Below are 144179 nucleotides of genomic sequence, written 5' to 3' on the forward strand. Positions count from 1 at the left end.
AAGGCCCAAATGCAATTTGAATAGCACACTTGACCAGTCAGTTCAACCAGTTGCCTTGGCCTTTGTACGATTCTGTGATTTGTTTTGCTTAAGACATGGTATGAACTGCATTTCACACAGTTAATTTGGAGTCCTAGCAAACTGTTCAATTTAGGTTCAATTCAATTTAAACTTCTAGAGGTATGTAAAGTATAAGGAGTCAATCCTCATCCTTGTGGGAAAAAAAATCTGATGCAATACTGGGTGGACCACACATTCTCTTGCTCTTGCCTGACAAGGTTTGCTTTTAGTTTTTGTTATATGCCCACTTCTTTGTGGAAGGAGAATTGAAATGGCACCCACCTAAATGAAAGTGCGATTGCCACTCTTGACTTTTCTAGGTCTTCTCTTGTCTATGTCAAATCGGGAAAATAATAATTTATTTTATAACATTTATTGTGGATGTTAGTGCTGTTACAATATCGATAAAACTGGTTGAACCATGAACTGTCTTCATGACTGGTTCTTCTGTCAGTTTGATATGGGACACCAAAAAGATGTCATTCAACGAGAAGAAAACGAAACTTGAAGGAGTTAATTTTCGTCATGCAATAGGTGTGATAATTGGAGTGCAAGTTACGAATGTCCAAATTGTAGCACAAGGCATAAGGAAAAACCTATGAGACAAAACGTGTTTCAAGTACACCAGTTAAGTTTCTTGAGAATTAGAAAAAGAAAAAAATTGGTATATAGTTCGTATACAGTTACAGCTTCCCTTGTGATGGTCCTAGACAATGCGATATTTATAATATTTCCGCTTGGGATGCGCTGGCATCATTTGAGATAGGCCATGTTAGGCAGACTCAAATTTGACCGTCTAGCCCAGGTATTTACTTGGAGTCTTCACTCATTTATATGACACAGTGTGACGTGTCAACACAGTATATGCATGTTGATAGATTAAATGCTTGAATTTGCAAATGTAAACTACCATATGAATCATTTCTTTTCACTTAAGGTGCCTCATACGTGAGAATATTCATGCTTCCTGAGGACATTCAAAATTCTACACTTCAAATACATTGACAATTTGACCTGTGGATATATTTTCCTCATATTTACGCCAACGCTCCTGCCTATCAACATGATCTGGAAAATGAACTGGAGTAGCATAAGGTGGAAACACAAACTAACTCTTCATAAATCCAAGCTGCAGACTCTTTTCCTCACTCAAATCTGTAGATGTAGCATTCATTGTGACCATGTAATCAGAAGTAATGCAAATTCTTTGGTGAGTAACAGCCAGAGAGGAAGGTTTCTTGTTTATTTACCAAACATCCCTTCCCATATTAGCAGTTTTTAATCCAATTTCTGGTTTTTAGTTGTCTTATATAGATGCAGTGTCAACTGTATAATTAGAGTCCATTTGGTGTGTCCGTTTCTGGTGTTGGAGCTTTCATGTTGTAACAATGCTGTGAATGTGATGACCATAGTTGTGGATAAAGTTAGTTTTGGCTTCAATGCAATGTAGTGTGTTGTTAAACACAATGCTATCTTTAGGTGTTTTGAGTAAATCTCATATATTTGACATAATTAAAGGTTGTTATAATTGAAAGAAGCCTTCAGATATGAAATTAAGGGTTAAAAGTACTTGTGAACTGCTCTTTCAATCACAGTTTCTCTGCATCAGCTTTCATCTGCTTCTTTTGAAAGTTCGTCAATACTACTCAAGGTAGTCAGAGATGTGTCTCCTGGAGTTCAATGTCCTCTTTTATTTATTGATCTATAGTGATGGGTTATTTTACATGATATTGTCATTTTTTTACAATGCCAAGCAGTGGCATCTCTTAAGGTAGCTTGATTGATTATATTAGGAAAAGTTTCAGCTTGACTCGGGAAGATAATTGTTGGTGCATTTGAATTATAGGAGGACTTTTATGCTGTGGTGGATTGGGCATACAAAATAGATCCTTTGCGTTGCATATCCATGCATGGGATAACGGAACGATATATTTCTGGCCAGAAAGCTGATGCTGCAGGTTTTGTGCGTCTCTTGCTCGACGATCTGGAGTCAAGGATATCTATGCAATTCGGCCGTGTGAGTTATCTCTAATGCAGAAACATACATCGTCTGATCCATTGCTAATATTATCTTGTAATCATAAAACATATGTATGCAGTTTGTTGATGAAGCTTGTCACCAGATTGAAAGAAACGAGCGAAATGTTAAGCAGACGGGAGTCTTATCATACATTCCAAGGTCTGTATCTTCATAGGCTTTTTTATTTGTACATAGAATCTCGTAGTCATGCTCTCACAACTTAAGTGATGCATTCCAATGAGTATGTATGTTTGGTCATTCTGAGGAGTGATTGTTACAACTCACTTAAGTTAATGAAAAACTGAAGGCAAGAAGAACTCAGGCTGTGAGGCAGATTTGGCCTTAGACAAGGCATATATTTCTGTCTTCCTCATTCTGCAGTGTCGGCACTTTAAGTATGCAGTTGTTGCATAGGGCCCTGTTTATTGCTGAGTAACTCTGCCTCTTTTTGTGGAGAAGCATGTGAATGAGTAGTAGTTTCAGGCCCAAAAGGCAAAGCAGTAGTAGGCAAATGTTGGTTGGACTCGGCACAAAGTGCTTACTATCTGATTTTAACTAGTAAATGATACTCTGAACGTGGAAAATGTGCCTCTGGGTTTGAAAAGCGATTGCTTATTTGGAGCATCTTACAATATTTTAAGTTGCCGAATGTGACAAAAAATATGGAGAAATTCTACATTACTTCAACTATCAATAACTATGGATTTAGGGAGATTTGAAGGGTTCAAAATTGAAAATAGTATAGGCAAAATTCAGTTGCTAGAAGTACAAGGTGAAGCATCTTAAAAATAGTATAGGCATCTCCAAAGCCCTCACCAGAGTACATTTCCATTTGCACCTACTGTAGGTAAATATATTGAAGAAACATATTAGGTAATACTGATGGAAAATGAAAGTAAAATATGTGATGATGCACTGCATGGTGACTGTAGGGAATGACAATGAAGCAGCACACCCCCGATGTATCGAAATGTCATGTCTGCTGTCTGACCAACACGCTGGTGTTGCTCCTTTAGTCTCCTTTAAACACACTAGCTCATTGTTGATAACTGTGTATTGTAAATCTTTGTGCTGCTCATTTCTCATTTTAGTAGCAATAGTTCTGTGTCCTGTTCATATTTTACTAGCTTTTCTTGTCTGTCTATAATTATAATGCCATTGATATGGAAGGTCCACAAATAGCTGTTGGTTTTACTAATGTCTTAATCCCTTCTTTTGGCTACGTGCTTCCCAGATTTGCAACTCTTGCTACACGTATGGAACAGTACATTCAGGGACAATCCAGGGATCTTGTTGACCAAGCATACACTAAATTTGTGAGTTACTTTCTCTAATAACACGTAATCCTTCCTTTGACCAACCTGGTTATTGTATGTTAGTGTGAGGTGGAAAGAAGCTTGTTCTGTTTTGTGCTTCGGACCAGTGACTTTCTAATGTTTAATTACGGATGGACAGGTTAGTATTATGTTTGTCACATTGGAGAAAATAGCTCAAACCGATCCAAAGTATGCTGATATCTTTCTTTTGGAGAATTATGCTGCATTCCAGAACAGGTATGACTCTCTTAGGATAGGTCTTCACAGCTAATATGGTATTAATTGTTTAGCATAAGTAATTCGCTTCTTAACTGCTATGACATATGATATTCTGAGCAAGAACATTTACCTGCAGCTTATATGATTTAGCCAATGTCGTACCCACATTAGCAAAGTTTTATCATCAAGCAAGTGAAGCTTATGAGCAAGCTTGTACGCGTTTTATCAGCATGATTATATACTACGTGAGAATCTGCCTATCTAGCTCTTTTAATCTAGCAATTTGTCTTACCCTTTTCAGATTTTCTCTGAGGCTTATCCTCATTATTTTGTTTATGGCAGCAATTTGAACGGCTTTTCCAATTTGCTCGAAAAATCGAGGATTTGATGTACACCATTTCTCCTGAAGAGGTTGGTGGTTGAGTGGTTGCAGCTTCTTTTCATTGCTGCATGAACATGTTACTGATCTCTTGGTATCTGTGCATTTTTCACTGTCGACTGCCTAATATAGCCACATTTTGCATTCCTTTTATTTCTTTTGGGTACTATCTGAGCCGTTTATGTTTAAGTTGAGGTTGGTGTCTTTGTGGATTGGATAGCGTTCCATTGATGGAGGATAAGAGCTGGAAATTTGATGGAATTGCCCGTCTCTCAATGTCATAATAGGAGTGCTACATTTGTTTAAAAAGATTAGAATTTCCAGGAAGTTTGAAATGTTTGTTTAGCACAGTACTTATATACTAGAAAATGGAATTTGATGTTGTTACTGTGGGCTCTACTTCTCATTTCACGGGATTATTTTTTATCCATATATTTAATCCTGGAAGAGAATTGGTGCGGTACTTTTGGTGCCAGCTGAGACACTTAAGCATGCACCATTAACTTGGAAACATGTTAAAGATTTAGTTTTCTGGCTGAACTTCCTTTTTGTGTTCATTTGCTAAAGGAGACAGCATCTGTCTAGACCCATGTAATCCTTCAACCTTTTCATTACCCATTCAACATGCCATGGTTCGGAATTCTAGAGGGGATATGCCTGGAAAAGTTTCTGGAAGATTAATTTTACTCCTTAAAGAACTTCAAAAGTAATATTGACGTCTTTGAAAGGATTAAGGCACATTGCTTGTGTGATCTTCATATAGTTGTCCTATACCTTCCACCTTTGTGGAGAACACGAATCAGAGCTTACAAAGATTTCTAGGAAATTGTTATAATTGTCAATATTAAGAAATCCCTTCCAATTAGATTCTGGAAAATGTGAGACTAGTGGTCATTTCTTGCATAGCTCATTAATTGTCTATTTCTCACTTGACATGCATTTGAGGTAATTTGTTTGATAAATGAAAGGACAAAATCTAAGGTTTTTAGTGCCTCCACTTTACAGTTTTGAAAAAAATTTCAAATGAAGAAATGGATGCATGGCATAAATGGCGGAAGACAGCTTTACACGATGGAAATGACAAACGAAGTGTGATTTTTAACCCAACTGTTAGGCTCTGAAAAGCAGATTAATCATCTATCTTTAGAGGACCATGAAACAGCTGAGGGAGACATATGATGATATTGCCTGTAGACGTCACAAAGTAGTTCTATTTTAATTGTCAATTCTAAATTTATTAGCTGAAATTATTCTCTCCTGCAAATTTCAGATTCCTTTCCAACTTGGGTTGTCCAAAATGGATCTTCGGAAGATGCTAAAATCCAGTTTATCTGGTGTAAGTTGTTGGATATTCTCATCATGCTTTGCGTGAAGTTCACTTTGGTAATGGTTTTGTTTTCCTTATATAGGTTGACAAGTCCATTGGTGCAATGTACAAGAAATTGCAGAAGAACTTAACTTCAGATGAATTATTGCCCTCCCTTTGGGACAAGTGCAAGGTAGAAATATCTCTCCCTGAAAATGATAGACTTTGTTCCCATGATGTTTCCTTTCTCTTGTTCTATCTTACCGAAATATCAAGCACTACTACAATGTGCATTTTTCTCAAAGGTCAGAGAGTCATCTGATTGGTTGGGTGCTTAATGCTGTGATTGCTAATCTTGACAGAAGGAGTTTCTTGACAAGTATGAAAGTTTTGCCCAACTTGTTGCCAAGATCTATCCGAACGAGACCATCCCATCTGTAGCGGAAATGAGAGATCTTCTCGCCTCCATGTAGTTAGAGAAAGAGTTTTGTACTGTATAATCTGTCAATAGTGTCCTATATTCCCTTTCTTTGTTTGTAATATAGATTTTTTAGGCCGAATGATTTCCCATTTGTTATAATCGGTCCTTAACTAATTTATTACTGTAGTTCTCCTAGTTTCTACTACTGGACGAGAGAAACCCGTGTTTGTATCATTCTTCAGCTTATTGAGCTACTATTCCTTCTAAGTTCATGGTACTTATTTTGGTCTTGTTCACCGTTCACGTTTATGGAGTGTGCAATAGTCATTATTCGACTCGGTAATTAACCTTTCGATTATTAGAAGCCGTGATATCCAGGGTGCTTCTCATTGTGTCCACCAAGGATCTTCCGCGGAGTGCCGAGTGCGGAGTATTAGGATTTGTATATTGACTAGATAGACTGCAGCATTTAGAGTAAATTTGTATGTCGATCTGATAGCTCCCGCATTTCTCCAACAACCTGGGACTCTGTCTGGATATTCCTCCTCTGGTTCTTAATAAAGTAGGATGCAATGGTCCAAATCAATAGCGAATGATTAATCAGAGGGCACGCATGATCAGGTGACGTGACGGACACGTTCTCTCTCAGAGGCTTTTAGGTTCTTTCCTTCCTTCAAATGTCCAGGTTGAGGGCTGCTTGTCTTCTCTCTTCAACTTCAAACGGTTGGAAGCATCTCTCCAATCTCGTCATTCCTCCAATTTCACCATGGTCGCATATTTGTCCTTTGCACTTTGGCGACGCTTAGTTGACTGCTAAACGAATGGCTGGGAGGGGACTTTATTTGAGAACCGTATGGCGTTCCGTAATACCTCAAATATGTGAATCGAGTCTCTCATGTTTGCCTAATTTTCAAAGCCGTATTAAAAAACCTAAATATTTCCATAAATTTATTATATGATGGCCAATTCAATCCTATAAACTTTTTTATTGGGTCAATTTTATTTTAAACCTTTGCGCGCCCAATTTTGGTTGGAAATTGCCAGCATGACAGTTCAATTAGTGTGGACCATCACACATGGCACAACCTATGCCGACATGGACCATCGGTGATCGAAACAACGTCGTTTTGAGAATTCTTGTATTTTTTTTCCCCTCTTCCCACGGTTCATCTTCCCAGAAAGGCTAGCGGGCTCTGCAGGGGCCATAGGTGAGGGCCTTTGTGACTTCGCCGACCATTGAGCGAGGGCCATTGTGTTGCCTTGCCGGCCACAAGCAAGGATCACGACGCATTCGCCTTGCCTAGATTTGGTGAGGGCATCATGACCCTCGCCTAATGTGTGAGGATGAGGGTGTAGAGGCCCATGCCGAGAGCCCAAGCCTTGATTTTGCGACGATAGCACATGTTCGGCCACGGGGCATTCGTGGTGGCCGCGAGATTTGGCGACAAGAAAAGACTCGATCAATTGCACTACAAATGGCGACGCAATGTTGCTCTTTGAGATTGACAGCAAATGGGTGTTGCGGGTGAAGCATTCGAAGTGGAAATTTAGAGGGACCCGGAGGGTCGAGGTTGACGGTGTCCCGATTCGAGTCTCGCGGGACGAGTAACACGGGTTGTTCAAATATTCTATTGAACAAATCTATATGTGCAAGGGCCGATGCCTTTAGCGAGCCCTTCAGTTGGAGATGACAGTGGAAAGGGGGAAGAAAGAAAAAGAAAAAAAAAAAATCAAAACAACGTCATTTTAAGCTTTGTCGAGATCGTCGGTCGTGCCACGTAGGACGGTTGGCGTTAACCGGATCATCACATAATCTATCTTTGGCAAAAATTGGCTAGATAGACTACATTGAAAAATCATCAAAAAATTTAGGACTCAACTAGCTAGATTGAAAAGTTCATGGATGAATTAATTGCCATACAATAACACTTGACACTGATTTCAAGTTTCACTCATGCGTACCTGTTAGGTCATTCAAACATATCTGAAGACATGCATTAGTATTTAAAAATCCACAAGCACACAACGCATAGAGGTCATGTCATTGCTCATGATGAGAAGGTGTGATGCCAAAAGGGCGCTGTGGTGCTAACTTTTCCTACATGGAATTGAGCCACTAGATATAAAATCATAGGTTTTTATAGGCCCATCACTTTGCATATGTAACCTCTTGGGTTTATTATTAATTATTTTATAAGAATAGCAAGTTCGAATTATTTATGTAATTGTATAAGGCTTAACCCTAAACCTATAAATACTTCTTTTGATCTCAATAATAAGTATTCTTTCTTTTACCAACAATATGGTATCATAACACAACCTTTCCATATGAGAGAAGGCGTACAACCGCATTGCCGCACCTAGTGTTTCTTCCCTTGTTGCGACAACTACACATCCGCAGCTAGGGTTTCTTCCCTTGCTGCAATTGTTGAAAACCGCGCCCACGGTCTCCAAACGATGCTAGGGTTTCTTCTCCGGTCTCCGCCATCTTTCCCTCGAGTTTATTTCTTCAAAGTGTGTTTCGATTGTTGGAGTTGTATGTGATCACAAAGTTGTGGTGGCTTAGGTGAGATTTGTTTATGTTCTTGGTGTATTTTTTGTCTTGTGATTCCAGGTAGTCGACTACACACTTGTTGATTAACAGTAAGTCCGCAAAACAAAAGTTTCTTTGAATCCCACCCTCTATTACTTTCGGTGGAGCTGTGGTAGCTTGTGGTGTTTTATTCTCGGTTTGTGGATATATCTACTTATTTGGCAAGCTCTCCGTCTGTTGTTTCGGAAGTGATTCCCCCTAATGCTACTCCTAGTTTAGGATCTTTTGGTACCTATCATAGTGGCATTTATGGCATGACAAGCTTACATACTACTTTGGTCAAGTTGGATGGTACCAATTACTCTACTTGGTCAATGGCTCTTCCTACTTGCTAATCACCGATCTGGATTGCTTTAAGAAGAACCACCTTTAGATCCAACTAATATAGAAAAATGGAAGATCACCGTGTCTGCGTTGCGTACTCTTTTTATGGGGAAGTATGACTGAATCTGTCCACCATTTTTTTATGGTTTGTGTGATAGCCTGTGAGGTGTGGACAAAATGTGTTTTACTCTATCATGGACAGAATAATATGTGTCAAGTTTACGATATGTGGGAGGCTTTATTTGAAGCAAACATTGGCGATGGTGGGTTGGCAGAGTATTATGCTCGTTTTTCGTCTTTGTATCAACGTCTGAAATCTTATTTTTCACAGGCTACCGGAGTTACTCGGATGCAACAACGAGAAACAGATATGGTGGTAGTCCTCTTCCTCCGAGGTCTTGGTCCAGATCACGGTGCTCTTCGGCAACATATTACTTCTCTAGGCTATCTACCTTCCATAGAAGAAGTGTATTCTCGGGTTGCTTGTTACAATCCTAGTGCCAAAACCTCTGTTATATCAAACAAGAGTGCTATGGTGGCTCATGGTGGTCAAGGAGCTCGTGGTGGTGGTAATGGTCGTGGAAATTGAAACTCGATAGTTCTAACTCGTGGTCATGGTTGTAGTGTTTAGGGCCGAGGTACCCCTCATGGTGGTGGCAATAGTGGTTCTAGAGGAGCTCGTGAGGGTCGCTTTATACTCATTGCAAGCTTATTGGATGTACTCTTGATTATTGCTATGACCTCCATCTTGATTTGTGCTTGTCGGATGGTACCGAGTTGGTCAGAAACCAACTAGGTCAATTTTCGATCAAATCAAGTTGACCCGCACCACTAATTGCCTAATTTTTGTCCCAAATTTTCTAATTTGTTTAGTTAGGCTAAATTAAAGAATGTCCTAATGAATTGATTCAAACCGAATTCAATTGAACTCGCCCTGATTGGTTTGATTAGATTAAATTATCAATGAACCATTGAATTTGCCCCATGTGCCTAATTTTAATCCATGTTTAATAACCGAAGTGGACCACAATTATTCCAATGGGACCCTAATATAGTAAGTGTCAAGTAAAATTGGGTCAATTGGATCGAACTCTCCTCAAATGATTAACTATCGTCTTCTTGTTTAGTTCAATCGAGCCAAAATGTTCGTCAATTTTCTGAAATTGGCATTGGAATCATGCTTCATGCACTTAATTGAATTCAATTAAAGCAAATTGGTGTTCGTCACAACAGCTCGATTGGATGTCTAATCAGCGCTCAAAATAGGGGAATTTTGATATCAATTTGGAATCTCAAAATTGGCAAGAGAAATTCGACACACTACAACCTTTAGATCAAATGTTGCTAAACATGGCCGGTTCCGGTTCCACGAAAAGGTGGAACCGGCGGTTCCGGGCTGGTTCCGGTTCCGGGCTAGTTCTAGGGCCGATTCCGATTCCGTTTTTTAATTTTAATTTTCAAAATAATAAATAATAAAATAAACATAATAAATTATAAATTATAATCAAATTGTACATTGTAATAAAATGTGGAGAAAAAAAAGAGAGATGAGGAATGTGCTTGAACTTAATGAATTATCATTAAGCACTACATATCTTCTTAAGGATAGAAGAATCAAAACCCATGTAATTCTTTTACCTTTAATAACCCCAACTTACCTCATTGTCAATCGTCACTACCTGTTGTGGTACCCGTGGCGGTGGTATCTCTACAATCCTCACTAAAAAAATCATGTTCTCGATCTAGCTCTTGGTGTCAAAATCTAGTCTTCGTCCAATCGTTGACAAAAGCTTGAGCTTCCACGGACTCCGAACTTAATATTGAATGGCGAGAGTCCAAAACTAATCCTACAACGTTAAATGCTTGTTCAACTGCAACTATTGAAGAAAATGTTGCTAATATTTGGCGAGCGATGATGGCGAGAACTTGGTAATTGATTGAGTGACTCTTCCACCACTCTAGGATTTGGAAATCAGTACTATATTCTGCATCATGAAACTCAAATTGAGTGGTTAAATATTTTTCTAATTTAGAAATACTACATGTTGCTCCTTTTTATTTTTGTTTGTCTACTCTTGAGCATATTGTACCCTTTACTAAATGAACTACTAGCTTCGATTCGTGACATAGTAGATTGTAAACATCCACAATCACTTAAACCATATCTAGTGCAAAATTCTCTATATAATACTACTATAGATTCTTTAACATCTTATTGTATATTTGAAATATCTATTGAATCTTCCAAATGTAAACAATCATGATAATACACATTTATATAATCTAGTAAACCATCAAATTTAATACGTGGATAAAAAACAATACCAACTAAATAGACAAGAGGAATTTTGAAATAATAATGCAACCATTTTTCTCGCATTACAAAAATAGTCTGATCTAATGCAGTATCTTTTTCATATTCACTCAAAACACTACCAATATTAACACACTCTATTAAAAATAAATGCGTAGTAAGATAATAAATACCAGATAAAGTATTAGTAGCATCATTAAAAATTTTCAAAAAATCTAATTTTTTTTACAAACGTCCCAATGTTGCGGAAGTAAAGTAATTTCGGGAATATTTTGCGAAATAAACATACATAATAAATCTTTGTAATCAAAAGTTTGAAGAAACAACTCGTAGGTAGAATTTCAATGAGTCGAAATATCTTTTGGAAACCTTTTTGCTCTTCTCCTATCTTGTTTACAAAATTTTTCTCATGCTTTCATAAAATGGGCATGACTCCATAAAAATTTAATTGCACTCTTTATTGGGGCGAGAGAAGTGTCGAGAGTTCATAAACCATCTTATACACATAAATTTAAAACACGACAAGCACATCTAATGTGAAAAAATTATCCGTCAAAAGAGGGTTTGCAAATATTTTCTAATTCGGGAATAGAAGCGGTATTTGCAGCGGCATTATCAAAACCAATTGAAAATACTTTATTTATCAAATTATATTCTTCTAAAACTTGCCTAATTATTCTATAAATATTATGAGCCAAATTTTTTTCATCAAAAATTCGAAATGCAATAAGTCTTTTTTGAATGGTCCAGTCGTTACCTATCCAATGACACATGACACTCATATAAGAATGAATTTGCCAAGGATCACTCCAAATATCGTTACCTAAATGCACACGTCCATTGAATTCCGCAAAAAATTTTGCTAAAGATTTTTTTTTTTTTATAAAGATACAAAAGTTTGAGTTTAAGAGTACTTTTTGGAATAGTTGGTGCTTACGGAACCAACACAGTATTTATCAAATATTTCAAATTAAAATTTTCACCAGTAGTAAACGGAGTATGATCAAGGACAACATATTCAGCTAATGTTTATTTATAAAGTGCATCGGTGTAACGGAATAAAGGATGAGGATTAGAATTGGCGTACTCAGAAATTTGTTGTTGCGTATTGTCGATCCCCGCTTGCGTTAAATGTTTTCTCGTTAGATACCGACGAAATGTTCCGTAGCCGTCTTCTTTCGTAAATTTGTATGTTTGCGAACAATATTTACAATTTATATTATACTTACCTTCGCTTTCATCACGTACCTTGTCGAAGTGCAACCACAAATAGGATGTACTTTATCGACCCTTCCGTTCCGTCTCATTTTCCGTCGACGTTTCTTGGACACCAATAGGAGAATGAAGACTTTTTTGTATTGGGACGTGCTCGACATTCGGAATGGGAACAACGTTGATATTATCGTCATCATCTTCTCAACATCCATACTCACGAGGATCATATTCAGGAATAGGATACTCAGAATCTCCCATCGCCATCTTGGCCTTTCCAAGATTTCTGTTTCCACTTGCTATTTTTGAGAGAATTAATCGGAAATTCGATTGAGAGAATTGAGATGAGATTGAGAGAACTGAGCGGATTGAGAGAATTTGAGAGAATTGTTGAGAGGATTTGTGAGAAAAATGAAAGGGGGATGATAGGTATTTGTAGAGAAGGGGAGAGTTATTTAACTAAAAAAAATCAAATTTTTTTTAAAAGTGTGCAACGGCCAATTTGGCCGTTGCATGTGTTGCAACCGCTTTTTGGGTCGTTGCTCTTTGGGGGAGGGGGCAAAGAGCCATTGGGCTCTTTCCCCACCGGGCCCACCCCCCACTTTAAAAAATAAATAAATAAATAAACAGGTCGGAACCGTGGGCCCGGTCAATGGGCCCCGGTTCCATTTTGGCCATGTCTAAATATTGCGTTTGAAACTTTTCTAAAAAACAATCATAAATGAATGAATTTTGATTTTGTTGATCGTAAATTGAAATTCCAAACTTGGGAAAAAGTCAATTTTTGAATCCAATTTTGTAAAATTGGTTATGCCAAAGTGAAATTAAAGTGCCAATTGGTTGATTTCGAGTTTTTTTTTCATTTTCTTGAATTTTTTCAAAAGTTGATCAAGAGTTGACCTTAGTAGTTTGACCAAAAAGTCAACTCTAAAGGCTTTCTTAGATTATTGATTAAATCAATGTTTTAGTTTACCTAGGAGACTATGAAACTTTAAAATATTTGTTAAAAAAACTAAGAAAATGACATTATTTTGCCAAGAAATGGGTAATGTTGTGATTAGAAACCTTAATATTGAGTTTTCTTTTTACTTAAGGATGTGATGGCTAAAATCAAGTGTCAACACCTACCCAAGTGATGCGGGAGCATATGACTCATCAGAACATTCCTTAAGTTCCAAATATGGGTCCATCGACACATACCAACTTGGCCCCATCAATAGTCCAGCAATGTCTATATTCATTCGAGCCAAGACAAATTATGGATACAACTTGCTATGTTGGATGGATAATAAAATGCCAATGTCGGATGGCTAGAGAGATCAATCATTCCATTAATGATTATATTAAAAGATAGTTCTTGATTTCAGTGTGGAACTACAACATATCGATGGAGGACTAATCTGAAGCATTTCCTTGACTATTTGGAGATATGCCAAGGTGGTTATTTGCTAGTCCAACTTGGTGGATGAAATTGCTAAAGAATCCAAGTGTAAGTCTCCATGTCTTTAACAAATTTTGGTTTCTAGTTAGCACTAGTGCTTGTTCTAGTTACTAGGACTTTATTATGCTTTGGGGTCTCTATGTCGCTTGTTAAGGTAGTTGTTCCTATATCTACAATGTTCATCTAGTCCCCATGTCTTAGTCCCTCTATAAATAGAGGAAGGATTCTCCATTGAAAGGCAGATTGTTGAATAAATGAGAATTTCTTTACGTGAGTTGAATTATAAATCTTTGGTATCTTTATCATTGGAGAGTAGATTACTTCTTGGTGGTAAGCCAAAAGTCCTTTATTCTCAATTGGCGTTGTAGTCTTAAGTAGTGGTGATGAGGTTCTATCCAATCCCGATTTTTATCCTTGGCTGGTGGTGCATCCTTTATACCTTGGTGGTGATCATTTTCTATTGATCCCTTTCTGTTCTCATACACTCGTCCAAACACTTCATCTCAAAATTTCCCATGCACCATTCATCTACTTCATTCCATCATTACTAATTGTGTGACACAACTATGAGAGAACCCCTCCGGCGGAATCACTCATCCATGAACCCATCACCAAATAATACCTTTAATCGGGCACTATAATTAACTAAAATTGTTTTCGAAGCATACTTTGCACAAGCAACTAGTCAAGCATAGTTCGCAGAACATCGTGAGCTTAACAAAATTGCAGATTTTGTTGTGTAATACGTATACACAACTCTTTGAATCGGGGATACGTCGTTGGTGGTGGTAGAGGGTAGTGGGTGGCGATCATTGGAAGCGGGCGGTCCGTGATGAAAGTGGAGGCGTGATTGGGCTAGAGAGGCATAATGAAAAGAGGATCGGGGCTTAATGAAAAGTTTTATGAGTGGAGAAGCAATTTTTTTTAACTTCTCAAATTGACAAAGAACTTCATAAATGAAAATTCACTTCAAAAATAGAAATTTTTTTTCGAAGTAAATTTTTTTATCAAACGGATTAATGCTTTAAAAGTTACATTACCAAACAAATTTTTGTTTCTGAAACACTTCTGAAGTAGAAATTCACTTCTAGAAGTGTTACCATGGGCACTCTAAGCTTATGCCCATGAAAAATGCTCGACAATGCATCCTTGCACATAAGTAAGAGAGTGAGAAGAATCGGTTTCTTCTTATTCGTTGTGATACAAGACTATTATGTATATGCACACTGGGAGCTACATAATATGAAGCATCAACACGCCAAACCCCTCAGCGTACGGTTTCGGACACGGACACTCATCCGATATGCTCCGACACGCATCCAACTCGCGATCAACGCTCGTTAGACCTCCAACACATGGTAAATGCCAGCGACACGTCGGGACAAGCGAGTCGGTGAGGAAGGAGGGCAAGGAAGGACAAATCTGAAGGGCGTAGATCGGTGGGGGAGAGGGGGAAGAGCGTCTCGGGCCATAAGAAAGATGATGGAGGGAGCCGGTGACGCGCGGTGAGTGCCCGAGCAAAGAACGACCTTTGTGTGTGCCGGAGCAGAGAGGGAATGAGCTAAAGGACAAAGCGAGAGAGTGCCGAGGGACAGACGAGTAGCAAAAATCGTTGTGGTCGATGTCGTGGTTGGCTTCGTGACACAAATAATTATTCACAGAAAATGAGTGGCATGTGCAATATGTACATGCAATTTTGGAGTCGCCACCGATCAATTTATTGGAGGGTATGATCGGAAAACCCTACCGAGCGGTCGGGAGAAACCGTTCGGTTCCGCGAAAACCAGAGATTTTTGGGTCCGGGGACTTGGTTACGCTAAGATTCACATTGACGCCCTTTCGGTTACCGATGTTGAGTGATTTTCTAACCTAAGAATTCATGCAGATATAATATCGGGTGAGGTAGGCTCTAACAGTTCTAGGGTGTTCATGCAGACGGGAATTTTACTATTCCTATCAACCACAATAAAAAAAAATTAAAAACGCAATCATGTCGCGACCCTCTCCGTCGGTTCGGTTAGGGTCCCAGTGGGGCGAGTAGGGTTAACGAGCCGATCCCCCTTTTTATATATATATTTTTTATGTATGTGTATGGGATCGCGAGTCTCTCCCAAGACCCATTACTCGAATCGCAATGTCGGGTAAAATTTATCAAATATCGAAATTGACCTTATGTGGTCGGGTGGCATGTGCGAAGTGTACATGCAATTTGGAGTCGCCACCGATCGATTTATTAGAAGGTACAATCGGAAAATCTTACCAGGCGGTCGGGAGAAACCGTTCGGTTCCGCGAAAACCAGAGATTTTTGGGTCCGGGGACTTGGTTACGCCAAGATTCGAATTGACGTCCTTTCGGTTACCGATGTCGAGTGTTTTTCTAATCTAGGAATTCATGCAGATGCGATATCGGGTGAGGTAAGCTCTAACGGTTCTAGGGTATTCATGTAGATGAGAATTTTCCATTCCTAACAATCACAATCAAGAAATTAAAAGCGCAATCAATATAATTACAAGCAATCAAATCAATCTATCAAGGCTCGGTATGTCTAAAATGGCTCTATCGGCCCACACAAAAATCAAATTCGGGTTTCGGGGTGATTTGGTGAAAATTTGGGGCGGAAGGCCCGGAAGGGTAGAATGGTCATTTTTTAGGGAGTCGGGACTCGAAAATCATAAAATTTCGATTTGGCCAGTTGAATGTGGCCATTTCCCATTTTTTGTGATTTTCTTGAATTTTTCTAATTTTTCCATTTTTTTGGAATTTTTATTTATTTTTCAAAAATATTGGAAATTTTCCGGATCAACATAGATCGACCCTCGAAGTCTCAAAATTTTCGATCCAGACTTTATGAGTCCCGAATCGATCTACAAATTTTTAGAAATTTTTTGTGAAAATCTGGGAATTTTTATGAATTTTCTAAGTATTTTTGCAATTTTTTGATTTTTGGAAATTTCTTTTTATTTTTTTATTATTTTTTATTAATAGGCCGGACCGGGTCAACCCGGTCCGACCGGACATCAGACCCACTCTAGCCTTATACGACGCCGTATACGTATTTATCTATTTATTTCTATATATTTTTTTGATTTTCTAAACCTAATTTATAATATTCAGATATAAAAGAAAATAATGGACGGCCGAGATCAATCTGCAGATCAATCTCAGCCTTCGACTCCATCTTAACTAAAACGACGCCGCGTCGAACTTTAAATGGACGGCTAAGATCATCTTGTAAATCCATCTCGACCGTTGACTCTATCCCTCTAAAACGATGTCGCATATTAACACCTAACGGACGGCCACGATTCAAGTTAAAATTAATCCGGGCCATTGAAAGTCCTAAACTTCAAAACGACGTCGCTTCCGGCCCATTACACTAAACGGCGCCGTATCACTAGGAAACACGGACAGTCACGATTTAAGCAAAAATCGATCCGGCCCGTCCGTTTGCACTTACCCAAAACGACGACGCTTCGACCAAGGCTTTGGACGGTCATGATTAACTTCTAGTCTGATCTCGGCCGTTCACTCCCTATGAAGATCTAAACGACGACGCTTCTACCTCGCCTTCCAAAACGACGTCGGTCACTGGATGATCTAAACGGCACCGTTTCAACTATTTTTTATTTTCTACCAATTATACTGAATAATAAAAAAATAGAAAATCAGATCCGACGGCCCTAAATCAAACCTACCTAATTATCGTGGCCGTTGGATCTGAGCCGACTCGGCTCGTTCGCGCCAACGGCGGAGCCGAGTCGCCGACGAGCTGGACCAACCAGCGCTTGACACGTCGGACCGCCGACCACTTTGATCGCCACGTAGACTTCGTCGTCTACCTCTCGACGACGCCAAATGAACGGTCAGCACTTCTCCGGCGAGATCCAACGGTGCGATCTCGCCGGAATGACTTCTAACCAGTGCGAATCTACTCGCCTTCACGTCTAGATCAATATATCCAAGATTTAAAAGATTTCAACGAGCGGATCGTGAACTACGAACTACACACAGAGCATCAATCCAGAGTTCGAGCAGGCAAATTTAGAGCAAATCAAAGCGATTAAACCATAGACAAGCATCCCGAGAGGGTTAGAGAACTTACCTTGAGCTCTGATTGAGCTCGGAGTGGATTGAATGGCCCGGCCGGTGTCCGGCCAGACCGCGATATGTGGAAAGCTCGACTCAGGGTTTTTACGCGAAATCGATGCGAAAAAGAGGTGCGATCATGGTCGGTAATGTGAGAGGACAAAAACGCACACACTAATTGATAGGATTACACTCACGAAGGCGAGTTGCCATTGACACACAGTAGGATGATCGAGAAGTCTACTCACCGTTTTTGGAGATCTCAGGTTGAATGAGCTGGCTCGATCGACTCCCGGAAGTCCGAGGGAGCTTCCGGCGGTGGTCCGGTGACTCGATTCGGCTTGAATCACCCGGGCCGAAGTAGCACGGCTTTGAACTAAGTCTCCGGCGAAGGCGTCACTCGAGAGTTTCTCTCTCTAATCCTCTCACTCTCTCCCTATTCTGTTGCCTAGGCGAGCAAATGAACGTCCCTTCGCGAATCTTCCCCCGCCCCTTTTATACTTGCGTTTTTCAAATAATGGCGCGTCGGGCAAAGCTTCACCGACTCACTTCGCACGTGTCCATGCGTGCGAAGTGAGTTGGACGGAGACCGGAACGGAATAGGATTCCGTCCAGCTCCGTTTGGCACTCCGGCAATGCCAATTGCGCACGAAATGGGCTTATTTTGCTGGACGTTGACTTTTTGCGTCGCCGTGGGTTTGACCGCTCCGCCGGCACTTCTCCGGCAACCATCGTCCTCGGAGTTGGGCTCAATTGAAGCATATTCGCACGAGGAACAAAACACCCGGATCAATTGACCCGATTATAGCCAATTTCCTCATCAATTTGTTCGTTGAAATTCGTCCAATCCATGTTCAAACGTGCGATCGTTCTCGGGAAGACGAAGCAATGTTTCGAACCGGTTCGAACAGTGAATCTTGCACAATTTTCAAAATTAATCAAAATTGACTGGGAATTTTTGTAATTAAACTTCAAAATTGAACTCGGGGGCCTGGATATTGTCTAGAAATGTGTTTTTGCCCAAAATTTTCCATCAATTTATATGAAATCCCCAAATTTTCTAAATCGGCAAATTGGGGAAAAGTTCAATTGAGTATCAATTCGATCAAATTAGACCCTGAGATCTATGCCAATTGATTCAGAATGTGTGAAAACATAGGGAGACATTCCAATTTTACCATGATAGTCCCTTAATTAAAAGTAATTTCAAAAATTGGCAAATTGAGGGACTAAATTGCAAATAATTTGGGGATTTGGCCTAATCCATGCAATTCGTGCAATTGAGAGTGCAATTGATCAAATTGAAGTTCAAAGGGGCTGCAACTGAATGCCTAGACCTAAAATGTGCAAAAATTGCAAATAAAAAGACTCAATTGGTATTTTTTATGAAAATTCAACCTTAGGCGTTGTGAAGGAACACCTAAAATTGAACTTAATTTTTGATTTTTCTTGAGGTCAATATTAAAAGGGAATTAAAATAAAAATATTGAACATTTTTGTGTATTTTTGTGACCTCGAAAAGTATTTTTTATGAATTTTAAAGTATTTTCCTATTTTCCGAAAATATTAAAAAAATGTGAAAAATATGAAAAGTTATTTTTTGTTCCAAATTGGTTCCTTATGCATGGCCAAGGCTTCCAATGTTGATTTTTTTTAATTTTTTTTAATTTTTTGATTTTTTGTGAATTTTTGGTAAATTTTGGAAAATAAAACTAAAGGAAAACCGATTAAAAATCAGGTGTCAACAAATCAATATAATCGCAAGCGGTTGAATCCATCAATCAAGACTCGGTATATCTAAAATGGCCCTATCGGCCCACGTAAATGTCGGGTTTGGGTTGCGGGGTGGTTCGGAAAAAATTTGGGGCGGAAGGCCTAGAAGGGTAGAATGGTCATTTTTTGGGGTTCGAGACCCGAAAATCACAAAATCGGGATCAGGCCAGTTGAATGTGGCCATTTCCCATTTTTTGTGATTTTATGGAATTTTTCTAATTTTTCTAATTTTTTTGAATTTTTTATTTATTTTCTAAAACATGTGGGAATTTTCCGGATCGACACAAATCGACCCTCGAAGTCTCAAAATTTTCAATCCAGATTTTATGAGTCCCGAATCGATCTAGAAATTTTTAGAAATTTTTTGGGCAAATCTGGGAATTTTTGTTAATTTTCTAAGTATTTTTGGCATTTTTTTGGATTTTTGGAAATTTCTTTTATTATTTTTTTATTTTTTATTAATATTCTGGACCGGGTCAAACCGGTCAACGACCGGTCAACCCGATCCGACCGTTCGTAGACCAGCTCAAACCCTATACGATACCGTATACGTATTTATCCTATTTTTTTAAAAAATCTAAACCTAATTTCTAATATCTAAAAATATAAAATGAATTGGACGGTCGAGATCAACTCTCGGGATTGATCTCGACCGTCGACTATCCCTTAAGTGAAACGACGCCGCATCCGGCATTGAAACGGACGGTCACGATCCGCACTTGAATCTAATCCGGACCGTTCACCACACATTTGCATGAAACGACGCCGGATCCGCTCTTTTATCCGAACGACACCGTATGAAATAAAGAACGAACGGCTGCGATTCAACCTTAGATCTAATCTAAGTCGTTCATGCACTTAAACCCCAAACGACGCCGGATCATTTATTACGTTGAACGGCCACGATCAATCCTAGACTTAATCCAGACCGTCCATTCCAAATCCGCCCTAAACGACGTCGCACATGTTAACTAAAACGACACCGTTTTCATATTTTTTTGATTTTCTGCCTAATATACTAATATTTCAAAATACAAAAATACGATCCAACGGTCCTAAATCAAATCTATCAAATTACCACAGCCGTTGGATCGAGTCCGAGTTAGCTCGCTCGCGCCAACGGCCGAGCCGACTCGGACGCGAGCTGGACCAACCAATGAGCGACACCTAGGATAGTTGACCCGCTGACCTGCCACGTCTGCGTCGTCTTCTTCCTCGCGACGACGCAATGGACGGCCAGAATGATTCCGGCGAGATCTAACGGTGAGATCTCGCCGGAACGACACAAAACCAACGCCATTCTACTCGCCTCACCTCACGGATTGACATATCTAAGAATCAAACATTTTCATCCACTAGATCGGGAGATATGAGCTATGCAGATCCACGACATCTCAAAGTTCAATCTTAGATCACAGAGCATTGATCTAAGAATCAAACTATGCGATTCAAGCTTCGGGAACATCAAATACAAGTTAAGGAACCTTACCTCGAGCTCTGATTGAGCCCGCAGCCGCTGGATTTGCCCGGCCGAACTTCGACTAGACCGAAACAGGTTGAAGGTTCGACTCGAGGTAATCACACAAAATCGAAGCACAAGCAAGATGCGACGATGATCAGCAAGGTTTAAGGATGAAAAGGCACACAATAATCGAAAGGATTATGGTCATGAGCTTGAGATGCCATGATTGCACAGTGAAGAAGTTGAGAAGCCGACTTACCAATCTAGAGTGTTTTAGATCAATCTAGGCGGTGCGATCGTTTCCTGGAAGTGAGATGAAGCTTCTGGACTTGGTCTACAAGCTTGATTTGCCCCGAATCGATCGAACAAGGAGCTCACAGTCTTCGCTTGAGCTCTCGTCGATGGCGGACGACGAGAGCTTCTCTCTCTATCTAACTCACTCTTTCTCTATTACGTTGATGTTGCAAGCACGAATGAGCCCCCCCCTCTACTCTAGAATCTTCTCAACTATTTATACCCAGTTTTCAAAAATGCGCGCACGGGTGAGGCTTGGCCGAGATGCTATCACGTGCAATCACGTGATTTTTGGCTCGCCGGACGGTGACGGAATCACTAGGATTCCGTCCAAGTCTGTTAGAGCTTCCGTCGAGCCAAAATGAGCATGAATTGCACCTAAACTTGAAAGTGTTGACTTTCGGACGCCAGCGCCTTTGACCATCGATTCCGGCCACCTCCGGCGGCCATTGGCCATGCCGCCGGTGGCAACCGACGCGGCCTGTTCCAATGAACAAAACGCCTCTAACAATTGATTCGATTAAGCTTGAATTGGTCTTCAATTTGAGTGATGAATCTCGGCCTTCAACCTGCAATTCGCGCTAGTAAGTTGGGGAAGATGATGAATCTGTTCGGACCGGTTCGACCGGTCCGAACGGCGATTAGACCGGTCCGAACCGGTCAGACAAGAATCGCATAGAATTTTCAAAATTAATTGAAATTGAGTGGGAATTTTTGCAATTAAACTTCAAAATTGGACTTAGGAGCCTGAATTCTATATAAAAATGTGATTTTTCCCAAAAGTTCTTATCAATTTGCACAAAAGCCCCAAATTTTTCAATTTGCCCAAATTAGGGAAATGTTCAATTGGATGTCAATTTGACCAAATTGGACCATGAGACCTATGCCAATCGATTTGAAATGCATGAAAACATAGGGGGATAGTACAATTTTACTATGATAGTCCCTCAATTAAAAGTAATTTCAAAAATTGGCAAGTTGAGGGACTTAATTGCAAATATTTTGGGGATTTTATGCAATTCGTGCAATTCGCGCAATTGAGGGTGCAATTGGTCAAATTGAAGTTTAAAGGGACTGCAATTGAATGTCTAGACTCTAAATGTGCAAAAATTGCAAATAAAAAGACTCAATTGGTATTTTTTATGCAAATTCAACCTTAGGCGTTGTGAAGGAACACCTAAAATTGAACTCAATTTTTGATTTTTATTGAGGTCAATATTAAAAGGGAATTAAAATAAAAATATTGAACATTTTTGTGTATTTTTGTGACCTCGTGAGGTATTTTTTATGAATTTTCTAATATTTTTCTATTCTTCGAAAATATTAAAAAAATGTGAAAAAATATGAAAAAATATTTTTTGTTCCAAATTGGTTCCTTAGGCTTGGCCAAGGCTTCCAATGTTGATTTTTTAATTTTTTGATATTTTGTGAATTTTTAGGAATTTTTAGAAAATAAAACTAAAAGAAAATTGATTAAAAATCGGGTGTCAACAATTGCCCCTCTTTGAAAGTAATCTCGGTTAGAGGTTGCTTTCAAAGACAAGGTGACACCTGGATCCTTAATCGACTCTACTTGGGAAAAATCTAAAGAAAATAAGTCTTGACATTCGATTGCCTTACCTTTGCCATTAAAGCTCCAACTCCGTGGGGAATTATTTTAGTTCATGCTCATCTTATGTGAAAGAGAAATGAGGAGAGAGTCACTTACCCGTAGCTCACCTATCTGTAGTCCGAGATTTGTTGATCTGAGGTGGAGAGAATGAATGCATGGAATTACCTTTGAATGTTTGGCGCGATTTTGCAATGGTCAGCATCCGTCCGGTGTCGGGCAGTGGTTTGATGATTTAGAAGGAAGGTTCACCCTTGTAACAAAAGGGTTTCACCTATTTAAAACGAAATTGGCTATCCTCCTGGGATTCACCATTTAAAAAGTAGATCGGTTTTCATCTAGGAAGCTACTCACCGTCTGGAAGGGAGGTTCACCTTTGTAACAAAAGGGTTTCACCTGTTTAAAGAGAGATTGGCTATCCTCTAGAAAGGGACTCACCATCTAAAACGCAGATCGGTTTTCATCTAGGAAGCTACTCACCGTCTGGAAGGGAGGTTCACCCTTGTAACAAAGGGGTTTCACCTATTTAAAATGAGATTGGTTATCCTCTATGAAGGGACTCACCATCTAAAACACAGATCGGTTTTCATCTAGGAAGCTACTCACCGTCCGGAAGGGAGGTTTACCCTTGTAACAAAAGGGTTTCACCTATTTAAAAAGATTGGCTATCCTCTATGTAGGAACTCACCATCTAAAACGCAGATCGGTTTTCATCTAGGAAGCTACTCACCGTTCGGAAGGGAGGTTCACCCTTGTAACAAAGGGGTTTCACCTATTTAAAAGAGATTGGCTATCATTTATGAAAGGACTCACCATCTAAAACGCAGATCGGTTTTCATCTAGGAAGCTACTCACCGTCTGGAAGGGAGGTTCACCCTTGTAACAAAAGGGTTTCACCTATGAGAGGGTGCCATCCGAGGACCTACGTTAACTAGTGTACCTACAAAAGCTCAAACCCGATTTTCAAATTTTCAAAGGAGAGGGTGCCATCTGAGGACCTAGGTTTACTAGTGTACCTACAGAAGCTCAAACCCTATTTTCAAATTTTCAAAGGAGAGGGTGCCATCCGAGGACCTAGGATTACTACTATACCTACAGAAGCTCAAACCCTATTTTCAAATTTTCAAAGGAGAGGGTGCCATCTGAGGACCTAGGTTTACTAGTGTACCTACGTAAGCTCAAACCCTATTTTCAAATTTTCAAAGGAGAGGGTGCCATCCGAGGACCTAGGTTTACTAGTGTACCTACAGAAGCTCAAACCCTATTTTCAAATTTTCAAAGGAGAGGGTGCCATCTGAGGACCTATGTTTACTAGTGTACCTACAGAAGCTCAAACCCTATTTTCAAATTTTCAAAGGAGAGGGTGCCATCCGAGGACCTAGGTTTACTAGTGTATCTACTGAAGCTCAAACCCTATTTTCAAATTTTCAAAGGAGAGGGTGCCATCTGAGGACCTAGGTTTACTAGTGTACCTACTGAAGCTCAAACCCTATTTTCAAATTTTCAAATTGGGGATCCGAGGACCTGGGGACGCCGTAAGACCCGCAGAAAATCCAAGTCAATCAAATCTTTAAAAACGTAACTTTTCCGAGGATTTGGGATCACCCGGGGAACCGCAGAAAGCTCAATCAAACATCATTGGAATGACAGTTTCAAGTTTTGGGGAGAAACTTAAGAATTCCAGACAAATTTTCAAAGTGTATTTACGAAGGAAATATGTCCAATCACAAGTTCAAATTTCCATCGAGGATGGATTTTGAATAACACATCCCGAGTGTTCTACAAAAAGGTTGTTTTAAAAGTTTTTCAAAAGGGTTTTCCTTCATCCAAGAGGGCTTCTCACCATTTTGAGAAGGCTTTTCTTAAAATTCAAATCCGCTCACAGAAAACCTAACCTCGAGATTTCGGGATCATTCGAGATGCATACAATCCGACTAATCGGAGAAGGCATTTTTAAAAGGGACCGTAATTCGGGCCGGGTCAAAGGCTTATCAAAGGACGTTCATTTTGAGGTTTAGACATGAATTTTTGATCAAAAATAGCTTCTTCAGGTCTACAAGTCAAGAACCTTGAAGTCATGATAAGACAAGATTGTACTTACCTCTTTAAGCGGTAGCTTCCTGTGTGATTTCTTGCATCAACCCGAGACACCTCTTAGATCAGAAAAGTTTTGGTAATAGGTTGTATCTTGGCTTAAGGTGGGCTCTTTAAGAATGACCATATTTTCAAAAGAGGGGTGAACTTTGGTGATCACCTTGACATTTTTACCGGCATTCATTTGCTTTTGCAGTAGATTCATCATCATTTTTTTTAATCGACTTTGAGGATTTTCCTCTTTTCATCTTGATTTCTCAAACTTTGCCCCTTTTCGGGATGCTCTTCATGGGCTTTGGCCTTGCTTTTACCAGGCACTTTGCTTTTTCTAGCCCTTTCAATCTTTATCATTTTTTGCATTGACTGGCTCTTTTGGAGACCAGTATCAAAAATTCTTCCGATCATGCTTTTTGACTCATTGCTGGTTATTCCTTTATTTTGCCCCGGTGTAGGGAGGTGATCACCAACAAAGGGTTTAGAAATGAATATTCAAAGGCTCAAATTGGCTTTACAAAGTTCAAGTGTTTGGGGATATAGAAATGAAATGCTTTTCTTCACTTTGAGGTGTTCCAAGTCTCTGGCGTAAATCACCTGAAGCTATCACAAAAAGATTGATGCAAGTTAGCACAATAAAGTCTTACCCGATCTTTTCTCCAATGGATCATCCAACGAACCTCCAAATATGCCCCAGTGTGGGGTGGTTCTTGACAGGGTTATATTCAGAAAATTCTCCCTCTTTGGGCTCGGATTGGTTATCAAGGGATATAAATGTGTATAGATAGTTTTGAAATGGAAATGCCTTTCGTCATTTCAATCCATGTAATCACCGCGAATGACCCCTACGTCCCAAAATTAAGCTTTTTCGTTCTATCATTCTCACTCATCACTCGGGTGTATCGGGGACGTGTTTAAGGACAAAGTTTGTCTCTTTTCATCTGAAGGATTATCCTCTTGAAAAGCTTTCAAAACATGCCCTTTTATAGAAACCTAGGGCATTTCACCAAAATTCATCATTCGCAAAAAGTTCTCATCAAAAGATGTATTCAAAAGATGTTTTTGTAACTTGAAAGGAATGTTTCTTTTAAAGAGCCTTATGGCTTTACAAATCCAAATTTTTTCAATTTTTAGTACGACGGTGTGTGAAGATATTTCATAAAAGAGGAGGACCTCAAACCTGTCATCTTCAAATGCTGATTTCTGTCCCCTGTAAAAATAAAAGGAAACAATCGGTTCAAAGACATTCAAAATTTCAAATCCCAAAGCGACTTTCTCCTGTCTCCTTCGGATGTTGACTCCCGTTTCCTGTAAAAAACAAAATGAATCAATCAGTTAAACTGTTCAAAATTTCAAATCCCGAAGCGACTTCCTCCTATCTTCTTCGGATGTTGACTCCCGTTTCCTGTAAAAACAAAAGGAAACAATCAGTCAAAGATGTTCAAAATTTCCGATCCCGAAGCGACTTCCTCCTGTCTTCTTCGGATGTTGACTTCCGTTTCCTGTAAAAACAAAAGGAATCAATCGGTTAAAATGTTCAAAATTTCAAATCCTGAAGCGACTTCCTCCTGTCTTCTTCGGATGTCAATTCTTGTTTCCTGTTTTGATCAATTGCTCTGTAAGGTTCTTCATGATTCCCAGTTCACCTGCAAAATACAAACGTATGCAAATGCATGTATGCAAGTGTCATGCGAATGCAAAACTTTATGTGACTCGGATCCGCTCATCAATCGCTCCGAAGCTCAATTTTATTTCAAGGGTAATATCTCTTCACGGCGTCTGCATTTCTTGGACTCGCCAATTCTTCTCCATCCATGTTTACAAGTATAAGAGCTCCCCCGGATAAGACCTTCTGAACCACGTAGGGGCCTTCATAATTTGGCATAAATTTGCCTCCTGGGTGTTGAGCATTTGGAAGCATTTTCTTCACAATCAGCATCCCTGTTTCAAAATTTCTAGGCTTAACCTTCTTGTTAAAAGCTCTGGCCACTTTCTTACGGTAGTTTTGACCATGGCAGATAGCCTTCAATTGTTTTTCATCAATCAAATTCAATTGTTCATGTCTCTGCCGGTTCCACTCATCCTCCGTGAGTTCCGCTTGAGACAGGACCCTTAAAGAGGGGATTTCCACCTCTACCGGTAGGACTGCTTCCATACCGTATACCAAAGAGTAGGGAGTTGCCCCGGTCGAGGTACGAATTGAAGTTCGATAGGCCATGAGAGCGTATGGCAATCTTTCATGCCGGTCTCGATATTTCTCAGCAGTTTTAGCCAATATCTTCTTGATGTTCTTGTTCGCCACTTCCACGACTCCATTCATTTGCGGGCGGTAAGGCGAAGAATTAAGGTGTCGTACCTTAAATTGTTCCAATAGGTGATCGACTACCTTGTTGTTCAAATTGGAGCCGTTATCGGTAATGATAGCTCTTGGCACTCCGTATCTTGAGATGATGTCCCTCTTGATAAATTTAGCCACGTTGTTCGCAGTGACATTGGCATATGAGCTGGCTTCAATCCATTTGGTGAAGTAATCAATCGCCACCAGAATAAAACGATGTCCGTTGGAGGCCTTTGGGTTAATAGGGCCAATCATATCAATTCCCCACATAGAGAATGGCCAGGGGTTCGACATTTGATGTAGCTCGGTTGGCGGTGCATTTATCTTGTCGCCGTACACTTGGCATTGATGACAGGATCTAACATGTTGGTTGCAATCTGACTCGATAGTCATCCAGTAATATCCGAGTCTCATAATCTTCTTGGCGAGGAGGTGACCATTCATATGCGGTCCGCATTCCCCTTCATGAATCTCTTTCATAATGAGATTTGCTTCTTTCGAGTTTACGCACCTCAATAGGCCTGAGTCAAAGGATCTCTTGTATAGGATCTGTCCGCCGAGGAAAAATTTAGATGCCATCTTGCTGATATACTTTTTATCTTCTGGTTGACTGTCTTGTGGGAATTCGCCCTTCAGCAGATGATTCTTGATGTCATGATACCACGGTTCTTCATCGAGCTCTTCTTCAATGACCATGCAATATGCAGGTTGATCAAGGATATCAATTCTTAACGGCTCTATTTCGAGGCCATCTTGCACTTGTAACATGGCTGATAGTGTGGCCAGAGCATCCGCGAAGTGATTCTGAGTTCTTGGTAGATACTCGAAAGTGATCTCCTCAAAATGTTGGATCAGCTCTTCGAGGTACTTATGATAAGGGATGAGCTTGGGATCCTTTGTCTTCCACTCTCCTTGAGTTTGCAAAATAATCAACATGGAATCTCCATATACTAGTAGCTTCTTCACTTTCAATGAAGTAGCCAATTGTAATCCTAGTATGCAGGCTTCATATTCAGAAATGTTGTTGGTGCAGGGGAATACCAACTTGGCTAAGACTGGATAATGCCGATCTTCGGGGGATATTAAAAGCGCCCGGTACACGATCCAAGTGAGATTCACTGCGCTGTCAAAATACATCATCCATCTATCTTCAAATATATTCAAGATTTGATCTCCCTTGTTTTGCTCTGAAACATCTTTAGGAGGATTTTCAGCTAGCATGTCTGCAATTGCTCTTCCTTTTACTGATTTTTGAGGAGAAGTTCTGATGTCAAATTCTCAAAGCAAGACTTGCCATCTGGCCATCTTTCCCAGCAATGCTGGTTTCTCCAAAAGATATTTGATAGGGTCATTCTCGGTGACCAGTTGGATATGATAGTGCAGAGTATACTGTCTCAATCTATGGAGGACCCAAACCGGTGCTACGCAAGTCCTTTCCAACGAGGAATATTTAGCTTCTGATGTTGTGAAATTTTTGCTCAGATAATAGATGGCCCGTTCCTTTCGATCTTTGGGGTTGGTCCGAGCTAATAAAGTTCCCAAGGATTCATCATGAACCGTCAAATATAAAGTTAGAGGAACGTTAGGGATAGGAGGTACCAGATCTTGGGGTTGTACAAAAAATTCCTTGATCTTCTCAAATGCTTGTTGACATTCTGCATCCCATTTTACTTTTGTGCCTTTCTTCGGGAGCTTGAAAAAGGGTTTCGCCGTTTCTGACAGTTGTGATATGAATCTGGATATATAATTCAATCTTCCAAGTAGACCCCTCACTTCCTTAACAGTGGAAGGAGTCCCTATTTCCCATATGGCTTTGATCTTGGAGGGGTCGATTTCGATTCCACGACCGCTTACAACAAATCCAAGCGGTTTTCCGGATCTTGCGCCAAATACGCATTTTGCGGGATTTAGCTTGAGCTTGTATTTCCTCAATCGATCAAATAATTTTCTCAGCACTTGAACATGATCTTCTCCAGGTCCGGACTTAGCGATCATATCATCCACGTAAACCTCCACCTCCTTATGTATCATGTCATGAAAAAGGGTCACCATAGCTCTATGATAAGTTGCCCCTGCATTTTTTAGTCCGAAGGGCATGACCTTATAACAAAAGATCCCCCATTGTGTAGTGAATGAGGTTTTGATCTTATCTTCTTCTTTCAACATGATTTGGTTATACCCCGAGAATCCATCCATGAAGGAGAATAATTCAAAGCCCGCAGTGCTATCGACAAGCACATCAATGTGCGGTAGGGGAAAATCGTCTTTTGGACTGGCTTTGTTCAAGTCCCGATAATCCACACATATTCTAATTCTTCCGTCTTTCTTCTTAATCGGCACAATGTTGGCGACCCAATCAGCATATGGGACGGTCTCGATAAATCCAACTTTGAGGAGTTTCATCACCTCCTCCTTGATCTTATCCGCCAATTCGGGATTCATCCTTCTGGATGGTTGATTAACCGGTGTGCAAGCAGGATCCGTAGGCAGAGCATGCTCCACTATTTCACGGTCTAAACCTGGCATGTCGGCGTATGACCAAGCGAAAATATCTTGATATTCCTTGAGTAATGCCGTCATTCTTAAGACATCCACCTGCAGGCGGTGTCCTCCCACCTTCACTTCTTTGACGCAAGTAGAATCTCCCGGATTAATAGTGATGGGTTCTTCGGAGATAGGAGGCTTGGACTTTTCAAAACAATCCCATTCCCTCTTGATATCGCTCACATCAGCCTCTTCTCTATCAATTTCATATGCATAACCATCGAGCTGATCTGAGTCACATATTAACCTGTTATGCATGGGTGGGATGATATGCCCGAAATGCATCATGAAAGGTTAATATTCAAAGATGACAAAATTAAAGAATGTATGATTTTTTTACCGTGAAAACATTTTTCGAATTCAATTTTGAAGAAAAAGGAATGAGAACTAGTCCATAACTTTTCGAACGTCCTTGTTCTCAAAAAGCTATTTAAAATTCAAGATCACATGGCGGATCGGGCCTCAAGTCCCATAGTATAAGTAATTGTCATCATCGGACCAATCCGTTGTTCCACATGTCCGTAATAAAACTTGAGATGTTTTTCATTAATAGATGCAACTAAGAGCAATACAATATCGCACTTCTTGGATCGCAACATGCGACCCAAAGGGTGCTAAAACAACAAAAAGTTTTGAAAATAAATGCAGTAATCAAAATGCATTAAAAGATAAAGTTCAGAAAGAGCCTTTTACTCGGGGGTGGGGAAATCATCTTCCAGCCACTCAATGACCACGTGCACCCGATTATCCAGGAACGGGTTGAACAAATCAAGCTCTGCATCTTCAGAGATGTCTTCATCTTCCAGCCATTTGCCCCCTTTGGAAAACACCTCAAATAAGGGGTTCTCAAACATCTTTCCTTTAGCTTTCCATGCGTTAGTGCCTATAAAACGGCCGCCTTGGCATCCACGGCCTCCTTGGTCTCCATAACACTTGTTTCGACCTCAGCCTCGACCTGTATTGCGTTTTATCGTCTCTTTATAACCCAGACCCACCTTATGGTCATTCGAGCTCAAATTCAAAGGGTTAAGGATTCCCTGACCGTACTTCCCTAATCCGGCACCCGGTATAAAACCGTTCGAAAGTAGCACATTTCCCGCCATAGTCGCAGGTTTTGAAAGCTCCGGTATAGCTATCTTTGTATCTGGCGATACATGCATGACAGATACGATGTCAAAGGTATGATAACTCAACTCTTCCTCCTTTGAGGGTTCAATGTATGGGACCATCCCTTTTAAAGAAGCGCGATGCCCTGTCTCGCCATGGATGGTGATCAGCTGGCCCTTGACTACAAATTTTACCTTTTGATGCGGGGATGAAGGAACCGCCCTAGACACATGAATCCACGGTCTTCCCAGAAGCAAGGTGAAGGCACTAGGAATGTCCAACACTTGAAACGGCACAGAGAAGGTCACCGGTCCAATAGAGATGTCCAGCTCAATCTCCCCTACCACATTCTTAGAGACTCCGTCAAATGACCGAATAGTGGCCTTGGATGTCTTCACAAAATCCTCATTTATCCCCAAGCTTCTCAAAGTGCTCAAGGGACAGAGATTAAAGGCCGAACCATTGTCGATCAGAACGTGAGGAACCTCCTTTCCATGGCACCTCACAGCGATATAAAGAGCTTTGTTGTGGACACGTCCTTCCCTTGGGAAATCTTCATCCGAGAAGGATATCTGGTCTTTCAAGAGGATAGCACCTACGAAGTCCCCCAATTGAACCTCATTAATGGTCTATGGGACATGGACCTCATCCAGCACTTTCAAGAGGGCATTCTTGTGCTTTTCAGAATTTTTAAAGAGATCCAAGAAGGAAATGCATGCCGGCATTTTCCGCAGTTGGTCGACGACCTCATATTCACTAGTTCTCACAACCGATTGCAACTTCTCAACCTCTTCTGCAGTCGGGACTCTCTTTTCGGAATCCGCTTCTCTAGGTGGATAACATCTTCCCGACCTCATTATGGTGTCGATCTCGCCCGTTCCATCCGCCTTCGAGTTATACTCTTCCACAAGCGGCAACTTAATCTTTACCGGTATGATCTCTTCTTGTGATGATGGTTTTTCCGAACTAGAAGCTTCCAACTCCCAGCTATCAATTTTGTTCAAATCAATCACGAAACGAATCGGGGTATCTACCATCCCGATCATTTCATCCTCATGAACATCATTGGGGTTATGTTCTGGACACGGTCTCATTGGCGCAACATTTTCTTCATTCGGGACACTTCGCCTTTCCCTTCTAACTCTCGGGATAATTCCCTCAATCCTCATGCCGATGTCCACCAGATGTTGGAATGAAGAATACGTGTATGCATACATGCGGTCAAAGTATTTCGCCGGAAGTGACTTCAGCACGAACTCCAGCATCTCCCTTTTCGACGGTGGCGGTTGCACCATCACGGCGTGCTTCTTCCATCTCCTAGCGAAGAGTTCAAAGCTCTTGTCTTCACCTTTTCTAATGTTCAACAAATTAGTTTTAGTAAAGTACCCTCTAATTCCAGCTTCAAAGTGCCGTATGAAGTGTTCTGATAATTCCTCCCAACTCGGGACCCGGCCCAGATCGATAGATTACGTCCGGTGCGGGGCCCGCCGGACTACGTCCAAAATTCCGGATCAGTGTTTCATCATCCTCATGATGGCCAACCATTTGGCGAAGATAATATGAGATATGCGCCGAAGGACACCCAGCGCCGTTATACTTCGTGCGGAAGGTTACTCTCGGGTTCACGCCTTGGGGTGAAACATTTCTTGCTTGAGTAAGTGGCGTAATCAGCTCTTTCAATTCATCCATTTTCCTTGACACTTCGTCTCCTTGCTCTTGCAGTAAAGAGATCTTTCGATTTTGCGTCTCTATAGCCCGCCGTATTTCCAGAATTTGCATGTTCTCTTCTACCGCCATGGTGTTCCTTTTGGTCATCGATTATGACAAATCCGCCACCATGTTTGTCAAATGACGTATGTGAGTTTCTAAATTAGAAACCCGCATATCTACCTCCCGATTCTCCTGTTCATTCCGAGGGGCCTCTTGATTCTTAGCTTCATCGATTGTTCTCACAAATTCTTCACTTTCGGGGTCATCCATTCCACCCCACCCATCGGGGACTATGTCTCCAGAGTCAACGAAAAAGCTTGGGGGCGCCAAATACAACACTTTAAAGTTGTAACCGCCACTATCTTCTCCCAGGTTGTCAACTATTTCTCCCCTCTCAAGAGCTTTCTGCATAAATCTTCTATCACCTCTGCGTGTTTTATCCAGACGGACTTCATATTCGTCTATCTCTTCAATTTCTTGGCCATTTTTTATGCTCATCAAATATCCCGAGGGTATTTTCAAAATAGCTCCCATCGTAGGTTTCATCGCAACTTCCTCGGACAACATGTCCACGACCACATAGGTACCCTTAAAAGTAGCATCTTCCATTCTCCCTATAACGCCCAAGTTGATCAACTTTTCCAAGCAAGCCTCCTTTTGCTCCCGGGAAATACTCTCCCCTTCCGGGTATTGTGAGGCCAATGTCAAGACATCCCGCATTTTGCTTATATCCACTATAAACTCCAGAACCTCTTCCTCTTCACCTCCGAAAATCGCGTTCACCTCGCGATGCTCGTGTAACGGGTTCCGTTGCACATTCGGTTCGGTTTTATCGAACTCCAAAACCTTACCGTCAATCAACGCTTGTACTTTGAACTTAAGAGCGAGACAGTTGTCCACGTTATGTCCCCTTTCTCCCATATGGTATATGCACGTCCGGGTCTCATCAAACCCGGGAAATCTTGGGGGATGAGCTCTAGGTGGCTCTTTTGCAACTAGGCGGTTCTCCAGGAGCATGGGTAATAATTTGGATAAGGGTCGGAGTAGTGGGGTGAAAACAATTAGGTTCTTTCTTCTAAATTCTGGTGGTTTGGAAGCGGTCCAGGAGGACGTTCCTTGGGTAGGGGTAGAAGGTGAGAAATTTTTAGGCTTTGGCGGGTTATGAACAAAGGCTACTTCTCCCGTTTGCTCCATATTATCCCTTCTCAAATGGTATTGACGTCTGAAAGGTGCTTCGGGTATCTTCTTCTCCCTCGGTGCCCACTCATGGCGTTACGCTACCTTGATTAGGTGCGCAAACGTCCGACACCCCGAGGTGTTCAGCTTGTCGAAATACTCGAAGGGGAGTGCCTTGAGGAAAAGATCTATTAGTTCCTCTTCGGGGACGGGAGATTTTACCTGTACGCCCAATGCTCTCCATCTTTGGGTGTAGGCGCGAACGGCCTCATTCTTTCCCTTTACGGTTCTCGGAAGGTCCTCTCTAGTGAGGGCGGTCAAAGTGTTAAACTTGTATTGCCGAAGGAACTCGTCTGCCGGTTTGTCCCAATCGGCAAGCCTCTCTGGCTCCAATTCAATAAACCACGCCAGGGCTGCCCTAGATAGGCTTTCCTGGAATGTATTGACCAGCAATGGGATGTTGTCGGAGAATTGCGACATTCGGTGCAAATAATACTTCAAGTGCGCCTTGAGACACCCGGTCCCATTATATTTCCTCACAAAATCTGGTTCCTTATAATCAGCGGGAACCTCTATCTTCTCAAATGGTGCTACTTTATCGAACCTCGAAAGTTCATGCCCCCGACTCGCCAAGCATTCTTCGATCTTAGCAAGCCTTTTAATCTCCTCTTCCATTTTGAGGACTTGTTTCTCCTCCTTTTCCAGATCAATCACAACAGGAGGATCCTTAGGTGGTCGCTCCAGATTCGGAGTGGGATTAGCGGCAGGTGCCGGATTAGCGTTTGCTCCATCGGAGGAGCCCGTAGGGGCTTGGGAATTAGGATCGACAGGGTATCTACCCCGGCTTGCAATCATCATCGCCTTCATCTCTGCCACCATTGTGGCGATCATATTCATTTGGTTCTCCGGATTGCCCACACGAAGGGCGAGTTCTTCCTGCTCCATTCTTAATTTGCGCGTCTTGCTACGAGTCCTCGTGTTTATCACTCACCCGTTTTCGGAATATCAAATCGGTATGGAAAATATTAAAGGATTTGGAGACGTTGATCCGTGGTAACTGACTTTTCTATATGTATGCATGAAATGCTCATAAAAGGAATAATACATATTTATTATAGACCAAATTGTTTAAAAGTGTCCAAAAGATAACAAATATGCAAAATTTAAATGGGGGAATGAATCTATCCAAGTCGAGGACACTTCCACTCTTCTTGCTCTTCTGATCCATCGGAATCCCACGGGTATGGGTCTTCTCCTTCTTCTGACATCCACTGCTCCGGATCTTCGGGAATGTACAGCTCTACTCCCGGTACGTACGGTACTATGTACTCCGGCTCGTAGGACTCCACCTCTTCAATCCGAGGAGATACGCATTCGGGCACATATGGCTCGACCATTGATTGGCGATATTCCTTAAACTTGTGGATGTACTCATTGGAGGCTCTATGAATATTCATCTCGTCATCCAAATAATCGGGCCACTCTACTTGTTGTAACGGGGAGTTCTTCAAAGCGTGAAGTATAAGTTTGATTCGGGCCCGATACAACTTCTTTGCTTCTCTTGTAAGCTTTCCTCGTGTCATGTCAAACGAGAAAATCCCGGGACAAACATCCGGTGGTATTTCTTGTAGAGCTCCAAATTGCCTCACCACTCGGATGGGGTAATACGCCACAGCGCCAGTACATCCCAATAAGGGAATATAGCTATCTTCAACGCCAATGATGCGAGCCTCCACGATCTTAGGCCAAGTCAAATGCCATCTAACATGTTCGGGCTTCAAATTTTCCAATAGCTCAACCCACTTTTTGAATGAGTGTTTGGGTACAAGGGATTAACACTTGAGGAAGGATCTAAGAGGGTGAACGTGCTCGTTGATCTCATAACATCCTACTCGGAGTTGGAAGGTCTTTATATGAGAAGTGAACCACATATGGAGTAGTCCATTAGATGCTTGGAAAGCGGTTTTTTTCGAAATTTTGGAACGATTTAGGGAAAGAAAGGTCTCGGCTAGAATCATGTACGAATAATCCCAACGACAACGGGCTTGTCTGGCTATATGGACAATAGAGGGATCAAAAGTGGTTCTAGAGGTTGGGAATATAACGAATACAAAGAAGGCCAAAATGAACACCTTTCCCGATTTATGACGGGTTTCGGTAGGTAAAGAGGAATAATTGTCAAAAAGGAATGAGAATGTAAATTTACCAGAATTGGACTTATAAACTTTTTCTATCTCGGAAGTTTTAAGACGGAGAAAACTCGATAGAGAATGAGTGGAGTCCATGTCCAAAGGGGGTTGAGCTACATGGTCATCAAATTTAGCCCCAATGATAGCGGTATACTCTTCAAGCGTAGGAGTCAATTCCAAGCCTTGGAAGTTAAAGGTCATTGTGCGCGCGTCCCATGCTTTGGCTAGCACTTGAATGAGGGCCGGTTGATACTCCACTTTGATCGGGTCCACTAATCGTCCTAAACGTCCTTCGACGTATGCCTTATTGACGATGTCGAGGCGATCCCACCATATAGAGAGTTCTTTGCGTGGTACCGGAATCATCTTGATGTCTCCATTCCCCATGATCTAAAAAATGCAAAAATGATGATCTTAAAGTCAATTACCACGGGTTTAATATGAATATGCATGAAATGTGATGCAAATGTGCTAACCAAATTCCTTGTCATCTTTTGGTAACATGAGGGTCAACTACTCCCACTTGACCCAAAATAAGCCAAATAGGGTAATTATGGACCTAATCTCACCCAAAGATGGCATGTAATTTGATTAGGATCGTTTAAATGTAATCGGGGTAGAAAGTCGCTTTTACAACTCCAAATTTGTCCACTCACAAAATTCACAAATCTAATACAATAAAGTCGAAAGAGATATGACATGATAGTACCTAAAGATGTTCGGACAACAAATGTGAAAGTACATAAACAACTCAAAGTGTAATGAACCCTAGAAAATGCCCCAAAGTCGCACTAAACTAGATGATCGAAATAGTATCCTCATCGGATGAAATCTCCACTATCTCGGGAAGCTTGACATCTTCTTCATCATCGGAGGATATGGTAATGACTTCATTCTTCTTAATTGGAGAGTGCTTTGGGGCCGTTTTGGTTGCACGAGGCTTCTTTGCCAATTTCATGTACAAATCCCAAATTCTCTCCTTTTCGCGCTTGATTTCCAAATGACGTCCACAACGAGCATAATCGCAACTCTCGCCACGAATACGGTTCCGTCCGTTAAGCTCCCGCCTATGGACAAATCCAAAGACTTGAAAAGTAGCGGGTACTCGGTCCTTGCGTCGGATGGTCCTCCGCTCCCATGTGAATACGTCGGGTACATCAATATGACCTCGGGGCGCCATCTATCCTAAAAAGGAAAATTTGACCTTCAACCCCGATCACTTAAACGATCTTACAAATTGTGATGATATGTCGTGGAAATGCATGATATGCAAAATTTAAATTTACAAGTTCAAAGTAAAGAGAGTAAAAAGCCTTACCAACCGATGTTACTCTTTTTTTGGGTTTTTGGTTTTAGGTATACCAACCGTCCATTTCACATGCGCATGAGACAAGTGAGGTTCAACTCTAAAGAAATCAAAAAGGCTCGGGTAAGGACCTAAAGAGGCTCCCGCTATACGAATCGATGAGCCGCCCACAAGCGCAATCAAACAACAAGTGGGTAGGATCATCAATCTCGCATAGCGAGCGGGATCAAATATGGTCAACCCAAGTGCAATCAAACACAGGAGCTTCGCATACCAATCCATGTCTATGGCGACCTATAAGGGTGATTCGCGGCTCGGGTTTAGGCGCTTGTGTGTGCAGTGTCGTGATCCTCAAAATATGCAAGTCATGCACAACAATTTATATTCAAAACACCATATCTGCATCAAAAAGGTTAGCATAGACGCCACCCCTTATAACTCCCATCTGTATCAACATTTAACACTTTTGTTAGTGGACGTATCTCACCTTTAAGAGCATCTGCAGGAAACGGGATTAGAAAACACTCAACATTTTTATCGGCTTAAGTCCTCTTATCGATTTAGCAACCATTCGATTTCCCCAGCGGAGTCGCCGGTCTGTCGCGACCCTTTTCCTTCCGTCGTCGGGATTGCGCGCGCGCAAGGAGGTGGTATGAGGGTTAACGAGCCGATCCCTAATTTTTTTATACATGTATATATGACCCCGGTTGTCGGCGGGATTTTTTTAGGATCGCAGGTCTCTCCCAAGACCCATTACTCGAATCGCGATGTCGAAGAAAATTTCATATCGAATATCGACCTTAGTGTGGTCGAGTGGCATGTGCAATATGTACATGCAATTTTGGAGTCGCCACCGATCAATTTATTGGAGGGTATGATCGGAAAAGCCTACCAAGCGGTTGGGAGAAACCGTTCGGTTCCGCAAAAACCGGAGATTTTTGGGTCCGGGGACTTGGTTACGCCAAGATTCACATTGACGCCCTTTCGGTTACCGATGTTGAGTGATTTTCTAACCTAAGAATTCATGCAGATATGATATCGGGTGAGGTAGGCTCTAACGGTTCTAGGGTGTTCATGCAGACGGGAATTTTACTATTCCTATCAACCACAATAAAAAAAAAATTAAAAACGCAATCAATATAATCGTAAGCGGTTGAATCAATCAATCAAGACTCGGTATATCTAAAATGGCCCTATCGGCCCACAGAAATGTCGGGTTTGGGTTGCGGGGTGGTTCGAAAAAAATTTGGGGCGGAAGGCCCGGAAGGGTAGAATGGTCATTTTTTGGGGTTCGAGACCCGAAAATCACAAAATCGGGATCGGGCCAGTTGAATGTGGCCATTTCCCATTTTTTGTGATTTTATGGAATTTTTCTAATTTTTCTAATTTTTTTGAATTTTTTATTTATTTTCTAAAACATGTGGGAATTTTCTGGATCGACACAAATTGACCCTCGAAGTCTCAAAATTTTCAATCCAGACTTTATGAGTCCCGAATCGATCTAGAAATTTTTAGAAATTTTTTGGGCAAATCTGGGAATTTTTGTTAATTTTCTAAGTATTTTTGGCATTTTTTTTGGATTTTTGGAAATTTCTTTTATTATTTTTTTATTTTTTATTAATATTCTGGACCGGGTCAAACCGGTCAACGACCGGTCAACCCGATCCGACCGTTCGCAGACCAGCTCAAACCCTATACGATACCGTATACGTATTTATCCTATTTTTTAAAAAAATCTAAACCTAATTTCTAATATCTAAAAATATAAAATGAATTGGACGGTCGAGATCAACTCTCGGGATTGATCTCGACCGTCGACTATCCCTTAAGTGAAACGACGCCGCATCTAGCATTGAAACGGACGGTCACGATCTGCACTTGAATCTAATCCAGACCGTTCACCACACATCCGCATGAAACGACGCCGGATCTGCTCTTTTATCCGAACGACACCGTATGAAATAAAGAACGAACGGCTGCGATTCAACCTTAGATCTAATCTAAGCCGTTCATGCACTTAAACCCCAAACGACGCCGGATCATTTATTACGTTGAACGGCCACGATCAATCCTAGACTTAATCCAGACCGTTCGTTCCAAATCGCCCCTAAACGACGTCGCGCATGTTAACTAAAACGACACCGTTTTCATATTTTTTGATTTTCTGCCTAATATACTAATATTTCAAAATACAAAAATACGATCCAACGGTCCTAAATCAAATCTATCAAATTACCACGGCCGTTGGATCGGGTCCGAGTCGGCTCGCTCGCGCCAACGGCCGAGCTGACTCGGACGCGAGCTGGACCAACCAATGAGCGACACCTAGGATAGTTGACCCGCTGACCTGCCACGGCTGCGTCGTCTTCTTCCTCGCGACGACGCAACGGACGACCAGAATGATTCCGGCGAGATCTAACGGTGAGATCTCGCCGGAACGACACAAAACCAACGCCATTCTACTCGCCTCACCTCACAGATTGACATATCTAAGAATCAAACATTTTCATCCACTAGATCGCGAGATATGAGCTATGCACATCCACGACATCTCGTAGTTCAATCTTAGATCACAGAGCATAACTATGCGATTCAAGCTTCAGGAACATCAAATACAAGTTAAGGAATCTTACCTCGAGCTCTGATTGAGCCCGTCGTCATTGGATTTGCCTGGCCGAACTTCGACCGGACCGAAACAGGTTGAAGGTTCAACTCGAGGTAATCACACAAAATCGAAGCACAAGCAAGATGCAACGATGATCGATAAGGTTTAAGGATGAAAAGGCACACAATAATCGAAAGGATTATGGTCATGAGCTTGAGATGCCATGATTGCACAGTGAAGAAGTTGAGAAGTCGACTTACCAATCTAGAGTGTTTGAGATCAATCCAGGTGATGCGATCGTTTCTCGGAAGTGAGATGAAGCTTTTGGACTTGGTCTACAAGCTCGATTTGCCCTAAATCAGTCGAACAAGGAGCTCACAGTCTTCGCTTGAGCTCTCGTCGATGGCGGACGACGAGAGCTTCTCTCTCTATCTAACTCACTCTCTCTCTCTCTATTCCGTTGATGTTACGAGCACGAATGAGCCCCCCCTCTGCTCTAGAATCTTCTCAACTATTTATACCCGGTTTTCAAAAACGCGCGCGCACGGGTGAGGCTTGGCCGAGATGCTATCACGTGCAATCACGTGATTTTTGGCTCGCCGGACGGTGACGGAATCACTAGAATTCCGTCCAAGTCTGTTAGAGCTTCCGTCGAGCCAAAATGAGCATGAATTGCACCTAAACTTGGAGGTGTTGACTTTCGGACGCTGGAGCCTTTGACCATCGATTCCGGCCACCTCCGGCAGCCATTGGCCATGCCGCCGGTGGCAACCGACGCGGCCTGTTCCAATGAACAAAACGCCTCCAACAATTGATTCGATTAAGCTTGAATTGGTCTTCAATTTGAGTGATGAATCTCGGCCTTCAACCTGCAATTCGCGCGAGTAAGTTGGGGAAGATGATGAAGCGTTCTGGACCGGTTTGACCGGTCCGACAAGAAATCGCATAGAATTTTCAAAATTAATTGAAATTGAGTGGGAATTTTTGCAATTAAACTTCAAAATTGGACTTAGGAGCCTGAATTCTATATAAAAATGTGATTTTGCCCAAAAGTTCTTATCAATTTGCACAAAAGCCCCAAATTTTTCAATTTGCCCAAATTAGGGAAATGTTCAATTGGATGTCAATTTGACCAAATTGGACCATGAGACCTATGCCAATCGATTTGAAATGCATGAAAACATAGGGGGACAGTACAATTTTACTATGATAGTCCCTCAATTAAAAGTAATTTCAAAAATTGGCAAGTTGAGGGACTTAATTGCAAATATTTTGGGGATTTTATGCAATTCGTGCAATTCGCGCAATTGATGGTGCAATTGGTCAAATTGAAGTTTAAATGGACTGCAATTGAATGTCTAGACTCTAAATGTGCAAAAATTGCAAATAAAAAGACTCAATTGGTATTTTTTATGCAAATTCAACCTTAGGCGTTGTGAAGGAACACCTAAAATTGAACTCAATTTTTGATTTTTATTGAGGTCAATATTAAAAGGGAATTAAAATAAAAATATTGAACATTTTTGTGTATTTTTGTGACCTCGTGAGGTATTTTTTTTTATGAATTTTCTAATATTTTTCTATTTTTCGAAAATATTAAAAAAATGTGAAAAATATGAAAAATTATTTTTTGTTCCAAATTGGTTCCTTAGGCTTGGCCAAGGCTTCCAATGTTGATTTTTTAATTTTTTGATTTTTTGTGAATTTTTAGGAATTTTTAGAAAATAAAACTAAAAGAAAATTGATTAAAAATCGGGTGTCAACACGGCTCACCTGCCAATGTTGCAATGTCGAACTCGTGCAGAAGGGCGGCAAGGGACAGCGACATTAGTTGCATGGCTAAATTGACTCCGGGACACATTCTCCGTCCACTTCCAAATGGTATCGGCTCGAAATTCTGACCTCGCATGTCGAAATCTTTGTGGGTGGTCAAGAATCTCTCCAACCGGAATTCCGGAGGGTCACGATGGATCTTCCAAAAGTTAAAGAGTAGACGAGTGTCCTTTGGGACGTGATAGCCATCCACGGTGCAGTCTTCCATGGACTCGTGCGGGACGCCAAGTGGGCCTGCCGGGTATAAACGCGGGGTTTCCTTGATGATGGCTTGGATGTAGACCAAATTCTTGAGGTCCGATTCATTTACTAGCTTTCCTCTGCCGATTTGTGTGTCTAGTTCATGTTGGGCCTTCTTCAGGACTTCACGATGGTTGAGTAACAAAGATAAGGCCCATGTTAGAGAGACCGAGGTAGTGTCAGAGCCGGCTAAGACGAGTGCCTACAGAGTGAAGGATTATCGGCGGCTACGACACCAATCTTGATTTGGGGCCAGCAACACAAACCGACCGAACCGAAAACTACCTACACTGGAGTGAACCGATTGATTCGATCTGATTCTCAATTTCATAAAATTAGAATCAATGATTTTTTTATCTAATTCCTTATTCTAGGGGAAAACCGAATCGCCTGGATTGGATTGTTTATTTTTTAATTATATATTTTTTTAATTTCTTTAATAAAAACCTAATAATCCATCAATTTTTTTATTTCTTAAATACAAACCTAATTTTAATTGATATATTAAACTTAAAATCCATATTGCTCACCCTTACTAATAATTCATCGGACCGATTGGTCCGGTCCAATCCGGCCAGCTCCCAAAAACTAGAAACCAATCCTTCTAGCCCGATTCTTGGCTCCTGGGTAAGATTGGACCTAACCGAAAACCGATCACCCCTAATCTTGATGCCTTGGTTGTATTAGAAAATCCAAGCAAAAACTCAAATAAATTGGTGGAGGAAAATCATGTATATAAAAAGCATATAAAATCCATGTCAAGTAATGTGGAATATTTCGATTAAGAGTTATGAGACAAAATTCAATTTAGAAGGATATCGGGAGGTGCTTATTATTATTATTATTATTATTATTATTATTATTATTATTATTATTATTATTTGTCAAAGCGAGGTGCTTATTTGGAAGCAACTTTTTTTATATATTTCCTGTCAAAATGCAAAATATTATTCAAATTCCAAAATATCATATGTGGATTTACATGTCGACTTATATTTTGCGAAAGTATTTGGTGTTTCGGTTTGTGAGGTGATGTAGTCTCTGTAAATTTTCTACTATTGTATCCAAACATCCCTTTAATTGCTTATAGAGTCCGTGTAAAAAATTCTTATGTATGTCATGCGATCATCTAAAGGAGAAAAGGTTGGTTTTTCACAACTAGGAAAGAGCTTCAGAAAACACATGTCATGCCATATTCGGGGACTATCTATACAAACCAAATCTAAGATAGATGTTTAGACATGTTATGTACACAAAAATCTAGATGTTGAAATTCGAAAAATAGAATCTACCATATCAAATGCTTTTATAATTAAACTGGATTAATGAATATGCTAAAACAATCTTACCATGCATGTTGCTTTAACGAAAGTATCGGCGTCGTAAGCAGGAAGCTCTGCGGCAGCATCTGCACTGGACAGCAGCACGTCCATGAAATCCTGGTCACTGTCCTTGTCATTACCACGTCTCTTGTTAGTGTTCCTTCTGCTTTTGTGCTCGTTTAGCCATCCTTGAACCACACGGTCCAGCTCTTGGCCCGTCTTCCTTATCTTCTTCTCGTAACCGTCCAAATCCAACCACCTCAAAATCGGGAACGCATTGGACACTACCAACCTCCCCGCCAAATCGAAGAAGTCCCTCAAAGCCTCTCGACCCTTCTCGTCTCGTTCGTCCTCATATCGTTTCCCAACTATCATCCTAAAAATCACATTTAGAGTTATGTCGCCAAACCATTGCTTCATGTCGACCAACACCTTCTTTGGTGCGCCATCGTAGTTTTCCACATATCGCTTATACAAGTGGTTTACCGATGCCTGGACCTCCGACTCCCGGACATGCTTGAGCAATTCCAGACGGTGGTTGGAGAGGAGCTCCAGCATGACGATCTTCCGCACATGGTGCCAATAAGGGCCACAGGGAGCAAGGCCAAACATGGCATCATCGTAGGCCATGACCTCGGAGCTAATAGACTTGGGTCGACTCGTGAAGGCTCTATCGTTTACGGTAAGACACTGCTTGGCTATCTGCCAATTACTAACTATCAATGCTCGATGAACACCTATTTTGACTGTAAAGATCGGCCCATACTTGTCAGCCATGTTTGCTAGGACTATATGAGGCGGCGTGGGGCCTCCTAAGAGATGGAGATGGCCCATCAAAGGCCACGCGCTGCCGGCTTCTGGCAAGGAGGCTTCTCCATGGCTGTTGATACTTGCTCTGTTGTTTTTGGCTGTTATCAGTAGCAAAGCAAGGCGATAGAGAAAGATTGCGAGGGCAAAGATCATGCCAGCGAGGGCCGTGGTCGGAAATGAGAAAGAGGACTCCATAGTTGTGATTCTTGTGAATGAGGAGAAGGTTTTCATAGAGACATGTGCGCCGATAGGATTAGAGCTTGGGATTTTGACAGATAAAGTTTTTATTAAATTTTTGTCTCGAATTTAAATTATTTATGGATACATATTAATTTGTTAAATTGATTTGTGAAAAAAAAATTCTTTTAACGGATCAAGAGCGCGTGCACGGACAACTACTTCTGCAGATTATCATAGTGTCACTACACGACGAAAAAAGGGGTACATAATATTTTATGTATACTAGCGGGGGCAGAAAAGTCTTTGCACGTGAAAGAGACAAAAATAAGGGTTTTTGTCTTGTTTCCTTTTCCGTCCAGAAGCCACGTGAACACACAGGAAAGGAACGAAATTGAGGATTCCACTTTCGTTTAGGCCTGCAGCTGAAGAGAAGACCTTTCTTTTCTGCGTAGACAGCCGTGCCGCAGAAGGGAAAAAAAAAAAACAACAGTCGCACGGGAAGCTCTCGGGGGTTCATCCGTGTCTTTGATCGGCCGTACGTACAGCTTCGGACAGAGTAAGACTTTGTGATGAGTGAGTTTATTACATCCAATCGAGTTGTTCATTTATAAATACTTTGAGTTTGGATTTAATCTAGGTATGAAAAATACGAATGTATTGAGCGATTATAACTCAAATTCTCTGATTATAATAGATTATCATTGCTGACTCTCCTCGTAAATATAAGTATCGATATTCAAATCAAATCACATAATTTCTAGTGTCCTTTATCGTTTGTCATTATTTTTCTGAACTTTTTGCATTGATTTAATTTATAAGATCCTGTTATTCCGCGTTAATATGCGTTAATATTACAACAGATTCGTCTGCATTGATTTGAAGACATATGCAGATAGGTCATATGGAAGAAAAATTGAGACATTTGTATGTTTCCATGAGCCTATGAAATTCCAAGTCCCAACAAAATTGTTCGGGGATAATAATATTTTACTACGGATCTTGCTTTTCTAGATATTCATAGGCAATATCGTTTGTTGCTCCATACCGGGACAGGGGCAGTCGATTGTGCTACTTAGAAAGTCAACATGGAATGTTACGAGTGCGTTCATACGTTGTGTGTATCAGATCCGTGTTTTTCTTTTGACACTCCTACAAAGCTGATGTATAAAATATTCGGTGATATCGTTTATATATTACTATATATCAAACTTAATATATCTAGCATTGCTCCTTCTAGCGGAAACCGAGATGAGGAGACATGAAACGTAATTGTTATATCATGTGACAGTGACTCGTGATATAACAAGTCAATCAAAAGTAAGAGCATAAAAATATGAGCCGAGTACGGTGAAATTTTTAGGACCGGGTAAAGATAATTGATAGGTTCGTTGCTTCATAGCTATTGTTAAATATGTCTCGAGTTTAAAATTGTTGTTGGCACCACAAGACAAAAGAGAGTAAATGAAAAGTGCAAGAGCCTTCATCAGAGAGTAATGGTAGATCAAGATTTTCAAAAAGAAGAGAGTGACCCACACGTTATTCTTTCTTTTTCTCCTTCTTCATGTTGTCGGTCAAAAAGAAGAAAAAGGTAGGGATTGCTTTCCCCCTTTGCTCTTGAACCTGCAGAAGCCGTATAGAAGGAAAGAAGGGTTTCTTGTATATAATAATGAGCACCCAAAAGAAGAGAGGGAGGTGTGCTGCACAAAAGGGCTTCTCATCGCACAAAGAAGAAGTTGCACAGAAGGCACTAAGAGAAGAGGATTACTTTTCTTCTGCGGACGAAGAAGCCGCACAAGCGCGAGGAGCTTCTGAGTGTAGTAGATTTGTGCGTGAGTTTGTTATATCCAAGTAAGTTGTTTATTTGTAAACACTGTGGGTTTGGGTATAATCTAGGTGCGGGAAACACGAGTGTATTGAGCGATTGTAATTCCGATTCTCCGATTATAGTGGATTGTTCTTGCTGGCTCTCCCGTGGATGTAGGTGCTGATATTCGGACCGAACCACGTAATTCCTGGTGTCATTTATCGTTCCTCGTTATTTCTCGTGGCTTTTCGCATTGACTTATTTGCAAGATCTAGGTTAGCTTCCGCGTTATATTACAACAGCTATCGCGTTGCATAACTGTTAGTAAAAGGATTTGTCGTCCTCCATTTTGAGGGTAACAAGACTTGGTACACCGATCAAGCTACCCAAATTTACCAAAATAAAAACCATAATACATATAAAAAGCTCTCTCTCTCTCTCTCTCTCTCTCTCTCTCTCTCTCTCTCTCTCTCTCTCTCTCTCTCTCTCAAAGGTACAACCTCCCCTTGTCGTGCTCTATCCTCGATTATTGGCCCATGGGTACGACCTCGTTGTCTCCCGTCGTATCTTCCACCTAGCTTGTCTCTTTTCGTCTCTATTTAGATAACCAAAAAAATAACCACATGGTGACAGAGACAATCGTGCCCGTAGCTCCTTGGCCGCCTCCAATGATCCCAAATCCGAAGTCACTAAGGTGTGAACGGAGAGAGAGAGAAAGAGAGAGGGAAGAATGGTGATGGATAAGCCGGTCAAATGGGTGGATCGGATTGGATTTAGGTTGAGTAAAAAATGATTTGATCCAATTGACTTATTTACATTGCAATACAAATTTAGTAAGTCATACTCGCCCCGACCTGTACTCAACTCATAGCCGATCGGACCCATTTATCTAACTTATGAAAACTCAAAAGCCACCTAGTTAACATACTTTAAGCTCTTCATGTATATATATTATTTGAACAAAGATGACACTTCGACTATAAGATGCTGAAGAATTGGCTTTCAACATTGCATGTAATTTTAAATTTTTGAATTGATTCACAATGAAGAATAAATGAAAGTTAGTATTTAGTAGTGAATTTGTAAAATTACAGCAATAAATTAAATGAAATGTAAGATATTGAAGAAGATATGCTGGCCAAGGATTGAACAACAAGAACCTAGATCAAAGTATTACATAACATGACACTGCCAAATCCAATCAATGAAAGATATATCCCAATAACTAAAAAATGACAAGATTTCTAAACATAAAATAATGGGGAAAAGAAGCCGTCTTGTTATTTTTAGTAAGCGTGAAGTCAGACCCATCTTGAGGGCTTACCAAGACTTATCAATACTTGGAACAGTGCTAGGAATCCATTATTTTCTCATAGATGGTCAAAATTGAATTTGCATAAACTGTGAACCCATTTAACATTTTATATCATTCACTACTCATTTATTGAACAAAACTAATACATATAGTACTCAATCCATCAAATATGGATTAAGTAGTGAGTATAGACTCACTTTGACAAGTCTAAAGACGGAGGAGAGCGCGTGGTTGGTGGGTTTAGAAGGACAAGTATGATTGGCATATGCCTATGTAGACATCCACTCAGAGAGGATTGTCTTTTCCTTTACGAGTCCCGAGTGTATTTATGCATTCAGTGAAAGTTGAATGCTCACATGATGTGAATGCCTACAAGAACACCGAAGGATGAGAACTTAGTCAGTCTTCGAGTGCTTCGAATCGATAAATCCAAGCATTTATAAAGTGTTATCGAGTCTGTTTCTATACCATGCATTGCAATCAATCAAGTGACGATCCACAGAGTTAGCAAAAGCGTCAAAACCGCCTGTAAGGACACAAGAAAATGATTGTATTTAGAGAGAAGGCACCTGTCTAAGCGAGAAACAAAAGGTGCGAGAACTCTTAGTAAACAATTAAAGGTTGTGTTCATCTTTTGGACGAGTGCATCTTGGGTGTTGTGTAACGTGTGACAACACTATTCGAAGGCCCAATAAATGATTATTCTATTAGGGGAGTGCTGTAGTTAAAGTCAGGAGTATGCATGACAGCAGGATCTACACTTGTAACAAGGGAAAATTGTGTAAAAGTCATTAATTATATTGCATTTTCGCCAATTCAATTCTAAACCTTTTAAATTTACCAATTTAATTCTAAAATTTTTCACATTTTTTCAATTGATTTCTATATGTTGAAAATCACCGATGTGGACGTCTTCCATCTTACACGGCACAACCGGCACCGACATGGATAATTTTTAATAATATTTTAATATTTTTCGAATATTTTTTATTTTTTATTTCTTATTATTATTTTTTTGCTCTATTTTTCTTTTCTCAACGGTGGCCCTCACAGGCCTTTGGATGAGGGTTGTGACACCCTCGCCGGCTGCTAGCAAGGGCCACGACGCCTCAACTAGCGCGGGGCGAGGGCAAGGCTAATCTAGGCAGGCCGCCTCACTTGCAACTAAGATGGCCTAGCTCAAATTTGGGCAATGGCTGCGACCGTCGCCCACAGTTGGCAAGGCCATCATCGCCCTCGCCCACGACCGGCAAGGGCCAAGCAACTCGCCCAAGCGGCCAACAAGCAACCCTCACCTGCCATTGAGAAAAGGCAAGGAAAACAAAGGAAAAAAAGAGAAAAAAATTAATAAAAACTATTTTAAAATTATCTACTTTGGCTACAACCATGACATGTAGACGTTCACGTTAGCGATTTCTAGGCAATAGGACTTGATTGACAAAAGGTGAAAATGTTTACGATTGAATTGGAAAACTTAAAATGTTTAGAATTGAATTGGCAATGGTACAATAAGTTTAAAACTTTCTCCGATAATTTCTCCGTCGAACATGGTTGTATTTGCACTCTTGGCTGAACTAGTAGAGTTCGACTTAATTGGGCTGTTAAAACTAGAAAAGAGAAGTAGGCACGTCTAAATCAAAAGGTAAGATCATATGGCAGAGCAAACCATTGGGCAGCAATTGTATCATTCTTTCGGCCTAAAGGCTTGCTTACCATTCCACCATCTTGGAGTTTTGGGTTGCAAACGGAAGGCGATGCGATGTTTTCGGCGAAGGATATGTTGGGAAAAGAAAAAGCTCAAAGTGACTGCTTATTAGTTTCGTCGTGCTCTAACTTCTGGTTTTTAGTAAAATTGCTACTATTAAATGATGAATTTTTCCTCCTTAATTTAAGCCATTCTAATTCCTGTTCTTCAATCATATTATTACTATTAAAGTAGAAATCATCCCAGATTGTCTTTACTAGCTTTGCGTACCTCAAAGCATTTGCCATTCCAAGAACTTATCATCCTAAATATTCAGCTAAAACATGCTCAACTCATAATTAATTGAATCCTAATCATCAAACATCTCTCATATGCCAATCTATTGGCTTACTAACATCAAAATTGAGCCTAGGTGTCGTCAACATGATTCATCCAACATAGATCCAAATCTTAAGCATGCAATTAATTGACTTCGCTTAATTTAACTAATCTAAGCAACTATAGCATAATTCCTATAACGCTGCAATCCCCGGTAGACAACAACCCTACCAATTCGCCTCGGATCATAAAGGACGACATCCTAGACACGTCATCGACCCATTATTTTTATCTTTTTATTAAACACATGCGAAACGTGCTGCTTCCCCGGAAAATAATTAAATAATAGTAAGGATAGCACAAGAGGCAGTCAAACTAATCAACATCAGCAAAAAAATTACTTTTATTTATTTATGTCATTAATCCTGGGAAGGCGACAACTACAAGTCCAACCTTAAGGCTGCTTCCTATGACCACAAAAAATACCAGGTCGGGGTTAATGCTACTCCTAAAATTACTCCAATAGATCCACATCCACAGCCTTGCTTTCTATTGCTAAGGTCCCGAAAATAGTTAACAATAATGGGTTAGATATAAAAACTTCGTGAGTCAACGCCTAAGTCCGAGTAGGGCATTGATTCACTCATGGCAACCTAAACATGTAAACAACTATCGGTAACAGATCAATAGCGTGCGGCCTACGCAACGCTCTAGCTCTCATGGGTGCGAGCACGGTCCAACAATAATCATCAATCACATGCAGCTTACCACGCTTTGGTTCACACATATACAATATTCAAAGCGACTCAACAATCACACAAACCAAGGCATACAACCAAAACACTCATCACAGCTATCATCCATAAGGTACCACACGTGTTTTAATTATTAACAGCTACTCGGCTCCAGCACACTAGACAGTTGGTACTCTTCCGGCATGAACCAGCCCGGTGACATGGATTGTCGTGCATCCGATAAGTCGTGTGATTCCGAACTTCCGCTGGCAAGAACATATCGGACGTCATCCCCAAGACACCCCCAAGGTGATGTTCTCATTCCCAAGACACCCCCGAGTTCTTGTTCTCGTCCCTAGGGCACCCTCGGGTGACTTAACCATCATGTGACCACGCAAGCATGCCAACCAATCAAGCCGGTTTATGTGTTTGCATTTAGTCCAATGCACATGCGGTCATGCTCAATACTCGGCTAAAGACCATTTTCATGCTTAAAAGTCAATCCACACATGGTTACATGAATACACATATTATCCATCACACCTTACATCCGAAACAGGGTGATTAATTAACATATATATATATATATATATATATATATATATACACATACACACACATACCCAATGCACACAACGATCAACCAACAATCACCCAATAGTCACTCGGTAATAATAATTAATTATCTTGATCACGGTTAATTAGCCCGATTGTAATTAATTAATCTGATAACGATTAATTAAGCTCATTTTAATTAATCGATCCAACAATCTACTGTCCACTTGACTCCGACTAATTAACCCACTCACGATCAGTCATACACGGTTTACCATCAACTAACCACAGACCATTTCATCTAACCAAGGTCCACTTAAACTAACTGTGGTCATTTAGCCTAACCAGGATTACTAACCTAACTCTACCACAGTTAACTAATTAATCTGTAATTAACGTTAATTAAATTAATTCTAAGTGTAATTAATGATCTAATCAGAGATTATGGTTAACTTACAAACTAATCGACGTTCGGTGACGACTCGGGCTCGTCGACGATGACTATGACAATGCACGAGTGCGGACGGCTCACGGCGACTACGAGGTTCGGTTTGGTTCGGGTCGAGTAGGGCCAACTCGGGGGTTTCGGGCCCGAGTTGGGTTCATGGGCGAAGGATCTCGAACTAGGGTTTCTCGTTGGCTGGCGGAGGGGAAGATCCGATCGGCGGCCTACGGTGGCGGCAACGCACTCGGGTGCGTGGGTCGTGGATGCGCAAGGCGCGATCGCGAGGTCAAGGAGCGGCGGCAACCTGATAGCCGGAGCAGGTAGAGGCGGCGTCGAGGCGGGGGGTCACGGCTACCGTTCGTGGGTCTCAAGACAGGGGGTTCTTGGTGGGTTGAGGGGGACGCACAACGGGCTCGGGTCTGCCGGCGTCGGAGGCTCGGGACAGCAAGTCGGTAGGGAGCGCAAAGGGCCGGGTCGAGCTTGGCTCACGGCGACATCGAAGGCGACGAGGCGGAGGATGGCGAATTACGACCGGGTGGCTAGAAGTAATGGCGCGAGGCGCGGTTATAGGTAGCTCGGGTGGGGTCGCGACGAGCTCGACCTCCGCCTAGTGAGTTGGCGATGCGGCGAGGGTAGATGGCGGTGAAGCGAGGTGGTGAGGACGGTGGTGGTTGGGTGTGGTGGTGGTGCGAGTCGACGTCGGGGTGGGGGGGTGGAGAACCGAAAAAGAAAAAAGGAGAAGAAGCATAACCAAGAAAGAAGAAGAAGATGAATAGAGGAGGAGGGGTCTTTTGCGGGTCAACAGGAGAGAGAGAGAGAGAGAGAGAGAGAGAGAACGTGGGGAGGGGGAAGATGACGTGGGCGATAACGCTATAGGGAGGGCGGCTAATTGGGAGGATTCAGATCCCCCAACATTGGGGATCCATGTTAGGGGTAACATAACTCCCCATCGGGATGTCCATTCCCCATTGGACGGTCAACAATCAATTGCGTCAATAAAAAAAAATTCCCCCCCAAATTTTTCGGCTCTCAAAATTTGAATGGACTGATTGTTGAGTGTCGGATGAGAAATGAACGGCCCGATGAGGAGTTATGTCACCCCTAACATGGATCCCCATATATTAGGGGATCCATTCCCGATTGGGGAAAAGGGGAAGGTCCTACTTGTCAACTCGAATTTAAAATTTTTTTCTTATGTGAATAAAACCTAAAGGCAAAATGGAAATTTAACAAATGAGTATCGGTTAGTTATTTGGCTCAACCGAGCGAGGGAAAAATTGGGATTTCCACATTTAGGGTTCGATCACGACTAGGTTTAAGCGGGAAGGATCTCGACATTACGACTCGACGAATTGATTATACTAGCTTAACTTTCACTAACCGACATCTCATAACAATTCAATTATTGTCTCATAAATTCTCAAAAATCCAAATTTATTTTTCAAGTTGGAATTCATGATTTAAATTTATTGAATCCAGTTTTCTTACGGACGTCGAAATTTCGGGACATCACAATTCCATCGCATCCTGGTCTCTTTTGATCATAGTACGAAGTAGAACTTCAATTCAATTTATTTCATTGGATTATCATGTGGAATTGGCTAACTACAATGTAAGAAATCTTGCCTTGATTGAACTTACCTTTGCTTAATACGACTATCAATGAAAAAAGATGGCTGATTGATGGAATTCCGACCACCACAAACTCGAGAACTCACTAGGGAGCTAGGTCAAGAATAGACTGGCGAAGCAAGGCCAACGATTGGCTGGAATTGAGCGTGAAGTGGCCGGTGTGGAGTATCGACATGTATGCCGGTAGTGTGTGTGTGTGTGTATATATATATATATCCGACCACCACAAAACTCAAGAAGTCACTAATGAGCTAGGTCAAGAATCGACCGGCGAAGCGAGGCCGGCGATCGGCTACAATTGGCCGTGAAGTAGCCGGTGTGCGGAATATTTATATATATATATATATATATATATATATATAAATTATAGCTTGATATTGCTTGCTTAATGGCCAAGGATGCCTCTCATTGACTGCATTTGGGTCACAAAAATTGATGACTTAGCATCATGGATGGCCAAGATCAAATGATAAATGAATGAATTGAATTGCATCTTCACATAGATATATGACTAGGCAAAGGGCATTTTGGTAATTCATCTAAGTGGCTATTTGGTAGTTTATTTTATATCAAAGGGGGTGAACATCGACTTTGGTTTTGTGCTTGTCGGACGATCTTGAATTGGCCAGAAACCAACTAGGTCAATTTTTCGATCAAATTAGGTTGACCTAGAACCCCTAATTACCTAATTTTTATGCCAATTTTTCTAATTTGTTCAGTTAGGCCAAATTAAAGAATGTCCTAATGTATTGGTTCAAATTGAATTCAATTGAACTGACCTGGGATTGGTTTGATTCGATTAAATTATCAATTAACCCTCGAATTTCCCCAATTTCTATGGAAATTGCCTTGTGAGTCATGTGCCTAATTTTAATACATTTTTAATTAACCAGAATGGACCTCAATTATTCCAATGGGACCCTAATCTAGTAAGTGTCAAGTCAAATTGGGTCAATTGGATCGAACTCTCCTCAAAGGATGAACTATCATCTTACTGTTTAGTTCAATTGAGCTAGAATGTATGTCAAATTTCCGAAATTGACATTGGAATCATGCTTCATGCACTTAACTAAATTCAATTAAAGAAAATTTGTGTTAGTCACGACAACTCGATCGGATGTCTAATTAGCGCTCAAAATAGGGGAATTTTGATATCAATTTAAAATCCCAAAATTGGCTTGAGAAATTTGATACACTACAACCTTTAGATCAAATGTTGCGATTGAAACTTTTCTAAAAAACAATCATAAATGAATGAATTTTGATTTTGTTGATCCTAAATTGAAATTCCAAATTTGGAAAAAAAAATTCAATTTTTGAATCTAATTTTGTAAAATTGGTTATGCCAAAGTGACATTAAAGTACCAATTAGTTGATTTCGAGTTTTTTTTTTTTTTTTTCATTTTCTTGATTTTTTTTCAAAAGTTGATCAAGAGTTGACTTAAGTAGTTTGACCAAAAAATCAACTCTAAAGGCTTTCTTAGCTTATTGATCAAATCAATGTTTTAGTTTACCTCGGAGACTATGAAACTTTAAAATATTTATTAAAAAAAAACCAAGAAAATGACATTTTGCCAAGAAACGAGTCATGCTGTGATTAGAAACCGTAATATTGAGTTTTTTTACTTAAGGACGTGATGGCTAAAATCAAGTGTCAGCAGCTACCCAAGTGATGTGGGAGCATTTGACTCATCAGAACATTCCTTAAGTTCCAAATACGGTTCCATCGACACATACCAACTTGGCCCCATCAATAAGTCCAAGAATGTCTATGTTCATTCGAGCCAAGATAGATTATGGCTACAACTTGCTACATCGGATAGATAATACAAATGCCAATGTAGGATGGCTAGAGAGATATCAATCATTCCATTGATGATTATATTCAAAGATAGTTGTTGATTTTGGCGCAGAACTACAACATATCAATGGAGGACTAATCTGAAGCATTTCATTGACTATTTAGAGATATGCCAAGGTGGTTACTTACTGGTCCAACCTGGTGGACGAAATAGCTGAAGAATCCAAGTGCAAGTCTCCATGTCTTTAATAAATTTTGGTTTCTAGTTACCATTAGTGCTTGTTCTAGTTACTAGGACTTTATTATGCTTTGTGGTCTCTATGTTATTTGTTTAGGTAGTTGTTCCTATATCTATAACGTTTGTCTAGTCCCCATGTCTTAGTCCCTCTACAAATAGAGGAAGGATTCTCCATTGATAGGCAAATTGTTGAATAAATGAGAATTTCTTTACGTGAGTTGAATTATAAAACTTTGGCATCTTTATCATTGGAGAGTAGATTGCTCCTTGGGGGTGAGCCAAAAGCCCTTTATCCTCAATTGGTTGTGTAGCCTTTAAGCGGTGGTGATGAGATTCTATTCAATCCTGATTTTTATCCTTGACCGGTGGTGCATCCTTTATACCTTGGTGGTGATCGTTTTCTACCGATTCCTTTATGCTTTTACACACTCATCCAAACACTTCATCCCGAAATTTCCCATGCACCATTCATCTACTTCATTCCATCGTTACTGATTGCATCACACAACTCTGAGAGAACCCCTCGGACGGAATCACTCGTCCTTGCACCCATTACCGAGTAATACCTTCACTTAGGTACTACAAGTAACTAAAATTGTTTTCGATGCATACTTTGCACAGGCAACTAGCCAAGCATAGTTCGTAGAACACTGTGAACTTAACATAATTGCGGATGTTGTCTAATATGTATACACAACTCTTTGAATCAGGGGTAAGTCTTCGACAAGTCGGTTTGAAGATGCTGAGCGAAGCACGGGTTAACCACGCAGGAGCCGAAGCTCTGATGATTCATCTCGGGCGCGGGATACTACTATACGACCCTACTTGGCGGTAACCATCCGAAGATGACTTGGAGTCCGCCTTCCCCATCATCACCCCTCTAAATTGAGAGAAAATTTTTTCTTCTCTTCAGCTCGGGAGGCTTTACGTTACAGAGTTCAGACGAATACATAACTCTTTTATCACAAAAAATAAATAAATAAATAAATAAACATGTAATTCCCTTACCAAATAGTTCTCTATATTATCTCCTACTACATTGTTCCACAAACTAACACATCAGCATTCTTAATGACTACTATAAAACATGAAAAGTAAATCATGAAAGTTGACATGATCAAGCATGCTCCAAAGTGAAACTGTCGACTAATGAATTATCCATATATCGATAATGTCTTCAACTTATTTGTAGAGACATAGTTCACTACCTTCACAACTAGACATCTAGAGGAGATAGAGAGCCCGCACATTTCACCATTTCTAGAGAGTCATCGGTATATGTGCTCGGGAAGCCGTGGAGTCGCAAGGACTTCAAGTGGGGTGGCTTTGAGATTCGTCATTCCGATTGCCTCAGCCATATCAACCGGCTCATTTGCCAATGTTGCAATGTCGAACCCATGCAGAAGGGCGGCAAGAGACAGCGACATTAGTTGCATGGCTAAATTGATTCCGGGACACATTCTCCGACCGCTTCCAAACGGTATCAGCTCGAAATTTTGACCTCGCACGTCGAAATCTTTGTGGGTGGTCAAGAATCTCTCCGGCCAGAATTCTAGAGGGTCCGCCCATATATGCGGGTCACGATGGATTTTGCAAAAGTTAAAGAGGAGACGAGTGCCCTTTGGGATGTGATAGCCATCCACGGTGCAGTCTTCCATGGACTCGTGCGGGATGCCAAGTGGGCCTGCCGGGTATAAACGTAGGGTTTCCTTGATGATGGCTTGGATGTAGACCAAATTCTTGAGGTCTGATTCATTTACTAGCTTCTCTTTGCCGATTTGTGTGTCTAGTTCATGTTGGGCCTTCTTCAGGACTTCACGATGGTTGAGTAACAAAGACAAGGCCCATGTTAGAGAGACTGAGGTAGTGTCAGAGCCAGCTAAGATAAGTGCCTACAAAGTAAAGGATTGTCAGTAGCTACAACACCAATCTTAATTTGGGGCCAGCAACACAGACCGACCGAACTGAAAGCTACCCGGACCGGATTGGACTGATTGATTCGGTCCGGTTCTCAATTTCATAAAATTAAATGAATTGCAAGAAATGTGGCTGATTGTTTGTTCACAAAAATCTAGATTTTGAAATTCGAAAAATAGAATCTACCATATCAAATGCCTTTTTAATTAAACTGGGTTAATGAATATGCTAAAACAATCTTACCATGCATGTTGCTTTAACGAAAGTATCGGCATCGTAATCAGGAAGCTCTTTGGCAGCATCTGCACTGGAGAGCAGCACGTCCATGAAATCCTGGTCACTGTCCTTGTCATTACCATATCTCTCGTTAGTGTTCCTTCTGCTTTTGTGCTCGTTTAGCCATCCTTGAACCACACGGTCCAGCTCTTGGCCCGTCTTCCTCATCTTCTTCTCGTACCCGTCCAAATCCAACCACCTCAAAATCGGGAACGCATCGGACACTACGAACCTCCCCGCCAAATCGAAGAAGTCCCTCAAAGCCTCTCGACCCTTCTCGTCTCGTTCGTCCTCATACCGTTTCCCAACTATCATCCTAAAAATCACATTGAGAGTTATGTCGCCAAACCATTGCTTCATGTCGACCAACACCTTCTTTGGTGCGCCATCATAGTTTTCCACATATCGCTTATACAAGTGGTTTATCGATGCCTGGACCTCCGACTCCCGGACGTGCTTGAGCAATTCCAGACGGTGGTTGGAGAGGAGCTCCAGCATGGCAATCTTCCGCACATGGCGCCAATAAAGGCCATAAGGAGCAAGGCCAAACATGGCATAATCGTAGGCCATGACCTCAGAGCTAATAGACTTGGGTCGACTCGCGAAGGCTCTATCGTTTACGGTAAGACACTGCTTGGCTATCTGCCAATTACTAATTATCAATGCTCGATGAACACCTATCTTGACTGTAAAGATCGGCCCGTACTTGTCAGCCATGTTTGCTAGGACTATATGGGGCGGCGTGGGGCCTCCTAAGAGATGGAGATGGCCGATCAAAGGCCACGCGCCGCCAGCTTCTGGCAAGGAGGCTTCTCCATGGCCGTCGACACTTGCTCTGTTATTTTTGGCTGTTATCAGTAGCGAAGCAAGGCGATAGAGAAAGATTGCGAGGGCAAAGAGCATGCTAGCGAGAGCCGTGGTCGGAAACGAGAAAGAGGACTCCATAGTTGTGAATGACAAGAAGGGTTTCGGAGATATAGGATCAGAGCTTGGGGATTTCAACAGTCAAAAGATTCGTCTGCATTAATTTGAAGGTGTGAACAGGGAGTTGATATGGAAGAAAATTGACACATTTGGATGTTTCCGTGGGAATTCCAAGCCCCAGAAAAATTGTGTGGGGATATTAATATTTTATTGCAAATCTTGCTTTCCTAGATTTTTTCTAGGAATAATGTTTAGTGCTCCATAACGAGACAAGGACCGTCGATTGTGCCACTTAGAAAATCATTTATTACACGTTCCGAGTGCGTTCCTAAGCTGAGTATCAGATTGGCGTTTTACTATTTAGATTCCCACCAAAATGATATATAAAATATTCGGTGATATCATTTGAATATTACATATAAATAATGTTATATGTCAATCTTAATATATCTAGCACTGCTTTTTCTAACGGCAACCGAGATGAGAAGATATGAATTCCGTTGAAGTCTCTCTCTCTGTCTCTCTCTCGTCACATAGGTACTCCCCCTGTCCTCTGTTATTGGCCCATAGGTACAACCTCGTCGTCTACCGTCGTGTCATCCACCCAGCCTGTCTCTTTTTCTCTCTATGTAGATAACTAAAAAGTAACCACATGGTGATATAGACAATCGCGCCCGTTGCTCCTTGGCCGCCTCCAATGATCCCAAATCCGAAGTCGCTAAGGCCTGAATGTGGAGAGAGAGAGAGAGAGAGAACAAGGGGGAGGAGCACATGGTGACGGATAGGCTAGTTAAATGGGTGATGGAATTAAATTTGGGTTGGGTAAAAAATGGTTTGATCCAATTAGCTCATTTGTATACAATACAAATTTAATAAGTCATACTTGCCCCGACTCGTATTCAACTCATAGCCGATCCGACCTATTTATCCACCTAACTAACCTACTTTAAGCTCTTCATGGATATATGTTATTTGAATAAAAACGACATTGCATATAACTTTAAATATTTGAATTGATTCAGAATGAAGAATAAGAGAAAGTTAGTATTTGATAGTGAATTTATAAATAAAATCACAGCAATAAATTAAATGAAATGTAAGATATTGAAGAATATGATTTATGTTTACCATGGATTGCAACAACAAGAACCTAGATTAAAATATTGCATAACATAACAGTACCAAATACAATCAAGGAAATATATACTCCAGAAACTAACGGACGAAACTTGTAAGATTCCTAAACATAAAAAAGTTGAAGAAAAAAGAAGCCGTCTTGTTATTTTTAATAAGGGTGAAGTCGGACCCATCTTGAAGGACTACCAAGACTTATCAATACTTGGAACAGTGTGAGGGATTTATTATTTTCTCGTTGAGGGTGAAGAGAGAGTCACAAAGGAGAGTTGAGTTAGCGTAAACTGTGAACCCATTTAACATTCATAAATTTTTTTTTTTTTTTTGAGCTATATGATTCTCTACCAATTTATTGAACATAACTAACACATATAGTACCCGATCCATTAAATATGGGTTAAGCAATGGGTATGGACTCATTTTAGCAAGTCTAAAGACGGAGGAGAGCTCGTGGCTGGTCGGCATAGAAGGATGAGAGTGACAAGTATGATTGGGATATGCCTATGTAGTTATCCACTCAGAGAGAATTGTCTTTTCCTTTACAAGTCCCGAGTGTATTTATGCATTTGGTGAAAGTTGAATCCTCACATGATGTGAATGCCTACAAGAAGACCAAATAATGAGAATTTAGTCAGTCTTCGAGTGCTTCGAATCGATAAATCTAAGCATTTATAAAGCGTTATCGAGTCTGTTTCTTTACCATGCATTGCAATCAATCAAGTGACAATCCACAGAGTTAGCAAAAGCGTCAAAACCGCTTGTCAGGACACAAGAAAATGATTGTATTTAGAGAGAAGGCACCTGTCTAAGCAAGAAACAAAAGGTGCGAGAACTCTTAGTAAACAATTAAAGGTTGTGTTCATCTTTTGGACGAGTGCATCTTGGGTGTTGTGTAACGTGTGACAACACTATTCGAAGGCCCAATAAATGATTATTCTATTAGGGGAGTGCTGTAGTTAAAGTCAGGAGTATGGGTGACAGCAGGATCTACCCTTGTAACGAGAGAAAATTGTCTAAAAGTCATTCATTATATTGCAATTTCACCAATTCAATCCTAAATCTTTTAAGTTTACTAATTCAATTCTAAACCTTTTCACTTTCAATTGATTTCTATATGCTGAAAGTTACCGACGTGGATGCCGACTATCTTACGTAGCACAACCGATACTGACATGGATAATTTTTAATAATATTTTAATATTTTTTGATTTTTTTTATTTCTTTTGATTTTTTTCTCTATTTTTATTTTATCAATGGTAGCCCTCGCAGACCGCTGGATGAGGGTCGTGACGCCCTCGCTGGCTGCTAGTAAGGGCCGCGACGTCTCGGCTATCGCGGGGCTAGGGCAAGGCCGATCTAGGCGAGCGGCCCCGCTTGTGGCTAAGATGGCCTAGCTCAGATTTGGACGATGGTCACGACCATCGCCCGCGGTCGGCAAGGGCATTGCGGCCCTCGCCTATGACTGGAGAGGGCCAAGCAAACTCGCCCGAGCGGCCGGCGAGCGACCCTCACTAGCCACCGAGAAAAGGCAAGGAAAGCAAAGGAAAAAAAGTAATAAAAACTATTTAAAAATTATCCACTTCGGCTACAATCGTGACATGTAGGATAATGGGCGTTCACGTTAGCGATCTCTAGGCAATAGGGCTCGATTGACAAAAGGTGAAAATGTTTACGATTGAATTGGCAAACTTAAAATGTTTAGAATTAAATTGACAAAGATACAATAAGTTTAAAACTTTTTCTGAAAATTTCCTCATCCAACATGGTTGTATTTGCACTCTTGGCTGAACTAGTAGAGTTCGATTTAATTGGGCTGCTAAAACTTGAAAAGAGAAGTAAGCACGTCCGAATCAAAAGGTAAGATCACATGGCAGAGCACACCATTGGGCGGCAATTGTATCATTCTTTTGGCCTAAACGTTTGCTTACCGTTCCACCATCTTGGAGTTTTGGGTTGCAATCGGAAGGCGATGCGATGTTTTCGGCGAAGGATATGTTGGGAAAAGAAAAAGCTCAATGTAACTGCTTATTAGTTTCGTCGTGCTCTAATTTCTGGTCTTTAGTAAAATTGCTACTATTAAATGATGAATTTTTCCTCCTTAATTTAACCCATTCTAATTTCTGTTCTTTAGTCATCTTATTACTATTAAAGTAGAAATCCTCCCAGATTGTCTTTACTGGCTTCGCTTACCTCAAAGCACTTGCCATTCCAAGTACTTCTCATCTCCTGTTTGTGATTTTTTTTTTTTAAATGATACAGCTTTTGAATCGATTCTCCAACATAATTTAGAACTAAATGGGCACATTGGATTGTTTGCTGACATTTTTCTTATGTAGAGTTCTGTATTTGCAAGAAAAATACAAAAATAATCATGGGTTTATAACAATCGAACTGCTGCTTAGACCGAGCATAATGATGTCTTCCATGAAGGGGCTAGAGAAATCTTGTACGCATAAGATTCATCACACATAATTCCATGTTTTCAAAGAGAACACAAATGCACCCTCTTCGAAATTGAGAAGCTGATGATGGATAGAGAACTTTCGACGGATGGTTTTTGTTATAAAGATGATCTCATCCTCCTAAATTTAAACATAGATGAAGAGGAAGGCGTGGAGTGAGAATCACTTCAAGAGGAGTAACTTTAGGGCTAGTGATTCCCATACCCGCCCTCATATCTACCGGCCCATCCACTACAGTCTCACTATCGAAGCTATGCAGCAAAGTGGCGAGCGCAATGTGCAGCACTTGAAGAGCGAAGGTCACTCCCGGGCACATCCTTCTGCCACTCCTGAAGGGCAGATACTCGAAATTCTGACCCCGGACGTCTAAATCCTTGTGCGTCGTCAGGAATCGCTCGGGCCGGAACTTAAGAGGATCGGGCCACACCCTTGGGTCCCGGTGGAGCTTCGAGATGTTGAACAGGAGCCACATGCCTGCGGGGACATGGTAGCCGCCGATCGTGCAGTCCTCGACGGACTCATGGGGCACGGAGAGGGACGTGGCGGGATAGAGACGCAACGTCTCTTTGACAATCGCTTGGAGGTATACTAGGTCCTTGATGTCGGACTCGGTCACTTGCCTTTCTCGTCCGATGTGAGACTCTTGTTCTAGTTGAGCTTGCTTTAGGACGTGGCGATTGTTGAGTAGAAGAGAGAGAGCCCATGTTAATGTGATCGCCGTGGTGTCGGTGCCTCCCGATATAAGTGGCTAGCATAAATGCATACATCTTTATAATATGTCACAATTGAAGTAAATACATAGCTGTTGCGTAGTATCTGATAATTTCTAAGACATCCGAACTCAATTTAGTTATAATTAAGAGTAAGGATGATGTTATATGCTTTTACAGTCATACCTTCTTCACACACTAACATTCATCTATAATATCATTTTACTCTATTCGTGTACCACAATTTCCCAGCTAATGTCCATGCGATGGACGAATTTAACTTGCGTTCCACTTCGGATGCTCAACATGAATCTAGACAAGTCTTTGACGGCAATAATAAATTTTATCATCTTTCGGCTCTGTGTCCGAAGTCCAAACGACAATGACATCCAATTAATTGAATGATAACACGTGACAATCTGCTTGATTCAAGGTTGCCATTTGAGACGTTGGACCAAAAGATCGGCCCAACAGAAGGATATTAAAATGTTATACTGAAGAAATTCCTGAAAGTTTAGGGCTCGCATGAAATCACTTCTGAAATTCCATTTCTCTGTCAGAAGCCCATCCGACGGAGAAATGTGTTTGATAAAAACCTGATCGAAGTAGAAATCCGTTTGGTAAAAAAATTGACTTATGGTAGAATTTTTCACTTTTGGTAAGATTTTTCACTTCTGATTGGTTTTTTGGCCAATTTTGAGAAGTAAAAAATTTTAACTTCTTGACTCCAAAATCACTTCTTGGACCACACCTGCCTCCGCCAACCACTGTTCTTGCGACCGCCGACCGCCAATCATAGCCGTTGCGGCCACCTCCCACCCACCGCCGCCGGCCGCCCACCGCCTCCGGCCACCCACTGCCACCGGCCACCCACCGTTATCGACCATTGACCGCCGCCGGCCACCCGCCGCCGCCGCCGCCGCCGTCATTGCCCCCGACCACCTCCACCGCCACCACCGCCGACCACCTCCACTGCCGTCGCCGACCACCATCGACGGCAGCCGCCACTGGCCGCCGACCGCCGCCGCCGCCGCCGTCGACTACCACCACCGCCGTTAACCATCGCCACCGAAAATTTTGTTAATGATGTTTTAAAAGTAGAAATTTTCAACTATTACCAAACGAATTTTTCTGATCAAAAGTCAATCTGGAGCAAAAATAGAAAAATCAACTTCTACTTTTGATGAGAAGTAGAGAAATCAACTTCTGATTAGAAGTTGATTTCTCGGAGAGAAGTGTTTTCATGTGCACCCTTAGTGGGTGGTTGAGATGTTTTTGATTTTTGATCAATTTTTGTTTTTGGCTCTATTGTTGATCTAAAGTTCAGTTTTTTTTTTTCTCACGTATTTTTTCATTTTCCGATTTTTTCAGTTCTATGATCCGCAAAAATCTTCAATTGAACCAGGTTGAATTAGAACGCTTAGAAGCGTAATTCATGATTAGACAAATAGATAGAGTGACAATATGAATATGTTTGAGAAGCCAAAGTTATGATTGTGCTTAGAATAATGCTATGGATACTGAATCTAATTATGAAAACTGGCTACTGATTTATTGATGCGCCACTTGTTACAAACTTCAAATACTCAATCATAATCAATTTCATAATTCGTAATTTTATGTTCGTGTGTGATTCTATAAAGCAATTCTTATTGCTGAATGACCAAAAGCGATATGCAAAACCAACGAAAAAGCTAGTACATACAAAGGCTGAATTATAATCCCAGGTACGGCTATCCTACTTAATGGGGGAGAAGTGTCAAAAAAATCCTAAACCTAATACATTTGTGCCAATTGAGTCTTAAACCTTTTGCATTTGTGTCAATTTAGTCATAAATCTTTTGTATTTATGCCAATTGAGTCAATTTGACAAATTTGATTTTGAAAGCGCTAGCGTGGACATCGATTATCCTACGTGATATGGCCGACAACGATATTGACATATTTTTAATATTATTTTAAAAATTTTAATATTTTTCGATTTTTTATTTTTATTTCTTTGTCTTTTTTTTTCTCTATTTTTCTTTTCTCAACAATGGCCCTCATAGGCCATTGGATGAGGGTCGTGACACTCTCACTAGCTGCTAGCAAGGGCTGCGACGCTTCAGCTACCGCAAGGTGAGGGCAAGGCCGATCTAGGCAGGTAGCCTCGCTCGCGGCTAAGATGGCCTAGCTCAAATTTGGTCAATGGCCACGACCCGGCAAGAGCATCGCAGCTCTCACCCACGACTGGTAAGGGCCAAGCAAACTCACCTGAGCGGCCAACAAGCAACCCTCGCTAGCCACTAAGAAAAGGCAAGGGAAGCAAAGGAAAAAAGAAAAAAATTAATAAAAACTATATAAAAATTACCCACTTCAGCTGCAACCATGACAAAAGGTGAAAATATTTACAATTGAATTGACAAACTTAAAAGGTTTAGAATTGAATTGATAAAGGTACAATAAGTTTGAAAAATTTTTCTAACAATTTCCTCATCTAACGTGGTTGTATTTGCACTCTTGGCTGAACTAGTAGAGTTTGACTTAATTGGGCTGCTAAAACTAGAAAAGAGAAGTAGGCACGTCCAAATCAAAAGGTAAGATCATATTGCAGAGCACACCATTGGCCGGCAATTGTCTCATTCTTTTGGCCTAAAGGCTTACTTACCGTTCCACCATCTTGGAGTTTTGGGTTGCAATCGGTAGGTGCTGCGATGTTTTCGGTGAAGGATATGTTGGGAAAAGAAAAAGCTCAATGTGACTGCTTATTAGTTTCGTCGTGCTCTAGTTTCTAGTCTTTAGCAAAGTTGCTGCTATTAAATGATGAATTTTTCCTTCTTAATTTAACCCATTCTAATTTCTGTTCTTCAATCATCTTATTACTATTAAAGTAGAAATCCTCCCAGATTGTCTTCACTGGCTTCGCTTACCTCAAAGCACTTGCCATTCCAAGAACTTATCATTTCCAGTTTGTGATTTTTTTTTTAAATGATACAGCTTTTGAATCGTTTCTCCGACATAATTTAGAACTAAATGAGTATATTGGATTGTTTGCTGACATTTTTCTTACGTAGAGTTCTGTATTTGCAAGAAAAATACAAAAATAATCATGAGTTTATAACAATCGAACTGCCGCTTAGACCGAGCATAATGATGTCTTCCATGATGGGGCTAGAGAAATCTTGTATGCATAAGATTCATCATACGTAATTACATGTTTTCAAAGAGAACACAAATGCACCCTCTTCGAAATTGAGAAGCTGATGATGGATAGAGAACTTTTGACGGATGGTTTTTGTTATAAAGATGATCTCACCCTCCTAAATTTAAACGTAGAGATGAAGAGGAAGGCGTGGAGTGAGAATCACTTCAAGAGGAGTAACTTTAGGGCTAGTGATTCCCATACCCGCCCTCATATCTACCGGCCCATCCATTGCAGTCTCAATATCGAAACTATGCAGCAAAGTGGCGAGCGCAATGTGCAGCACTTGAAGAGCGAAGGTCACTCCCGGGCACATCCTTCTGCCACTTCCGAAGGGCAGATACTCGAAATTCTGACCCCGAACGTCTAAATCCTTATGCGTCGTTAGGAATCGCTCGGGCCGGAACTCAAGAGGATCGGGCCACGCCCTTGGGTCCCGGTGGAGCTTCGAGATGTTGAGCAGGAGCCGCGTGCCTGCGGGGACATGGTAGCCGCCGATCGTGCAGTCCTCGGCAGACTCATGGGGCACGGAGAGGGGCGCGGCAGGATAGAGACGCAACGTCTCTTTGACAATTGCTTGGAGGTAGACTAGGTTCTTGATGTCGGACTCGGTCACTTGCCTTTCTCGTCCAATGTGAGACTCCAGTTCTAGTTGAGCCTGCTTTAGGACATGGCGATTGTTGAGTAGAAGGGAGAGAGCCCATGTTAATGTGACCGCCGTGGTGTCGGTGCCTCCCGATATAAGTGCCTAGCATAAATGCATACATCTTTATAATATGTCACAATTGAAAGAAATACATAGCTGTTGTAAATTATCTGACAATTTCCAAGACATCTGAACTCAATTTAGTTATAATTAAGAGTAAGGATGATGTTATATACTTTTACAGTCATACCTTCTCCTGACACTAACATTCATCTATAATATCATTTTATTCTATTCGTGTACGGCAATTTCCCAGCTAATGTCCATGCGATGGACGAATTTAACTTGCGATCCACTTCGGATACTGAACATGAATCTAGACAAATCTTTGACGGCAATAATAAATTTTATCATCTTTTGGCTCTTTGTCCGAAGTCCAAACGACAATGACATCCAATGAATTGAATGATAACACGTGACAATCTGCTTTGATTCAAGGTTGCCATTTAAGACGTTGGACCAACAGAAGGACATTAAAATGTCATGCTGAAGAAATTCCTGAAAGTTTAGTGGGGTAGTTGAGATGTTTTTAACTTTTGATCAATTTTTGTTTCTGGCTCTGTTGTTGATCTGACGTCCCGCCTTCGTCGAGGCCCCACCACAAGCACGATGGCTGCCCTCATTTTTTGGGCACCATTGAAATGAAAAAAAGAAAAGGAGATTTGGGTTTGGTGAAGAACTGAACTTGAAAAAGCGAGGATGGAGCTCGAACGAGAGGTTGAAGACGAAGTGACAAGGAAGATGAAGGCGAAAAGGCGCCAGTTTCGCTCAATGTCTGTACTCTTCGAAGGACAAGACAGGTTATGTGCAAAAAAAGAAAAGAAGGACAGGACAGGTTGCAGGACGGGCAACTCGTGGACAAAAAAGGAAAATAGTACGAAGGCCCATCCCTTCGATTCCCTTGCCTTCATTCTTCTTACTTTTTACTTTTATCTTTTTTATTCTTTAAAGAAACATAAAAAGGAAAAAAAAGACAAAAAAAAAATACAAATGATAAAAATACCTTAAAGTCAGATTTTTTTTTAGTTCATACGGCCACTTAATACCTTTATTTGAATCAATATTTATTTTAGGCTCTTATCTTAAAAAATAAAAACAGTTCGGGCTCTTATTTGAAACATTGTTCAATTTAAATTCTTATTTGAGAAAATGATGATATTCCAAATCCTTATTTAAAATTTGTTCATACTTAATCGTTTAGATTTACTTTTTAGGATTTATTTATTCCATAAAAAATAAACAGCTTTAATTTAAAATAAAAATGGCTACTAATGTCGCTTGAAATAATTATCTAATTAAAAATATTTTTATTACCAACAACGAATAATTTCTAAACTTGTTGTAAAAATGATAAAATATTTGTTCAGCGATATCAGTTATTATTTTTTTCTAAACAAAAGGAGCTTAATATCCGAAGGGGTCATACAGTAATTTCCTCAAATTAGAAAAACTCACCAAACAAGTGGCTTTGTTGACTGTATCAGCATCATAACTGGGTAGCTGGTCCGCATTATGAAGAAGGGAAAGCATCACGTCCATGAAATCTCGGTCACCTTCGACCTCTCCACAAGCCCTCCTGCGCTTGTGCTCATCCAACCATCCTCCGACCACATCGTCCAATTCCTTGGCCGTCCTCTTCATCGCCTTAACATAACCTCCGATGTCGAACCACCTCAAAAGCGGAAACACATCAGACAAGACGAACCGGCCAGCCAACTCGAAGAAGCTCCGCAGCGCGATCCGGCACCTGTCGTTCTGGTCCTTGTCGTCCTCTGATGTCACCGTCCCAACGAATCGCTTCCCCACCACCATCTTGAAGATAAGATTGAAGTTTAGGGCGTTGAACCAACTTTTCATCTCGATCGGCACGTTTTCTTGCGCGTTCGACCTTTCGTAAGCCTCCTTTATGGAGGCTCTCACCTCAGCTTCCCGAACGTGCCGGAGGTTCTCGAGGGTGTGGTTGGAGAGGAGCTCTAGGATGGCGATCTTGCGCAGCTGCCGCCAGTACGGGCCGTACGGGCTGAACCCGAACATGGCGTAGTTGTAGCCAAGGAGCTCGGCGGCGAGGTACTTGGGGCGGTTGGAGAACGCCTTGTCGTTGGTGGTGAAGCACTCTTTGGCGAACTCCGAACCGCTCACCACTATGGCCCGATGCGAGCCGAGCTTGATGGAGAAGATCTGGCCGTACTCGTCGGCCATCCGACCCAAGGTTATGTGGGCCGGATCCGGGCCTCCGAGAAGATGGAGGTGGCCTGTTATGGGCCATGCACCAGCGGCCGATGGTGGTGGTGGATCCCGGTTGGTCCGTTTCTTGTGAAGAAGTCTCGTTATGAAAAAACAGAGGAAGGTGACTAAGGCAAAGATGCCAGCGATGGCCGCTTTTGGTGAAGTTTGATTTTGAAGGAGTTGCATGGTTCTCGTTGAGGATAACTATGGGTTTGAGAAGGGCACCTATTTATAGAGGAATCGACTGGAGAACATGGCTAGAAAAGGTATAGAGAGACCAATCACGCAATATGTTCTTTTAACATTATTATAATAATCATGCACCCTCTGGCCCGCGAAACCAGAAGGTTCGAGATTGATGACTTTGCCTATCTCTATCCGATCAAGGTGCCAGAACTAAAACGTCTCTCCACATGAGGTAGAACAAGCATACTAAACAAGTTAGTCGAAGGTTCATCACTCTCAATGTGACTCAAACTTCTGATCTCATGAAAGACAATATGATCTTTTTACCACTAGGTTACCATGCTCCGTGGCTAAAATTCACGTACCTATTCTCCCAAACCATTATAATTCAACGACAAGCTCATAGAATAATAGGTGATCATCTATGAAAAAAAGTATTTCCCCTAAAATGTTCAATTTATTAGATAGATTTTATATATGTGTATGAGCTATCCAAAAAATCATAAATCTATAGTCTTTTGCTAATTCAGTGCTAAATATTTTAATTTTACTAATTGAGTCACAAAACTTTTCACATTTTGCCAATTGAGTCCATCTGACTAATTTTAGCTAGAAATCATTGACCCGAACTCTTGACAATCCTACGTGGCAAGGAAGGTGTTAATGTGGTAATTTTTAATAATATTTTATTTTTTTAAATCATTTTTTTTCCTTGAAGTGTCCGGCAAGGGTTGCGGGGCCCTCCCCAAATGCCACTAGGGTCCTCTTTAACTACGGGGGAGGGTCGCGGCTCTTGACTAGATGTCCTCGCCTAGACCATTGCAGCCTTGCCTACGATTGCGATGGCCTCGCCTAGCTAGGCGAGAGCATCCCGACTCAACGACCCTACCGGCCACTTTCAAAAAAAAAAAAAGTTTAGAAAAAATATTAATATATTATTAAAAATTATCCATGTCGCCATCGGTCGTGCCACGTAAGGCGATTGACAACTACGTCAGCAATTTTCAGCCAAAATTATCCAAATGAATGCAATTGATAATATGTGAAAAGATTTGAACGAACCATTTGAACACTCCCATCCAACATTGGAATTGTTGAAAAGAAAACGATAACTAGTCGGGAGAATTTAAATTTACTAAGAGATTTGGCTCAAATCTATAAAGAAGGAAATAACAACAATATTTTCCTTTCAAATGGATATTCACATTTATCTCCAAGAGATATAGGCTATCTTGTTTAAAGATAATGAAATCCCCCCAAGGTGACATGAGGATTTGGGGGGTTTCTCACCGTGGACATAGGCTTCTAAGGGTTTTCTCCGTCATCGATTGAACCACGTTAAATCTTGTTCTTCTTCTTTGTGTGTGATTACAAAGAAAACATGGTATTAGAGCCAGGTTCAAGTGTGGTGCACGTGCTATCAAATTCTTTATTTGTCACTTCATTCTATTTCTGATTTAGATAAGCTCTCAATCATCTTGTTTATTATTGTTATAATGGCTATATCTTTAGTGCCCACTGATGTTGGTCGATCTAGCTCAAATGAGATGAGCAATAGATTGACGTCCTTTCTTTTTAACGGAAGAAACTATCTTCCTTGGTCTCGAGCAGTTGTGATTGCCCTTGGAGGAAGATCCAAGTTAGGCCATGTCAATGGTTCGATCAAAGCCTCATTATCTACATATCCTAAATATGTTGAATGACAATCTACTGATAACTTGGTGATGTCATAGATCTTCAACTCCATGGATCCTCGGATTTACAAAATTTTTGCTTACTCCAAAATGGCAGAAATTATGTGGAAGTCTCTTAAAGACATGTATGGTCATGAAGATAATGCTTCTCGAATTTTTGAGTTGCAACAGGAAATTGCTCATAACAAGCAAGCGTCTAATCAACTATTTACCGAGCATCTAGGAAATTTAAAAAAGAAGTGGGGTCAAGTTCGTTAGTATCATCCCCCCGCTGATTCTGGGAACACATATTCATAAAGGGAAGAGTAAGACCGGGTTTTTCAATTATTAGCCAGCATTCGATCTAAATATGAGGGTGTCAAAAGACAAATCCTTATGAGCCCCACTCTTCCATCTTTCACTAATGTTTGCGCCATCATCCAACGTGAAGAAACTTGATGTTGTGTGATGAATCCAGGCTTAAAGTTAGGGGGAGTGACAGTGGAGAGTTCGGCTAATATTGTTAATTTCAATCCCAATCACCGAAGTACTCCAAGTAACGGCAGCAATAAATTTAATAGCATGAAAGGAAAAGGCAAGGCAAAATTCCAAGTTTCATGGCACTTGTTGCAACAAGGATGGCCACACTCGGGATCGTTATTGGGAGTTACATCCTCTTTTGAGGAAAAATGAAGATAAGGTTCTTGCACCTAAAAGTGGCACTCCTAATTTCGGCCCTGAAGCTTCTCTAGGCCAAATTGCCTTGCAACTCCAGCAACTCACGATAAGCAGCAACGTCACTCTATCGAGTTCTGAGTTTGGAAACTCGGGAAATGTTGCTTATAACTCTGGTAATGCTTTTGCCCTATCTACATCTTAAAAAAAAAAAATTATTGTTGATTCAGGAACAACCTATCATATGTATTGCACGTCTCAATAGATAAAAAGTCTCCATAACGTATCTAATTACCCATCCATTATTGTTGCTAACGGAGAGCAGGTTACATTTCAAGGAACTAGCACATTGAAATTTCTTTCCACCAAATCAAAGGTGTTATTCGTTCCAACTTTATCATCTAATTTGCTCTCTGTCAATAAAATTATCGGAGATATGAATTGTAAAGCAGTCTTTTCCCATGATAAGGTAATCTTTCAAGACATTTTAACAATGAAGATGATTGGTAAAGGTAGATTCCAGCAAGGGTTATACATGCTTGATTTACCAAGTGCATGTTTGATTGTCGGGAAAAATAAGGATACGGAGGCTCATCTTTGGCATTGGCGTATGGGGCATCCGTCAAATAGTGTGCTAAACATTATTCATTCTACTTACTAGTTCCTGTGAGATTTTTCGTTATGCTAAACAACACATATTACCTTTCTCCTCTAGAACTAGTTAGTCTTGAGAATTGTTTGAATTAAGTCATTCGGATGTTTGGGGGACTGCTCTCGTTGACTCTCGTGATGGATTTAAGTTTTTTGTTGTGTTCATTGATGATAAATCTCACTACACTTGGTTATACTTACTTGCTTCTAAGAGTGATATGCTTCGTGTTTTCCAAGAAGTCACGAAAAAGATTAGTACGCAGTATTGTGCTAGGATCAAAATACTGCAAACCAATAATGGGACTGAATATGCAAATCACTTTTTTGAAGCTTACCTTAAGAATCTGGAGAATATTCATTAATTTTCATGTGTTTCAACAAAATGGAGTTGCGGATTGGAAAAATCATCACCTTCTTGGGGTAACTCTTTCTCTCCTGTTTCACAGGATTTTTCCCACGCATTATTGGTCGGATGCTGTCCTAACTAGCTGTTATCTCATCAATCGTCTACCGAGTAAGGTGTTAAAATACAAATCCCCAATGAAAATCATTCTTGGCAGATCTGTTAACCGTTCTCATATCCGTGTGTTTGGAAGCACATGCTTCGTTCATTCACCATCCAGAAATAAATTTGATCCTCGTGCTAGAAAATGTGTTTTCTTGGAATATTCCTCCATGAAGAAAGGATGCAAATGTTTTGATCCCGCCATCAGGAAATTGATTATATCTCAAGATGTTACTTTTGATGATACTCACATGTTTTTTTCCTAGGGATCAAAGTTAGCAGGAGATTGATTCTGCCAACTATAATTATATATGGCTTGGACGTTGAATTTGCTCCAATGCAAGTGGTTCCAACAACAGATGATCTTGCTCCAATTCAAATTATTCCTACAACGGATAATCTTGTGGTTAATGAGGATCAAACCAATAAAGGGGATAAAGAGAGCAAGCATGATCCTACAATCACTATTCCTATAATCCCTATGGAATCTACATATATTGTTCCCAAAGTAGTTCTAGTTCATCGGTCAACTAAATTTCCCAGCCATCAACTCGACTTTGCGACTTCTCAATAAATCATTCATCCACTCTTTATCCCATACATGCATCAATCTGTTACAACAATAGTTCACCTAAGTTAAGTGTTTTTTTTTTAACTGCTATTGACAAAGACAAAGAACCAACAAGCTTTCTTAAGGCACAAAGGTCAACTATATGGAAGAAAGTCATGGATGAGGAACTGCATGCTCTAGACAAAATTCGCACTTGGGATATTGTTCCATCGCAACCCGACAAATGACCTACTGGTTGTCGGTGGATCTATAAGATCAAATACAAAAGCGATAGATCTATCGAGAGGCACAAAGCAAGACTTGTGGTAAAAAGGCTATACTCAAACGTATGGGTGGATTATAAAGAAACATTTGCTCCTATCGTGAAGATGAACATAGTTAGAATTATCATGTCGGTTGCAGTTAATTACGGATGGTTATTTTTTCAAATGGATGTTAAGAATGCCTTCTTACAAGACGACCTTGAAGAAGAAGTGTACATGGACCTTCCCCCAGGATATTCCTTGGAAGAACAGAGATTTGTGTGCAAATTAAATAAAGCAATTTATGGTCTTAAGCAATCTTCACGAGCTTGGTATGGTAAGCTCGGTATGGAAAGCTCAATACTGCTCTTGTGAATATTGGCTTCAAAACTGGTGAGTCGGATCATTCGCTCTTTGTTAAGAAGAACCTTAAAGGAACTGTGGTTGTGTTTGGTTTATGTTGATGATATCATTATCACTGGTGAAAATCCTCAAGAGATTGAAATTCTCAAAAAATACTTGAATGAAAAGTTTGACATCAAAGACTTGGGGAGGTTACGTTACTTCCTTGGAATTGAAATTGCTAGGTCAAACAAAGGATTATTTCTCTCTCGGAGAAAGTCTGCATTAGACTTATTGAAGGAAACCGGTAAATTGGGTGCTAAACCTGCAAAATCAACCTATGAATTATGGCAGTAAGTTTGCTACCAACACCACTCCTCTCAAAGACAGTGGAATGTTCCAAAGATTGGTAGGTCAGCCGATTTATTTGACTATTACAAAACTAGCTATCGGATATGTCGTTAGTTATGTTAGTCAATTCATGCATAATCCTACTGAAGGTCACGTGGAGTTGGTCGACCGTACATTGCGATATCTAAAGTCATGCCCTAGACATGGCATTCTTATGAAGAATCATGGTCACATAGAGATTGAAGGTTATACATATGTAGATTGGGCTAAAAATCCTACGGATAAAAGATCAACGACAGGGTTTTGCACCTTTTTAGGAGGGAATCTAGTCACTTGGAAGAGTAAAAAATAAAGCTTTGTAGTTAGATCAAGTGCAGAAGTAGAAGACAGAGTCATGGCTTCAACCACAAGTGAATTAGTATGGCTTCATTTATTGTTACAGGATTTAGGCCTTAATAAGCTTCAAACTCCTATGAAATTATTTTGTGATAGTCAAGCAATAATTCATACTTTTTCAAATCCAGTGTTTTATGAAAGGACTGAGCATATAGAGGTCGATTGTCATTATATTCGTAAGAAAGTTCAAGACAAGATAATTGAGACTCCATACATCAGAAGTGAAGATCAATTGGCTGACATGTTTACTAAGTCGCTTTCGACCAACGTTTTCTAGCGTGTAATTGTTGAGAAAAATCCCTAGATGGTTTTGAAGTTGACAAAACAATCCAAGTACTCTTGTGTTTTGAGATAATGTCGTGATTTACTTGTTTTGCAGATTATCCTTTGGTGCGGGGATGCACGGGATTGAATCCGGCAAAAGGATTTGGCTCAGATGTTGTTTCTGAAAGTCTCAGACGCTGGTTCGAGCTTAGACGATGAGCGGGGATAGCTCGGACGTTGGAATAACGCTCAAGCTCCGAGAGAAATACTTCATGGGCAGTAATCAGAACTTCAAGAGGAATACAAATTGAGTTTAATTGATGCATATCAACGGACGCCATTGAGCTGGATCATTCTTGAAGATTCTTGGTGATAGAGATCAATTAAAGATGCGGAACCAAGAAGACAAACAAAGACTTTCCAAATGGAAGAAACCATCTATGGAAACCTGGGATCATAATTGTATGGGCGATTTGATCCAAGCGAGGAAGACTTTCCTTTGGCGATCCCCAACGGCTAAGAGATCTTCTTTTGGTAATCATTTCTTCCAAAAGGGTAGATTTGGAGAGATCTCTTCTGGATGTCTTGCAACGGCTAGATTGGAGGTGGAAGAGTATAAAAGACATCTCGAAGACGAAGGGAAATAAGAGATTGACGTTAAGAGGGAAAAGTGTTCATAATTCTTAGATAGAGTGAATTCCATTTCTGACACACTTTGTCGCGACCTAAAAAAATCAATTTTTCAGGTTAATGAATTATCGGGCTAATTTAATGACTAACCTAATACGGGCTCTCCCAAGCCCTACCAACTCGCAACTTTGGTTAATTCAGATGATTTTAAATTCGGAGTCGCCACTAACCATTTTGGGTAGGTTGATTAGAAACCTAAATAAAAATAGTGGGAGGACTATTCTTATTTCTACGAAGTAGAGATTGTGGATTCGGGGACTTGATTACATTAACTAATTAAAGCTAATGCCCTTTCGGTACCTTAATTCTATGAAAATCCTAAAGTTTGGCAACTTGATTGATTTCACTTCAAAATTTAGAAGATGGAGTTCTTTTTGAGGTTCGCTTATTTTAGATGCATGGACAATATGAATGAGTGCAATAACATGGGACGCAAGGATTTTGCCGAAATGACGTAATGATATACTCATGCGAAAATGCAATGCAAAAGTGTGACGTACAAATACGTGACATAGCAAGATATGATATACAAACAACTATATGTAGGTGCAAATCATAACATGACAAGTAGCATAATATACAATGGACAGTGATATAATAAAATGCATGCAAAGAACCATATAACGTAGTTAAAATATGCAATGAATTGCCTAAACGTGCGACAATCACGTAACGTGTAGAAATTATGCCGAACATGCAAATTGAAATTTAATTAACCTAAACATGTAATCTAAATTGACTATCCTATGATGCATGATCCTAAAACATGATTTCTACATGACGTGCAATGAGGGCACAATTGCAAAAAGGATATAACGTAGCGACACGTGAAACCGAATCATGCTATATAGCAAACAAATATGCCATGTGCGAAAACATGATATATGAAGATGACATGCTTAAGAAATATGCAAACGCGGATATGCTATATTATGATGACATGTGACATGGTATAATATGACGATCGAATATAAGATAGTACAAAATATGCAAAAGATACGCATGGAAGAATACGAGATATGCAACAAAATATATTTTCTGTATTTTTTTGTGAATAAGATGAGATATGCATGAAATCAAAGATATGCATGGCATTTTGAAAATTCGGAATGCAAAATGTGATACTCGAAAATATGTAATGAATATGCAAGATATGTAGACATGATAATTCGAACCACACGTAAGGATTTGCCGAATTTTTTTTTAGATTTTTTTATCCTCTTTTAGATGCAATTTTCGACCAAATTAGAAATATCCTAGATTCGATTCTCTTGATTTAAATCTTCAAGATAAACTCAATGAGACAAAGTTTTAAAGAAACCTCATCTTCCTAAAGATTTAATCAAACATGGTTTCTAAGAAACCATATCTCACTAAATTTTTTAGGATTTTTTTAAAGTTTATCAGGAAATTTAAATCAAACCGGATATCAATTAGGTACAGAATATCAACCCAATCAAATAATCCAAGATAGCGATCCACATCAAATCAAAACCCTATCCTTTTGCAATTTTTTTCGAAAAAAAGGATATTTATAAATCTAAATTCAGCTTTTTGAAGATAGCGAATCGGATCTAAACGGCGATAGATCAAATTAACTAAATTCCCATCTTTACTAAGTTGGAGAGTCGTATCCGAAAGGCGACGGATAAGTTTATCCAACTTAACATAGATGTTGCCTATTAGGGAATAAAATTCCCTAATTTAGATTTAGATTTTTTTTTAATTCTGAAAATATATCCAATGAATCCAATTAAACCTGATTTTTAAAATCCATGATAAAAATTAGGGTTTTGATATGCAAAACTTGCTCCTTGAATTTTTCCCAAAATTTTCAGTTTTCATGTCGAAGAACGGAAAACAAACAGCGACTAATTCATGCAAAACAGCGACAACAATAGTCCAAAATCTCACCTTTAAGCTTGTGAAAAATTCTGCATGTGTTAGAAGCACGAATAACACAAAAACAGCTTGGTTTGGATTAAAAAAAACATGTGAACAGTGCAGAAACAGCAGAGACACAGCAGTAAAATAGTATGTTTATCAATGTCGATTCAACCTCAAAAAAAATGTAGCGAAATTACCTTGTTTTGCTCTCAAAATCTTGCACGTGTCTAAGCTAGAATTTCACCTTAAAACAGTCCCTTCTTGCTTTTGACCTTGTTTCGCAGCAAAAATAGACCTCGAACCCACTAGCTTCCTCGAGCGAACCAGTGCAGTAACTCAATCGATTCCGTGGGACAATTTGATCACTAGTGCAGCGATTTGTCCTTTAGTGCAACGGCTGCTTGGATTTTGGTGCATCAATGGCTGGTGCGAGGATTGATCAAGAGCAAAGGTATGTTGAAGCCACCCAAAGAAGCACATGTACTGGAGTGGACGAAAATCTACCGAAAGGAACCAATTGAAATTCCTTCCGTAGACAACCTCTAGTTGCTCAGACTTCTCTTACGTGTATCTCTCTCTAATTTCTAAATTTTCTGAATGTGTGGAACCCCCTTTAACCCTAGGCATAAAGATGTATTTATAGAGAAAATTAGGGCTTTGAGTTGTAGGGTTTATTTAAACCGTTAGATCAAAAGCTCTAATTAGATATCGATCGTTAGATCGAAAATTCTGATCTTGAGGAGACCTATTGGACTTAGACTCTAACAATTTTCGGCCAAATGAATGAGGAGGACGAAATGGGCTACTTTTCAATGTTTTATGGGCTCGTTTTGTGATTCTGGACTCACTTGGATCTTAACTAATCAAATGGCTAATTAATTAAGGCCTTTTTGCAATTTTAAGAGCTCAAATGGGCTGTTTTGAGTCCAAAATTATAGTAAAAAATTATGCACCCTCTCTAGTGACTTTCAAGTCGATTTTAACTCGGCCGTCCATTGGGAACGTGCTCAATTGACTCATCTCTGGCCCTAGTTGACGTGACATACACTTGACCGACGAAAATTAAATATGCAATGCATGAAAATTTATTTTTTGAAAGAATTATGAATAACTCTCATTTTATGATTATATGAATGATTTTCTAAAAATCAAAATTTAGGTGTCAACACACTTCTTGATCCATCCATTGTAATTGTGAGGAAGTATACACACGAGTATTGAGCGCTAGGTTTGAAGTCCTGCGTATCAAGGAGATCACGGATCTGTAACCTCCGAGCAGCTTACTAGTGGAATCTAGCCGATTGGTCGTCACGCAAAAAAGTGGACGTAGGCTTAACCAAAGCCGAACCACTATAATCCTTCTGTGTAGTTTTCCTTATCTCTTACTCTGATCACTCTAAATATTTTGTGATAGTTAAACTACACACGAACAGCGCGCATCGATCACATTACATATCATGCATCAATTGAATTACTTACTCGTTACGATGTACTCTAGCTCTATCATCCGAGATTTCTGTTTTACGCTGTATGATCTAAATTCCGCAATAATTTATTAAAATCACATTCTATCACCTATTCACCCCCCTCTAGGTGAAATCACTAGCCATTAACAGTGATAACTAAGCTGACCTCCAATGATATCTTCGCCTAGCTTGGAGGGGGAGTGTTGGAAAGATAATGATAACTAGTTAGCAGAATTTAAATTTAGTAGGAGATTTGGCTCAAATCTATAAAGAAGGAAATAACAACAGTATTTTCCTTTCAAATAGATATACATATTTATCTCCGGAGTTGTATTCTATCTTATTTAAAGATAATGAAATCCCCCAAGATGATATGACGATTTGGGGGTTTCTCATCGTGGTTGTAGGCATTTAAGGGTTTTCTCCTTAGTCGACTGAATCACGTTAAATCTTGTTCTTCTTCTTCTTCTTCATGTGTGATTACAAAGAGAACAGGAATGATACAGAATAATAGAATTTTTTTTTTAGATAGTTTCTTAGAACATCGAATGCATGCAGAGTCACTTCATCGCAATTTTGGAACATGTCATCTTTGAACACCCATGAGAAGTCATAACCACACAAGCTTCTTATTTCAAAATCATCTTTGACATTTTTTTTTGTGGGGGGGGGGAGGAATAGAGATCAATTTTTTGATACAATAGAACTTACTCTAATGAATTTAGAGTATAACCCCTTGCTAGGCTTGTGGTTTGTTTGCTCTTTGATTTCGTAAAAAGGGAAGACCCCATCTTGCTTGTAGGGTAGCGTGAGGATTGGAGCACCACTTGCTTATGTTATCCTCAAGTCTATTATATATGGACTTTTTCATTATGGAAATATTGTCCATAAGGTCCTAGATCATAAAGTCTTAGACATATTATACGGATGTCAATTCAATTTTAAACCTCTTAATTGTGTCAATTTAATTCTTAATCTTTTGATAATTTATCAATTTAGTCCCAAAATTTTTGACAATTTGTCAATATAGTCTTTTTAGCCAAATATCCAAATAATAGGTTAAGACTAAATTGGCAAATGTTCAAAAAATTTAGGACTAAATTGATAAATCGTCAAAAAATTTAAAACTAAATTGGCGTAATTAAAAGATTTAAAACTGAATTGACTCTCATACAAATAGTTTATAACTTTTTGGATAATTATCCTCGCTTATGTACATGTATGTGAGTTGCAAATTTGTTCTTATTGAGGAAAGGAAAAGAAAATCGTACTAGGTTATAGCGCTGTCAAAAGAGCTAGCAATTGAAATTCTGTGCAATTACGGTTCTCAGCTTTATATAAATACAGCTCTTTTGACCTTTTACGAAAACTTAATTGTTTTGGAACACCAAGGTATCTTTAATTCATTGTAAATAAACTTTTCTTGTCCTATTTTGTAAATGTGACAAAATGGGTCAAAAACCCATATTTTAACACACATTTAATAGTGTGAGTCATAAATGGATTGCTTAACAAATTTAAGTAGGTGATAAATTGGTCACTCAACAATTTGATGGTTCTTAAATGGGTTATAAATAAGTCAGAAATGAGTGACCTAACTATCTTAAGTGAGTCATAAAAAGGTTTTCTGAATTTTTATTTCTTTTTTCTTGTTTCTTCTTATTTGTTGGTTTTTGTTTGTTTCTTTTTATTTTTTGTGAAATCCTGCGAGTCACCGATCGGCCCTCTCGACACTAGGCAAGGATTGGCTCTATGTCTGCCTTGGGTGAGGGATGACGAAGGCCTCGAGTGGTCAGCCAATGGCCGATAAGAGTTGCCGGCCCTCGCTTGTGGTCGGCGAAGGTCGAGCCAATCTTAGAAGAAAAAATAAATAAATAAATGAACAAATTCTATTTTTAAAATTACAATAATTATCCACAATGTTTTAGTAACTTTTTAAAAATTTATAAGAAGCGATTTTCTTAAATTGAATTAAATATGAAAGTGTTTTAACAATATGGGTCGGGTATAGGTCATGAAATTTGTTTAGAATGAAAATGGATCAAAACGGGTTAAATAGGTCAATATGGATCGGACTATTTTCGATCCAAGCTAAACTCGACCCAACCTATCCATTTGACGGCTCTACTATTTGGGAAGAGTTTTTGTCATTTTGATAAAGCTATAACTCGTTCTTTCTATATAATCTTTTGCTTTTCAATTAGTCTCATTAGTTGGGTAGTGGTCTATTATTTTTCTTGTTTAAGTATATTGTTCGGATAATTCAAATAGGCCATTTATTCATGTGAATAAAATAAAGGGGGTTTAATTAACGAGAGTACTATCTAGCCATATTTGATTGAAAAATATCTTACACCGATGACTATTAACACGAAGGAAATAGTGTATTAAAAAAAATTCATTTTTTAGGTGTTTCAGGTCCCAATCCACTTGCTAACAAAATCCATAGAGGGACAAGGTAATGTTTTGCATGTTGATTTCATCTATTTATTCGTACTCGCAAATCTCGGTTCGTGACAAATAGATAATTTAAAAAAAAAAAGTACGTGAGAATGATTGCCTATAGAAAATGAATGAACAAAAATTTTCACCGTCCACGAAAATATTTAGACTTACATTGTTATAGATAAAAAAATATGTTTTCTATTGGCTAATTATTCCAAGTGATATGAGCGATTGTTTTAGGAAAATATTTTGTGAATCATCCATTTTTCGCAAAGCAAGCGAAGTCTAAATATCTATTAAGCTTTCGAGAACGAAATCCGATGGGGGCAATCCTTAGTAGTATCTACATCATGATCAATAATCGCTTACATGATCGAGCAAAAGTCACGTTGCTACTATCTAGGCAGAAGTCACATAAATTTTGAGCATATGGACAACCTAGATCGAAGAGTAAAGAAGGAAAAAAAATAATAAACAGTAGATTCGTATTTTCAAGACGTCAAAATTAACTAAAGTGAACTAAACCTTGAATGTATGTGTTAATCTCATTACATGTAATTACAAAAAACACATGTGAAGGCTTCCTTCATCGTTATTTTCGAACTAAAGGAATAGTATTCGGCCGAAACGACTTAAATTTTTTTTGGAATTGCTCAATCCCCAGCCTTTGTAGGATTCTGTGCGCTCTTTATACTCAATTCCGGGAAAAAAAAAAACAAATGTAACATCTAGGGTCTGTCTATTTCGTGAAAAATAAGCAATTTAAAAAATATTTTTCAAAAAATTATGGTTCTGTCATTTGAAATAATAATTCAATGAAAAATATTTTCAATACTAATAACAATTTGTGTCTAAATATTTACGTAGATGATGAAAAATATTTTTCGATCATTTATTTATATCAACAATATAGGCAAACATTTTCTGAAAATAATTTTCAAATCACTCATTTTTTTCATGAAATGAATGGAGTCTTAATATGTTCTCATTGCATATGATCTGATTAGCATCATGCCATAGATATGATAGATTATTGATATAGACATCACCAGCATGTATCGGTAACTATAAGTATGGCGATTTCCCAGAAATATAATTTCTCAATAAAAAACTTGATTGCGAAAAATATTACCCCATCTAGTACTTATGATCTTTTCATGTAGGGATAGCTATGAGTAATATCCACATGGGAACTTATCGTCAGCACCCAAACATATAAATGTAAATAGTAGATGTTATTAAAGTATCCCATATTGTTTGTTTGAGAAGTTCATAAATTTTTTACATACATATGGTCTCCATTCACCTATAAGTTTTCTAACTTTTAGTTTCGACTCTCTAACATAATATCCCGTTTGCCAAATTCCATGTCATTTCTAATTCGACTTACATATAAGAGGAGATGTTAATTCGACTTTCTATAGACTCTCTAAAGGTTGTTGGAAAAATTATCCAATAAATACTAAACATATTATATGGGGGCCAATTGAGTCCTAAGTCTTTTGTTAACTTGACAATTTAATACTAAATAATTTGACAATTTGTTAATGTAATCCTTTAAGTCAATTGCCCAAATAATAGGTTTATGACAAAATTAGCAAAACTTTAAAAAGTTCAAAACTAAATTGGAATAATTGAAATATTTAAGATTAAATTGATAAATTATTAAAAAGTCTAGAATTAAACTCGGCACAATTTAAAGATCTATTGGATTGGCTGATAAATTTTATTATTTTTTGAATAATTATTCCAAAGATTGCTTGTGATAGATAAAAAGGAGGCTTTTCCACTAATCTGTGTTTGATGCAATAAATCTTTGCATCAACGTCCATGGACAAGACCTTTGATGGACAACGAAATGGCGTATTAGGATAGTTTATGAGGGGGCCCTACCATTATAAACCAAAGATGGCCACGAAAACCACCTCACCTAACTGCTGCCGGTCTTGCCTAGGGAGGTCAGAACCGGCCCTCATTAATCAAATCAATTCGAAGCGTTATTCCAAAAAAAAAAATAAAAAAAAATACTTGAAGTGTTAATCATATGAGTTTCGCGTGAATTTCAATCGACTCGCTAGAGTCAGATCATCCATCACGATTATGTTAAGTGTCTTTTCCCCTCATTTTTTCGTTTAAAAATTGGGGATTCTCGTCTTCATTTGGTAGATGTTTTAGCTTGGCTTAGCTCATCCTTCACGTAAGCTGGACCGACCAGTGGATGGACTTTCAAATGGATTAAACAAATGAAAGAATAGAAAATGATTATTGGGATATAATTCCTATTTCTAATCTATAAGAAAGAACATGGTCTTGCTCTTTAATGAGCGGGCAATGATCTATAAGAGAGCTAGGACTCAAAAGAGTAGCATCCCTTGACATCATAATATTTCTATAATTTGAATTTATATTTTTTTATTAGTTTTTTTTTTTTTTTTTTTGGGTAAAAATGAAAATAAATAGTTGTTTATGTTTGGGTCCATGAATAACCATTGTTGTATAGTATCTCTTTTTCTCGTAATTGAGGGACGTAACATATAGATGTAATGTGCTAATTATAGTAGAATCCTCTACTGAACTTAACTTTAACTTAAGAGTGAATCGGGATAAACTCTATGTTGATTTCCTTTTTCTCGATTTTACGCTTTACTTCGTTTGTAGTGTATGCGCCAAATCCTAACAGGGATGATGGAGGAACGACTCGATTGAAAAGAAAAAAGAAATTTCACTTTTTAGGGTACGTTTATTCACGAAAATGAATTATTTAAAAAGTATTTTTTTTTTAAATAATCGCATGTACCGCATACTAAAATTAATGGGAGAAAAATATTTTCAGCGTTGGACACAAATTGATGTCCATAATAAAAGTATTTTTTATTAATTAATTATTTTTTAGCATTATAAACGATTAAAAATATTTTTTAAATTATTTATTTTTTATGAAACGAATAGAATCTAAAACCTATTACTGTTGATTTTTTTTTTTTTTTCTCTTCTTCTATTTGGGACTAGAAACCTAAGACCCCCGGCCCACTCGAAAACGTGCGTGGAGTTTCGTAGTGGAACTATGCAAGATGATGATCAGTCAACAAGACGCCATGATTTAACGTTATAGATCCGTGAAATGTCAGATCCTCGGTCAATATCCGTGTCTGGTCTTTGTTTGATTGGGGTGGGGCCATGCGCTTTTGTCGTATCCCAAATCACTTCCTCTTTCTCCCATTTTCATCGGAGGGTTGAGATAGAGTTGTTTGTCGCAGACCCTTGCAGAGGCCGTCCGATCCACATGACAGGTCACATCGAGGCAGAGAGAAGGATGACGTGTGTGCGGCTGCTACTCGTTGAACGGGGGTTCGCTATGATGCTGACCGCCGTGAGTCACGGGAAACTGGCCGCCTGGGTCCACAATATGAACCGGTTACGAATACATGTCGTTATGTAAAATCACGCGAGGTTTAATATTAAGGATGTGCTGTCTTTACCTTATCATCTTTATACGGTTGTCCAAGACAAGATAAGGCCGATATTAAGAAGAGTATAGTCTAAATAAAAATATCCCATGTTAAGTGGATATAATTTCTTATGCCGATTGAATAAAAGCTATTTTCTAAAAAAAAAAAATCTTATCCTTTTCTTCTTCTTCTTCTCTTCCTTCATAACTTCGATTTACGCAAAAGTTTCACTTCTCTTCTGTAGTTCTACGGTTGACTTTGAAACTTTAGGAAAGTTATGAGAGTGTCGAAACTCTTCCTCCTTATTAGCTCTCTAGTTCGCGTCAAAGTTTCGCGAAAAGAGAAAGAGAATCGAAATTCATCCACTGTAGCTCATTGGTTCACATTGAATTTTAACGAAAGTAGCAAAAAAATCATGAAGTTGAATGATCGTGATTTCTCTCTCTTATTAAATTTGGTTTTTTCTAGCTGATCTATCTTATCGATATCGTTGTAGCCCATTTACATTCTTGTCATAATCTATTATGTGGCTTTGAAATTCTGTAAGGAGCTCCTCTCTTGTTTAAGATGTAGATCATATAATTACCATGGATTGATTATTAGGAGTTGTCTCTACATGTGCCTTTTTAGTGTCTTTAACAATGAATCGTGAGATATTGTTACCATTTTTTTTATACATATACACATATATGACTATTCTTAATAGACAATGGACATGATAGAATATGAAAGTATCCATCTCTATTACTCCGATTCACCCAAAAAAAAAATGGATAGGATATAGAATCAAATACTATCCTAACTAAAAATTCAGATAATCGAACACAACCCTAATGTAAAGGAATAGAAACCCAAGATTCAAATCAACATACTTCTTATAACCCTAAGTCGAGATCGTTCCATCGGTAATTGGGTCTCGAAACACGATGATTGTCGGTACGATCGCATAAGAGGAAATTGATTATATCTTGGAGATATTATTTGGGAGATTATATGTAGCCCAAGTAGCACCGACACCGACACTTGACATGTAACGTGACACAACACGACATGTCATTTCTAAAAAATAAAGATTTTTGACATGTTAGGACATATTGTATATTAAATATATATTTTTATATATGCATGATATATTATTATTTCTATAATTTTTTTATAAAATGGAGAATTTACAGAAAGAGTTCTTATAATAAAAAGAAAGCTCCTGTCATGGGTACTTCTGTAATTTGATCTCAACCAACCTATAAAAATAAATGAATAATAAAGTAAAAAGAAAAATAAATCCTTTGATCTGGTCTGCACGCTCCCCCTCCTCTTACGTCTTCTCTCCTTCTCTCTCTTTACTTTTTTTAAAAATCTTTGACACGCTTCTCACATCTCTCTCTCCTCTCTTTCTCTCTCTTTGAAAAAAAACACTAAAAAAATCTCACACGGCTCATATCTGTCTCATCTCTCTCTATCCCCTTAGTCTCTCCCCCCGCTCCCCCCCGCCCCCCCCCCCCGGCGGCACCCTTTCTCTATCTTTACTTTCTAAAAAAACTCTCTCTCTCTCTCTCATAACCAACCATGACATTGACCACAAATGATTTTCGTTGTTCGTCTCTCCTCCGGCACTCTCTCGCTTTGTCCTTTGACTCGTTCGCTCTTTGCTACAGGCCGTGCGTCCCGGCTCCCTCTGTCATCTCTCTCATGGCCCGAGATGCTCTTCCCCCTCTCCCCCACCGATCTTTGCCCTTCGAATATGTTCTTCCTTGCCACCAACCATCGCCTTCGACCTTCGCTAGCTGCTATCGACCTTTGCCTGCCACCAACCACAATCGCCAACCATAGCCGACCGTAGCTGCCAAGTCGCCATTTCTGGCTGCCTAAGTAAAAAAATAAATAATATTTTTTTATTTTTAAAAAGTAAAAAGAAATTTTAAAAAATTAAAAATGAAATAGAAATTTTTCGATCACTGACAATAATTTATCATAGAAGATTTTGTGATAATAATATTCCAGAAATATAAATTTTTAATTGTTGCCAAATAAATTTCTCCGATTAGAAATTAACTTTTAGAGTAAAAGTAGAAAAATCAACTTCTGTCTCTGAATAGAAGTAAAAAAATCAACCGCTAATCAGAAGTTAATTTCTGAAGCAGAAGTGTTGCCATGCGGGCCCTTACTTGCTCAAGAATTCCATGCTTGGGATTTTCAGCTCAAGTCAAAGGGCTAGGGTTTTTGACCATTTCAGGGGTCATACAGAATGGCAAAAATGAAATGGGCTGGGCCGTTAGAACGATAGGCCTATAAGCCTAGTGCCTTGATTTATCTTATGGGGATGACCCATTTCAGCCTCCCAAATTTCACTTGGACTGTCCTGCCCAACTCTTTACCACAAGATCAGAAGATTAACGTGACATTCTTCCTTTTTTGACAATCGAGGCTTCCTTTTCACTTTCAAGTTAACCAAAACATCTTAAATAATTCACTAGGACATATATAATTGTTCTATTCGCAATTGTCATGAGCAAAACGTTAGCATCTCTGATAATTTTGAGTTTCTATTACTAATGTAACACTAAAATGCCTTTTTATTTTTGGCATATTTAGATGCACGAAATTTCATGAAATAGATCCAAAGGTCTGCCAACTAAGCTGAAACTTTTATGGTACTCTGTGTTCTTTTATTCCCATTTAATGATTGAAATTTATATGTTTTCTTCATGAGTAAAGACAAAGTAGGACGTGAGATTAAAACATTTAAGTTTTCATTTCTAACTCCGAATAAATCTTGACTTATGTATTTTAGACATTTTGATCGAATGATCCGCTTTGTGAAATCCATGCTATTGCACTAAATTGATTAAGTCGGTGTTGCTTGATAATATTGTTGTTGATCAACAGTAAGTTTGTATATCACCGATTGTTTTGGAAAAGTTTGATTAACTTATCACGAAAGTATAATCGAGTCCTTTCACGAATTCCGTCAAACTTGCCTAATGGAAAATTCTGATGTGGATTATTTTAATCAGTTCTCTCTCCTACGCGGCAAAGAATCTTAAGCAAAAATGTCCATGTATGCTTCGATTATAGTTTTGCGATAAGTTTTAAAACTTTCAGTACACGTACTTTTTTTGTTCCATGAGAATTTGACGGATGATTTTCATTCAAATAAGCCCCAATAGTTTTTCCATTCTAGTCTTTTGGCCCCTCGTTAGATGGCTCGATTCGTTTTATGGTGACCAAATGTCACATCTAGAAAGCCTAGCATAACATAGGCCCATTAATAACTTACCCAGTTAAATTTTTGTGACCAGCAAGGTTGTGGTGACCCTCGCCCAGACCAATAGAGGGTGCTGCAGCTCTCGCCAGTCACAATTGTAAAGAAAAGGAAAAGAAATAAATATGAAAAAATATTAAAATATTATAAAAAAAATATTTATCTCAACGCCAATCGTGCCATGTAGGACAGTTGGTGTCCGCATCGGCGATTTCTGGCCAAAATTGAACGGAGGAACTCAATTGACATACTCAAAAGGTTTAGGACTGAATTAGCAAAAGTGCAATAGGTTTATAATTTTTTGGACAATTTTCCCTGCGAGTTGATTACGCTAGATCAAACTAAGGCCGCTAATCGGTACCTCTTTTCTTTGAAAGAGAACATTTCATGCGACGCCGGCTCCTTTTTGTTCGCATAATGTAATCTAAATGTCCATACGTAAATGGAGATTTACGGAAAGCAAAACTAAGCCCTGCAAATTTGGCAACGAACCAAAAACAGCATGAGTGCGAAAGGAATCAAATCGAAACAGCATCCAAGGGAGTGACGATGCAAAAAGTTACCAACAAGGTTATAATCATTCCAAATCTTTTTAATAGTAAGTAGAAGAGATAAAAGCAAGTTTGCATAAAAAACGAACGGACAATAACATAAGGTGGTGAAATGATGGTCCCGTGTTTTCATGACGATTGTGTAATTTTTGCATTTTCGATAGATAGCAACTTTCACCATTTCCTCTTGTGATTTTGATTATTTAGTTATCTCGAGAATTACTTCCGTCAAGTTAATAAGTCAGGGCATGGTATAGCCATTTCGACGGTGAAAATACCACGATCCTTTCTTTATTACGTGAAATTCCCTAAAATAGCACGATCCTTTTCACGACGATGTGTGGCACTAGCTTTTGCATGTTCAATAGATTGCAACTTTCACTATTTCCTTTTGTGATTTTGATTAATAAGTTTACCCAATCTAAGAGAATCCCAATCTCAGAAGGGAAGGGGAACGATCACATTGAACAACATGAAGAAGAAGAATAAGAAGAAGAGGAAGCTCAAAAGTTCAAATTGGAATAGGGGACCAAAACCTTGTGGGGATGATTTTTGGAAACCGAAAAGATAAATGGTACGTTCTTTCGGTTCTTGTCGGAATGATATGGTAAGAAAATCATGATGAGGGAGCAAGAAAATGTGTGTCCTCCATTGGGACACCCCCTCGGGAAACTTTGAATTGTCCGGAGTCTCTTTAACTTTCGCGCATGTACGTCGTGTAATCCTGCGTGAGAGAACCACTTTTCCCCCACCACTTCGGTCAAAGCCGCAATGATGATATTGGGTAGTGAATCTGCCTCGTGTTGATGGCTCGCCCACCCTCCGAAAGGGCAAAGGGTTTGTTTTAGCGCAACATTTTACGTTTCTTGACAGAAAAATGACACGAATAATTCTTAAATTTTGATTTAATATGTAATGTGATCCATGAGCTTTTAATTTGTTCAATATAGTTCATAGACTTTTGCTTCATGTTCAACTTAGTCCATGCATTGTATGACAATATTCAATATTGTCTATGGACTTGGATTAATGAAAAGGACAATGTTAAATATTTTTATATAGTTCAAGACTAAAATTAAACATGTCCCAAAAGTTCTTATATCACATTAAATAAATTAAAAGTTCATGGACCACATTGCACCCCGAATTAAAGTTCGGGGACCACATTGCACCTCGAGTTAAAGTTCAAGGATCATTTGCGTCATTACCCCTTTGTTGATGTTGCTAAGGAGTCGGGTGACTATGGTTGCTAATGATTAGGTAGTAGCTAATGAAACATCAACAATTTATCAAAGGATGCAAAATCGTTGGGTTATGATTTAACCTGGCTTAAACACCTAGGCTTGGTCACGATATCATAACTTCATGGACATGATTTGAAGTTGATATCATATATCAGTTCTTTAATAATCGTGTATGGAACTTTAGACAAAACTCGCCAAGCTAAATAGACTTCACGTTCTTCCTATCTTATAATTTTTATCTTTGGAAGGTAAAAATCCGAAAATTGACGAGGTCATACGTATTTCAAGATGCCCAATAAGGTGGCGGCAGTTTATGAGGTCAATACCTGTTTTGACTTAAAACATAGAAGGCCTAGTAATGGATTTTGAAATGAGGTCATTTGGGTTTGTTCGGAGGGAAACATTGATCAACTTGTACGTCAATTATTTTAGTCTATAACCCAATTTCTTCCATTTTCCAATTTTTTACTTAAGCACACATGAAAATATAAAGTACGTCGCTAGGAACGAACAACCCAAAATTATTGCAAAGGCCAGGACAAGGGAGGTGGGCTCGAGGAAGGTGTTGAAGACCTTGGGGGTGCGAAAATTGAATGAAATTGAAAACAACGACAAATTGTTCCGCCCCTCAACGCGACATGGCTAGAGGATTCTGGACCATGGACCACGGTTCCAATCCTCGTCGTGGGTCGCAAATTATTCATATAAGTCCCCCTCATACAATGATGCGTGCGTGGGCTAGTGATTCCGTCGGTGTGCGTGGGCCAGTGATTCCGTTGGTAAGGACTTCAGAGTTGCAATCGGTACGAAGGAATGAAGTATATGGTCGGTGTATAGGGTTTTCGGGGATAAGTGTATGGGATAGTATATAGGAACAGTAAGAACCGATAGCATACAAACTATATCAAGATATAAAGATATCACCAGCCACGATACAAAGGAAGGATAGTATGAACACCACCAAGGCCTAAAGATAACACCAGCCTAAGATAAAGATCAAGATAGGATGAAAGCTCACCACCTCGGTATAAGGTTACACCACTAACTTAGAATAAAGGGTTTTTTGGCTCACAATTAAGGAGTGATCCACTCTCTAAGGATAAAGATGCTGAAAAGGGTTTATAATTCAACTCACACTGAGGAATTCTCATTCATTCAGTCAAGTCTCCTTATAATGGAGAATCCTTCCTCTATTTATAGAGGGACTCGAACATAGGAATAGACAACAAGAAAGACTAGAGGACCAACCAACTAATAAAGACATGGGGACTAAACGACATAGGACTCCCATAACATTAAAAACACTTGGGAACTAGAAAGCAATTAAAAGACAACTAGAAACCTGAAAGCATTAAATGATATGGAGACTTGATCCAGACTCTTCCAAATTCGTCCACCAAGTTGGACCAATAAATATTCTTCATGTGAAGTCTCCAAATGGCTAAGGAAATAGCTTAAATAAGTCCCCCGTTGGTATGTTAGTAATCGATGATGAAATCAGCAACTATCTTGGAGAAGTCAAGCTTAGTTAGCTAGATCAGCATTCGGTAACTCTTTAGTCGGCATGTTAGGTCATGTCAGCAACTTCACACCACCGAAGCAAATTGTAACCAAAATCGGCTTAGGCCTAAATAAACAACGAAGTTGTGGGACTTGCCGAAGGAATCAGTTCGGAACTTAAGGATGATTCCGATGTGTTGGATGCTCCCACATCATTAGTCCTATGTTATTAGACACACTAGGCAAGACATAAAGTTATAATTAATAGTCGCTTGAAAATTCAGTTTATGCTTTGTCTTGTAAATTCTTTGGAACTAGCGAGTGTCCGTGACATTTGGTCATGCCTGCCCCTTCTTTTTTTCCCCATCAATCGAGACAAAATTTCAAGGAAATCACCAAGCAAGTTGATGGATGCGCGAAATATAGCAGGCCCAAATAATTCATTCGTCCATTTCCTCATAATTAAAGTTAAAGCAGGTAATCAATTTTGATTGATGGATGGATGGATCAACACTTGAGAAGGGTCAATCCGTGCGAAGATTCGGTGGAGTCCAATTGCCAACTTGGCCTTCCGAGAGTGAACTCCAGATTGACCAACGCATCCTCCGCATGTGGCGACGAGGAGGTCGAGTGCAATCTTCCCTTCACATCTTCAGGCATATGTCGATCAATAATCTTCTGTTCGTCCACCTATATAAAATAATGGACACCCAATGAGAGCTAACGACATAAGAAAAAAAAAAGTAGAGTTTTCAAATAAATGTTATGTTTTTTTGGACCAGACATTGTTTGGTACTCCTTTTGATTATTTTGCATTTACCTTGGTGTCATTTGCTTTGAAGTGGGAATCGCATGTCAAAGCATTTTCGTGATCCGATTCACTTGTTCCGCTTGTCTCCATTGATTGCAACCGCAACAAACCTCTGCTTGCACAAAGGTCCAAGAGTTAAAGAAATGTCTGTAATCTAGCTATGTAAATAATCTATTTGCAATTGAAATTTGGATATTTACTTGATTCCGGGGAGGGAAGCAAGAAATTCCACGATCCGGGTTCAGTGGATGAGACATGTATGATTAATTGGTCGCCAAGAATGAACCGGGAACACAAGCAAGTGATAAAACCCCAGCGCAGAACGATTCTTTTCAATATCAAAGTTACTATACTGATAAAAGTTCATTTGAGTGAGGATAAGCAATATGAGTCACGCATGGAAGAAGATGACAGTAACTTAACGTGGTACGACATCCATAGTCCGTATGTGCGGTCTTAGGTTTAAGGAGAAGCATAGATTTCTAGAAGTGAGAGATTTCAACGTGCTTAATGGAGTAATGAAACCCCTTGTGAGCTTACAGACGCCCGTTGGATTTCATCAGTGATTTCGAGATTTGGACAAAAACCCTTGACTTTAAAGCATGCATTGGCACCTTAATGTGGGTTTTTAACCTATAATAAGCTGAGCTCATCATAAAGGCCAAGCACGTAAAATGATGGCCTCATCTAGAAAACTAAGGCCCCTTTTAGTGTTCATCAAACTCAATGCACCTGTTCGAGCTTCTCCATCCGATAAGTTATACTACCAACGACAGAGCAAGAACCATCTCTTGCTCGTCAATGTGTGCAGATCTTCTTGTTCTTCTTCGTCTTCTTTATTTATTCTATTTTCGTCAAATGCGCTGAAATTTCAGATGAAAAGGCAAACTAACCCTTGCGTTTGCTCGAAACTCGCTTGGGACAATGGCTTGAGGGAGTTAGAGTTGTAGCAGTCTTCATGTTTCTCAGAAGATAATGATCCTGCATCTACATGTCTTGTACCAATGTCTAGTGTTCGCACTTGATCTGAAACATTCATCACGCAAAGAGTCAAAACCCATTTCTTTTTTTGATCTTTTCTGAGAGTTTTTTCCTCTCTTTCCTTCACTTGCAGCTAGCTAACTTGGATCAACAAGCTCTCTCAGGGGGAACGTGAGAAGTAATTAACGTGAGAATTAATCCACAATTACCTGACGACCCTTTGTCAGTGCTCTTCACTGTTCTATACATCTGCATGACAAAAATCAAAACCCACAGTAGAAAAGAAATTAATAAATGAGAGAAGTTGAAGTCCACAATGCTAAGATTAATGCCCTATAGCTATAGGGTGAGAGCTCTAAAGATACCCCTTTGTCCTTACCTCTTGTATTCCATTACCCACCACAAATGCACAACATCATGGAATACAACAAAGGACAAATTAAAAAAAAAAATTCATGGAAACCAAAAATGTCATTCTCAATTAATGAGATCAAGAGAATATGTGGGAGAAACTAATTCTCCACAAAAAAAAATAAAAATAAAAAAAAGAAGAAGGAAAAGTGCAAAGAGCAGACATCCACCTGCAAATGACTCTTCACGTGGGCTAGGGTTAGATCCTTCACGTTCATCAACTCCAGTACAGATTTTGGGGTTGCTCCTGTAAAATTACATTCAATCAGATTAAACTTCTCCACGACCCATTTCTAATGAATTTTTTCTGAGTCAAAACAAGTGGAGTGCATAAGCAAAAGAAGAGTCTTCTTTTTTATTTTTTTTTATTTTACTTGTTTGGTTCTTTTGGCTAAGCCAAGAAATGTCAAAAGAACGAAATGTGGTGTGAAAGCATATTCATGATATGCGCGTGGATTTACTTTCATGACCGCCTAGAAGCTGGACTGCATGAACAAAATGGGCGTGGAGAGTCGTGGTCCATCTCATTCTGGGCGCTCTAATGCTTCTTCTTACGCTGCTCGCGACTCGAGCACTCCGCTTGAACTCGCGGCCATATGTGTGAGGATGGTGGTGGTGACTGAGGCTTCTAGGTGGTTGTTGCAAGGTTGAATGGCCAACGTCACCCGTTGCAAACCCTAAGCTCAATGTGGGCTCACCATGGCCATGACCAAAACTCCTCTCTTGTGACAAGAAATTGTTCTCATGGCTCAAATCGCTCCCGCTGCTGCCAGAATCGGTGGTCGAGCTCATTTCACTACAAAACGGTTTCCTTGTGAAATCATCGTAGCCATGAGCCGCGACCTCCTTCCTGGAATCTGGAACACCTGGAGGATTGATTTGCAAGGAAAGATCAGGGAAAGTTGGTGGTGGGGTTGTCATGGGGGGTCTTGATCTAGAAAACATGGGGTTGAGAGTTAGGGATCTTGAAGGGAAATTGTGACGAGGGCTCAGTGATGGTAGAGAGTCCTAACAAGGAAACAGGAGAATCCAAGAAAACTAGAAATTGGTAAGTGAAGAGTGTGAGAAAGAGAGAGTGTCAACTGGAGATATAAAGGCTGACAATGGAATGATGGAGGTTGTGATTAGATCATGAGTGCCTTATGATTTGGATGGGGTGTGTTTAAAAAGAAGAGAGACTGAGGAGGAGGAGGATGGAGCAACATAGGCTTTTCGGTAGGATCTCTCTCTAGGTTTGAATAGAGATCAGTGCAAGAAATAGAGACAGATTCGAGAGCACCCCAGCTAGGGATTGAAAAGGAAATTTGAAGAAAATGAATGAATGCAGAGAGGAAGAAAGAGAAAGTAACAAGAGTTCTTTTTCTGGGATGAAGCTCTTCTGAAGGCAAAACCTAGTGAAAAGAGAAAGAAAGTTCATTTAAGGATCGATGCAGTGAGTGCAGAGACCTCAGAGAGAGAGAGAGAGAGAGAGAGAGAGAGAGAGAGAGAGAGAGCAGGAACTCCTTCCTTATCTTTAAAGGCATATTCAAAAGAAGAAATTAATGAATAAGTAAGAGGAGTGAGGCAGGGATGTGATAAATGGTGGTTTCTTGATGGGAATGGTTGGAATGATAATAGCGAGAGAAAAGTTGGGGGGTGTTGCTGTTGAATGGAATATATGGAAAGGAATTTGGTTCTCTCTCTTCTTACATTGATGGATAGTGACACCCCTCCTTGGAAAAAAGGAAAAAAAAAAGAATTCATTTGAATTTGTAAGATTTCGATTATGTCATTTAATGAGTTTAGAATATACCCATTTTTATTTCATGAACGAGGATTGACTAGCAGGCCTAGAAATATCCCTCTGCTGCATCTGAATTGCCCTTTATTATTTGGCTCTTTCCCACAAGCAGATGTGGCCCTTGCGCATCTCCATCAATGGTGGCCAAACTCACCTTTTGATTAGCAAGGAATTTTGATTAGGCCCCCAATCAGTTTTTTTTTTGTCTTGTGGACATGGATTGCTTGTCTCGATAATTTATACTTTGAACCGCTATGACCCAGCTTTGCTTTCGAGACATGCGAAATGTCCGTCTAAGATACTTTTAGGTCTTTCTATATAAAAATACATGTTACTAAGCTACAATTTCAATCAACAAATCAAAGCAAACCTACAATTTTTTTTTTTTTTGGAAATGAAAAATGTGCACCACGTGAGTTTAGAAAATGGCCGGTGATGTGAGAAATGGATTGTGCTTTCACAATACGGGAAATGTCCATTGAAGAAACTTTTAGTTCTCTTTACAAAAAAATACATGTTATCAATCCAACAAAAGAAGAAGAAGAAGAAGAAGCATAACTACATTTTGTTTGGGAAAATGAAAAATGAGTAGCATTTGAGTTTATGAAAAGGAGTTGCTACCATAACGATCCGACAGATCTGTCATTATTTCTGACCCAAAGATTTTTCAATTAATGAATGTTTTATGCAAAACACGTGGTGATGGTGTGTGGATCTATGATCAGAAATAACCGACAATACGGTCAAACTGTCATGAAAACATTTTCCTTTATAAAATGGCCGGTGATGTGAGAAATGCTTACAATGTTTAGGGCGAACAAGAATTTTGACATATGCCCCTTTAAATCAAGAGCAATATTTTTCCAACAGTTATAATAGGCTCGACTAGATGTGTAGGGACTGTTTTTTTTCTTTTTCTTGAGAGCAATGATTTTTGGGTGGCCACCATTTTGACTAAATTGCCATGACTAGTCAATGTCTATGTTGTCGATGCTTTCTTCACTCGCAAAACTAGTCGATGCGTGGTCGGTCTTATGTAGGTCACCGAGCTGGACACGTGCGGAGCCCCAGCGCAATTGTCGGACTTTAGCCTAGAATGAGCTGAGCTGAGCTCTCTCGTGAACATTAAAGAAACGAATGTATTTCTTATTTTGTAGTCTGTCTATGTAAGATCTCATTTATATGCAAACTGGTCTCTAGATGTCTGTCATAGGTTCTTAGGAGGTTGTTGCCGGAACCCTAATTAATCTTTTTCCAATCAAGCTAGTGCGTATATCACATCCATCATTACATGATTTATAATTTAGTGAAAATGATGATTCCAAACAGAAATCTTTCAATCATCAAGCTAAAAATCCCTTTTGAATGAGTATGTAAGAATACGGATGATTTCGACGTCAATGTCATGTGATAAGACTTCTATACCAAGCAGGAGCTATGCGCATTTCAGCAGCGGAGTTGTCATATGGTCCCAGCTAAGATTGTGAAGAATTAATTAGAGCAAGTGTCTCCTATATATTCTATTACAAATTGTACGTCCATCATTTAGCCACTAGTGCGTTTTGAAAGACGAGCGGTACTTTCGAGATATGCAGAGTCCTGTTGGAACATCTTTTTTTTTTTTTTTTTGGAAACTGTTGGAACAATCTTGAAAGGGATTGCTTTTGCTCGACACAATAGTCCTTTCAAAGAGGTACAAAACAGTCGTACATTCATTAGCTTGATCATTTTGATGGTATATACCAACCTTTTAAGACTAACTCTTCTTGGTTTAATAAGGCCTAGTAGGCTTCCTTGATTGGGGGTGGGTTAATGTTTCATATCCTATTTCCATTTACCTATTACCATCTTATCGAGCGTCAGATTCGTATCACGTATCCAACAAACGCTCAATGAAGAAAAATCGTTATTGCCTCTCCTCCTATCTTCTTTGTCTTTTTCTCCTTGGTTGCGTCGCCCTCGGACACCACCTCAATCTTCACATACCGTCGCTAATTGTGCTGCAGCTCGTGTCGCTCCATACTCGTCTATCTCACACTAGCCACCACAGCACTCCGTCTCCCTAACTCCCTCAACAGTGGGGAGCTCTCTCTCTCTCTCTACCCGGAGCCTATGCCGACCTCCGCATCCCCCCTTTCCCTTGTTGTCGCCACCGTCAATGGGGACAAGGCGACCATGACGAAGAGGCATCCATGTGGGGCACACGAGTTGCACTGAAGTTGCTCCGACGAGCACTAAAAGAACTAGTGACCTCCAAACCTTTCTCAAAACAACTTCCATGTCAATCGGTCAAACAACCATACTCAATGGTTCAGTGACGTTAATGGGGCTCCTGACCATATCTTCTCTTGAGAAACATCGATAGATCAAAACACTGGATGAGTCCAGGACCAGGTAAGAATTTGGCAGTGGCGACTGGTGGCGCCTGAGCGCAATGATGGCTCGCTGGAAAACCAACTGTAGTAGTGTAGTGGGCACTCCAAACATGAACAATATACAATTTCAACGTCTAGCGTATTGTCTTCATCACCTCCCATGCCTCCAATATTCCCTCTCCGTGTCCAAATATTCCCTTTGGCCCCGACCCCACCATCCTCATCCTCCCTGTCGAGCCCCACCCGGCGCGTGAAACCCACGTCCCGCCCCTCCCCTACCCCCCGTATCCCTCGGCATCAACGTGGGGGTTCCTCCTGCAATGTCACGTGACTCGTGACCACCTGTTTAAGCTAATGTGGTAGTAATATGTTCATGTTACACCATTAAATATAAAGATGTCTCTACATAAATGGTCCTATTTGTCATTGATTTGAGAATTATGACTATTCGCTTTCTCAAGTTAATTATGCACAAATTGCAAGTGGAAAATGATTTTCGTGCAACCAAAATATGCTGTAATTACTCCGTGTTCATTCCCATTTTTCTCGCATCCTCTTTGTACTCTTCTCTCTCCCTCTCTCGCTTCTCTGCCACCTAATTCCATTAGTTCAATCTGATTTTGGTTAATCTTCTGCATGTATTTCCTCTCTTTTCCAAATTATCACAACAATTTCTCTACTAGTCCAAACACGATAATTCTCGGGAAAATTTGTTAGATAGCTTGCAAAAAATCCACAAAACTTGAACTTGTGATAGCTTCTTTTTTTTTTTTTTTTTTTAAGTATGGTTTTGTTTAGTGTCAAGTCTCAACCTCCACAAACTCTCCTACTTATTTCCCATTTTGAATTGTGGTTAATTCAGTATTAAATAAGTCCACCTTGGGCGTGGACTCTTCTTCCCTCGAGCTACTTTAGAAAAATGCCCCCTTTCATTTATCTTCTTCCTCGCGGAAAGGAACAAAAGGGAGACTTGAATACGTTCAAATCATGTGGGCTTAAACTAATGGTTCCTCAAAGCCATGGTCAGCGCCTTATGCGCTCTAGATTCTCCGGGAAATGCAAAACCCCTTTGTTTTCTTCTCTTTTCTCTATTCCCCCCTCAATCAATTCTCTCTCTCTCTCTCTCTCTCTCTCTCTCTCTCTCTCTCTGTGGCTTGCTTGTTATGTTGTCAAATGCTTGGGCTATATATTCCATATTCCATGTGTTTGTCGTATTGGAGGAACGCTTCCTAGCTCCACTTTGTCTATAGCCACTGTTATATTCCGCCAGAGGAGGATCATTCAATTTCACGTCAAAACAATGGTAATATAAGCAGTGACCGGGCAAGTTGGCACCCAGCATTTTCTTGATTAGGGCACCTACCCTGTCTCCGTGTATTCCATTTATTTTACTTTTGAATTGCTTGGCCTAATTTTTTAACCAGAAGAGAACATTAGATTTAATGAAGATTGAGCAAAGACAGACATGTGCTACTTAAGATTTTAAATCCAACGTCGCTTCCTTGTATTATATGTGGCTCATGTCCCGTGCATATGCTCCACATAGAGAGGAAACTACTAACATACCGACCTCTTCACGCAATGTTACCATTGTGCCACTGCGGTACAGAATAAGTAAAGTTACCTGGAATTATTACCTCCTTTCGCATATTTATTTTCCTTTCCTACTCTTGTGTATAGTTCATGCTTATATGAGCTTTTTATTGTTTCTCTGCATAGGGTTCTAAACTTTAGAATGTTTATACCCAATGAAGATGGCAGTGTCAAGATCCCAGAACTGGAGAAGCCCGGAACGTAAAATTGTCTGGAAGCTTTAGAAGATAAACCCTAGAACACATTGGTCCGCTGACCAAAAGTCAAACTGCTACTATACCTAGATAGTTTGTGGGTTTGTGGCTACTTTTAGATCGTGCCTATATGCTATACACTGGTTAGGGAGACTAATCGTGCCATAGCTCTAGGGTAAATAAAGAGAATTATAAAATGCCACTAAATTACAAAAAAAAAAAAAAAAGAAGTTGGAAAAAGAAAGAGCAAAGGAAAGTATTTTAATACCGTCACTCGTGGGCATTACTTCCGAGCCCAAATGGCTCATTAAAAATATTGTAAACAGCAATCTCAAGTTCATACTTTTCGCCCTAATATTCTATTGACTCTATACTAATCGGAAGAATATTAGCTTCTTTATGGTTGATTAGCCTGAGAGAATGAGTTACAGCCATGCATGTGTCTTGCTTCGAGATTTGAATTCACCTTCTTCTTCTTCTTCCCCTCTCTCTCTCTCTCTCGCTCTCTCTCTCTCTCTGCGAATTTGACTAACTACGACAAAAAAGAAAGCAAGGAATCACCGAAATCACCGCCGTTTGGGCTGACGTGCACCACGACATTACATCACATAGAATGTTATTATATTCTTCTTGGGTCGCTGTTGATTAATCTCCATCAGAGAGAGAGAGAGAGAGAGAGAGTTTTTGAGTTCTTCCATGTCGGCTAGGGCAAGAAAAGATGCTCTCTTGGAAAGGGAGAGGCGACGACTGGCAAAGGGTTGCTATTATTGCCTGATGATGATGATGATCATAGTAGTCACTGTAATCATGAGTTAATGAGTAAGAACGTGACTAAAACTCAGTCCCGATAAGTGCAATTAATGGGTGTGCTTAAAAAGGGTAGCACTCACCCTTGGGGAGGACGCAAACTGATACCTACAATCAGAACCCTCAGAAGAGAGACATAGTTGTTAATGGGTGCTTATTGATTCTGCCCTTATGGGTCAATTTGGTGTTGCAAGAGTCGATACATCGACTATACATCTCGGAAATTATTTGCAATATTCATATGATCCTGCCTGATCTAACGGTTTATGCGAAGTGAGCTAACAAAAATCAGTAAAACCCCGACACCTTCATGTGAGAATATAACTAAAAGAGAGCCAAAGTCCGAGCCTGTTAACGTATGCAGTTGGACCCACCTAACACAATTTGTATGGGTATCCTAACATTAATATTTATCTCTCTCCAATCTTAGTCTTTGTTGGGTTGTTTGCACGACTCAAGTGTGGGAGAACTCACCTGAATTTGGACCGTTGAGCCTCACATCTCGGTTGGTTACATGCATGAAATTGAAACCCTTTGCGTTGATCATAGATTCACAGAAGCCTTTTTAAGAAACTGATGTCCATTCCATCCTAGGGAAACTCATCGGTAGCACAAAGGAAAATGAAGAAAGTCACCAAGTAATATAAGTATACACATCTTCCAATTTTAGGTCATTTTAATATCACGTTTTCGTAATTTAGGTAAAGTAAAGTTCACATGGTGGAATATAGATTAACAACTTTCATATATAGAACAATATAAACATTTATACATTAGATCACGTTTGTGTAAACTTTCAAAATGAAATAATAATGATACGTACCTATGAATTTAACCAGATTATTTCATTTTTTTTTCATTTCCAAGTTTTTTTTTTTTTTATGGAAATGAAATAAGCAACTTGTAAGCATGTGGTAGATAAAAAGCATTGTATTCCAAGGACGCCTAAGGCTGGGGCATCAATGTCATATGCCACTTACGAAAGTCCTAATCCCCCTCAAGTGAAAAAATTCAAGGGAAAAAAATTCAACCCTGGGAACTTGAAGCCTCCACCATATCGTGCGCATTTTTTCATGAACAACTTCAAAAGGTCAGGGATAGTTATCCTTCACACCTTTTTGACTTTGAGATAACTTCATTCCTTAGCATGTAAAAAGCCCTTAAGTCTTAAACTATGTTCTTACCCACGAAGTCAGAACATCAACAGATTCACGGGGTGACATTGTCCTTCATCTTGTGTGTCGTTGCATAACGAAAAAGTTGGGAGAATTGCCAAAAAAAAAAATATTTCTTAAACCTGTTGCTATCATGTCAATTCAGTCATAAACTTTTTTTTTATCAATTTAGTTCTAAACTTTTTGTATTTGTGTCAATTCAATTATTTCAGCTAATTTTGGCTAAAAACCGCTGACGTGGCACATTTGGCACTGACGTGGCAATTTTTTTAAAAAAATTTATTTTTATTTTATTTTATTTTTTTCCCCTTCTCTTCTTCCTTAGCCACACCTCTGAACGGCAACACCTTTGACCAGTCAGAGGTGTGGCCTCACCGGCCAATGTCGACGGCAAGGTCAGCCTCGCTAGTGGTTGGGCAACCTCGCGAGGGGTTGGGCAAGGCTCGCACCGCCAGATTTGGAATGGGGGAGCCTTACAATCTCTAGTGGCGGGTGAGGCCACACCTCTAGTCGGTTAGAGGCATCATCGATCAAAGGTGTGTAGAGGAAGAAGAGAAGGGAAAGAAATAATAAATAATAAAATTCAAAAAATATTAAAATACTATTAAAAATTACCACGTCAACACTGGTTTTGCCATGTCAGCAATTTTCAGTCAAAATTGATTGGAAAGACTAAACTAGTACAAATGCAAAAGGTTTAGGACTGGGTTGACACAAATACAAAAGTTTTAGGATTGAATTGGCAAAAAAAGAAAAATGTTTAAGACTCGAATTGGCACAATTGCAATAGGTCTAGGACTTTTTGGTAATTTTCCCTGAAAAAGTCTTGAACCTATTATATTAGTACCTTCGGTCCTACTTTTTCAATTAAATCAATTTAGTCATAATGCTTTTTGTATTGGCACCAATTCGGTTCGTCCGATCAATTTAGGCTGAAAATTGCTGACATGGACCTCGGATTTCTTACGTGGCACGGTTGGCATAAGAATTTAAGATTTAGATTGGTATGCAATTTAGTCCTACGTGGTACCAATTTAGTCCATCCACCTTTTTCTTCTTTAGGAAATGAAAAAAAGATTGTACTTGCATTAGTATGCAATTTAGTCCATGGTCGGTGGCCGTCCAGCCACCTGCTAAAAGAAAAGGGAAAGAACAAAAAGAAAGGGAAAAAAATAAAAAAAATAAAAGATAAAATTTAAAAATTTATTAAAAATTTTAGAAAAGTCCATGTTAGCGCCACCATGCCATGTAAGACAACTTGCATCCATGTAAGTGAATTTCAGCCTAAATTGAATTGATGGACTGAATTAATATCGGTGTGAAAAGGTTTATTACTAAATTTACCCAATTGATAGGTTTATGACTGAATTAGTACCAATGGAATAGGTTGATGACTTTTTTGGTGCTTTTTCCTAATTGCATACCAATTCACATGCAAATTGACTAATTCATGAGCGCAATTAAAATGAACTTATGGTAATATGTTTCTTGATTTTTGTAGATGTCAACTGCATATACGAAGTCCCCCAAGCAAATCTTTGAAAATATTATCTTTCTTTAATTAGTGATAGGCAAAGCCATACAAATCCCACCCAATTTTGTCTTATAAAAAAAGTAACGAATGCATGAATAGCTGTACAGTCATAATCCTTTAGCTCTAAGCTCATAAATCTCAATGTATCTTGATTTCGAAAATGCCAGGACATTACCCAGTGCAATGCACGGAATGATTAGACTTAAAAAAAAAAAAATCCAATGATCTTTTCGTTCTACAAAATCAAATAATTTGTCTAAAAAAAAACAATCAATACATATGATGTGTGTAAATTTCACGTTGTTCAAAAGAAAGTGCGCATAAGTCATCAGACAAAATTTGCAACTATAGTTGGTCATTTTACTAAACCCAAGTTAAGAATCATTCCATATTCCATTTCTTAAGACGTGCTTAAATTATCGTTTCATAAAACCCCTTTTTCGTTTGCAATATACAAAAGTAAATTGTAAATGTTGGATGTTCGCAAAAATGAACAGGTCTATCATAAAATTCATCATTAAGCATCATGAGTGGCTGAAATTAGGTTAGGAAAGATTTAAAAAAAGAATTATAAGACAAACATAATGTGACTTTTTGACTGTGCGAAACATGAAGAGAGTGACATGTATCACTAAAAATGGGGAAAATTACCAAAAAAGTTCTAAATCTATTGAAATTGTACTAATTAAGTTCTAAATATTTTTTTGCCAATTCAATCCAAAACATTTTGTATTTGCAGTCCTAAACCTTTTGCATTTGTGCCAATTCAGTCTATATGGTCAACTTTGGCTAACCAAGATGCGACGTGGATGCCGATCGGTGTTGATGTGGCATTGCCGGCGCAAATGTGTCAATTTTTAATTATATTTTATTATTTTTTTTCAATTTAATCCTAAACATTTGTGTCAAATTCCAATGTAGTCATTCAATTCAATTTTTGTCAATGGCCATCCTATGTAGCACATCGCCACGTCATCATTTTTTCGCCAAAATCCGCCGAAAGGACTATATTGAAATTTTGCTTAAGGTTTAGGAATAAATGGGAAAAATTGAAAAGGTTAAAACCGAATTGACATCCGTACAATAAGTTCGGGATTTAACTGGACAATTCCCCATTATTGATCGGATCTAGGGAATTTACTGTTATTACACTTTAATAAAATGATAACAGCACAACATTATGGCAAAAAGATTGAGGGAAGTGGTGATTATAACAAACTCAAAAAACATCAATACAAAACCTTACAAAATGAGCAAATTACACCCATAGCGAAGGGTGGAGTTTTCGATAGTGTTTATCATAAGGCCAATTACCAAGAAAGTCCTAAGGAAATGGATCTCGGGTCTCTCTCTAATTGGGATTTGGCTGTTCTTGTTTCGAAGGGAGAGACTATTAGTTGGATTTTGGGGGGAATGTGGGCAAGATTGGACTAGTCAACGAGAAACCCAACACTGAACCTTGACTAATTAATACATGCACACCTCGATGAAAAGAACGTGATATGAAGGATGAAGTCAGAGAAGGATCACAGACATTGAACCAGAGAAGAGTTTATTCTTCATCAAAGTCCCAAATAAAGCTAAGAGTTGGCAGATAAAGCATTGACATTCCCCGGGGACAGGTCATGCCATGCAGGGAAAACCGAAGAAGACATGCAAAAACCAAACCCTAACCACTTCATTACAAAAAACCCCTCGTCCTCTGATAGTTCCATCTCTTAAAAGTTTCTGGGTAAGCGTGCCTCGGTTTGGCCTCAACTACTCTCTGATCACTGGTTAGAAGCACAAACACAAGAACTACAGTGCTGGCTGTTCTTATGTTGTTCCAATGTCTCTCTGCCATGACATGATCATCACCATCAGGTTCACTGGAATCTAAATGATCGTACGGTATGTCATGTCCTTCCCTACTTAACTGCCGTACATTAATATTGAATTGTCATCGAAACGAGGGTAGAGGAACTGAGCAGAAAAAGGCAGAAGACGACCCAATTTCAGGGGGAAAAGAAAAGGGGGTGGAGACATGTCTGCTTTTTCATTGTGTTTTCAAGGGGAGAACGCAGAGAAGCAGAAAAAGGAAAGCAAATGACGTGTGAATGTTTGTACTATAAAACATTGGAAAATTTAGTGTGATTTTACATCGGAAAATTCGAGGAAATCGACACATTTTAGGCATCACTAGGGATATGAGCATGAAAAGGTCACATTACAACATTTATAACAAAAGAAAAATCACCAAAAATCCTAAACTATGCTCCACATTTATTCCAAACTTTTTATGGGACACCAAAAATCCTATATTTATACCCGTGTGACACATTTACTCCATGATTTTTTTTGTGACACCAAAAATCCTATATTTGTATTCGTGTGACACATTTAATTCGAACTTTTTTTGTGACATCAAAAACTCTAAACTTGTACCCGTCTGACACATTTACTTCAAATTATTTTTTCGTGACACCAAAAATCATAACTTGTATGCATGTGACACACTTACCCTCACAAAAAAATAAATAAATAAATGAAATAAAACTTGTAACCATATGATATATTTACCCCGCAAATGTGTCAAATGCCTACAAATTTGGAGTAGATGTATCACATGCCTACAAATTTGGGGTAAATGGAGTTTTTGGTGTCACAAGGAATCTTTGTGTGGTAAATTTGTTACACTGATACAAGCTTGGGATAAATGTGTCACATGAACACAAGTTTGAAATTTTTTGTATAAAAACAAAAAAAAACAAAAAAATTTGGGATAAATGTGTCACAATCTGTATAGTTTAGCAATTTTTTTGTGGCTTCTTCCCTTCTAAGAATGATATTAACATTGTATATATATGACAGGACCTTTCATAATACCCTAATGAGCTCTTTTTGTTGCAACTACCAGGTGATTTTCACTCAACTCATAGGCTGACTGATTGAGCTCGATGGTCTTTCGTTCTCATTCATGTAAAGGACTTGAGTTTCTCGAGAATGGATTATATTTCTAATGGAAAATGACCCACACGGAGAACAGTACATGTCGTGGCTGGATTTATTGAATCATCAGCTCAAGTTGGGAGAGAGAGAGAGAGAGAGAGAGAGAGAGAGAGAGAGAGGGAGGGAGGGAGGGAGGGAGGGAATATCAGAATGGCCACTGAGGCAAGGGTCTGGCCATTTTTGGTTCTGGACTTGATCCTCATGCAAGGAAAAGCTGCCTCGACCAAAAGAAGAAAATGACCTGTCCAGTTTTTCCCTCTTCACAAAGAAATATCCTGCCTGGAGGGCCATTGCTGCAACTTACATCTGTGAACAACATTTCCCTTTCATTTGGGACCATTTTCAAGGGAATAATAATTTCGGTTGTTAAGCCATGTTCAAACCAAGTCGCTGGCTCCGCTCCTCCTCTCTCAAAACTACCTCCTCTGCATCAATTTTTTGCCTCCACTGTTCAGTTCATGAGATCGTGGTTAACTTACTCTTTCATTGTATTAGTAGATCGCTTTGGATAAGATAGTAAAAATGTGAAATTGGATGCAACCCCGTGACACGTCTATCTGTTTTTCATTCGCATGTGGCCGAGGCTCGAAGCCATACTTCTCGCGGTTTCCCTTGTCGTTTGTTGAGAATTTTGTGCTACTGCTGCTGCTGATGATGGCGTCTCTTCCTTCTTCAAGCTAGTCTCATTCTGTGTTTTCTTCTTGCTAGTCGCTTGGACCACAAAATACCAAACTTTGCTTATAATGGGCCCATATGTAACATCATAGTACAGTAAATATAAATTTATGTATTCGTGTATGTATTATGTCCTCCTGTTTCTTTTGATTCTAATTTTGTCAGGGAGAATGTAGTGGAGAAGTTATTGAATGCAACCATGACAAGCGTGAACCGAGCAAGTATAAGCTCTGGCATAAGGCGAGTCCGGTGAAACATATACCAGATTCAACGGTCCATGCCCATTTGGAGTATATATATGAAACTTTCATAGATGCTCCAATTGTCGCATCACTGTGAGAATATGTCATATCTCAGCATTGTTTTCTCTCTCTTTGCAATTTTCGATTGTGCACCACTCTCATATCTCAGACTTTATTTTCTCTCTCTTTTGCGGGTTTTCGATTGTGCACCAAACTAAACACGCTGAAGACCCCCTCCTACGAAATTGACAACCTAGATTCCATTGCCGTGCTTGTGAATGTTTTTCCTCGCCTATTCATCAAGCGCAAGGATCCGTTTGAATTCATGTTAGGCTGCAGGAAGAAATGCGTTAGTCTATGATTTTCCCGTGGACTGGTCCGTAGGGGGAAAGGACAAGAACAAAGGGTTCAAACAGACAAGCAGATAAGATCAACACACATGATTTTCCTGGAGAGAGAATCATATGAAAATGGGTCGGATCCAAAAGTCCAGACCTGCCAAAGGGCATTATGGCACTTAGGACTCGAAAAGGTATAAAAAACCACAAGAACAATTGCAGACCATGTGCAGTCAGGGAGATGGGGATGGTGTGGTCAAGGATGAAATGGTTGAAACGTGGTTTGGAGTTTCGTGTGGAAGATAAAGACACTTGTGGAATCTTTCGCCCAGAGATTTTCAATTATGGGACTCACGCTCATATAATTTGTACTAGTCTTTCTTTTCTGAAACATATGTATCGCTTATTCACACCCTTAAATTGATGAAAACATACCTTGACGGGTATCGTACACATGTTTAATGTATGATTAGGCAGCTTTGTGGGTTTTCAATTTGCTAACCATCAATGCTTTTCTATTGGTTGTTCATAGCTATCTTCGCAAAAAATCTATTGAAATTGTGCTAGGTTAATTCTAGACCTTTTTTTTTTTTTCTTTTTTGGTTAATTGAGTCCTTTTTTTTTTTTTTTTTGCATTTGTGCCAATTTAATCAATTTTGGTCGGAAATTGCTAAAGTGGTGCCGACGTAACGCGACCAGCACCGACTTGGACAATTTTAACTCACCGGCTAGAGGAAGAAGGAAGGAAAAAAAAAAAAAAAGAGAGAGAGAGAAAAGGAAAAATAAATGAAAAAATTTTTAAAAATTGAACTATAATTAAAAATTATCTACGTCGGCACCGATCGCCCCACATTAGATATTTCCAACAGAAATTTGCTTGATGGATTGAATTGGTCCAAATACAAAAAGTTTGTAACTCAATTGGTAAAGAAAAAAAATTTAGGTTTGGCTCGCCACAATTGTAATAGATATATGACTTTTTGGATAGTTGTCCTGTTATCTTCATTATAAACACATTTGGGATGGCATTGATCTTTATGGCCTCTAGTGGATGCAAATGCTCATCCTCTTTTCTATGTACTTGATTTGATATAGCTTGTTTGACAATGTTTGTAAGCTTGAATGAACCATTAAAAGCACCACACTTTGTCATGTCTCATGTCACCATCTCTCGTTGGACTTTGGTCGAGCATGAATCAATTCTAGTTGAAGTAGTATGTCTTGTTTTGGCTAGTGCACACTTCAATTGTCCCAATGGCACATTTGCAAGTGCACCAAAAGGGAAGGGAGTCCTTCACGTTTCCCTTTGTCCAAAAATGGGGACAGCCCATGACGCGCATATTGATCATGTTAGTCTAATGCACGAGAGTAATGTGACAAAATCGAATTTGGTGACCTCGTACGAAAATCATCACATGATTTGACGCTTCAGATCAGCTCATAGGAACCAAGTTCAAAAACGTAGCCTTCCACGACAGTTTTCAATATGCCCACACATTCTTTTATATTTATTTTTTATTTTCTTGTTTGCTCCGAAATTAAAGTACTAGCGAAAAGGGGATCATGGTATCGGCTCACCCAAGCCCCCAAAAGGTCGAAGGACAACAGGGCGGGTTGGGGCAAAGGTCTCTCACATGGTAAAAAGACCCGCCTTGCTAGCCCGACTTGCCGTGGTAGCATAATTAGGAGCAACTTGAAATTGAATAAATAAACAAAATGGAATTGGATTGGGTTGGATGGTACCAATGAAATCGAGTGCTAATTACCATTTTTTATTAAATTAATTGGTTGACCCCAAAAAAAAAATATTCCGATCAACTTGCTATCCAACAATTTTTTTGGATTCGACTCGACCCGCCCAACAATGGCCTCTAATTTGAGCCCAAGGTCGAGATGATTCTATCTGGGCCCAAATATAGAGCCCAAAAGAGCGGCACTTTGCGTTGTCCAAAGCTGAGCTCCGGATGAGCCCAAGCTCCAGGCCCAACACCCAGTGGCATTTTGCGTAAATTGAGAAGATCTATAGGACCAACTCTGGCACTCCAAAGTCGCCCCAATCATCGGTCGGTCGCTCCGATTCATTTTTGCTCTGTTCTGCCGTTCTTAGCTCGATCTCGCTCTCACTCTCGCTCTCCTCCTCCTCCTCCTCCTCCTCCTCCTCCTCCACTTCGCTTTCGCAGCGTCGCTTCTCGAATCCTTGTTGGGTGCTTCGAAGAGGGAAGCGAGAGAGCATGACGGTGTTCCACTTCTTCAACTGCGCGATCCTCACGTTCGGCCCTCACGCCGTCTACTACTCCGCCACTCCCCTGTAAGTCCTTCCTTTTTGCGCACTCATTCTGATCCACTTTCCGAAGCTCGATCGCTGCATATCGATTTCCCCAGGGACGGTATTCGCGTGCTTTCTAGTCACGTCCCTGAATTCAATTCCTGATTGGAATAGAAAGCATGCTTTTGTATCTCGGTAATTGCTCATCGATGACTAGTTGATTTATGGTCGAATGTGACTGGGATTGTGTCGGCGATAGGATAGAATGAAGGGTTGGACTCCTGTTGTTTGTGTTGGTGGTGCTGAAACTGACTTGATCACAAAGAGGAAATATTGATGGGCTCGAGAGATAATTGCTTAATCATGAAATGAGGAAAGTTCGAGAGAGTGGCATTCAGTTGGTGAATTAGCTAAGTTCCGGTTCTTGTTGTTTGTTCTGGGAGGACTAGACCTGCCTCAAGTCCATATGCTCAAGATCATGAGCTGTGACTCCTCTTGGAAAAATTAATGTCACAATCAGCTTATGAATGGACTAAGTCATACCCCAAAACAAAGACTTCACAAGGAAACCTTCAATTTAGAACAAAGCCAAAGGTGCAAGTTAGAGCCGCATTATTTCTAATGCCGGTATGACTATTATATTTGTGCTTGACAGTAAACACAACCAATTTAGCCACTCTTTATATGGGAGGTTGGGTCTGAGAATGGATTATCTCATTGCTACCTCTCCACATGAGGTAAATGCGGCTATTCCCAAGGAAAATTTTGACAAAAATTTTCTTAAAATCTGCATCCTTCAGATGTCTTTATCCGTTCAAATTTAGCAAACCAATATCCTGGATCCTTTCAACAAGACATAGCTGAAGCATTTCTTTCCAAATCTGAGAAGAGAAGCTGCACTTGAACGATGAGTGAGCTCGGCTCCATTAGATTGCTTGCACAACCACTGAGCGAACCATTTGCAAGATTGGACCATCTTCCAATCCTACCAAATGGAGGCATATTCGGAATGATGCAGAATTTAGGCACAATAAGGAAAAACCATATAAGCCTATTCCATTCAATGTTGTATTCCTATTTCTAACATTGTATTAAGCAAAAGAAATTAATAAACACAGAAGGAGAGGCAGTGCAAAAAAAATTATCATCAAGAGAAGAATCCACAATGAGCACACCACGTGCTGCCTGTATGGCCAACATATCGGGATTGAGCATCAGGACCATCTCAATCATAACCTTAGATAATAGCAGATACCTTTGAACTAAGAGCTGAGTTGCATCATAGACTGTTCTCTGTATGTGAATCTCCAATGAGATTTCATGAGGGTGTTAATTATCATACCACGAAGAAGTAGATTGACTATTTCCAACAGGCAACAACACACTTAACAGAAGGTAGACTGATAGCAAGCGTTTTGAGCAGCTTTCTCCTAGCAATGGTAGAATTAGAGCACATTTAAGGGACCGAACACTAGCTTTTACTAAGGTGATAACCACGAAGCTAGGCTATCCAAAGAGATCTTGATTTTAATAAGAAGCTCCCCAAAAATTTTAAATGGAAGCAATGTTCAAGTTGTTTGATGATGATTAGCCGTGAAATAGCAGAGTTTATTCTAATTTTCTTTAAGTTTTAATAAGTCCATTGGGTACTCTAAAGTGATGAGTGAAAAGAATTGGAACTTGCATACTTCGATTTTAAATTATGATATTTTATTGATGTACCTCAGGAGCTACCGGAGAGAACAGTTTGGTATGTCCTAGCGTCTTCTTGAGTTGATAGGTTTTTTTCTTTCTTTCTTCTGTAGATTTTGTCGCTTTCTGCATGCATGTAGTTGTAGTTGAAGTATGTGTTTTGTGGGGAGGATTAAATTTGAGAATGATGAAAGACTGTTTGTATGTACTAAAGGGTTTGTGTGGGTTAAGTCATGACTTCAATTGATGTTTGCACTAACAAGTTTATGTGCAGGTCTGAGTATGATACACTGGGAACCTCTGTCAAAGCTGCTCTTGTATACCTTGGGACGGCTTTAGTTAAGGTTGGTGCAATAACAGATTATACCCAAGATTCAAGTTTTTCAATCTTCTATGTTGTGCTAATCCCATGAAGGTTTCCTTCTGTCTAATAACCCACAGCTGGTTTGCTTAGCAACTTTTCTCAAAGTATCAGAAAATGAGAGCTTTGATCCTTACCAGGTAACCTTTTGCACTCTCCTCTCAGTTCTTGCTCAACTGGATTTTGTTTGCATATTTAATTTGGGATAACATTCGGATATTACTGTGATCGAATCCCTCATATTTTATGTTACTTAAACTGTGCATTGCCCCAGTATCACTGAACCCATGACTTTGTTTCTTGCAATGCTTCTTCTGCTTTTCATTTGGTTTGGTTGCTTCAACTGAGAGCTGTTGTACTACTCCACCCTAAGCCCCTTTTGTGATAAACATGGTTATTTACTATTTAGGCTTAGATTTGGGTGGAGGGCATTATTCCTTTAGCAATTGAATTGAAGAGGAAATTCGTTCAGAGAGTCATGTTACTGTGGTTTTTTGTGTGACATTTACTGGCCTAATTCATTCTAAATTTGTCCTGCTTATTTTCAGGAATTGCTGAAAGCTCTGATTGGTTTTATAGATGTAGCAGGGCTCTACTTTGCTTTAACACAGCTGACTCATAGGAATATTTCACAGAACCATAAGTTCCAAGCCGTAGGCCTTGGTACGTGAAACATTCATCAACTCAAGATATAGGTTACTGGTTTCCTTTTGTTTCTGGAAAAATAATGTGCATCTGATAGCTATAACTTGATCCTCCAGCCTGATCAGTTTCTAGCAGGATAAGATGTTTTAAACAAGGTTCTCTCTTATCTGTTTGTAGGATGGGCTTTCGCCGATTCTGTCTTACATAGGCTGGCACCCCTTTGGGTTGGTGCCCGGGGATTGGAGTTTACTTGGGATTACATCCTGCAAGGTCTCGAAGCCAATGCTAACCTGGTATGTGTTCTTTGTCATCATCTTCCCTCCCCAGGTTACTCTGGAAGTTCTGAGATGGCCGATGTCTTCAATTTAAGGTTTGGATAGAATATAGATCAAATGGCTGTAAGACTTGAAAGCTTCATAGAGAAGATTAGAAGTTCAATCTAATCATATCTAATTTATCGGTTCATTTCCTGATTTTCTGAATGCAGGTTTTTAGCATATCCTTGGCTGCATTGGGATCATTGATGTGGCTCCGGAAGAACAAACCTAAGACTCTGATCCCCATAATATATGCATGTGCTGGGATTGTAGCGACCATGCCGTCTATCACAAGGTGTGCTTTTTCATCCCTTTATTGGTGACCTTTGAATTGTGTGTATTATTGCATGCATGATCTAGACTATTGTTTAGGTATCGATTGTCCTTTAGAATAAGGACAAAGCACTGTAGCAAACGGTTTTCTTCCCCCCTTCTTGCTAGCATACAGCTGTGGACTTCGCTTGTGGTCTTTAGCATTAATTAACTGGTGTTCTTGGTATCATGGCCTTCGTGTCCCATAGGTCTTTCATTTGATCTTGGCACTTGGCAGGTGTCCCTCTTTGTAGTTTTGGATCCCCTGAATAGGAAGAACCTATCTGAGTCCCTCTACTATAAGTCGTTGTCAAACTTCTTAATATCCGAGTCATTTCCCCTTGTTTTTGGGCTAAATTGAGGTCTTTGCAGCTATTTGAGGCGAGGATTGGGGTGGCACTTTCCTAAGGTTGTGGGATTTGAATTGTTCACCTCGTTGGCAATGGCCTTCATCAGTTGGCAACTTTTTTCTGCTTGTCAGAGACCCTCTGCATGAAGGAGAGGATGCAGATTTTGAGCTAACTCGACAATTGCCAATGGCTTGTCCTCCATCGAAGGCACGCGGCTCTGATTTTGGTACTTCACGATTATTATTGTATTATTTTTAGAAATTCCAGCAGGTTGAGATGGACGCAATTTTTGACATTTGTTAAATCCGACAAGATGTTCCTGCATGTAGCAACATTAAAACCGAATTGAGGACTTAATGAAAGATTTTGTGATCATGGGGACATGTTGGCTCTTCTAATCCTTCCACCGTCGTGTCTGTTGTCTGCAACTGTTGACTCAGTGGTTGTCCTTATTGGCGACAGTTGATCTTAGCCAAAAGGTCAGAGAGGTGTGACGTTATTATATCATAATCATGGCATTAAGGCAAGTCGATAATGCTGTTCTTGATTGATTTGTTAGCTATCAACTCTGGTTAAGCTGGGTACATATGCTGAATTCAATGTAATACCAACTACCTCTTTGATATCCGGACCCTGATGAAAAGAGTGGAGCCAAAGCAACATTGCCACAGCCTAATAACTGATCCCAATGAAACTAACTACGAATTGTCATTGGACAGCAGTCTATGAAGAGTCGCATTATATAATTGACTTGAGTTTCTAACAAAAACCACATGAAAGAAGCGTGGGAAGCAATCCTAGCGATTGAAAGATTTTATCCAAGAAAAGGACGATCGGTTGCTGGCCAAATCCCGGAACTTGCCAAATTTTTTATTAACTAATTAGTAATTGTTACTACATTACTATAAGACATGAAATTCTCTTCTCAATAAAAGAGCTACTCTTGGTCAATTGGTTTATGAGGATATGTTTGCATGTGAAGTCCATTGTTCAGATTAAAGTAGGGGCATAGTGTCTTTCTATTTTCGGAAAGAGTCCTGCTCAACTCGTTTGTCTCGCAGTTATGCATTTTTCTTAACCTTTACGTAGGATAAACAGGTTCAGGGACCAGGGTCAGTTACGCATTGGAACCAAGGCGGTCTTAACTGAGAACCAGACCGGTAGAGATGACAACTTTTGGAGATGTTTATCTACTCCTCTTCCATACTCCTAGAAAATTTACTACTATCATCACTCCCAGCTTCATTATTGAAAACCATTTCTCGGGTTCAACAGAGTGAATGATTCTTATGGTTGCCCTTTTCCGACAAATAATTTCTTCCCGCAAAGTTGATTTTTAAGCACTAATTGCAATCACGTACACCTGCCAAGCTTCAGATGAAGGAAATGTACATTGAACTACATCCAGTCAAAACAAGTCAACTGCAGAAGCAGAGTAGCAATCACATTTCTCCTGGGCCAGTGATGGTTCTAAAAGTCATTCCTACAAAGTACAACACAACAAGATTAACACCATTTACAACATTTCATTGTTAGTGTCTGACTACCAAAACAGAAAGTAAATTCTTGGTGAACCTATTCCAATGTGTATCAACATTACATGATTGGACTTACAAAGAACCACCGAAGGTGCCCTCACTGGCCTTGCCTAATTAGCTACTGGAGACACTTCCATCATCTATTTGTTCTCCAGTAAAAATGTACATTCTTGTTCAAAGCATCTCCTCTTTTTTTTTGGGTCAAAACAAAGCATCTCCTTGAAAATGTTGCCAATTCCTGCAATAAACTGTAGTACGTTAGGGTATGTTTGGTGCACTGGCTATAAGCCATATAAACTGGATATATCACAGGAGAATATTCTATGCAGGGGGTGGTACAAGCACATATAGATTTTCTCTTATGCAAAATAAAGAAACGAAAAACAAAATGAATACTGAGCATCAAAGAAGAGATTAGGGTAGGATAGAGAGTGACAGGACAATCATGGCCATTGTGTACGAGGACTGCACCATGGACAATTGTAGTCTCACTCTCTCTCGAACTTCTGCACTCACTCAACCCTCTCTCTCTCTCTCTCTAATTTGAAAATGATGAGCACCTCACGATGGTAACCACCGACAATAGACCAACGTCACAACCACAACCCCCATGATAGTGGTCGCTCTCTCTCTCAAACACGTGTGCGCGTGCATGAGAACGACCACCTCAAGATGGTCTCCAATCTCCCGCAATGGCAACCACCGATGATTGCTTCTCATAGGGTACCCCTTTTCAATCTCACAATGGACTGTGTCCATCTCAGATATCTGCAACGTCCTCCTTATTTTTTTAATTTTTTAAATTGCACACCCCTTTGGTAACTTCACGGTCACTTTAAGCACTCAACTGTGTTCCAGTGCAGTACTACACCCACCACCACTAAGTAAGACAACCTACACGCAATGCATTCTTGTTTTCAATTCAATAGAGTGGCAAGAGCCCCTAGCCCAGAGACATTCATCTGTTTTATCTTCATCAGGTCCTAATCCACGCACATCAAACATTCAATTTAATAGCACATATATCTTATCCGATCTTGTCCTGTTCTAGTGATCCAGTCAAATAACAGTCCCAGCGACGAAAGCAGCCTACATGGAAAGATTCCAAGATGGCATCAAACTACAAAACCACAAAACAAGGAACAAAAGAAAAACACTTCAATAGAAGAAAGATTTCCTCTTCCAAGTGTACGATGATCCTAGCCGCTCCTAGAGTAAAGGACTTCCAAAAGCTACATCAATAGAAGTGGGAGCTGTCAATTGGCCCATTCTATCTTAAATAGTTTAGTAGACCAGAAGCTACCAGTTGATATCATCCAACAAGTAAAGTTAACTGTAAAAGGAATTGCATATTTGGAACACTAACAAATGGAACTTGGGGTCAATCTATCAGAGAACAAAGTGATTGTAGTATTCATTGGCCCATCAAGCCACGGCAAATGCTGATGACTGTGCTTAAACAATGGTATATCAAATTCGGCTCCCAGGGCATGATCCCATGGACTGTAGCAGGAAAGGGCATGGATTTCTCAGACTTGCCCTGGTTTATGGACTAAAGGCTTTAGCACAAACATGAGGTTAAATGATGCCCCCACTCCTATTTCAGATTTTGATGCTGCTAAGACTGAATAATAAGTTTCGTCCCAGGACAGGAAATACTCAGATATCAAAGCAAACCCAACCCGAAAGAAAGCTTACCAAATGAACTTTATGCAGTTGCTTGAGCTCCTTTCATGTGTATAAAGAGAGAGATTACTTATCCACTGATACTGCTACAGGAACTAGAATCCCATCTACCTTTCCATGTTGTTGAGCTTGTTCCTTCTTTCCGGCCTCAGATATGTGCACACGCATCTCAAGTTTTCCCACAAGCTCAAATATGCAGATGTCTCCAATTTTGATGCCATTGCCACGGACAAAAGATAACCAGCCTCCACAAAAAGTGTGCAACATCCGCCCCTTGGAATCTGGCACCGAATTCACTGTCCAAGACTTCCCTTCTAAGTTTCTAAGGACTATCTCTGTTTTGCATATGGGAAGATGATCCATCGAAAACTGGTGCGGAATTTTCTAAATGAGGGCCGGCCAAATAACATAAGAAACAATGAGCAATGAGATGATTAGGCAATGGTCCCACAATCTGCAGATAACGAGTCCTTGCAAAAGATGGGATGAAACCACCACATGGCAGCATTAAGGAGCTTTGGAAAGCAAAGGTCTGATGAGAACATTTGACTAGTCGAATCCAGTAAGCTCCCAGTGACAGGTTAAATAACAGTGATGACAATAAAACTATCCTCATTTTAGTGATTACATGTGCGTCCCAAAAAATAAATGGTCTTTCAACATAAAGTCTCACAGCACATTTGATTAGAGGCAAAAAACTAAAGCAAAAGTAAACAAAGAAACATTTAAAACCACCACTCACTTTATAGGTGCCAAGCCAAAATTAAGATAGCGAGAAAATGGAAATAGCAGCTAGCGTTCATATGATATCTGGTCACTAATATTTGGAATAGCGGACCAGCTTGATTGAAGAAGAATTGGACATAAATTAACACATTCACCACTAAACAGGAAAAAGACACGTATTAGTTACCAACAGTTTTTACCAATTTCATAATCCTGATTCACTAACTATTCACATTTTGTTAACATAAAACTAATTAGGGTGTACACTTCATATGGTTGTCATTTGTGCCTTTTCTCCTCCTTTTATATCATTTTTTTCAGATTTCTATGAAATTTATATGTAACTTCAAAGACTGGTTAAACTCTATTTGATTGGGTTCAACCAATTGACTCATTTAACTTGTTTTTAACCAAGAATAAACCAACAATTGAGCTAGACTCGACCAGAGACATTCCCGTTGAACCAGACCATCCATTCCGACGAAGAATACAAAAATTATTGTAACTTGTCAGCTTGTCAATCTATGAGCTGTTATAAGTTTCTGACATGTCCCTGTTACTCAGCAAGTATGGGTCATGGTGTGACAACCCAAAATCGTAGCTGAAGTGACTAGTAGGTAGTATAGTTGCTCATGTAGGGAAGGAGAAGTAATAAAACCAGAAGTGGAGCACTATCATAAGTTGTAAGAGTTGAAACAAGTATTCTGCTCATTGTACCTGAAGCCTATCAAAATACAATGGAAGTTTATTGACATGTGTGGGTGTGTGCAATATGATGATATAAATCTAAAAAAAAATGCTCACCAGCGTATATGAACCACTGACATTGAATCTTTTCATAATCCGAACAAATTTAGGGAAGCTTGAAGCAAAAGACCGAGCAACTCTATCTTCTTGGAGGGATAACATTGCTGACAAACAATCTGCATTCTGCGAACTGCGTGCAGTTCCATTGCTGGCTCCAACGATGATAGCTGCCTCCATTTCATTAGGTCAGAGTGTACCAGATAAAAAGTACATTCACAATTCAGCCAGATATAAGTCGCACAATTTATGTGGCAATATTATAAAGCATTCTCAAAGAAAAACAGGCTTGAAATGCAGGAAATGGGATTAAGAAATTGCATCTCACAAAAGGTTTATTGAGAAGGAGAAAAGAAAAATATGCCTCACAAAATGAATAGGGAGCTTACCAGACTTTCCATTGCTGGTTTTTGATGCATTGCTTGAAACCTTGATTGCACCAGCATGCTTCTTCATGTCAGAGGAAGAGGCTTCTTGAAGCATTCTCTTCACCTTCTCGACTATTTGTGAACTAACTTTTGTAGATTTTCTTTTCCTTTTCTTTGATATATTTTCTCGACCTGCCTGTAAAGTGGCAGTATTTCTGACATCTAACCAGGTTAAAGCTTTCTTCACACTTTGGCTGTCTGCCCTGCCCTGTGCAACCCCGAGAATATGGACTCGCATTTCACATGTGCGGACCAGCTCAAAAACGCAGACATCTTCCAATTCAATGCTATTAGCACGAACAAAGGCCATCCAACCTCCACAGAAGGTATGGCTAGTGTGCACTCTGGTTGTGGGGACTGAATTTACAGTCCAAGATTCTCCTTTCAGATTGCGTAGAACTATAGTTATTTTGCTTTCTGGTAGGTGCTCCATTGAAAACTGATATGGTATATTCTGCAAGATGTGATAAATCAATTGGGTACTCTTAAAAGAAGCACAACTTGCAGAATCATGGAAAAAGACGTTTACTTCTTTTCCCCATTGAATTAAATACGGTAGAAACAACTATTCCTAGAAGAAAACTTCAAACTTCACATGCCCAGGCTTCATACAAAAGGAAAAGATTGTCTCTCTGGAAAGCAACAATTTCAACAACAAAGGACCAGAGCCCACAATCCAAAAGTTTACAAAAGACTCAAGCATTTGGTTGCAGTCATTGAGTCTAATTAGGAAGTCCAATTATAAGTTTGTCAAGCCAATGCAGAATGGAAGTTTGAAGATAAAAAGGATAACTCTGGGGCATAGGTATAGCAGAATTCAGCTGACATTATCGAAGGTTGCATCCACTAATAGATAAAACGGAAAAAAAATAAAAAATAAAAAATCTGAGTCTCCCTTCTCAATACTGGCATACGGCACTGAATTTGCTGGGTGTCATACAGAATTACAGGTCTAGTAATGTAAAGGTGTTTGCTCCAGGACTCACCAGTGTATAGGAGCCACTAACGTTGAACCTTTTCATAATTCTGACAAAATATGGAAAGCGCGAACTGAATGATTGAGCCACTTTTCTCTCTTCTTCAGATAATGACTTTAAAACGTGAGAGCTCGTGGACAAACTTGAATGATCTCCTCTGCTGAATCTATTCCTGATATCTGCATTAAGATTTTGAATATCATATAAATACGGATTTATGGAGCACTTATTTAGGAGTAGAAAACGAAGAAACCAAGCGATGTTCAAGGCTGTAGACAAAAGTGGGGAGAAATTTAGGGCTTTTATCTTTATAGACCAGTCTTCTACTGGGAGAAATTTTGTCATTTCAAATGAAGAAGAAACTACAAAACTGTTTCTTCCCACATTCCAAGGACATGCATAGTAGCACAGTGAAAATTGCAACATATAAAATTCCATTGCTTCAACGATGGGGAAAATGCGGTTGTCCATTGTCTTTGACGCAGAATGTCAGCAGTTATATATACGAGAGACAGAAATTTCCAGAAGAATCAGTATAGTTCCCACGTTAGGGGAGGCATGTTATCAGGGACCTAAGAATTGGAGAAGTGAGAGTATTACCAGGTGATTCTTCATAAACTTGTGTTTTAGAAGACAAAACAAGATTGTCATACGGGATCTCTCTGACTATACTTGTGCCACAATGCTGTGCACTTGTGACCGCATCCTGTTTCCAGCCAAGCTTATCATCACGGGCACACGCTCTGGATTGGTGGCTCTCATAAACAATGTTTGAACAATAAGCGAACTCATCTTTTTCAACATTCCTTTCCCCATTTTGCCTACAACTACTAGGATCTTGACTGCACATGGCATGAAATGCAGCTTCTTTTTCACACGAGCTCTGTTCAAAAACTTGCACATAAAAGTGCAGATTACCATCATGCCGGAACACCAAAAGGTCGCCGGATACAATAGAGTGGTCCTTTACAAACGAATGCCAGCCAGAGTTGAGGAACAATTCATGATTCTCCTGAATCAACTCGACATGCCAAGTGTTACCGCTTGGACCTTCTAACAGAGCCAACCCGGACGTCCGTCCTTCCATGTGCTCGACAAATTTATCTGGTATTTTCTGCAACAGAACCAAACCACAAGGTGTCACAATCAAGACAGAGCAAGAAACACGGTGTATCCGACTGCACACTCAGTCTGTCACCAACATAAAGGTGCATGAAGTAGACAAAAGAACATCCGCAGAAGTGCAGGAGGAAACCTGCATTTAGACTTATCATTACCACTATGTGAAGGTCTGCATCACAAACAAACGGTCAATGCTGATACGACCGCTTCTTGGCTTGCCCCCCATAAGCTCAAGAAGACCCAACAATGCGAACCCAAATAGGCCTCAGATTTTCTCACCCTAGGACTAGGATGAAGAGAACTTCACTATGACACCAAATGTCAAACCCATCAAAACCAAAACTTGGATTTGAGTATAACAAAGCGACTGATTCTCGCGTTGGCCCACATCAAGCATTCCAATAAAAATCCATTATCTAGTACACTCAGACAATTGAGAGAGAGAGAGAGAGAGAGAGAGAGAGAGAGAGAGATTACCAGCCTTCTAGAGCTCAAAGAAGAGGAATAAATCTCGAAGAAGTGAGGCCTCTTCCCGTTAGGCATCTTCCGACGAATCTCGCTTCTCTCCATGGAAACCCCTCTCTCTCTCTCTCTCTCTCTCTCTCTCCAAATTGATCACTCCATTGAACGCGCACTATTACTATCCCGCGAAGCAGTGAAACCAGAGAAAAGACAAGAGGATCGCAAGGCCATTGCATTCATAATTTCACCGATTCACATCGCAGAAATTTTAGAGATCGACATGGACCGTTCGAGCTGACCACTTCGAGCTCGAGGGAGGAAGCGTACGCACGTGCATCTCACGGCCCGGGGATTCTCGTTGGTTACCTTTGCTGTTGTCCCTTCACGGCCACCTGAGCGCGTGGAGGAAATATGTCCCCACGACCCCGAGTCTTATTCCTCTTCCCTGTTCAAGTGTTCATTGCAATTGAGAGCCCCAAGTTTCGCGAAAACGAAAAATATTTTGGTCGAACTCATTTCTTAAAAGGTTCGTATCATGAAAAATTTTAAATTGATATATTTATTTTAAATTATTTTTTAATCACAAAAAAATTTAAATTAATATATTTATGACAAATTTATTCCAATCTGTTTTTTGAACATAAAAAATCCTAAATTAGTACTTTTGTGCCAAATTTATCATAAACTGATTTTTTTGACAAAAAAAACTCCAAACTAGTATATTTGTGACAAATTTACCCTCCTTTAAATTTGATTAATATCACGAAGAACCTCAAATTGATAAACCTGTGACAAACGGAGGTTAAAAATCCCAAATTGATACATCCGTGAACCGTCACATGCCATCTAATTTAGCAATTTGATGGTTAGATTTAACGAAAACCAACGTAAGGTAAATTTGTTACATGTGTACCGATTTGAGATAAATTTATCACAGACGCATCAGTTTTGTATTTTTTATGGTCAAAAAAATAATTTGAAGTAAATTTATCACGGGTATACCAGTTTGGAGTTTTAAGTTATATTAACCCTTTCTTAAATTTTTTTTTTATCTACCATTCATGCAAAAATATTTAAATATAAATTATTATCGAAATTCAATTCTAATTTCTTCCCTAGATAAATGTGAGATTTCCTAATTTCGTCAAATGATTTCCATTGCTAGGGCATGGAGCATTTATTCTTTTCCACGATGAAATAAGCCATGCTTTGCTACAAGGTTTGAAGGATGGATGCTAGCATAGCTAGAGAATCAGCTAACCCTAATGCATTCCCCAGTAAAAGCTCTTTCCTTACATTGCTTGATGAGGTTGATTGAGTCAAAGGAATTGATAGGGGTTTGCAAAAGCGATGACATCATTAGCATAGCGGGTGGCATTTGCTAGCTTAGGGTGTGCATGGTAATCATTTTGTTCCGTAAAACTTATTCTGATTAGAATGACTTTTTTCGATTCTGTTTCTAGATAAGTTTTAGAGAATCGGATCGCGTTTGATAACTATCCAAAATTTCTATTCCTGGAATAGAAAACACGTTTGATAACCGCACAAAATTTCTATTTCAAAAAACTGTTTCTCTTCCTAATTTTTTTCATTTAAGTCAAATAACTATGTAGTTACTTTGTAAAATTTCATCATAAATTGAAAACTAACTTCCAATGCACACTAAAATAATTTAAAATACATTATTTTTTTAGCATGTCATAAATGAAATACAAATTTTAATACATTACGTTTGAAGTTCGATTGAAGCATGGGACAATTCCCATATTAAGAACTTATTTTTTTAAATATTGCGTTGTTCAAAATACATACGAACATAGCAGCCGAATAATCAAATTATCCACCGACAAAAAAAAAAAATTATCCTCCTTGATACAAAATACAAGTCCTTCACTATCATTTTGCAACTTCTGTCCTAAATCCAAGTGGGTGTTTAGCTTCAGCTCTATATGCATATGTTTACATTTTGTGACGCACGGCTACGAATATATATGTTAACATCCACATGTTGGATGCCATCATCTTCTGTGACATTTTTTGCATAAGAGTGAAATCTATGAAATTTAGGCCCAAATTTATGAAAATGAGGTCAAACTAGCCTATTATAAGCTTATTCTATTTTTAGGGATTTTCTATTTTTTTTACGATTTTTTAAAAATTTTCCAATTTTTTAAATTATTTTTATTTTTATTTTATTTTTATTAGGTTGAGGGAAAAGTGACGAGAGAACTAAAAGGAAAAAGTGAGATATGTGAGACTTTATTTTGTTTTGTGATTCTCAAAAGTGATTCTTTTTTCCGTAACCAACTTTTTTTTTGTTCTGAATTTTGTTCTAAAACTGATTTTGGGAATAGAATCAGAATCAAATTTACTTGCGTGAGCAAACGTGATTCTCATCATTTTTTATTCCCTTAATCAAAATCAGAGAATGAGAATCATTACCATGCAGACTCTTATTTTCCAAATATCATCATTGCTTATACTTTGGGACTCTCTCGTCTCCTTTTCTCTGCGTTTCTCTTGTAATTGACCATATATTTTCTTTTTGGCTACATTAAAATGACCTTTCGGGAAGGTCCGTTTGATATTCAAAAACTGCTCAACAACAGTCAGACAAATAAAGAATGTTAAGGTGAACCAAAAAAAGTTGGTTAGAGCCGAATCTAAAGTCGTACCTTACTTGCCAAGTCCAATAGCAATGGATAGGCAGTCAACGTGCCAACCGTTCTTCTCTCATTACACGTTTTTTACGGAAGGTTACATCTAGAAATTATGTAATGTGGGGTCAACCCTAATCCATTAATAACACTCGTATATATTGAGCTCTTAATGGTCTCTCAGTGTTACTTTACAAAAACTTGTCATGGTAAGGAAGAAAGGGGAATCTAGCACACTTGGCGGGTCTACTAATCGCAGGAAGAAAAGGAAACACTGGAAGGCTTTTGATTAGGAAAATCTATGCAAAGTGAACTAGATATCCCTTGTGGAAAGGAAAACCACAAAATTAACGATACAAGTGACTAACTTTTAAAAAGACATTTTTCAAATCATAAGTTTTTCGAAAAACAAACGGAGCCCTAATTTGGGTGGGAACATTCTTTTTCCTACAAATTTTATTTTTGGGTTTTCAGCTCAACATTTTATCTCGGGGTTGCCTTAAATTCGTTCCATGAAAAAATCTCCAGTATTTTTTGGTCGGGAAAAAAAAAAAGCATCCCGTCGTTAGAAAATATTTCCGAGCAATTCGATTTTGAAGAAAGTGAACCATTGTTTGGTGTTTGTTTGTGCTGAAAAAAAGTTGAAACAACTAATTTTATGACAATTTATAATAAGTGAAATTCTCAAAAAGAATCTTATATCTTTAATTGTGACATGTAATCACGAAAAACTGGTATCGGCATGTTATTTGTTTATTCCACAATCCATCAAAGCAACAAGAATTTTATATATAATTTTTTTTTTTGGAAAACTCAATTACAACATGCTCCGTACTCTCTTTCTCGATTTCTATGCTAGAGAAATCTTCGGACAATAGGTCAATAACCACATGCTCCATGTTGTCCTCTTTGAACTCGTGTTGAGAGCAGATTTATGCTCTTAAGCATAATTTACTAAATACCTAGTTCTTCTTTTGGAACATCATATGGATTTTCCTCAAATTTCTCTTCAGAGTCAGAGTCTGCCATTAAACACATGTGTGCATGCTCTTCATCATCGTTGTCTTCAAATTCATTATCACTCCAAGTCTCTGCCTTTAGGGCTTTCTTGAATTTTTCAAACTTGCCTTCTTTTCTTTAGAATAGGGAAGTTTAGTTTGACGTGACCATGTATCCCGCATTCAATACAAATTGCATCTTTACCCTCTATCGCGACTTAAAAGTTAAGTTTTTAGCTTAATGGATTACCAAATTAGTTACATTAACTAACCTAGCTCGAGTTCTTCCAAACTCTACCAATTTGTAACTTATGGGTCAAATAATTTATATGCAAAGATTTTTAAATTGAAATCGTCACTAATCATTTAAGGTAGGCTGATTATAAACCTAAATAAAATAACGGGAATACTATTTTATTCCTACGAACCAAAGATTATAGGTCCGGGGACTCAGTTACACTAATATTTCTATTAATGCATTTTCGGTACTATTCAATTTATGAAGATCATCCGATAGGCAGATTGAATAAATGTTAACCTTAGTCACTAACAAACGTTATCATACGGGTGTACAATCAATGAAATTAAACACCCGTAACTCAAGATACTTGTAGGGAGCATGCGCCACCGAATTATTGTTCTCTCTTTATGCTTTTCATTTTTTTTTATTTAAATGAGATGCATATAATGCATTAATTCTATTCTAATGCAATGACATGGATTAAATGCAAGCTAAGGATGCATATGTATTTAATTAACTTACATGATGATCCTAATGACATGCGATCTAAATTAAACTAATGTAAAAAGTTATGCTATGGTTTAATTAAATCGATTACATGATGTTCGAATTAATTAAATAACCTAAGGAAACAATTCTACATGCAATTCAAACTAATGTGCAATCTATATGATGAATTAATTAAACCTAGATATGCGATTCTAAATGACATAGCAAAGATGACATGTAATGCATGATTGTTGAGAAAAACCCTAACTGATTTTGAAGTTGTCAAAACAATCTATGATCTCTTAATTTGAGTTAATCCAATGAATACTTATATTGCAGATTATCCATAGGTGTGGATTACACGAGATTGAATCTGATGAAAAAGGCTCGGACGTTGTTCTAAGGGACTCGGATGTTGTATCAAGTTCAGATGTTGGAATGATGCTTAAGCTCCGAGAGAAGTATTTCACGTGCAATGACCATATTATAAAGAAACACTTTCAAGATGATTTAATTGACATATTACATCATCACAACGGCTAATGATCAAGTTGGATTTGTACTTAGAGATTCTCAATCATGAAGATCAATTAAGGATGTATATTAATAGAGATAAGGATGACTCACCTAATGAAGTAATCTATCCGTCACGTCCTGCAATCCTCCTCGAACGTACACCCACCTAAGCCGTAAAATACTAACCCAGGATACCACATAACGGCACACGATAAAACATGTAACGCGCAAACAGAAGGCAACTAAAACTCTGACAAGAGAATAAGTGGACAAAAGAGTAGAACCAAATATTCACGGATATATACAACGTCGGTCAAGCGAAAAACATCAGCGAGACCAGATGCAGCACCCATGAAAGAACAAAAGTAGGAACAAGAGACCTAGCCCCAAAAGAAAACCACTGGGCCTCAAAAGATCTAACAAAGCGAACTAGAATATCCAAGCTAGGCAGAAGAACTCCCAATAACCCCTCCACTCTCGTCCTCGGCAGTCGTTGGTACATAATCCGGGTCCGTCTCTGCAATCTCCTCCTCTGTCTCACCGTCGGTGTCTTCCTCATCCTCCGAATCCGAGATCACCACAACATGCCGATCGTCTACCGGGGTAGGGCTCCTCTCTGATATGTTCCTAGATCCAGCCGCGGATATCTCTACGTCCGTCTGTATCTCGGGACGAGTCGGGTGGCACCACTCTAGAACAACCTCCACCGGAACGTCCTCGGGTCGGAGAGGACCCCGTAGGTCTCCATCTCTTAGGCGGAGGAACCAAGACTCAAATGGAAGAGGCTGCATCTGTCCCACTCCTAAGTCTACCCAAACCTTGGTACACTTTTTAACATATACTACACCTTTACTTTTAGGAAACTTCTAAAAAATTACCGTCTTCTCCTTTGGGTCGCCTAATCTAACTAGAATCATCTTCAAAGTCGGGGTTCCGAAAAAAAGGGGGGTCCCACAAAGGGGTGAGATTGACATCTCAGCGAGTAAATCCTAACCCTAACTAGACCACCAGTTCAAAGACAAAATAAAAGAAGGAAATGTAATAGCATGGCATAGCAGAAAACTCAACTTTAGTAACCTCACGCAAATCGTAGAACTCGGCATGAATGACATTCAAATATAACAATTTATCAAAATAAAGACCTAAGTAGTCGCACTAGCATCACACGAATTTCAATAACAAAATCAAGTCGCCCGCGTAAGAACGCCTCATGCATCTATCAATTTCACTTTCATTTGCCCGCGTAAACACGCCTCAAGCATTACATTTCAATTTCAATACATTAGCCAGCGTAAAAACGCCTCAGGCTTAATTCAAATTCAATACATTAGCCCGCGTCAAAACGCCTCAGGACATATGATCTCAATGTCAATAAACTCGCCCGCGTAAACACGCCTCAAGCTTAATGATTCGTGGAACCTACGCATTCTGCGCTTCAGGTCCCTTATGCCACCTCATTGGCCCAAACAATGCATAACTAATCGGGTAATTCCAGTCACAAATCCCATCACACTGTATTACATTCCAACAATTATTACATCCATGAATATATCTATGTTTTATGAAGGGTAAGAATTACTCACAATTATTGTTCCAAGTGCCCAAGCCAAATGGATTCCCTCTTCCTCTAACCGGCCAGCAACAACTCAAGTCGCGCCAATAGAAATCAATCCAAAACTTAATCAAATCAAACTCCATTTGCGCCCAATTTTTAACCACACCTTAATCACCATCTTAACACATCTCACAATTAAATTCAAGACCAAAAGACTTCAATTTGGCCCTTAAACAATTCGGTTTCTCCTGTTCAGAAACAAGGCATTCCCAGTTTTGCATTAATCTGCAAATTTCAATCCATTTAACTATTCTAATCACTCAATCTTCACTAATTGCATTTGCCAAACCCTCATTCTACATGTTAATGAGGTCTACTAAAAATTTGGTAGCAATTCACTTCAATTTGGGACCTCCAACAGTTCAAAAATTAATAAACATCAACCGGCCGGAAAACTACTGCAGTATCGAGCTCCAATTCAGCAATATAACTCTAATTTTTTCCAACATAATATAGTAGTCTTAAATCATCCAGACCTAGTCCTATCATTCCTTGAGTCATAGCCGAAAATTTCATGCGAAACGGAACTAAAATGAAGAAGTTATGCCACTTACCCTCAGCTGACTCCAAAACCGTCGACCGATTTTCTTTTGGCCGGCCAGAACTGTTCCGGTGACCAAATGAGGTGATTCCGGTTGGAGAAGGTCGACAAGAGACTGAACTTTCAGGAGGTAGTCGACTTGTGGCTAGTGGTTTGCCGGGGAGTGAGCAATGACCGATGAAGGAGTGATCAGAAACTGGTTCAGCTGAGGCGGTTTCTGGTTTGTCTGCAACAGCAAGGAGAAGAAGAAGAAGCTGCAATTGGAGGGGAAGGGAGGCTTACGGGAGGTTCTTCAGCTGAAGCAAGCTTTCCTCTTTGATATTATCTCTTAATTTCTTGAATTATTGGCTTTAAGAAAGTATTAATCAATCACACACCACTCCCATTTGACACTTGGCAAGTAAATCCTCCACCACATAAATTACTTCAGCCATTATTAACCCTAATATTCTGGTAATTTCTGCTGAGATGTATTCCCAAAAGACCATATTGCCCTTCCTTGTACTTTAAACAAAATTAATACTTTAGGGGCAAAACGGTCATTTTACTTCCGTCGATTGAAAATTTGATTTTTTTAACCATAGGTTGCTTTGCATGAGGCGACGTCTAATCCAAAATCAAAATTTGAATTCTTCAATTCCTTTGTCCAAATTTTGAGATTTTATTTCATGATTCATTTTCTATCAATTGTAATTTCAGTTTGTTTCAAACCGACGGACGGCTTTATAAAGAACGTTACGCGTATCGACTCGGTGATTTTCATCACTCTTAGGCATACTTTAGTCATGGCCATTTTTTTTGTCATGTAATTGCGAGGGTTTATCACTAGTCCATAGGTTTCGATCTTCGTAAATCGATTTAAGAAAAGCTCGTAAATTATACATTAGTTGAGCGGAATCACCCGCGTACCAATCGTACAATACTAGCAATGAATTCCATAATCGTCTTTAGATCGCCCTTTCTTGGCTCTAAATATCCCTCTCGCAATCCTTATAGTCAAAATGCCAATTCTTATTTGAGTTTCCTAGGTCCACGTACCTTGTCGCGCGTTAGCCTTTCCCTTTTTAGTCGGTTAACTCATGATTGATCAGACCTAAGTGAAATATAACTGAAATACAATGATAGATCATTCCTCATTCATACATCTCAAAAAGGACGGGAATTTCAGAATGTTACACTATCTATGGAAACTCGGGATCATGATTGTATGGACGATTTGATCCAAAGATGGATTCTTTCCTTTATCCATGTCAACGGCTATGAAATCTTTTGTTTATAGTCGCGTCCAAACAGGGAAGTTTTTGAGAGCGATCTTCCGGAGATCTTGCAATGGGTAGTTGAAGATGGAGGAATATAAAATGATACTTCAAGGTTGAAGAATGTAAGAGAGAGGAAAAAGAATTTAAAATTTCAAGGTCAAGAGAGCTCTACATCCTTCACTTACCTTTGATTCTATACTGTAATACTTAGAGGAGATCATACGAGTGTAACATGATAAGTCTATACATCGAATTATAATCTCTAATCTATTCGCTAGTAGAATCCAACAGATTGGCTGCCAACGTGAAGAAGTGGACATAGGCTTGTATAAAGCTGAACCACTATAAATCCTCTGCATACATTCTCTTACTCTTACTATCTCTAATTGCATACCGTGATAGTTAAATTGTGCAAAGCGTTGTATTCGAGAATATCGTTGAACCAACTAGCTATCATCATTTGAACGAAGTTTTGAGCATTCTCATTTACATTCCCCATTAATTTTCTTAAAATCCCTAAAATAACCTATTCACCCCTTTTAGGTGATAACGCTAGCGACAACAATTGGTATAAGAGCTTGGTGCTAATTTTTTTTTATTGAAGTGTTATTACTTTTGAGCTAGCAATCTCTATGGCTAGCAACTTTTTTCTCACACGGATTGAAGGTGTAAGCAATATCAATCCACCTTACTTCGAAGGAAAATAATACAGTGATTAGCGGAATAAATTCAAGGCATATATCGGATGTCGGGACCCACGGATCCGGGATGTTGTTCAAAGAGGTGTTGACACATCCGTAAGCACTTCAGTGGATCAAATACAGGGGACAAGCACCAACACCATTCCAACAGCTACTTTAACTACCACCGAATTAGCCAAGAGAGATGCTCTAGATGCTAAAGCTATTTATTTTTTGTATAGTGCATTATCTCCCACTGAATATAAACGTATTGCAGATTGTTCCTCTTCAAAAGGGATATAGGACAAGCTCTTCGTAACGTATGAGGGAATGGATAGAGTTAAGGAGACCAACGTTAACATACTCCTTGGCCAGTACGGAACTTTCAAAATGAAGTCTAATGAAATGGTGAAGGAAATATTTGATAGATTCACTAAAATAGTGAATGGCCTCACCTATCATGGGCAACCCGTATCCGGACCGATGCAAGTAAACAAACTCCCGAGGGCACTTACGAAGGAATGGGATAATGTCAAAACATCCATTCAAGAAACCCAAAGGATATCACCTTTATCCATGGATGAACTCATTGGAACTCTTCAATCCTATGAGGATGAAAGAATCAATAAGGAAACTCATTCAAAAGGTAAGAAATCAATTGCTTTGAAAGCTAATGCTGATTCTAATGCTTTAGATTCGGAAAATAAAGACGATGAAGAACTAGCACTCATGGTCAAAAGATTCATAAGAATTGCTAAGAAGGGCAGAAATTACAAGGACAAAAGAGATTTCAAACAACATGATCAAAGAAGATCATCTGGTGGCAAAAACGAAAACAAAGATGTTATTTGTTATGAATGTAAAAAAAGAGGACACATCAAGCCTAACTATCCTCTCCTAAAGAAGAAAGGAAGGGATGAAAAATCCAAGAAAGCTCTAAAGGCGGAAACCTGGAGCGACACGTAATGTAAAAGTGATGAAGAATATGCCAATATCTGTTCAATGGCCAACTCGGACTCTGAGGACGAATATGAGGTAACTCATTTTAGAATCCCTCATGAGGTATCTGAATATATAGATGACCGTGTTTAGACTATAAAACTGTTCTGAAAAGGCTTTCTGAATTAAAAAAGGAAGTAGCCAATTTAAAACAAAATAACGTTTTTCAGAGGATAAAATAAGTTTTCTAGAAAGCGAGTTCTCTCAAATCAAAGAAAAATCTAATTTAACCTTTAAGGAAAATGAGGATTTGAAAAATGGAAACAAATCTTTGAAAAAGGAAAATGATTCCTTGAAAAAGGAAAATGCTTCTTTGAAAAAGAAAATTTCAGATATCAACAAGAAATTTTCCTTTGGTTAAAAAATGTTACAACATGTTCTTTCTATACAAGTTCATTACTATAATAGATCCGGATTTGGTTTTCAAAAGGAAAGTGATTTGAAAAATAATTTTCCTAAAATCAAAGAAAGGCTTAGAAAAAGACCTTCTAAACATGCATATAAAAATCATTTTTATAAGCAGCTTGTAAGATTTGAGGGATGGAATTTTTCTAAATGCTCAAAATGTGGTGTTACGGCACACTCCAGAAGTTGCTATCCTAAAATATGGAGATCCATTTGAGATATCTTGAGATTTGCAAACTCTTCTAACCCAAAAGGACCCACACGGATTTGGTTCCATAGAAAATTTGATTTATCTTGATGGTTGCAGGTACCAAGGAAAAGAAGAAATAAATGGAACCTTGATAGTGGGTGTTCTAAACACATGACTAGAGACTCCAAGGTATTTATCAATCTTGCTAAGTTTGATAGAGGAAGTGTCTCCTTTGGCGGCAATAACAAAAGAACAATTATTGGCAAAGGAACCGTGAAGATTGTCAATATCTTAATCAATGATGTCTCATTGGTTAAAGGTTTGAATTTCAATCTCACAAGTATAAGTTAATTATATGACATTGGATACAAAATATCTTTTATGGAGAACAAATGCTTAGGTGTCATTTGGGACATCAAGTGCTCATTCACAAGATATAGACATGGCAAGAAGTTGAGACATGTAAGCTTCAAACAAATCTTAAAGCTTTTCTCAAAGAGGCTTGTGAGAGGACTTTCAAATGCTAAATTTGAGCAAGCAAAGCTCTGTGACCCTTGCACTCTTGGAAAATAAGTAAGAAACTTCTACAAATTAGTAAATCAAGTTTCCACTAACCGTGCTCTGCAGCTCCTACACATAGATGTCTTCGGACCTACTCAAGCCCAAAGCATTGGAGGTAAAAAGTATTGTCTGGTTATAATAGACGATACTTGGATTTTCTTTCTTGCACATAAGAACGATGCATTTCCATATTTTAAAAGTTTCTCAAAGAAAGTTCAAAATGAAAATGGTTATTCAATTTTCAGTATCAAAACCGATCATGGGGGAGAATTTGAAAATCAAATCTTTGCATATTTTTGTGATCAAAATAGTTTTCAACACAATTTTTCTTCTCCTTATACTCCACAACAAAATGAAGTAGTTGAAAGGAAAGTCCACTTATTACAAGAAATGGCACGAGCTCTTTTGATAGAAGGCAAAGCTCCTCCTCAGGCCCGGGTGGAAACTGTTTCTACCGCATGTTATATCATAAATCATTTTTTCTAAGACCACATTACTTGAGAAAACCCCTTATGAGCTTTACAAAGGCAAGAAACCAAGCATATCATACCTAAATGTATTTGGCTGCAAATATTTCATCCTTAAGAACTCAAGTAATCGTTCGGGCAAATTTGATGGAAAATCGGACGAAGGCGTATTTCTTGGTTATTCCATATCAAGCAAGGCATATAGAGTCTTTAATAAAAATTCAAGAACATTTGAAGAATCAATGAACTTGAGGTTTGAAGATGGAAATGACACTTAGAAGATAGACACCGAAATCACCATATCATTTGAGAGGAATCCATCATCTGAGCAGACACTATTATCTGAAGATACAAGATCACGTGAAGCTACTCAGAATATGGAAGATGCTCAGACGATTACATCTTCTCAAGACGAAAATCAAGATAACTCTCTAAAAGATTAAAATAACAAATCTAATAAGAACTGGAAATACAAATCAAGCCATCCCACATATCTTGTTATTAGAGACATAGAAGAAAGGATCAGAACCAAATCTAAATTGAAGAATACCTTAATCGCATTCGTACTTGTTTCAAAAGTTGAGTCGAGAGGCACTGTAGAGGCTCTTGTAGACAAAAGTTGGATAGAAGCAATGCACCATGAGCTATATCAATTCAAACTAAGTGAAGTTGGGAACTTGTGCCTAGACCAAAGAATCATTCAATTATTAGACCCAAATGGGTATTTAGAAACAAGATGGATGATATGGGCAAAGTTACAAGAAACAAGACAAGACTTGTAGCAAAGGGATACTCTCAAGAAGAGAGTATTGGCTACGATAAAACACATGCTCTAGTAGCATGACTGGAATCTATCAAATTACTATTCACCTGTGCTTGCTACAAAGACTTCAAACTATATTAAATGGATATCAAAAGTGCATTCGTGAATGACTACATTAAAGAAGAAGTATACGTGAAACAACCTCCAGGCTTTGAAGATCAAAAGAGTTCATATCATGTTTACAAACTCAAGAAAGCTTTTTATGGGTTTAAGCAAGCTCCGTGATCCTAGTATGAGAGGTTAAGTAATTTCCTTATTGAAAAAGGTTCGAAAAAAGTAATGTAGATACAACGTTATTCATTAAAAGGGAAGATAAAGATATCTTACTTATTCAAATATATGTTGATGGCATCATATTTGATTCTTCTAACAGAAAAACTTTGCAAGAATTCTCTTAGATCATGCAAAACGAATTTGAAATGAGCATGATGGGAGAACTTACCTTCTTCCTTGAACTATAAGTGAATCAAACTAAACAAGGAATTTTCATACATCAAGAGAAGTATATGAAGGAAATTGTGAAGAAATTTTGTCGGGAAAATGTAAGAAAAATAAACCACGATCTTTTTCATCTAAGCTAGACAAGGATGAACAACGCAAATAGTTTGATTAGAAGTTATATAGAATCATGATCAGTTCTCTATTATATCTTATTGCTTCTAGACCCGACATCATTTTTAGTGTATGTATGTACGTCAGATTTTAATCAGATCATAAAGAATCACATCTCTCTACAAGAAAGAGGACTATAAAATACATTGGAACCAATCCCAATCTGGGATTGTGGTATTCAAAGTCCTCGGACTTTACATTATAGCTATTCGGATGTTGACCTTGTAAGTTGCAACTTAGACAAGAAAAGCACCTCGGGAACATGTCAACTTCTGGGATCGATGCTAGTATCTTGGTTATCAAAGAAACAAAACATTATGGCACTATCAACTCAGGAAGCTGAATATGTGGCACCGGGGAGTTGTGCTTAGATCTTATGGATGAAGCAATAATCGAGAGACTTTGATGTTGAAGCATCAAATGTGGAAATCAAGTGTGACAATACTAGTGTAATCGACCTTACAAAGAATCTAATTCTACACTCTCGAGCTAAGCATATTGAAATTAAGTATCACTTCATTCGTGATCACTTGCATAATGGTAATGTTAATATTCAATTTGTTAATTTGAAATATCAATTAGCTGATATATTCACAAAGCTTCTTGAAAAGAATTCCTTTGAATATATTAGACAAGAATTGGGTATCACTTTTATACCTGTTTAAGTTATCCTTTAGACAGGTCAATAATGATTTTGAGCGAAATGCAACATCTGCGAAAAGCATCATCTGAAGAGGTCATCCTTTGAACGGCTACAACATCGGGTTTGATCATTCAAATTTTTAGTGCGTAAGTAGTCATTTGTGATTAAAATAAGGTACGTACGATCTCAATCTTTTTATATTATGCGAAATATTGTGATTAATGTGACTAATGTGAGTGAATATTTCTTTTCCAAAACTACCTTGTTAAAATTTTGGTTAACTGGAATTCAAATTGTCTTAGAGATGTTTTCAAAAACAGTCAAGACAATTTGTGTGGAGCAAACCATTACCTTCTTCTCCTTCAAAACCTTTCACATTAAACCATCTTCAAAAATTTCTCTTCAACAATCGGCTCTCTCTCAAAGGAAAATCCTCATTCGAACAATCTTCTGTTCGAATTCTCGCCTAAACCCATTTCTCTAAAAAAAATTCCTCTCAAATCCTTCTATGGCATCCAAAAGCTCTTCATTAGCGAAGAAACCTACTGAGGGCACCCTTCCCTCGAGCCATCCGGAATTTCATAATCCTAGGGCACAAATTAACGCTTCTACTTTCTATGAACTTTCAAGTTCACCAAATGAAGATAATGAAGAACAAAGGATCAAGGAAACGAGCAATATTAATTAACTTAAACCGTCATCTGAAACCATTGCCAAGGCAGAGGCTCGTAAAATGCAAAAATTGACTCGTTGTCATGTAAGCAAGGTGTTGACACTCGATTTTCAATCATGTTTTCTTTAGAAAAATTTTCAAAAATCCATAAAAATTCATAAAATTGAAAAATCAATTTTGGAAGCCTTGGCCAAGCTTAAGGATCCATTTTTGAACAAAAAATAAATTTCGGTATTTTTCATAATTTTTGATATTTTTGGTATATTAGAAAAATACCCAAAATTCACAAAAAATAGCATTTTCGGCCTAAAAAATATGGGAAAATATCCAATATTTTTCCTTTAATTCCATCTTCATTTTGGCCATTTAAAAATTGAAAAATTCAACTTCGGGTCACATGAGTCTTTACAAATGTGGACCTAAATTGAGAAAAAAAAAATCATTTGAGGTCTTTCTATTGTTTTTCTTACTTTGAGTCAGTTATGACATTTGATTCTTACATCTTTAATTGCATTTTAGTCCAATCAATTTCAACTTTTGAGCAGATTGCAAATTGTGCTTCTTTGCATTTCCAATTTAGTCCTCAATTTTCAATTAGGGTCAAATTGGTCGTTTTAAAGGCGAACCCATACGTAGACAAACCCCGACCCATAGGTTTTTTCACATTCTAAATACATCGGTGAAGTCGGATTGGCATTAATTGGTGATTAAGGGCCCCAATTAGTCAAATTTACATGGTCAAGTTGAGATTGAACTTTTAAAAGAAAAAAAGAAGAAAGGAGAGTTGACCTAGTCAACATAGCAACACGTCCGGAACCATTATTGGTTCTCTCTCTCCTTCGGGCATGAACAGAACCAATTCTTCTGGTTCTTCACTGGCACGCCCAAATAAGCGAAAAAGGACCCCTCAAATTAAAGATCATTTTTGCGCATATCCAGAAAAAAAAAAAAAAGAAGGAGTTCGCCGGATTGCCCATCGAAGACCGAGCGTCGATCGACTATATAGCATGCCCGACGCGCGTGCATGAGGAGGGGAGATAACCAACTCAACGAGCAACAAACGCTCGCAAATGAATTCGGAGAGAGGGGTTCGCTAACAAGAGACCGAGGGAGAGAGGATCGCAAAAAAAAAAAAGGCGGGGAACAGAACTTCCGGGGGAACATGGGAGAGTCAGAGAGAAAAAAGCCGAGAGAGAGGACAAAAGGGAGGGAGAGCAAATTTTTTTTTTGGAGGCGTCGGCCATTGAAGCCGCGAGCTTCCGAGGGCTCGTCGGAGCGATCTAGGCGAAACCGATCCTCGCCGATCGGACCGAGAGCTTCCCGAGAACCCGAGGAGCAGCCCTAACCCCGCGGCGGAACTCCATAAGCCCGAAACAGGTGAGTCACGTTCCCGAGCTATACCTCGGCCTTTAATGGCATCTTGAGCTCCACTGGTTCATTTTACGAGCTATCGATATAGAATCACTCCCCGCACATCACCGACCATTTCTGCATTTGTTTTTGTGCGTTTTCATTGCCCGAATCGCCGAGTCGACCCCCAACCTCCTCCGACCGATCTTGAACTCGCGAGCTCGGTTTAGACCGAACCGAACCATCTCGGGCATCGGGTAAGTTTTCTCCAACTATGCAGATGCAGTTTGATAGCTTAAGATGTTTGTGCAACGTTAGAAGAGACTAGGGCGGGTAGTCGCCGGAGCTCGGTTTCTTCGGAAGTTGTAGATTTAGGAAATGTTGTTTTGCTGTGAAGTGGCTGAGATATGTTGTAGAGGAAGCCAAACGGAGTCTATTGGAGTTGGTTTCGTGCGATTTGGACGTCGGACGGCCAAGATATGGCCATCCGACGAGGCGCCGGCTCCGATCATCTTCTCCGGTCGAGCGTTGAGTGGTCAACGAAAGTTGACCCGGTCAACGCAGACGTGGCGCCGACGTGGCGGCCACGTCAACCGGCGGTTATAACAGAAAAAACAAAAAAAAACAACCTTGATCCGACGGCCCAAAATAGGCCATGTGTCGAGATCTCGGATTTTCTGAAAATAAAAATCATTTTTCAAAAATATTCCATTTTTGAAAAATAAAAAAAAAAATTTGTGATCGGGTGGCCCAGGTTTGGCCACGCGTCACGTTTCCGATCGTAGGATCAAAAATTCTTTTTAAAAAAAAAATAAAAAAATATATATTTTGTGATCGCGCGGCCCAGGTTTGGCCGCGTGTCACAATCCCGATCGTTGGATCGATTTTCAAAATTTAGATAATAAATAAAAAAATCATTTTTCGAAAAAAAAATAATACTTTTGATCGAACGGTTGTGGATTAGCCACGTCGTCCGATCTTGACCGTAGATCTGATCTAAGGATCAAACGGCCGTGGATTAGCCACGTCGTCGGATCTTGACCGTAGATCCGATCAAGTGATCAGAGGGTTGTGGATTAGCCACGTGGCCCATTTCTGACCCTAGATTTGACTCCAGATCGGAGCGCCCAGAGTGTGCCACGTGGCGCAATCTGAGACACACATCAATTTTTGAGCGAGAGTTTTCAAAAAATTGAGCGCGAAGATGAGAACGACGCCGTTTTGGAGGAAGCCGGTCCGGGCGTGGTTCGGACCGGGTTGACCCGGTCCAATTAATAATAAAAAAAATCATTAAAAAATCCAAAAAAAAAATTAGGAAAAATTGTAGAAAATTCCCAAAAATTCCCAAAATTCTCAAAATTTGAGGAATGGCCACAATCAATTGGCCAATCCTATTTTTGAGATTTCTTCTCACGGTCTTTTCAAAATTGACAATTTTACCCTTTAGGGGTAATTTGTCTCCAAAAAATTCCTGTGGACCTCTAAAAATGTCGAAAATTAGGAAATGGGTCTGTTTAAATGGCCAATCCTATTTTTGACATTTCCCACTCCAGATTATTTCTGAAATGACAATTTTGCCCTTTTTGGCAAATCGTCCCCAAATTTTCTCAAAATTACGATTTTGCCCCTCATGGGCGAATCGCCTCCCAAATCACTCCCGACCTCCTCTTATGCTTTGAATACCCTTTCTCTAAGCTAATAAGGCTATATCAAGAATGCTATGCTGATTTGGTGTGCTTTATCCGCATGTCATGGATTCCTTGATTTGCGCATTTATTTTAATTGATTGTGATTGCTAGGATAGTCACTCCCATCCGTATGAACTCCTAGATTAGGATCCGTACCCCACTCGTCTGCATGAAATCCGAGATTAGAAAAATTCATTCAACTTAGGTACCGAAAGGGCGTCAATTAAGATAATTGACGTAACTAAGTCCCCGAACCTACTTCTCTAGTTCTCGCATAATTGAATAGAAACTCCCGACTATTCGATAGGGTTTCCAATCGTACCTTCCACGAAACGATTGGTGGCGACTCCGAGGCATGCACACGTAGCACATGTCACTAGACCGCACCGAAAGGTCGACTCGACGATATCATCCGTTGCGATTTGGGTAATGGGCCTTGGGAGAGACCCGCGTCCGAAGGTCCACACGCAACCGGGCCGGAAGGGTAACCCATTAGCCCTCTGCTCCGAGAGAGGGTCGTGACACAAGGTCACTATTCAACAGACCACTCTTGCATCCGAAAGTAGAATTAAATTGGTAAGGAAAATTACTCTTACAGTTCATAGTATGAGAGCTCAAAGAAAAAGTAAAGAATCCATAAAACTCTTGATTAGACAAAATGGATTCTTGAATGAAAAAAGATTTACAATGTTGTGATGCCTTATTTATTGAAAGGAAATTAGAGAAGCAAGAGATTTAGCTAAAGAGGCTGAAAAAGAGATGAAGAAATCTGAGAAAGGAAAGGAGAAGATTGGTGAAACTTCTAGAGCTAGGAATGCTCTTCGAGCCGAAGGGAGATCAGAAGCTAAAAAGAATGAATCCAAGACTTAATCTATTGAAGATGAAGATGATGAGTGTTGAGGCTAGTATTATCACTTAAAGGGGAGTGAATAGGTGATTTTAGGGATATTTATAAAAAATTAATGCGGAAAGTAAATGAGAGTGCTCAGAATTTCGTTCGGATGATGATAGCTAGTTCGTACAACGATATTTTGAGATGCAACGCTTTACACAATTAAACTATAATAGCAAGCAATCATAGAGAGTTAGAGTAAGGGAATGTGCATGCATGATTTATAGTGGTTCAGCTTTATTCAAGTTTACGTTCACTTCTTTACGATGACAGGTGATCGGCTGCATTTCACTAGTGAATAGCTTAGAGGTTACAATATGGTGAGTAGATTGCTCGTCTAATACTTTTACATTCGTATGCTCTCCTCTAAGTATTACAGTGTAGGATTAGAGTAAGAGCATGTGTACGTAGGATTTATAGTGGTTCGGTTTTACTCAAGCCTATGTCCACTTCTTCACGCCGGTAGCCAATCGATCGAATTCCACTAGTGAATAGCTCAGAGGTTACAATATGGTGAGTAGACTGCTCATCTAACACTCTTACACTCGTATGTTCTCCTCTAAGTATTATCGTGTAGGATCAAAGGCGGGTAAAGGATGTAAAGCTCTTTTGATCTTGGAATTTTAAACTCTTTTCCCTCGCCCACTTGTTCTTTAGCCTTGAAGTGTCCTTTTATATTCCCCTATCACTAATCGACTGTTGCAAGATCTCCAATGGATCACTCTCCAAAACTTTCTCGTTTGGATGAAACCGTATACTAAGGATTTCGTAGCCGTTGAGGTAGACAAAGAAAAGAAGACCTCTTTGGATAAAATTTCCCATACAATCATGATCCTGAGTTAAATAGATGATTTTATTAGGTGAGTCATCCTTATCTCCATTAATCCACGCCCTTTATTGATCTTCATGATTGAGAATATTCAAGTATGAATCCAGCTTAATCTATTAGCCCTTGTGATGATGTAATATATCAATTAAATCATCTTGAATATGTCTCTTTATACTCTGATTGTTGCACATGAAATACTCCTCTTAGAGTTTGAGCATCATTCCAACATCTGAGCTTCCCGCTCAACGTCCGAGCTCGTTATATCCTCAAAGCATTGTTTGAGACATTTCTGCCAGATTCTATCATGTGTAACCCACACCTATGAATGATCTACAAAATAAGTATTTCATTTCATTAACCCGGATTTAAGAGATCATGGATTATTTTGTCAACTTCAAAATCAATGAGAGGTTTTTCTCAATGATCTCATCCTTTTTTATGATGATAAAACTATCTACATAAATATACCAATTATTACGTAAAAGAGGTGAGTAACATAATGAATTTTGCCACTCAATGAAGTTTTACTGAATGGGCATATATCATTTTAACACTTTAGCAAAAGATAAGTTTTGAAAAAAAATGATGATTTCAAGTTTTTTGAAATCGTTCTCAAAAGTTGATTCCTTTAGCTTCCGTAACTTGTAAAACCTGTATCAAAAGTATTTGAAAGTGGAACATGAATAGGTTCAAAGCATTAATTATAGATGTATAAAGTTTGTGAACGAGCGAATATGACTTGTATCGTAGTATTTGGGATAAGAACAAGCTTTCTATAATCAGAGCATAAAATTCATTCATATGAACCTATCTCAAAGCAATAATCTCAATGGACTATAGCAATATATGGTTTCAGATCATGACACTTTAAGTTTAAACATTTCCATGCTGAAATATACAGAACATCTTGTTCTGTATCTTTCTCAGAACTTGTTCCTATGAGAATCTGTTCTTAGAGTTTGAAACCTGTTCACTCGTTTTCGGAACATGCTCGATACTACAACATTATCTTCAGAGTATAGTTTCAACTTTGATATTGGACTCTTGTAAGTCAATGTTTTCACATATTTTCAAAGATATGAACTCTTATTTTGTGTTATGTTATTGTCCTACAATTCATAAGCTAACACCTGTTTCACACTAGAGAGACAATTAAGGGGTATAAACTTCTCCCTCTTTTTGTCCTCAGCACAAAAGGCTAGAGTGACCCACTAATATATGTTCAATAATAGATTAAATAGGTTCAATAACAACAGTAAGGTATTCAAACAAAGTACCGAGAACTTGTGCAGAACAAACCAAACTCAAAAACATGCATCGTGTAACATAGATCCCAACACCAACAAATTTAAACGAATGAAATAATTTTTAATTGGGAGGATTTGGAGCTGGAGTAGATGTGGATGGAGCTTAAGTGGGAGTTAAAGGCATAGGTTTATATGGGAGTTGGACTAGAACAAACTTGACCGCCGGGTCAATCTTCTTGTCAAGATCCTTTTTCAAATTGTATATTTTCTTGTCCATGTGTTCTAGCTAGAATGTAGTAAAGCCTACATTAGAAGAAATTTCCCTCGTCACCTGCATGGCCTCTTAATTCAGTTTGACCTTAAGTCTGTCAACATCCAGATGTAGAGATTTCCATATGGCAGTCATCTTCTCATCTAATTTTGTCTAGTTGTGCATGAGTTCTCTTGGAAGACTCCCCTCGACTCCTAGCTTGTTTCCCAAATGATGAAGCTAGAGTGTCATGTAGAGGAAGATCCGAGGCGGTCTTGCTTGGAGAATCTGCTATACCAAGAGCAACGATGTCCATCTTGTGTGGACTTTCAATTTTAGTGCCCTCCCCCTCGATGTTGCTTCCTTCTGTGCAATCATTTCACTTTCATTCTGCAGAATGAATTGAGAGATATTCACCTGCTCAATCTTCTCTTTTTCAAACTGTGTTTCTATTTCCACTTCGGTTTGAATTATTTTCTCGGATACTATCATCGATTAAATGGGCCTTCGAGCCTCGGATGGTTCAACGACTTTTTTGTCCTTGTCCAAGACATCTTGAATAACCTCAATAGGTGCATTTTGTTGTCTTTCTTCTGCTTTTTCTTCTTCTTCTTGCTCCTTCTCTTGCTGCTCCATCCGAGCCGTAGTCTCATCCTCAAAGGTTGACTTTACAATCTTCCGAATGAATTCTTCAATCTCACTGTGACTTACTAAGGAGTTATTAGAAGTTTGCTTATCCGATTCACTTATAATCCTTTCAAGTAGTTTCTTGGCAAGTTTCCGCTTCTTCTATCTAGGATTGATGGACTTTTGAGTGAATATTTTCATCCTCCTCAAAATTCGAGTGGATTTAGAGGAAGGTCCTGTGGGTGAAGCATTTGCTGACTTTTCAATAAAAGAAGGTTCATTCAGATTGGCCTCTGTTGCTACAATTTCTATCAAAAGAAGATCTACCAGCATAGCATTTCTCGTCCTATCTCTCCACCGACCATCCGTAAACTTGTATCCTATCTTGACAAATATTGCTTCACCAGTACTACCTTATGAAATTTGCAACGATCTGAGCTTTCGTGGAATGTTTATTCTCAAATACTCAAAAATCCTGTTGATCAATAATCCATATGGCAATTGTCTCTTGTTCTTCCTCATAGCTCTATGCATATGCAGAAACATAAGATGTGGAAGAGAAAAATGCTTTCCATTTAGGATAGCCCAAATAATTTTGGCTTCAAAGTGAGAAACATCAGTTTTGGAGGATCCTTTGGGCCGAAGATAGTTGATGACTATCTTATGTAGAATGATAGCTTTTAGAGGAAAGTGGTGGTGCTCAACATGAGCCTTGTTTGCTCTGGACAAATTTTGATTTCTAGAAAGAGCTTTATAAACAATATCATATGAGATGGGAATAAAAGTGAAAGTGGATAACTCGGAATTGAGAGCCTCTGCAAGATTTGCGGCACTCAGAATGATGTTTTTTTTTAAGAGAAGGAGAACCGAATGGCATCTCAAGAAATCATGGAGAAATTCGAGTAAAAATAGGCGATCAACTCGGGATAACAAGGAGTATTTAAGGAGCGGAATGTTTGCAAGCGCAAATTGGTAAGCAAAGTAAGAATTTGCAAGCCATCTTTCTCAAAATATTCAAAATCAATAAGCCTGTTTACCATAGAAGTTCTAGCAATTAAGGAACTTTAGTATGCATGATGCTCCTCGGATTTGAACATCGTATCCGCCTTTCCTTCCTTGGCTAAGAACTTCATCACCATTCCCTTAAAATGGGCAGAGATCATCTCATCATCATCTTCCCTCGGATGATCACTACCCAACACAACTTCAGGTCTTACTTCTTCAGATTTTGCTTCAATCGAAGCAACCGCCTCTTCTACTCTTGAAGGTTCACAAACCTTCTCTTTCCCTTTTCCAGAGGTCTTAGATGATTTAGGCCTATTTTTTTGAAATTATTTCCTTACTTTTGTAGCCTACCTAAGTTCATCTTGAGTCAGCATTTAACTAAATGCTTGCAATCGCCCTTCATCGAAGAATCCATTGTCATGTATAAAATCTTGAATGTCATGATCAAGTTTTTCTAGCATTCTCATCCCCTGAATCACATTCAATAAGTCTCTTGCTAACTTAATTCTCTTATCAATAGGAAGATTAGCAATCTATTCAAGAGTTCTTACTTTAGTGCTCGCGTTGTGATCCTGAAGCTTCTTCTTCCTTCTTGCTACAACCTTTGGGGCCACCGCAATAGGTGTTTCAGCAATCGGTTGACTCGGTTGAGTTCCCTTCATCTCCTCTATTATCTGAGTTTCGTTTTCCTCTTCTAGAGAATTGATGAGATTGTGCTGGGTTGAAGCATTGATTGAAGCCCTTGGACCTCGCGTTTCTAGTCGACCCGAGCGAGAAGAACCGGTCGTAGGTGTCTCCCCGACCGAAGTGTTTTTGGGTGCCATTGGACTTGAGAAATTTGAGAGATTGAGATTTTGAGAGAGAAATCGTAGAGGGAGTTTGAGAAAAATTCTTTCGGAAAGACAGTTTGAGTAACAAGTGAAGATTGAAATTCTGAGAACGAGGTTGTAAAAGTAACGATGCTTCGGAGAAAGGTTTTTGTTTTAATCCCAAAAAGGAAATCGTGTTTAAACGGTTAAAAGATTTGCATTGATTTTCCAAAAATAAAGATTTTACAGGGATTTGAATAAAATAATTTAGGAAAAGAAATATTCACTCAATTCTATCACAATAATCACATCAATCATAATATTTCGCACAATATTAAGAAGATTGAGATCGTGCGTACTTTATTGTCGCCAAAAATAACTAGTTACGCACCAAAACTTTGAATGATCAAACATGATATAGTTGTTAGGAGGATTACCTCCTTAGATGATACTTTAATCTAGTGGTTTCTCTTAAATATTGTAGCTCCTTAGATGATGCGTCTCTTAATTGTTGCATTTTGCTCAGAAACATTATTGATCCGTTTAGAGGACAACTCAAATAGGCATAGAAGTGATACCCAATTCTTGTCTAATATATTCAAATGAATTCTTTTTAAGTGGTTTTGTGAATATATAGGTCAATTGATGTTTCAAATCAACAAATTGAATATCAACGTCTCCGTTATGCACATGATCACTAATGAAATGATGCTTAATTTCAATATGCATAGCTCAAGAGTGTAGAATTGAATTTTCAATTCTTCGTGAGGTTGATTTCATTGGTGTTATGTAACGGCCTGGGCCCACCATGC

At 39.3% G+C, this 144179-nt stretch overlaps 8 protein-coding genes across 10 annotated transcripts in view; 2 read left to right on the forward strand and 6 right to left on the reverse strand.

Annotated features, from left to right (window-relative positions):
- Positions 1–6011, forward strand: part of LOC115726843 (exocyst complex component SEC3A) — an 18290-nt gene extending 12279 nt beyond the window's left edge. The window contains exons 17-25 of the mRNA XM_030656909.2: positions 1907–2077; positions 2160–2239; positions 3315–3396; positions 3536–3633; positions 3752–3860; positions 3958–4026; positions 5265–5330; positions 5404–5493; positions 5663–6011. Coding sequence (XP_030512769.1) covers positions 1907–2077; positions 2160–2239; positions 3315–3396; positions 3536–3633; positions 3752–3860; positions 3958–4026; positions 5265–5330; positions 5404–5493; positions 5663–5773 — 876 coding nt within the window. The 3' untranslated portion in view covers positions 5774–6011. The remainder of the gene's footprint in view (positions 1–1906; positions 2078–2159; positions 2240–3314; positions 3397–3535; positions 3634–3751; positions 3861–3957; positions 4027–5264; positions 5331–5403; positions 5494–5662) is intronic.
- Positions 6012–41652: 35641 nt separating this feature from the next.
- LOC115726838 (cytochrome P450 CYP82D47-like) lies at positions 41653–44332 on the reverse strand. The gene is made up of 2 exons (XM_030656902.2): positions 43316–44332; positions 41653–42168 (listed from the first exon to the last, which is right to left on the reverse strand). Exons 1-2 carry the CDS (start codon positions 44327–44329, stop codon positions 41653–41655), a joined length of 1530 nt encoding a protein of 509 aa, XP_030512762.2. The 5' UTR covers positions 44330–44332.
- Positions 44333–55938: 11606 nt separating this feature from the next.
- On the reverse strand, positions 55939–58018 carry LOC115726848 (cytochrome P450 CYP82D47-like). The gene is made up of 2 exons (XM_030656913.2): positions 56986–58018; positions 55939–56717 (listed from the first exon to the last, which is right to left on the reverse strand). Exons 1-2 carry the CDS (start codon positions 57961–57963, stop codon positions 56094–56096), a joined length of 1602 nt encoding a protein of 533 aa, XP_030512773.1. The 5' UTR covers positions 57964–58018; the 3' UTR covers positions 55939–56093.
- A 3379-nt stretch (positions 58019–61397) lies between these two features.
- On the reverse strand, positions 61398–63177 carry LOC115726837 (xanthotoxin 5-hydroxylase CYP82C4-like). The gene is made up of 2 exons (XM_030656901.2): positions 62986–63177; positions 61398–62286 (listed from the first exon to the last, which is right to left on the reverse strand). The coding sequence occupies exons 1-2, from the start codon at positions 63175–63177 to the stop codon at positions 61651–61653; spliced, it is 828 nt and encodes a 275-aa protein (XP_030512761.2). The 3' UTR covers positions 61398–61650.
- A 2222-nt stretch (positions 63178–65399) lies between these two features.
- Positions 65400–68581, reverse strand: LOC115726847 (cytochrome P450 CYP82D47-like). The gene is made up of 2 exons (XM_030656912.2): positions 67591–68581; positions 65400–66177 (listed from the first exon to the last, which is right to left on the reverse strand). Exons 1-2 carry the CDS (start codon positions 68545–68547, stop codon positions 65554–65556), a joined length of 1581 nt encoding a protein of 526 aa, XP_030512772.1. The 5' UTR covers positions 68548–68581; the 3' UTR covers positions 65400–65553.
- A 22380-nt stretch (positions 68582–90961) lies between these two features.
- On the reverse strand, positions 90962–94508 carry LOC115726841 (probable transcription factor KAN4). Its single transcript, XM_030656907.2, has 6 exons — positions 93376–94508; positions 93085–93161; positions 92713–92752; positions 92416–92548; positions 91532–91634; positions 90962–91401 (listed from the first exon to the last, which is right to left on the reverse strand). Exons 1-6 carry the CDS (start codon positions 93857–93859, stop codon positions 91219–91221), a joined length of 1020 nt encoding a protein of 339 aa, XP_030512767.1. The 5' UTR covers positions 93860–94508; the 3' UTR covers positions 90962–91218.
- Positions 94509–108669: 14161 nt separating this feature from the next.
- On the forward strand, positions 108670–112956 carry LOC115726842 (transmembrane protein 147). Of its 2 annotated transcripts, XM_048273905.1 has the most exons (8): positions 108670–108734; positions 108765–108923; positions 110848–110917; positions 111015–111074; positions 111483–111597; positions 111757–111872; positions 112067–112191; positions 112581–112956. In XM_048273905.1, the coding sequence occupies exons 2-8, from the start codon at positions 108847–108849 to the stop codon at positions 112702–112704; spliced, it is 687 nt and encodes a 228-aa protein (XP_048129862.1). In that variant the 5' UTR covers positions 108670–108734; positions 108765–108846; the 3' UTR covers positions 112705–112956. The 2 variants fall into 2 exon arrangements, with proteins under 2 accessions (XP_048129862.1, XP_030512768.1); XM_030656908.2 differs by having other exon boundaries at positions 108711–108923.
- A 1017-nt stretch (positions 112957–113973) lies between these two features.
- LOC115726840 (B3 domain-containing protein Os01g0723500-like) lies at positions 113974–120701 on the reverse strand. 2 transcript variants are annotated; one of them, XM_048273903.1, is made up of 8 exons: positions 120317–120701; positions 119318–119831; positions 118727–118896; positions 117702–118194; positions 117313–117482; positions 115795–116166; positions 114310–114334; positions 113974–114265 (listed from the first exon to the last, which is right to left on the reverse strand). In XM_048273903.1, the coding sequence occupies exons 1-6, from the start codon at positions 120407–120409 to the stop codon at positions 115849–115851; spliced, it is 1758 nt and encodes a 585-aa protein (XP_048129860.1). In that variant the 5' UTR covers positions 120410–120701; the 3' UTR covers positions 113974–114265; positions 114310–114334; positions 115795–115848. The 2 variants fall into 2 exon arrangements, with proteins under 2 accessions (XP_048129860.1, XP_048129861.1); XM_048273904.1 differs by having other exon boundaries at positions 114310–114344.
- Between the last annotated feature and the right edge of the window lie 23478 nt (positions 120702–144179).

Source organism: Rhodamnia argentea, chromosome 2 (assembly GCF_020921035.1).
Source record: "Rhodamnia argentea isolate NSW1041297 chromosome 2, ASM2092103v1, whole genome shotgun sequence".
NCBI lineage: Eukaryota > Viridiplantae > Streptophyta > Magnoliopsida > Myrtales > Myrtaceae > Rhodamnia > Rhodamnia argentea.

Bases quoted from the DNA above. Each gene is read 5' to 3' on its own strand.
- LOC115726838 (XM_030656902.2), bottom strand. From the start codon at position 44,329: ATGAAAACCTTCTCCTCATTCACAAGAATCACAACTATGGAGTCCTCT. The intron at 42,169-43,315 runs GTAAGATTGTTT...TTCACTCTGTAG, and splicing joins TCGTTAAAGCAACATGCATG to GCACTCGTCTTAGCCGGCTC.
- LOC115726848 (XM_030656913.2), bottom strand. From the start codon at position 57,963: ATGGAGTCCTCTTTCTCGTTTCCGACCACGGCTCTCGCTAGCATGCTC. The intron at 56,718-56,985 runs GTAAGATTGTTT...TTTACTTTGTAG, and splicing joins TCGTTAAAGCAACATGCATG to GCACTTATCTTAGCTGGCTC.
- LOC115726837 (XM_030656901.2), bottom strand. From the start codon at position 63,177: ATGACGGCGGCGGCGGCGGCGGCGGGTGGCCGGCGGCGGTCAATGGTC. The intron at 62,287-62,985 runs GTGATTTTGGAG...CATTTATGCTAG, and splicing joins AGGCAGGTGTGGTCCAAGAA to CCACTTATATCGGGAGGCAC.
- LOC115726847 (XM_030656912.2), bottom strand. From the start codon at position 68,547: ATGCAACTCCTTCAAAATCAAACTTCACCAAAAGCGGCCATCGCTGGC. The intron at 66,178-67,590 runs GTGAGTTTTTCT...CATTTATGCTAG, and splicing joins TCAACAAAGCCACTTGTTTG to GCACTTATATCGGGAGGCAC.
- LOC115726841 (XM_030656907.2), bottom strand. From the start codon at position 93,859: ATGTTTTCTAGATCAAGACCCCCCATGACAACCCCACCACCAACTTTC. The intron at 93,162-93,375 runs GTAAATCCACGC...GTAATTTTACAG, and splicing joins GCTTCTAGGCGGTCATGAAA to GAGCAACCCCAAAATCTGTA. The intron at 92,549-92,712 runs GTAATTGTGGAT...TGAATGTTTCAG, and splicing joins CACTGACAAAGGGTCGTCAG to ATCAAGTGCGAACACTAGAC.
- LOC115726842 (XM_048273905.1), top strand. From the start codon at position 108,847: ATGACGGTGTTCCACTTCTTCAACTGCGCGATCCTCACGTTCGGCCCT. The intron at 110,918-111,014 runs GTTGGTGCAATA...AATAACCCACAG, and splicing joins TTGGGACGGCTTTAGTTAAG to CTGGTTTGCTTAGCAACTTT. The intron at 112,192-112,580 runs GTGTGCTTTTTC...AGGTCTTTGCAG, and splicing joins ACCATGCCGTCTATCACAAG to CTATTTGAGGCGAGGATTGG.
- LOC115726840 (XM_048273903.1), bottom strand. From the start codon at position 120,409: ATGGAGAGAAGCGAGATTCGTCGGAAGATGCCTAACGGGAAGAGGCCT. The intron at 117,483-117,701 runs GTAAGCTCCCTA...AAATGGAGGCAG, and splicing joins AACCAGCAATGGAAAGTCTG to CTATCATCGTTGGAGCCAGC. The intron at 116,167-117,312 runs GTGAGCATTTTT...GCCCTCATTTAG, and splicing joins TCAGTGGTTCATATACGCTG to AAAATTCCGCACCAGTTTTC.